The sequence below is a fragment of the Entelurus aequoreus genome, linkage group LG24 (assembly GCF_033978785.1).
Source record: "Entelurus aequoreus isolate RoL-2023_Sb linkage group LG24, RoL_Eaeq_v1.1, whole genome shotgun sequence".
Classification (NCBI taxonomy): Eukaryota; Metazoa; Chordata; class Actinopteri; order Syngnathiformes; family Syngnathidae; genus Entelurus; species Entelurus aequoreus.
This window is the reverse complement of record NC_084754.1, coordinates 34892155-35012611: the sequence shown is the minus strand read 5'-3', so window position 1 is coordinate 35012611 and position 120457 is coordinate 34892155. Positions and strand designations below refer to the sequence as shown.

General features: G+C 41.3%; 1 protein-coding gene across 1 annotated transcript; it reads left to right on the top strand.

Moving 5' to 3' along the window:
- Window positions 1-1939: 1939 nt before the first annotated feature.
- Window positions 1940-113736, top strand: LOC133641808 (laminin subunit beta-1-like). Its single transcript, XM_062035841.1, is given in 34 exon segments — window positions 1940-2068; window positions 10299-10513; window positions 37738-37876; window positions 39196-39269; window positions 41010-41198; window positions 41267-41330; window positions 41400-41602; window positions 42259-42379; window positions 43744-43932; window positions 50143-50319; window positions 53191-53303; window positions 54912-54991; window positions 55213-55348; window positions 56402-56560; window positions 68145-68272; window positions 72707-72827; window positions 72995-73196; window positions 73270-73413; window positions 75748-75979; window positions 77534-77697; window positions 79169-79393; window positions 82818-83035; window positions 83116-83212; window positions 90763-91132; window positions 91228-91412; window positions 100432-100635; window positions 100638-100672; window positions 104782-104979; window positions 105051-105195; window positions 105409-105616; window positions 107102-107243; window positions 107312-107488; window positions 107575-107734; window positions 113384-113736. Coding segments are annotated over 34 exon segments (5385 nt in total). The 5' UTR covers window positions 1940-2037; the 3' UTR covers window positions 113524-113736.
- The last annotated feature ends 6721 nt before the right edge of the window (window positions 113737-120457 follow it).

Below are 120457 nucleotides of genomic sequence, written 5' to 3'. Positions count from 1 at the left end.
AGAGCGACTTCAATAGGCCCTGTTCTAAGCGAATTTTTGATTGCATTTTTTTTTGACTATTTAGAATGCATTAAAAAGAAGATACAAATAAGTGTGCTTGTCTTACATAAGGATTGTGAATGATAGGCAACATACCCAAAAGTGGCATTCCCCTTTAAGGCTAAACGCTAGTTAGCAATATGTCCATATGTTTTATTCTAATGAATCCAAGAAATATAGTAGCATTAGTGGGACTGTGATCATAGGCGCCGATTTACATTTCTGCTAATGAGTGCTCGGATGGGCGCTAAATCTGACGTTACTTTTCTTGCGGTTTTTGCTTTGTGGTGAGAACCAATTTGCCATCAATCCCACGTGGGTGCTTGGCATTGTCCGTGGGTGCTCGGGCCCCGAAGTACCCACCCACCCATGACTGTGATATATAACATTGGAATTGTTAACAAATCACATTCAATTGCAAAAAATAAGCTTTTGGAAATGAGTTAACTAATTTATGGGAAGTGATTTTCTGTGACAGATCACAACCTCTCACGTGTGTTTCTTACAACACTTAGGTACATGAAGTTATGCACAAAGTTATTTCATGACAATTAAAATGTATATTTCATTCGCAAACACTGAAGGCTGTGCTAATTATAGCGCCTTTGATCAGTGTAATGATCATTCATCTATAAAGTATCTATCTAAAACAGGGATGTCAAACTGCTTTTCATTGAGGGCCACATCGCAGTTCTGGCTGCCATCGGAGGGCCACTTGTAACAGCGAATAATGTTTGAATTTGCCTCTGAATTTCGTTATTAATTATATCAATTATTTTATATAATTGTTTTGTCTATTTTACAGTAAAAACTTTACATTTACAACATGTTACTGTAAAATATAGCATTTAAAAAACATTTTATGGTAAATGAAAAAACAGTACCACGGTTTTGGGGGGGGGTTACGGAAAAAGCTGGCAGCTTAGTTGCCAGAATTTTACTATTAAATTGGCATTGGTTTTTACAACATTATATTGTTCATGGAAAAACCGTACAAGTTATTTTTTTAATCTGGCAATTTTTTTTTTTTCTACTGTAAAAAATAAATGTAACGTCTTTCCATTTACAGTAATACACCGATAAAAACAGCTAACCTACATTTTACAGTCAAAAACTGGCAGTTCAATCAACATAATTTTTTCGCAAAAAAACAGTAGTAGTTTTATTCAATTTACAGTAATATGCTGTAAAAAAAACCAACATAAAATGTATTGTCATTTTTATTAATTTGATGGGTAGTTTGCTGTATAGTTAAGGATTTTTATTTAGACAGAAACATGTTTGGAAAGTATGATACTATACTGTAATATTTGTTGCAATATTGGATATTATTAAAGGTATGCAATTTCAAGCAGTACATATATCTATTACATTTAGTGAGAAATAAGTGTTTTATTGACACATATTTCCAAGTGTTTGTGGGCCAGATAAAATGATGTCGAGGGCCACTTCTGGCCCCTGGGCCTTGAGTTTGACAATTGTGATTTAAAATACGAGTGAATTACCCTAAAAAGGAAGTTGTGTTGCTTCTCAGCTACCAAAATAAAAGTTTAGAATGCGTCACAAAATAGTTTGCAGATAAGATCAAGTTAAAACAACTAATCAGCATCAGTATGAAGATGTTTGTAAACAGATCAAATAGGCAGGTTTTAATCCCTTTTTTGAGAAAACCTGTTAAAAACATTTTTTTCTATAAATGATGTTTTGTGCAGCTGGGTATAGTTTTAAAGTTAAATGAAAACGAATAATAAATACAACTAATAAAAAAAACAATCTTTATGACGACAAACAATATTTTTGTCCAAGCTGCATAGCAACATACTGGAGTTTTTAGTCACACGTTCGCGACACCAAATATTTATTTTGAAAGATTTTCCGGATGCTGCTAGCACACACCGATATTTAAGTGCACTTTAGTGGAGGCGGCCGCTGCGTGGGAGTCTTTAGATCAGCGGATGGACTTTAAAAGTTGACATATTTGAGGGATTTGACTCGAAGATGCTGTCCGTCCAACTCGTGCTGCTTCTCGGTAAGAAACCTTTGTTTCTTTTCTCACTTACTACAACGATAGCAGACACAAATATGATCATAAACATGGCGCACGTTTCAAGAGGCTGATTTTGGATAGAAACTGAAGCCATTCAATTGATTAATTTAAAGTGTTTTTTTACGTGACCACAACCGCTGATTTGTTTTTGTTAGGATAATTCTGCACTTTAAAATCATTTCACATTAAAAGTTGACATGGTTATAATGACAAAGTGCAAATATTAGTCAGTGGTGTTGAAAATGTGGCCCGGGGGCCATTTGCTTTTCTAAAAACACAACTAAACAAACACGAGGGATGAACAATATATTGTAATAAACAACATATTGTAATATACATCACAGTATACTTTATGGCAAATACATTGAAATAGAACCATTTCAGAAACAAAAAGCTGATGAAACCTAAACAGTAACTTGATAAAAAATATATTATTTTGAAAAGAACAGCCTATTTCAGTGTAATAAAATGCTTACTCAAAAATTATTTCTCACTCTCAATTTTTTTTTTTTGCATTTTAAAACTCTACTTAAAACTTTCATAAGAGCCAACAGTACAAAATGGAAATAAATAAAATTTTGAATTACATTTTTGATTAGTATTGTATATGGTTAATTAGTGCTGTCAAATTAATATTTTTTCTAAATCAGAGTTTCATCTAAAGTAGCTTTGGGGTTTATTATCTAAGTGAAATGTGTCAGCGAGCGTGTCCTCACTCATCTTTACACTGATGTATGCATCAAGCTGAATATTGACCATATAACAACACACCTTGCAGGTCACCATCCGCGGTTAAGGTAAAGGAGCATGTAAATCAATTGTTTTGATTAATCTGCGTGAATAAATGGTTAGTGTGATACTCTTTTTTTGATTAATCACAAGTTAACTTGTTAATTTTGACAGCTCTATTTTTAATACTCTGTATCTCTATTAGGGTTGTAGGGTATACCGGTACTAGTTAAGTATCGCGGTACTAATGAATCAAAAACGGTACTATACTCTGTTTGAAAAGTACCGGTTCCCGGGCATGACGGCGCATCGTCATGTCGTGACATTGCTGGTTTTACGAGCAGAGGAGCATGTTCGGCAGCGCACGATTACTGAGTACTTACAAGCAGACACAGTGTGTAGACAGAAAAGGGAGAATGGACGCATTTTGGCTTCAAAACTGACGATAAAGATAAAGTTATAACACTGAAACGCCCTCAGGAAGAGGTGCTTTAAGACATGGCTAGCTAGCTAACAGCAAACATCCATCTGCAGTCGGCAGTAGCTACTTCTAAATAACTAATCCTTGCCTCCATGGCGACAAAAAAAGTCAGCTTCTTACAAGTATCATCTCTGCAGGACGAGGAATAGCTAAACATGCTTCACTACACACCGTAGGAGGATACCCGCATCACAATGTAAACAAACGCCATGGGTGGATCTACACCTGACATACACTGTAATGATACTAAGTACAAGACCGTATCTGGTTGATACTACAATGATTACACCGATATTTTTTATCGTCAGAAAATCTTTATTCCTTTTTAAAAAATTCATATTAGGTTTATAAACTCAGGATTTACATCCCGGACACATGAGATGTCCAGGGACACACGAGAACTTTGAATATAAAGTTAAAAGTTAAAGTACCACTGATAGTCACACACACACTAGGTGTGGTGAATTTACTCTCTGCATTTGACCCATCCCTTGTTCCACCCCCTGGGAGGTGAGGGGAGTAGTGAGCAGCAGCGGTGGCCGTGCTCGGGAATCATTTTGGTAATTTAACCCCCAATTCCAACCTTTGATGCTGAGTGCCAAGCAGGGAAGTAATGGGTCCCATTTTTATAGTCTTTGCCGGGGATTGAACTCACAATCTACCAATCTCAGGGCGGACACTCTAACCACAAGGTCACTGGGCAGGTTGAAGTTCAATGTATGATCCCGTAACTACTTGGTATCAGATCGATACCTACATTTGTGGTATCATCCAAAACTAATGTAAAGTACCCAAACAGAAGAATAAGTGATTATTACATTTTAACAGAAGTGTAGATAGAACATGTTCAAATGAAAAATAACCAGATATTAACAGTAAATGAACAATTTGATTAATAATTCATTTTTACAGCTCGTCCTTAATATTTTTTACAAAATAATAGAATGAGAAATGACACAATATGTTACTGCATATGTCAGCAGACTAACTAGGAGCCTTTGTTTGTTTTTTTACTACTAAAAGACAAGTTGTCTTATATGTTCACTATTTTATTTAAGGACAAAATTGTTCTTTGATTGCAATAAGAAACATGTTTAATGTACCGTAAGATTTTCTGTTAAAATAATAATAATATTAATAATGCCATTTGTTTTCCCTTTTATTTAGAAAAGTATCGAAAGGTATTGAAAATTATCGAAATACATTTTGGTACCGGTACCAAAATATTGGTATCGGGACAAACCTAATCTCTTTATAATGATATATATCTGGTTTAACCCTGTGCAATATGCCATACTTGCCAACCTTGAGACCTCCGAATTCGGGAGATTGGGGGTGGGGGGGTTGAGGTGGGCGGGGTCGTTCAGTTATTTTCATATATATATATATATACATATATAAATAAAAGAAATACTTGAATTTCAGTGAATTCTACCTATAAATATACTCCTCTCCCCTTAACCCCGCCCACCTCAACCCCCCCACCTCACTGAAATTCAAGTAATTATTTTATTTATATATATATATATATATATATATATATATATATATATATATATATATATATATATATATATAGAAATACTTGAATTTCAGTGAATTCTACCTATAGATATACTCCTCTCCCTTTAACCCCGCCCACAACAACCCCGCCCACCTCAACCCCCCCACCCCCAATCTCCCGAATTCGGAGGTCTCAAGGTTGGCAAGTATGGCATTTCTTTTATTTATACATATATATATATATATATATATATATATAAATAAAAGAAATACTTGAATTTCAGTGAATTCTAGCTATATATATATTTATTTTATTATGTATATATATATATATATATATATATATATATATATATATATATATATATATATATATATATATATATATATATATATATAAAATAAATACTTGAATTTCAGTGTTCATTTATTTACACATATACACACACATAACACTCCTCTACTCATTATTGTATTTGAAAGTGCAATGCTTTGCACAGCCTTTGAAGGAGCATAGGTATGGGTAGCATCTGTGAAATTAAATGTGCAGGAAAGGAGTGAGTTTAGGGTTGAATTGTCCATCCTCGTTCTATTCTCTGTCACTATCTTTGTGACCATGCTGAACACCCTCTCTGATGATGCATTGCTGTGAGGCACGCACAAAAGTGCCTTCATCAAATGCACCAGGCGTACTTCTTCTTCTTACTCGTCGTCGCCATGATTGTCTCTTCTTCGTTCGTCTCCTTCAGTTGTGCGCTCTCCAAAAGCCGTAGATGTTATGACGTGACTGGGCCGGCACGCTATTTATATGGATAAAAAGCGGACGTGACGACAGGCTGTCCTCACTCAGGTCCACATGGACCTGGAGGGGGCGTGCCTCGTGCCCCCAAAATTGTTGTCCGGCTGGAAATCGGGAGAAATTCGGGAGAATGGTTGTCCCGGTAGATTTTCGGGAGAGGCACTGAAATTCGGGAGTCTCCCGGAAAATTGGGGAGGGTTGGCAAGTATGCAATATGCATGTTCGTCTTCGTGAACGCACATTCAGCCTGTTAAACATGGAGGTTCTGTTGGCTACTTCGCGACCAGCAAACAAAGGCATCCTCAACTCAATGTAGCATTCTTGCTAGTGGCCGTGTCTAAGTCATTGATCGTCGCCTCATTGGTGGCAAATACATTTTCTTACGAATATCATTATAACTAGACATGCTACACTTCACACCGGAAGATGATACAATAAGCCAGTGCTAATCGCTAAACTCTTGAATGTGTAAACAGGTGTGGGCCGGCACGATATAAATACCGACAGTAACCATATCAGTATATTGTCAATACTACAGTGATTATATTGATAATTTTTTTTGTTACAAATAAATAATTCACTGGACACAGCAAAAACCAGAGGATTGAAATCAATATAAATTTGTGTTTGTATGCAGTATTGACTTTATTTCGCTGAAAGTTTTGTATCTTAAAAAAAAGGGAATAAGGAAATAATTTAAATATTTAATTGATATTGTTTTACCACGATACTGTTTTTTCTGATTTATAATTCTGATCAAAAATTGTATCATTTAATGAGCTTTAAAATGTTCAGTATCAGTATTTTATGACCAATATTGTCCCTGTAAATTAACCAGATATTAACAGTGAATTAACAAGTAGAGTGATAATATTTTTTACAAAATAATACAACCGGAAATGACGAAATATGCTACCACATACGTCAACAGCTAAATTACTTTTGAAATTGTTCTATTACCTTTATTATTATTTGCCAACTAATATATTGTGATATATATCGTTATTGTAGAAGGCTGCAATATGTATTGCATTATATAGATTTAATGCCATATCGCCCATCTCTAACCCATAGTATTATTTTGTTTAAAAGCCTACTGAAATTAAATGTTTGTATTCAAACAGGGATAGCAGATCCATTCTATGTGTCATACTTGATCATTTCGCGATATTGCCATATTTTTGCTGAAAGGATTTAGTATAGAACAACAACGACAAAGTTCGCAACTTTTGGTCGCTGATAAAAAAAAAGCCTTGCCTATACCGGAAGTAGCGTGACATCACAGGAGGAAGGATTCCTCACAATTCCCCGTTGTTTACTATGGAGCGAGAGAGATTCGGACCGAGAAAGCGACGATTACCCCATTAATTTGAGCGAGGATGAAAGATTCGTGGATGAGGAACGTTAGAGTGAAAGACTAGAGGCAGTGCAGGGTGTATCTTTTTTCGCTCTGACCGTAACTTAGGTACAAGGTCTCATTGGATTCCACACTCTCTCCTTTTTCTATTGTGGATCACGGATTTGTATTTTAAACCACCTCGGATACTATATCCTCTTGAAAATGAGAGTTGAGAACGCGAAATGGACATTCACAGTGACTTTTATCTCCACGACAATACATCGTTGATGCACTTTAGCTACGGAGCTAACGTGATAGCATCGGGCTCAAATACAGATAGAAACAAAATTAAAAAAAACCCTGACTGGAAGGATAGACAGAAGATCAACAATACTATTAAACCATGAACATGTAAATACACGGTTAATAATTTCCAGCTTGGCGAAGCTTAACAATTGAAGCTAACTAACTTAGCTACGTAGCTAAAGTGATAGTATCAGGCTCAAATGCAGATAGAAACAACATTTAAAAAAAACCCTGACTGGAAGGATAGACAGAAGATCAACAATACTATTAAACCATGAACATGTAAATACACGGTTAATAATTTCCAGCTTAGCAAAGCTTAACAATTGAAGGTAACTAACTTAGCTACGTAGCTAACGTGATAGTATCAGGCTCAAATGCAGATAGAAACAACATTTTAAAAAACCCTGACTGGAAGGATAGACAGAAGATCAACAATACTATTAAACCATGAACATGTAAATACACGGTTAATAATTTCCAGCTTGGCGAAGCTTAACATTGAAGCTAACTACGGAGCGGCGGCGGGCGTTGTAGCTTTCGACGACACCCCGGCCGCCATCAGAGTCGGCAAGAAACATATATTTCCCCAAAGTTACGTACGTGACATGCACATATCGACACGCACGTACGGGCAAGCGATCAAATGTTTGAAAGCCAAAGCTGTACTCACGGTAGTGCGTCTGCTATCCAGCTCAAGCACAACACAACCTCCTGATTGTGTTGCTGTAGTCTGCTGCTAATACACCGATCGCACCTACAACTTTCTTATTTGCAGTCTCCATTGTTCATTAAACAAATTGCAAAAGATTCACCAACACAGATGTCCAGAATACTGTGGAATTGTTCGATGAAAACAGAGCAGTTTGTATGGTGACACATTGGGTACGAATACTTCCGTTGCCGTCGTGACGTCACGCGCATACGTCATATCCAAAGGAGTTTTTCAACCGGAAGTTTAGCGGGAAATTTAAGATTGCACTTTATAAGTTAACCCGGCCGTATTGGCATGTGTTGCAATGTTAAGATTTCATCATTGATATATAAACTATCAGACTGCGTGGTCGCTAGTAGTGGCTTTCAGTAGGCCTTTAAAATGACACAAATGATGCAAATAACAGAAAACATGTTTTCTCAATTAAAAAATAAAGTATTTGGTTTTGAGGCGGTCTACCAAAGTGGTTGTATTCAGCCTCTGCCAGAATTGTTGCCCCACACACCGAGTATTTTCTGATGATGGTCGGATGGCTTGATTCCATCCATCCATCCACCCATTTTGTACTGCTTGTCCCACTCGGGGTCGCGGCGTGGCTGTAGCCTATCCCAGCTGCTTTTGGGCAGAAGGCAGGGTACATCCTGCACAAGTCGCCACCTCATCGCATGGCCAACAACATTCACACTCACATTCACAACTGAATAAAAATGGAGGTGTTGTTGAAAGCTCTTTGGGTAAACCTCTATCATATATGGAGGTATCCACTGACGTAACTAAGGCAGAATACATCACTAAAGTGTCAAATTATAAACGGCTTGTTTGGAGAAAGTTTGGAAGGGAAAATTGTTTCATGAATCCGCCATGCCTTCATGGTTTGGATTCACATTTTCGGGACTTATGGGGATACCAAATACACCAAAAAAATTAATGATAACAGTATCGCAGCTCATCACTCTCAGGCCCTGTTTACACTAAGATTATCCAGGGTAAATCACACCTAACCATATCCATGTCCACATACAACAATGTCACCGTTTAAGACCCCCGCCCCCCTCTGTCCGCCGGCGCAACGCGACCTAGTAAGCATGCGCGGAAAATGCACACATCTCCAGTGTTGCTTTGTGTGCAAGTTCTTAAATGTAACTTATCTAAACAATATCCAGTGTTGTGGTATTTCAATGAACTGGAATCCAGTGTGCTGTGGGGCCCTATTGTAATGAATCACACCTGAGCCATCATAAATTAATCAAATCTTTATTAGACACGTAAACAATGTGATAAAGAACATTTTACATCAATCAAACTAGGGATCTAGATATCTGGTCAGGACACTCCTCACTGTTTTGCCTTCACCTTCATTGTCCATTCCTTTTTGGTGACTTTATATACTCTGGACCTAGACGTCGAGTCCGCGACATACATGGTGGACAGTAACTGATACAGTCTGCTTTACCAGTCCAAATGCATTCGCCGTTTTCCTCAACGGCCAGGTAGTACAAAGCACACGCTACTTTTTTTATCACATTCACGGGAGCTCGCATTCTCATTGTCTCTCCTTCGACAAATGGACAAAGTTTTTCGCTAAGTAGAAACACAGCTGACCCAGCCAGATATTCGAAAGTTCTCTTGCCGTCTGAGAAGTGTTGTATCCGAAAAAACAGCAATCGCTTTCTCTTAAGAAGGAGAAACACGGGCATGTCTGGATGACTCTCCTTCATATTTCCAGTGGCTACCTCCGAGTTACGAAACCACTTTATTATGAAGCTGTCTGTGGTGCGTTCTTTCTGATGTCACTTCCTGTGTGGGCGTGGTTTTTCTGACGTCACTTCCTCTCCAAACTGACTTTGTAAACGATCAATGAGTCCATACAAAGAAAGCTAAGTGCCGGAGATTCAAGAATTACACGGGTAAAAATTTGTCAGAGGAGGGGGACCTTAAATGCTGGTTTAGTGTGGCTGAAACGGGGCTTAGGCTAAACAATTATTCGTTTAAGGGATTAAACGACTTAGTGTAGACATTGGCTCAATTACCAAGTCTCGATCAAATTGAGTCATCAATCTCTATCGTAGGCCAAATGTTTATTGTTTCTATTGAATATCCTTTGTCACCCATTACAAACGAACACACAAATCCATTTCTAAACATATGTTGGTTTTAACTCTTAACAAAAATTTTAATATTAAAATGTCCCACGAATCCTTAGATTTTTTTGTGAAAAAAGTTTGGAAAGAAATGTAAAAACATTCAAATTCAAATGAAAGACAATCACTTTGATTCCGTCCCAGCTCATACTCTCAGTTTTCATGGCCTTTGTTGAACTGACCGGTGTTCTGCTCCCAGGTCTACTCGAGTCCACCTTGGCCCAGTACGTCAGGCCTGTGGTAAACCAATACCAGGACCAGATTAGCCTTGCAGAGTTCAGTGATGGCTGCACTGAGGGCAGCTGTTACCCGGCAACAGGAGATCTTCTTATTGGCAGAGACCACCAGTTGTATTCAACATCCACCTGTGGACTGAACCGTCCAGAACCCTTCTGCATTGTCAGCCACCTGCAGGTAATCAAAGTATATGTCAAAAAGTTTGTGATTAACAGTCAGTAGTTGATGTCTGTCTTTAATTCAATGAATATAAACCACTTCTTCTCAGCAATGTTCACTGGGGCATTCGCTAAGCCAAATAGCGGTAGAAAGATATCTGAAGCTGGCTCCTCACCCAATTTTTTACTTGCATCTTAAAGTATAACTTAGCCGAGAGAGGGCTCATATCTCAATTAGGGATGTAACAATTTGAACACTTCATATCAAGGTTATTGTCACCAACATTGCATAAAGTTATATTTACAAAAATAAATACAATAAATATGCACATTTAAGTCCCCTATAAAGACCAAACAGTCAAAATCAGTGCACGGGACGGCATTGCTCGGTTGGTAGATTGGCCGTGCCAGCAACTTGAGGGTTCCTGGTTCGATCCCCAGTTTCCGTCATCCTTGTCACGTCTTTTGTGTCCTTGAGTAAGACACTTCACCCTTGCTCCTGATGGGTCGTGATTAGGGCCTTGCATGGCAGCTGCGGCCATCAGTGTGTATGTCGGAATGGGTGAATGTGGAAATAGTGTCAAAGCGCTTTAAGTACCTTGAAGGTAGAAAAGCGGTGTACAAGTACAACCCATTTACCATTTACACAACTGAAAGCAATTACGTAAAAATCATCAATAAATGAATTTAAATTTTGTGGTGGTTTGTAAATAGTTCCATGATCAACTTTGTAGTTGTGTCATCAGATTTGCGGTCTCATGTTTTGGAGAAGAGGAGGGTGGAGCTTTCTACCCATCACCACTTGGTGGTGAGTTGGCTCCGATGGTGGGGAAAGATCCCGGACCGACCTGGCAGGCCCAAACGCATTGTGAGGGTCTGCTGGGAACGTCTAGCAGAGTCTCCTGTCTAGGGATGATGTTCGAAAACCGGTTCTCCCGATTGTTCTATAAGAAAAGAACCGATTCCATTGATTCGAATCCCTTTTTTAAAAAACGGTTCCCGTTATCAAAGCCACTATAGTTAAGAAAAAGATTTGGTTTTTTTGTTCAAATCCCTGGGAACGAATCCCGTGTCACAGGAAATGTCCTGTGGCACGTCAGAGGAAATGACCTAGCTCAGTCATTCGGCGGCAGATACAGAAGCAGCAACAACAATGGACCGGAAAAAACGCTCCAAGGCATGGCTTCACTTTACTAAGAAATACGACGAGGAAACGGCTATCTGAAATTTTTGCCAGGCTTCGCTTTCCTTTAATAGGAGCAGTACAACAAACATGTTGAAACATGTTCAGGCCGTACAAAACCTAAAGGTTAGAGAAATGTGTCGTGTCTTCGACACGTGGAGAAGCAGCGACAGAGATGGCGAAGCACGCCCCTCTTCCTCTGCTTCAACCTGCAGTCCCAGTGATAGTGCCGGTGACTAACTAACGTTAACTGTTGCCGGTTAATTTCCATATCTGCTCACTTGTAGCCTTTAGGCTAAAATAACGTTACCTCTTATGTCAACCAAGACTGCAGTAATGTTAGCTAGACTAACGTTACCTAAGCATAGTCAGTGGCTAACGGTAACGTTAACGTTATCGTTTTTGTATGTGTCTGATAACGTTAACGGTATCTTGTAGCCTACATCACTCCAGGGTTTGTAGGTCTGTCTAATAAACTAGTGCTTGCAAGATGTGAATTAAGATAATGTTAACATCCTATTTCAGATGATGACATTCATGACAGCCAGAGTGACCAGGGCAGTGTTTGCTCTGTAGCACAGAGCGTTAACCCATTTACCATAGCGAGGTATAACAGAGCGCAGCAAGATGAGTGAGGGGGAGAGTAACATTACTCACAAGCTAACGAGAATGATGGTGAAAAATCTCCTCCCCTTCAACTTGGTGAACACAGACGAATACAAGTAGGTTAAAGGCCTACTGAAATGAATTTTTTTTATTTAAACGGGGATAGCAGATCTATTCTATGTGTCATACTTGATCATTTCGCGATATTGCCATATTTTTGCTGAAAGGATTTAGTATAGAACAACGACGATAAAGATTGCAACTTTTGGTATCTGATAAAAAAAAGGCTTGCACCTACCGGAAGTAGCGTGACGTAGTCAGTTGAACATATACGCAAAGTTCCCTATTGTTTACAATGATGGCCGCATGAAGTGAGAGAGATTCGGACCGAGAAAGCGACAATTTCCCCATTAATTTGAGCGAGGATGAAAGATTTGTGGATGAGTAAAGTGCAAGTGAAGGACTAGTGGGGAGTTGAAGCTATTCAGATAGGGAAGATGCTGTGAGAGCCGGGGGTGACCTGATATTCAGCTGGGAATGACTACAACAGTAAATAAACACAAGACATATATATACTCTATTAGCCACAACACAACCAGGCTTATATTTAATATGCCACAAATTAATCCTGCATAAAAACACCTGCGTGTTTGTTATGCTAGCTCCTAGCTCCTCTGCTAGCTCCTAGCTCCATAGAACACGCCAATACAATTCAAACACCTGATCAACACACACAATCACTCAGCCCAAAAGACCGTTTACCTAACCCAAGGTTCATAAAGCTTATATATTTTTAAAAAGTTACGTACGTGACGCGCACATACGGTCAAGTTATCGAATGTTTAGCAGCCAAGGCTGCATACTCACGGTACCTGATATTCAGCTGGGAATGACTACAACAGTAAATAAACACAAGACATATATATACTCTATTAGCCACAACACAACCAGGCTTATATTTAATATGCCACAAATTAATCCTGCATAATAACACCTGCGTGTTTGTTATGCTAGCTCCTAGCTCCTCTGCTAGCTCCTAGCTCAATAGAACACGCCAATACAATTCAAACACCCGATCAACACACACAATCACTCAGCCCAAAAGACCGTTCACCTAACCCAAGGTTCATAAAGCTTATATATTTTTAAAAAGTTACGTACGTGACGCGCACTTACGGTACGGTACGTGTTATGCTAGCTCCTAGCTCCTCTGCTAGCTCCTAGCTCCATAGAACACGCCAATACAATTCAAACACATGATCAACACACACAATCACTCAGCCCAAAAGACCGTTCACCTAACCCAAGGTTCATAAAGCTTATATATTTTTAAAAAGTTACGTACATACGCAAAAAAAAGCCAAAGCTGCATACTCACAGTAGCACGTCTGCGTCTTTGTCATCCAAATCAAAGTAATCCTGGTAAGAGTCTGTGTTGTCCCAGTTCTCTACAGGCGTCTGTGTATCCAAATCAAAAGTCCTCCTGGTTAGAGTCTCTGTTATCCGAGTTCTTCCACCTTGACTGCATCTTTCGGGAATGTAAACAAAGAAGCGCCGGCTGTGTACTGTTGTGGCTGACTACGTTCGAAAAATACGTCCATTTCGCACCGACAACTTTCTTCTTTGCTTGCTTGGCTTCCTTCTCCATAATGCAATGAACATGATTGAAACAGATTCACGAACACAGATGTCCAGAATACTGTGGAATTATGAAATGAAAACAGAGCTTTTTCGTACCGGCTTCAATGTGGAAGGCATACCCGTGTTCGTCGGGCTACGTCACGCGCATACGTCATCCTCAGAGGCGTTTCGAACCGGAAGTTTAGCGGCAAATTTAAAATGTCACTTTATAAGTTAACCCGGCCGTATTGGCATGTGTTATAATGTTAAGATTTCATCATTGATATATAAACTATCAGACTGCGTGGTCGGTAGTAGTGGGTTTCAGTAGGCCTTTAATAATTGTATTTTGCTGACATGTAATGGAGCAAAAAGTAAACAACACCATTACTCTGAGATTTGTTTCAAATGTAAAGTGCTGTACAATACAAATGAATCCAGGATTTTCCCTGCATGTATTTTTCTTAGGTGGCCCACTTAAAGGGGCACTTACAGTCAATATTTATTTATTTTATTTAAAAAAATGTTTGGGTCAACAGTCAATATTTAGTTATTTATTTTATTTTATTTTTTTCTTAAAAAATAAAAGTGAGCTTTTGTTAAATCAAGTATTGTGGGTTTTTTTCCATATACAACAACCTATCTGCATTTGATAAGAGAATCGACAAGGAATCGGTTCAAAAAGAGGATTCGATAATGGCATCGAAATAGATAATTTTTTAACAAACATCATTCTTACTCCTGTCAGAGAGAGTTTCAATTCCCACATGTCACGAGGGAGGCGCTGAATTTTGAGTCCGAGTGGACCATGTTCTGTACCTCTATTGTTGAGGCGGCCGATCGGAGCTGTGGCCACAAGGTTCCTGTTGTGGCTGTAATCCCAGAACCTGCTGGTGGACATCAGCAGTGAGAGATGCCGTCAAGCTGAAGAAAGAGTCCTATCAGGTCATTTTGGCTCATGGGAGTCTGGAGGCAGCAGAGAGGTACCGACAGGCCAAGCGGTGTGCGGCTTCGGTGGTCGCGGGGGGAAAAAACTTGGACATGGGAGGAATTCGGGGAATACATAGAAAACGACTTCCGGACGGCTTCGAAGCGATTCTGGACCACCATCCGCCGCCCCAGGAGAGGGAGGCAATGCACTGTCAACACCGTTTATGGTGAGAATGGTGTGCTGCTGACCTCGACTGCGGATGTTGTAGATCGGGGAGGGAATACTTCGAAGACCTCCTCAATCCCACCTACATGTCTTCCTATGAGCATGCAGTTCCTGGGGAATCTGCGGTGGGCTCTCCTGTTTCTGGGGCCGAGGGTTGCCGAGGTAGTTAAAAAGCTCCTCAGTGGCAAGGACCTGGGGGTGAATGAGATCCGCCCAGAGTTCTTTAAGGCTCTGGATGCTGTGGTTGCAAGGCGGTTGGTGCTTGTCATGGCAGCAACCCCCAAACCCGATGGTGGACACCAGAGGTAAAGGGGGCAGTCAAGCTGAAGAAAGAATCCTACCGAGCATGGCTCGCTTGTGGGACCCCCGGAGCAGCTGACAGGTACCGACAAGCCAAGCGAGCCGCGGCCTGATCGGTGGCGGAAGCACAAACTTGGGCATGGGAGGAGTTCGGTGAGACCATGGAGCAAGATTTTTGGTCGACCTCAAAGAGATTCTGGCAAACCATCCGACGCCTCAGGAGGGGGAAGCAGTGCCCTGCCCACATTGTGTATAGTGGGGGCAGAAACCTGCTGACCACTACTAGGGTTTTAGTTGGGCGGTGGAAGGAATACTTTGAGGATCTCCTTAATTCTACAGACATACCCTCCGTAGAGGAGGCAAAGTCTGAGGTCACAAACGTGTACATTTCCATCGACGGAGCCAAAGTTGCTGAGTTAATCAAAAAATTGCCCAGTGGCAAGGCCCCAGGAGAGGACGAGATTCGCCCCGAATACCTCAAGGCTCTGGATGTTGTGGGACTGTCTTGGCTGACACGTCTCTTCAACATAGCGTGGAAGTCTGGGGCGGTACCTCTTAATTGGCAGACCGGGGTGGTGTCCCCCTTGTCAAGAAGGGGGACCGTAGGGTGTGTTCCAATTATAGAGGGATCACACTTTGGCCTCCTGGGGAAAGTCTATTTCAGGGTGCTGGAAAGGAGAGTCCGGCCGTTAGTCGAGCCTCGGATTCAGTAGGAACAATGTGATTTTCCTCCTGGTCGTGGAACACAGGACCAGATTTATACCCTCTCTAGGGTACTAGAGTGGGCATGGGAGTTTGCTCAACCAGTCTACATGTGTTTTGTGAATCAGGAAAAGGCTTTCAATCATCCTTCGCGGTGTCCTGTGGGGGGTGCTCCAGGAGTACGGGGTCCAGGGTCCGTTGCTACGGGTCATACGGTCCTTGTACAAGCGGAGCAGGAGTCTCGTTCACATTGCCGGTAATAACGCATCTCTTGACTCTTGAACGCATCATAATTAAATTATCCCCTCAACTCCCCCCAAAATGGATTAACTCGCTGGAATAAAAAAGACAATATAACATACATCCATAAACGTGGACGCATGTGAAAAAATACAATATATTTATCTGTACAGTAATCTATGTATTTATTTATATATATTTATTTATTTTATTTATTTATTTATATATTATTTATATATATATATTTATTTATATATGCATCTTATTGCTTTTTTATCCTGCACTACCATGAGCTTATGTAACGACATTTCGTTCTTATCAGCTGTAAAGTTCAAATTTGAATGACAATAAAAAGGAAGTCTAAGTCTAATAAGTCAGACATGTTCCCAGTGGACGTTGGACTCCACCATGGCTGCCCTTTGTCACCGGTCCTGTTCATTGTTTTTATGAACATACTTTCTAGGCGCAGTCAGGGTGTGGACGGATTCCAGTTTGGTGGCCAGAGGATCGCATCTCTGCTTTTTGTAGATGATGTGGTCCTGTTGACTTCATCAGGCTGGGACCTTCAGCGTTCACTGGGGCGATTTGCAGCTGAGTATAAAACTGCTGGGATGAGGATCAGCACCTCCAAATCTGAGGTCATGGTTCTCAGTCGGAAAAGCTGGACTGCACCCTTCGGGTCGGGAGGGAAGTTCTGCCTCAAGTGGAGGAGTTCAAGTATCTTGGGGTCTTGTTCACGAGTGAGGGAAGAATAGAACGCAAGATTGACAGACGGATTGGTGCGGCGTCTGCAGTGATGCAGTCACTTCACCGGTCTGTTGTGGTGATTTATAGGTCAGTCTACGTTCCTACTCTCACCTATGATCACAAGCTTTGGTTAATGACCGAAAGGACAAGGTCGCAAATACAAGCGGCAGAAATTAGTTTCCTCCGCCGGATGTCTGAGATCACCCTCAGAGATAGTGTGAGGAGTTCTGTCATCCGGGAGAGACTCAGAGTAGAGCCGCTGCTCTTTCACGTCGAGAGGAGCCAGCTGAGATGGCTCGGGCATCTACTACGGATGCCTCCCTGGTGAAGTGTTTCGGGCATGTCCAGCCGGGAGGAGTCTTCGGGGCAGACCTTGGACACGTTGGAGGGACTATGTCTCACAGCTGGTCTGGGAACGCCTCGGTATCTCTGCTTAGACTGCTGCCCCTCAACCCGGACTCGGATAAGCGGCTAGAAATGGATGGATGGATGGAAATTAAAATTTATATTCATTGTCCAGCCCTAAGTTGAGAGTGGAATCATTTTGCATTAACCAAAATGTAGGTAAAAGGTTAAAATAATCGCGATTTGGATTTTTGCCATAAATACCTAGCTCTACGTCATCATCATGGCGCCGATGAAGGCTGCCTCGGTGCTTTCGTGCGCTCTGTTTTGTTTGTTTTTGTACATAAATTGTGTTTCCGGGTGCTCTTACACCCGTGAAGAGCTACTGAACATCAGATCCACCATCCCTATGGACTTGTTACCGGTCATCTTAGCGTCAGCTGCGGATTTGGTCCATTCTGCGATCAAAAGAGGGAAAACGCATCGACGAGGAAAGAGAGCGGGCGCACTTGTCCGTCTTCGCGGACGGGGATTGCGCACGCCTCTACCAGGCATCTTCCTCTCCAACGTCCGCTCACTTGCCAACAAGATGGACGAGCTAGCGTTGCTGATGAGAAGGAACAAGGACTTCTCCTCATCATGTGTGTTGTGTTTCACAGAGACTTGGCTGAGCGCAAGTGTCCCGGACAGCGCGCTTCAACTGGAGGGCTTTCATCTCCTCCGCGCGGACCGAGACGCGGCGCTCTCTGGCAAAAAAAGAGGCGGGGGACTATGCTTCTTTATCAACAATAGCTGGTGCACAGACGTGACTGTGATTTTTAGACACTGTTCTTCCTCTCTGGAATATTTTTTCATCCACTGTAAGCCCTTTTACTCACCGCGTGAGATTGTTTCACTCATTCTCGTGGCTGTTTACATCCCGCCCGGCGCGGACGTGCGTGACGCTCAGCGCGCGCTCGCAGGACAGATCTTACATGTGGAACGGTTTTTTCCTGACTCTCTTGTTATCGTGCTTGGTGACTTTAACAAGGGAAATTTGAGCCAGGAATTACCAAAGTATAGACAGTTTATTAAATGCCCGACCAGAGAGGAGAACACGCTGGATCACTGCTACACTACACTGAGCAAGGCTTTTCATGCAGTCCCGCGCGCTGCTCTTGGACTATCAGATCATGTGATGGTGCACTTAATCCCTTCATACAGACAGAGACTGAAACTGGCTAAACCTGTTATGAGGAACATTAAGTGTTTCACCGCCGAGTCTGTGGACGAGTTGCGTGCTTGCTGGGAAACGACAGACTGGGAGGCAATTGGAGCGGCCACGAACAATCTGGACGAGTATACGGACACTGTGACCTCATACATACAGTTCAATGAGGCGCGCATCATTCCAACGCGCACCAGGGTTTGTTATAACAACGACAAGCCCTGGTTCACACCCAAGCTCCGACAGCTGCGCAAGAAAAAGGAGGCTGCGTGGAGAAGCGGGGACCGAAGTACATACAGAGAAGCGAAGTACCACTTCACCAGGGAAGTGGAGAAAGCTAAATCTGTGTAGTCTAACCGTCTACAGGAACAGTTCCGCTCCAATGATTCTGCGGCAGTTTGGAGAGGTCTAAGGGCCCTTACGAACTATAAGCCCAAAACCCCCCAGGCCCTGAATGACCGGACTCTCGCTCAGGGCCTCAACACACATTACTGTCGTCATGAACGGCCTTCAGCTCATCAAAGCCATGCTCCCCCCACCATCACCCTCCCCACCAATGCCAGCACATCATTAAAGGAGTTAAAGGACTCCAATGACATCACAGGACTCCAAAAACATCATAAGACTGTAAAGACCCTCTCCATCAAAGAAGAGGATGTACGCCGGCAGTTCTTGAAGCTGAATACGAGGAAGGCCCCCGGGCCGGATGGTGTCTCCCCCTCCACTCTCAGACACTGTGCGGACCAGCTGGCTCCTGTCTTCACTGACATTTTTAACACCTCTCTGGAGCTATGCCGCGTGCCGTCCTGCTTTAAGACCTCTACCATTGTCCCTGTCCCCAAGAAAGCACGGATCACAGGACTAAATGACTACAGGCCGGTCGCGCTGACGTCTGTGGTCATGAAGTCCTTTGAGCGCTTGGTCCTGCCCCACCTCAAGGACATCACCGCCCCCCTCCTGGACCCACTGCAGTTCGCCTACAGAGCCAACAGGTCTGTGGATGATGCAGTGAACCTGGCCCTCCACTTCATCCTGGAGCATCTGGACTCCCCAGGAACCTACGCTAGGATCCTGTTTGTGGACTTCAGCTCTGCCTTCAACACCATCCTCCCTGGACTGCTACGAGACAAGCTCTACCAGCTCAGCGTGCCCGACTCCCTCTGCAGTTGGATTAATGACTTCCTGACAGACCGAAGACAGCACGTACGGCTGGGGAAGATTGTCTCGGACAGTCGAACCACAAACACTGGTATTCCTCAGAGCTGTGTACTCTCCCCCTGGCTCTTCTCCCTGTATACAAACTGCTGCACCTCCAGTCACCAATCCGTAAAACTGCTCAAGTTTGCGGATGACACCACCCTCATCGGGCTCATCTCGAATGGCGATGAGTCCGCCTACAGGAGAGAGGTGGACCGGCTGACGTCCTGGTGCAGCCTCAACAACCTGGAGCTGAACGCCCAGAAAACAGTGGAGATTATCATGGACTTCAGGAAAGTCACAGCCCCACCATCCCCCCTCACCCTGATTGACTCTCCCACCCCCGTCCCCATTGTGGACTCCTTCCATTTCTTGGGCACCACCATCACCCAGGACCTCAAGTGGGAGCGGACCATCAGCTCCCTCATCAAGAAGGCCCAGCAGAGGATGTACTTCCTGCGGCAGCTGAGGAAACTTAAGGTGCCGACAGAGATGCTGGTGCAGTTTTACTCAGCCATCATAGAGTCCATCCTGACCTCCTCCATCCACAGTCCAGGATAAGAATAGACTGCAGGGCATCGTACGTGCTGCTGAGAAGGTGATTGGCTGCAAGCTCCCATCCCTCCAGGACTTGTTCTCCTCCAGGACCAGGAGGCGTGTGGGTCGGATCACAGCTGACTCTTCTCCCCCTGGACACACACTATTCTCCCCTCTCTCCTCAGGCAGGAGACTACGCTCCATCCAGACCCACACCTCCCGCCACCTGAACAGTTTTTTCCCCTCGGCCATCAGGCAAATGAACAATAACTCCTAACAGCAGCTCCTTGAATTCCTTGAATCTATCTGATAGCTCAGTCACAGCTCTTTTTATACCAAATATGTGTTATATGTGTTTTATGTCGCACGTTTGCACCAAGAAAAATTCCTAGTTTGTGAACCCGTTCTCAAACAATGGCAATAAAACGATTCTGATTCTGATTCTGATTCTCTAACCTGGAGGTGGATAGATTCTCTGAGCGAAGGAGAAGTGCTCACTAACACAGATTTAGACAGATTTGTCAAAATTTGCCTTTTTGTGTACATAGAAAAAGGTTTAGATCTTAAAAGCAGCTCATGAAAGATGGAAGCAAAAACAAAAGTGATTGTAAGCTTTTTTTAAAATGTATATTCCAGGGTTTACCCTGCCTTCCGCCCGAGTGCCGCTGGGATAGGCTACAACCCCGAAAGGGACAGGCGGTAGAAGATTAATGGATGGATGGATATTCTAAGGGTATTCCGATCAGATATTGATATAAGACCAATGTCAGCCAAAATATGCGATTATATCGTCTTACATCTAAAATCTCTAATATAAGCTCCGATACAAGCAGTCCTGCCGCTAGGTTTACTTGTAAAAAGTTGGACAGCCGGTTAACATCTAAATGTCCCTTAATTAGCACACAATGTTGGTGTTTTTTGTATTTTAGTCAAGTCGTTTACAAAATATAAATATGCTGTATTGGAGTACACACATGCACAGTGTGTGAGTGTGTTGTTTATGAAAGTTAAATGATGTATACAATATTACTTATGCATTGAGTATGTGGCAGTGGAGTATGCACATACTGTATATCTCTGAATGTTTTTGGTTCTCACATTTGATGAGCATAGGTAACATCAAGATGCCTTGTTAGACTTGATATGTTTGGCTGGTCCCTTTCTACTGATGGAATGGAATGTTTAACAAAATAAACACAGTTGTGTGACTTTGTCTGTGGCTTAAAGGGGGGAGTGGAGGTGGGGGTAACAGTCTGGAACACTTCCTGTGCTGACTACCCATCCCAATCCATTCATACCCCCCCCAACAAACACACTTACTTCACCACCCCCATAAGGAGGTGCTGATATAACAGGAGGCAGATGTTTGTGCAGCTGCTAAAGGATACTCTGAAGTTGAGTTCTCTCACTCAAAGTAATCCAATGCTCTCAAAAGATGGTCGAACAAGAAACAGAAACATGTGTCTGTATTAGCGTGTGTCGTCACATTAACTTCAAAAAGTATCAGTCATGGTATAAAAATGAATGTCTGAAACACAAAGACACAACAAGCTATTTTTTTGGAGACTGCTTTGTTGGCTGTAGTTAGAATTGTGTTATTCACTGTGGCATAATCCTACTAAATATATTGAATATTAATTAAGGATTGTGGAGGTGGGAGGAAATGATGTCATTGTCTAATTTTCAGAATTGTACATGACACGTGAAAAGCAAAAAACAATAGTTTAGTTCCTAGACTGAGATGTAAGTAGCTTGTAAGTCTGAATTTTTTGTACTTAAATTATACCTAGATTGAATTTGATTCTTATTTATCACGATTCTGAATCGATTCAAAATTTTCAAGAATCGACGTTTACAAATATGTTCTTTAGGCCATCGGTGTGCTTACTCCCTGCCTTATTATACATTATAAATCAGTAGCCAAAAAGAGATTTTGTAACCTGTAACCTGTTTTGAAAAGGTTTTATTGTAATTAATATACGAAATGATATATTGCGAAAATAATTTTGAATCAAGTATCATGTTGTATTATAAATTGATTCTGAATAGAATTGCAAACCCAAGAATTGGAATCAAATTGAATTGTGAGTTGGAAGATTCACATCCCAAATAGGTTATTTACATTATTCTGAAAAAACACCTTGGTCACTTACTCTGTACACAAAAGACATCAAGTACAATGCAGTAACATGCTTATTGGGAAAAGGAAGTCTCAATTATGAGACCAGTGGACTGCTTAGTTATCACTGTCCATTTATTAGTAGGAGAGCCTTTCACATGTTGGAAGATCTAATTATAGACCTTCTCCTTCAGTGTAGCCAGCTGTGCAGCACCATACTTGCCAACCCTCCCGTATTTTCCGGGAGACTCCCGAAATTCAGCGTCTCTCCCGAAAACCTCCCGGGACAAATTTTCTCCCGAAAATCTCCCAAAATTCAGGCGGAGCTGGAGGGGGCGTGGCCTCCAGCGGACCTGAGTGAGGACAGCCTGTTTTCACGTCCGCTTTCCCAAAATATAAACAGCGTGCCTGCCCAATGACGTTATAACTGTAGAATGATCGAGGGCAAGTTCTTGGTTTCTTATGCGGGTTTATTTTTAGGCAGTTTCATTAACGTCCTCCCAGCGCGGTAACAACACACAACAACAGCAGTCACGTTTTCGTCTACCATAAAGCAGTTTGTCTGCCGTAAACAGCAATGTTGTGACACTCTTAAACAGGACAATACTGCCATCTACTGTACATGCATATGTGACAATAACATGTACGGCTTTTAGAGAGTGCAGTGTACAACTGTGCACACAACAAGGAGACGAAGCAGAAGAACGAGGAAGATACAGCCGTGGCGACGCCGACGACGAGTAAGATGAAGAAATACGCTTGTAAGTTCCAAGCCGCAGCTGCGATTGGACCTGGATAGTCTCCGGGAAAGAGTAGTGGAGTACCAAGTGCTTGGCAGTGAAGATCTTCCTCAGGAAGCAAAGATTGACCGGTTTTGGGCCATGCTAGGGAGAGATGGAAGATTCCAGACTCTAGTGCATTTGATGAAAGCACTTTTGTGCGTGCCACACAGCAATGCATCATCAGAGAGGGTGTTCAGCATGCTTAGAAAAATAGTGACAGAGAATAGAACAAGGATGGACAATTCAACCCTTAACTCAACAATGAGTAGATGAGTGTTATGTGTGTATATGTGTAAATAAATGAACACTGAAATTCAAGTATTTATTTTATTTATATATATAAATTCAAGTATTTATTTTATATATATATATATATGTATATATATATATATATATATATATATATATATATATATATATATATATATATATATATATATATATATATATATATATATATATATATATATATATATATAATTTAAAAAAATATATAGCTACAACTCACTGAAAGGCAAGTATTTCTTATATATATATATATATATATATATAAAATACTTGACTTGGTGAATTCTAGCTGTAAATATGCTCCTCCCCTATTAACCACACCCCCAACCACGACCCCGCCCCAACCACCGACCACGCCCCCCACCTCCCAAAATCGGAGGTCTCAAGGTTGGCAAGTATGGCAAGCACACACGTACAATAAAGTGACTGATGTGCCACATCGATTTGATTCAGTTCCAACAACAATCTGGATGTCCCTCCAGTTACCAATGTGGACCACTACTACAAGTGATGCTGATAATAGCTAGTCAACTAGAGTTGTGACTTCTAACTCTCAGGAAAACACCGCCCCCTAGCGTTATTGCAAGACGATCAAGATGTCATCAGAAGGGCTGGGGTAGTGGCTACGCTGTAGCATAATGGAGCCTTTAGGTGTGTAACAGTACAACATAATTACAATTTGATATGTGCAGTGTTTTTTAGATCATTGCTTGGTAAATTTTTGGTACAGTGAGACTTTCTATGAGTCGGCCAATTGTGCCATACCCTGGGCCCAGTAGGATTGGAAGTGACAGGCCCAAATTTTAGATTTAATATTTGTAATTTATACCAATATATATAAATACGTGTGTGTGTGTGTGTGTGTGTGTGTGTGTGTGTGTGTGTGTGTGTGTGTGTGTGTGTGTGTGTGTGTGTGTGTGTGTGTGTGTGTGTGTGTGTGTGTGTGTGTGTGTGTGTGTGTGTGTGTGTGTGTGTGTGTGTATATATATATACATATATATATATATATATATATATATATATATATATGTATGTGTATATATATATATATGTATATATATATATATATATACACGTTAGGTCAGAAAAAACACAGAGGCTATATCATTCCTACAAGCCTGTTTCGCAGGTTTCCCTGCTCGTCAGGGGATTTTAATAAATAATTAAATCCTAACGTATATTCCGCTCTACCCCGATATTGAGCACTGTATAACCACAGAAACCTCGACTATATGTATATATATATGTATATATATATATATATATATATATATATATATATATAAATACATTAATAAATAAGTTCTTTTATCTGAATGCCGCTGTGTTTGGTATGTTATTATGTTGAGTGTGTCAAAACGCACACACAAAGTGCAACAAGCAATAACATCGTGGAGAGGAAGAATGGCAAAAAACGCCAATTCTACTGGTTAATAAAGAGGGTGCGTGAAGTGCAATATGGAGGTATTTGGGCTTCAAAATTAACGATAAAGGTGACGCTTTAAGCATGGAGGCGCCGTGCTGAAAATGTGGCTATTAGTTTCACTACCTTTGCTTCAAACTTAGGCAAACATTTAAATAATAAGCATTCAGATCTGCACAAGGAGTTATAAAGAATGACAGGTAACAATGTTGTTACACCTGTCCTGCTGTTCGGCTCCCATGCAGACTGTAGTCGAGGAGCACAGGTCAGACATTCCCTCCAGGGTCAATGTTTTTGTCGAGGGTAGCACCTTTCACTTTACCCGGAAATGGGTCTGCTAAGCTCTGCTTTCGGGTCAGAATGAAGAGGCCACCGATTCGTGACAATCTGGTTGCTTTATTATTAGTTTTGCAGGACACAACGGGACCCGTTCATCACTCTACTGCGCAGTGCACATGCTCCTTCTCTCTCTCTTTACTCACCCACTCACTCACTGACGTCACTCAGCCAACACAATGACATTCTTGCAAACACATAAGTTAAACAGCTATCCTGCTGTGCACATGTAGATACGTAAATGCGCACAGAGCTGCTTGGCTTGATGCCAAATATTTACGGAGTTAAGATCTAGCGTCACCGAATACAAGTGAAATTAATTAATTTTGGTAACAAATTGCTACCATTTGTGTTTTATCTTGAACAAAAGTGTGTTTTAACTGCTACATGGCTTGTCTGTGTCACTTATCCATAGTTTTGTTTTTAGTACTTACTAATAATTGTATTTTTCTTAAAGCACAGACCAGGAGTGGCAACCATAAATCATGACACATTTAATATAATGTCAATAAAGCTTTTTATTCTACTCTAACTTAATCCTTGATTATGGCAGAATATATGTAATATGGAAAATTGTTAATTGTTTTTGAGTACAACACGAAAAAGCCGAATGGGTTTAATGCCTTTTAATTTATATTTTAACCTTGTAAAATGTTTATTTGAGTGCAGTAGAAAACATATGTGTACTGTATTGTGGGATTTTCTTTTAAAATAAAGCCAATATTGACAGTTTTCTTAGTTCCCTTTATTTGGAAAAGCATCGATAAGCATTTGGTACCTGTACCAAATTATTGGTACCTAATAATATATATATATATATATCATCATCATCATCGGCAGCTCAGTCTCGAGAGACCATACTGATGCGCGTCTGGAGTCTTGTCATGTTGTTTGGCATCGTCTGCTATGGCTGCGCAGTCCGATCTGTGAGTGACAGTCTTTATTGCAGTTTGTGCAAATGAATAAGGTGGCCTGGGTTTGAGGGGTTGCTGCAGTGCACTTCCTGCGTCTCCTCTTCTCTGCTGCAAGCCGATCTCTTGCCACCTCAGCTTCTGCACTGCCCTTGTGGACAGTCTGACGCCAAGCATTTCTGTCCATGGCCTGTACCTCCCAGCTGTCAGGAGAGATGTTGCATGCTTTCATGTCTCTTTTGCAGACGTCCTTGAAGCGTAGTAGGGGGCGACCAGCTCGTCTGGTGCCAATGGTCAGTTGTCCATACATGATGTCCTTAGGTAGTCTTCCATCCTCCATCCGTCGGACATGGCCGAGCCAGCGGAGACGGCGTTGACTCAGCAGGGAGTACATGCTGGGGATCTTGGCGCGCTGCAGGATGTTGGTGTATGGGATGTGGTCCTGCCAGCTGATGTTGAGGATGCGCCTGAGGCACCGCATGTGGAAGGTGTTGAGCCGACGTTCTTGCTTCATATAGGTGGTCCAGGATTCACTTCCATAGAGAAGGGTGCTGAGAACGCAGGCCTGATATACACGGATCTTGGTGTGTTCTGACAGCGCTCCGTTCTCCCACACTCTCTTGGTCAGTCTAGCCATGATGGTATTTGCCTTTCCGAGACGCCTGTCCAGTTCGATGTCCAGTGAGAGGTTGTTGCTGATTGTTGATCCCAAGTAGGTGAACTCGTCCACAGTGTCCAGTCTGATGTTATCAACTGTGATGGAGGGGGCAGTACTGATGTCTTGTGCACTGATGTTGGTCTTCTTCAGGCTTATTGTGAGCCCAAACTGCTTACAAGCATCGGCAAAGCGGTCAGCCAAACTCTGAAGGGCATCCTCTGTGTGAGTCATGAGGGCTGCATCATCAGCAAACAACATCTCCCTGATGAGAACTGTCCTGACCTTGGTCTTAGAACGCAGTCGCGCCAGGTTAAACAATCTCCCATCAGACCGGGTGTGCAGGTATACACCATCAGTGGAGGAGTCGAAGGCGTAAGACAGGAGCAGGGAAAAGAAAATCCCGAAAAGGGTTGGTGCAAGTACACAGCCCTGCTTGACACCACTGTTGATACAGAATGGTTCTGAGGATGATCCGTCATACAGGACTGTGCCCTTCATGTTGACATGGAAGGAGGTCACCATGCTGCCGAGCTTTGGGGGGCAGCCAATCTTCTCAAGGAGCTGGAATAGGCCTTCCCTGCTGACCAGATCGAAGGCCTTGGTGAGGTCTATGAACATCATGTAGAGTGGCTGGCCTTGCTCTCTACTCTTTTCCTGGAGCTGTCGAAGGGAAAAGATCATGTCAGTTGTCGACCTGCCTGCTCTGAAGCCACATTGGGATTCTGGATAGACACGATCCGCGAGTCTCTGCAGCCTGTTGAGGAGGATATACACATGACCCATGGACTTATCAGCCCTTTTGCTATAAAGAGAGTGAATAATTCTTCATCTGGGCTCACTTTTGCAGAACCTTGCACTTGCAGAGGTGCCTGCTCGGGAAGGTGGGAAACCAGCCGGTAGTTTACCATGAGGTCAGGACCGAGGTTAGGTCTTTTGAGCAGAGGACGAATAACCACTTTTTGGAATGCTAGGGTAACAGTGCCAGAGAAAAGTGATAAGCTAAACATATTTAGCACTGATGGTTCTAATATTACAAACAACTCCTTGATAAGTTTCCCAGGAAGTGGGTCAAGTAAATATGTTATAAAATGATAAATGGGTTATACTTGTATAGCGCTTTTCTACCTTCAAGGTACTCAAAGCGCTTTGACACTATTTCCACATTCACCCATTCACACACACATTCACACACTGATGGAGGGAGCTGCCATGCAAGGCGCTACCAGCACCCATCAGGAGCAAGGGTGAAGTGTCTTGCCCAAGGACACAATGGCCGTGACTAGGATGGTAGAAGGTGGGGATTGAACCCCAGTAACCAGCAACCCTCCGATTGCTGGCACGGCCACTCTACCAACTTCGCCACGCCGTTGTTTGTTTTGTCCCATTAATACGTCGCAGGAGTTCCTCTAATGTTATTTCATCTAAAAGAGAGAGATTATTTTGCAGGACAATAACCGTTGTACCTACATTCGTATCTGCGTTAATAGAACCCAGTTGTAGCTGTGTCGCATTGTCATTAATCTCCTTTCTAATGAGTTCAATTTTCTTTTTAAAGAAATTCATAAAGTCATCAGCCGAGTGGGTGGAGCTACTGGGAGGAGTTCATTGTTGGGTTAGCGATGCTACTGTACTGAACAAATATTTAGGATCGTTTTTATTGAGGCAAATGAGATTGGAGTAGTAATTAGTTTTACCTAAGGTCAGCGTGATAATAAGTTATTAAAGTATCACTCCATGCTTGATGGAAAACCTCAAGTTTAGTCGCATGCCATTTCCACTTCAGCTTTCTACATGATAGTTTAAGAGCTCTGTTTTCTTCTGTATACCATGGGGTACGCCTTTTAGGGGCCTTTTTTTAGCTTTAGCGGTGCTATACTATCAATGTCCTTGCGCAGGGCATTGTTTAAGTTTTTAGTGAGGTTATCAATAGAGCCCACATAATTTGGGATTGGTGCCATTAACAAAGGCATTAGGTCAGCAAGAGTCGTAGTTGTGACAGCATTAATGTTGCGGCTGCTAAAGCATCGGTTATTAGTAGCTTGTTGACAATAAGTCAGAACTTCAAATGTTATAAGGTAATGATCGGACATTACTTTATTGTACGGGACAACCAAAACTTTGGAGGTGGTGACACCCTGGACAAGGACGAAGTCCATTGTATTACTGATGCGATGCGTGGGTTCATTTATTATTTGTGTAAGATCACAGCTATCATAGTCTGGAGCGACACACACGTAGGGTCTGAAGGGGTATTTATATGGATATTAAAATCCCCAATTATAATTATATTACCTGCGTGCGTCACTAGATCATCGGCAAACTTTAAAAATTCACTGACAAAGTCCAAATAGGGCTCAGGGGGGCGGTAGATAACAGCCAGATAGAGAGGTAGCATTGTGACATTCCTCATAGTAAGCACCTCAAATGATTTATATTTATTACTTAGGTCAGGGGTAAGGTTAAGGTTTTCATTGGATATTAGTGTGACCTCTCCACCCCTTTTAAGGGTAGGGGCAATATGTGCATTTGTATAGTTAGGAGGAGATGCCTTGTTAAGCGGGAAAAATGTATCTGGTTTTAGCCAAGTTTTGCTGAGACAAATGACGTTAAGATTGTTGTCTCTAATGACCTCATTAACTAATAACGTTTTGGGAGACAATGATCTGATGTTTAAAAAGCCCACATTATAGGTAGTGGGCTGTATTGAGGAATTTTTGTTAATGGTATCCGTAGTACTGATATTAATAACGTTACGTTTATTTTGTGTAATGCGTCTTAAATCATTTTGAACACGGCTAGGAATTGATATGATGGGGATCTTGAGATGATTTGCTTGGTGCTGTGATAGATCGAACGCATCATAATTTGCCACCTCAGTAGAATGCATGTTCACCTCTGGTACAGTCACTACAGAAAAAAAAACATTATGTGAGTTGTGTATTATTCTATGAGAAATGGTATGTGTGCAGGAATTTTAGTTCTAGCTTAACTGACTCCTCACTCGGACTAACAGACACTGTCATTTTCTGTGTCCGAGCTTGCTCGAGTATAGTTAATCAAGTATGATTCAACCAGTAATCTATGTTTCTAGGTAGATTGATGGCGCCTTCCCGTTAGGGTGAAAACCGTACCTCCTCGGCAAGCCCGGTTTGCCCCAGAAAGAGGGCCAATTATAAATTACACTTAATTATGGCTGGTTTGCTAAGAAAAATTACAGTATTGTATGGTATGATCATCACCACCTTCGCCGCGCCGGGCTTGGCGTCGTTAGCTTAGCAGCTATCTAGCTGACAGAGGGGCGGTGAGACAGAGAGCGGGTGGTTTGCAAGTTTGATAAGACTTCTAAATATGTTGGAAAAGGAATAAAGAAAGCTGTAAAACAATTAGAAGCACACAGATAGAAAGATAGTACTTAGCTTTTTTGCCGGAGCAGCTGCGAGCAATCACTCACGGCAAACAGGAAACCGGAAAGTGGATGGTACTTAATGCAGTAGAACTAAGGTTACATTCAGGGATAAGACATCAGAGAAGATTGAAGAACCACAAAACTGACCATTAAGACATCAGAGCACATTAAAGCATTGCATACTTTCAATCAGTTGTCTCTAGAAAATTACGTTGCTGTTGATTGACAATCTTGTGGAGATCGTTGTGGATAGTAACACATCAAGCAAAACTATTTTGATTCACCCCATAATTGATTGATTGATTTAAACTTGCGTGGCGAGGTTGGTAGAGTGGCCGTGCCAGCAATCGGAAGGTTGCTGGTTACTGGGGTTCAATCCCCACCTTCTACCATCCTAGTCACGTCCGTTGTGTCCTTGGGCAAGACACTTCACCCTTGCTCCTGATTGGTGCTGGTTAGCGCCTTGCATGGCAGCTCCCGCCATCAGTGTGTGAATGTGTGTGTGAATGTGGAAATACTGTCAAAGCGCTTTGAGTACCTTGAAGGTAGAAAAGCGCTATACAAGTATAAACCATTTATTATTTATTTACATTAGTAGATTGCACAGTACAGTACATATTCCGTACAATTGACCACTAAATAGTAACACCCGAATAAGTTTTTCAACTTGTTTAAGTCGGGGTCCACGTTAATCAATTCACGGTACAAATATATACTATCATCATAATACAGTCATCACACAAGTTAATCATCAGAGTATATACATTGAATTATTTACATTATTTACAATCCGGGGGGTGGGATGAGGAGGGTTTGGTTGATATCAGCACTTCAGTCATCAACAATTGCATCATCAGAGAAATGGACATTGAAACAGTGGAGGTGTGACTTGGTAGGATATGTACAGCGAGCAGAGAACATTCTGAGTTCAGATAGCATAAGAACAAGTATATACATTAGAAATACATTTGGTTATTTACAATCCGGGGAGGTGGGATGTGGAGGGGGAGGGTGTTAGTCCGGGGTTGAAGTTGCCTAGAGGTGTTGTTTTAGTGCGGTTTTGAAGGAGGATAGAGATGCACTTTCTTTTACACCTGTTGGGAGTGCATTCCATATTGATGTGGCATAGAAGGAGAATGAGTTAAGACTAGGGATGTCCGATAATGGCTTTTTGCCGATATCCGATATGCCGATATTGTCCAACTCTTTAATTACTGATACCTATATCAACCGATACCGATATCAACCGATATATACAGTCGTGGAATTAACACATTATTATGCCTAATTTGGACAACCAGGTATGGTGAAGATAAGGTACTTTTTAAAAAAATGAATAAAATAAAATAAGATAAATAAATTAAAAACATTTTCTTGAATAAAAAAGAAAGTAAAACAATATAAAAACAGTTACATAGAAACTAGTAATTAATGACAATTTGTAAAATTAACTGTTAAAGGTTAGTATTATTAGTGGACCAGCAGCACGCACAATCATGTGTGCTTACGGACTGTATCCCTTGCAGACTGTATTGATATATATTGATATATAATGTAGGAACCAGAATATTAATAACAGAAAGAAACAACCCTTTTGTGTGAATGAGTGTAAATGGGGGAGGGAGGTTTTTTGGGTTGGTGCACTAATTGTAAGTGTATCTTGTGTTTTTTATGTGGATTTAATTTTTTTTTAAAAAACCGATACTGATAATTAAAAAAACGATACCGATAATTTCCGATATTACATTTTAACGCATTTATCGGCCGATAATATCGGCAGACCGATATTATCGGACATCTCTAGTTAAGACCTTTGTTAGATCGGAATCTGGGTTTAACGTGGTTTGTGGAGCTCCCCCTGGTGTTGTGGTTATGGCGGTCATTTACGTTATGAAAGTAGTTTGACATGTACTTCGGTATCAGGGAGGTGTAGCGGATTTTATAGACTAGGCTCAGTGCAAGTTGTTTTACTCTGTCCTCCACCCTGAGCGAGCCCACTTTGGAGAAGTGGTTTGGAGTGAGGTGTGATCTGGGGTGGAGGTCTAAAAGTAACCTGACTAGCTTGTTCTGGGATGTTTGGAGTCTAGATTTTAGGGTTTTGGAGGTGCTAGGGTACCAGGAGGTGCAAGCGTAATCGAAAAAGGGTTGAACGATTACCGCTAGAATCTTAAAGGCCTACTGAAATGATTTTTTTAAATTTAAACGGGGATAGCAGATTTATTCTATGTGTCATACTTGATCATTTCGCGATATTGCCATATTTTTGCTGAAAGGATTTAGTAGAGAACAACGACGATAAAGTTCACAACTTTTGGTCGCTGATTAAAAAAAGCCTTGCCCCTACCGGAAGTAGCGTGACGTCACAAGCTGGAGTGCTGCTCACATGTCCCTATTGTTTACACCAGCAGCGAGAGAGATTCGGACCGAGAAAGCGACGATTAATTTGAGCGATGATGAAAGAATTGTGGATGAGGAAAGTGAGAGTGAAGGACTATAGTGCAGTGCAGGACATATCTTTTTTCGCTCTGACCGTAAATTAGGTACAAGGGTTCATTGGATTCTACACTTTCTCCTTTTTCTATTGTGGATCACGGATTTGTATTTTAAACCACCTGGGATACTATATCCTCTTAAAAATGAGAGTCGAGAACGCGAAATGGACATTCACAGTGACTTTTATCTCCACGACAATACATCGGCGAAACACTTTAGCTACGGAGCTAACATGATAGAATCAGGCTCAAATGCAGATATATACAAAAGAAATAAACCCCTGACTAGAAGGATAGACAGAAAATCAACAATACTATTAAACCCTGGACATGTAAATACACGGTTAATGCTTTCCAGCTTGGCGAAGATTAACAATGCTGTTGCTAACGACGCCATTGAAGCTAACTTAGCAACGGGACCTCACAGAGCTATGATAAAAACATTAGCGCTCCACCTACGCCAGCCAGCCCTCATCTGCTCATCAACACCCGTGCTCACCTGCGTTCCAGCGATCGACGGAAGGACGAAGGACTTCACCCGATCATCCGTGCGGTCGGCGGCTAGCGTCGGCTAGCGCGTCTGCTATCCAAGTAAGTCCTCCTGGTTGTGTTGCTACAGCCAGCTGCTAATACACCGATCCCACCTACAACTTTCTTCTTTGCAGTCTTCATTGTTCATTAAACAAATTGCAAAAGATTCACCAACACAGATGTCCAGAATACTGTGGAATTTTGAGATGAAAACACAGCTTTTTTGTATTGGATTCAAAGGTGTACCAATACTTCCGTTTAACTAGTGACGTCACTCGCATACGTCATCATACAAAGACGTTTTCAACCGGAAGTTTAGCGGGAAATTTCAAATGTCACTTTATAAGTTAACCCGGCCGTATTGGCATGTGTTGCAATGTTAAGATTTCATCATTGATATATAAACTATCAGACTGCGTGGTCGGTAGTAGTGGGTTTCAGTAGGCCTTTAAAGGTGCTTTTGTTGACCAGAGAGGAGATTCTGTAGAGAAATCTCGTTCGTTGGTTGACCTTTCTGATTACCTTGGTTGCCATTTTATCACAGGAAAGATTAGCTTCTAGAATGGAACCTAGGTAGGTGACCTCATCTTTCCTGGTGATAAAAATGCCACCCACTTTTATAGTGAAGTCACTGACTTTCTTGAGATTGATTTGGGACCCAAATAGGATGGATTCCGTTTTACCTAAGTGTATGGATAGTTTGTTGTCAGCGAGCCAGGTGCAAATACTAAGGAGTTCAGCACTGAGGATTTTTTCCACATGTGACTTGTCCTTGCCGGATACCAGCAAGGCAGAGTCATCCGCAAACGGGAACAATTCACAGTCGCATGCTGATGACATGTCATTTACGTATATTAGGAACAGTAAAGGCCCTAATATACTGCCTTGGGAGACTCCACAGCTTACTGAGAGAGGGGGGGGACACGGTGCCGTTCACCTCTACCACCTGCTTCCTCCCCTCCAAGTAAGATTGCATCCAGCTCAATGAGATTTTATCAAAACCGATTGCTCTGAGCTTATCCAACAGTATAGCGTGGTTAACGGTGTCAAAGGCCTTCTGAAGGTCCAGCATGACCATGCCCCAGTATTTGCCCGCGTCCACCTCATGTTTGATGTGGTCGGTCAGATAGAGAAGGTATGTGTCAGTGGAGTGGTTAGTTCTGAAGCCGGATTGGAATTTGTACATGAGTTTATTAGTGGCAAGGGACCTGTTCATAAACTATTTTTTCCATAACTTTCGAAATGGAACTGAGAATAGAAACAGGTCGGTAGTTACCAGGTTCTAATTTGCTTCTTTTTTTAAAACGGGGAGTTACTCTTGCTATTTTGAAATCTTTTGGTACTTGGCCTTGTTTTATTGAGAGATGTATTATGTGTGTGATGATTGGGGCAATGGTGGTGGCAGAATCCCTGAGGAATCTGGAGGGGATATTGTCAAGGCCGGTGGCCTTGTTTATGTGGAGCGCGCTCAATTTTTTAAGCACCTCGTCAGCTAAGACCATTTCTAATTTGAAAACGTTGTTGAATACTCCTAGCTTTCTGTAGTAGGCTTTAATGAGTTCAACACCAAAACGACCAGAGTGGTGGGACAGCTTGTTCACTAGAGTTGTGGCTGTGCTGGTGAAAAAGGTGTTAAGTCTGCTTGCTACCTCCATTTTGTCTGTAATGAGGGAGTCGCCCTCCTTGATGTTGATGTTAGTGAGCCTGGTTTTAAGTTTCTGACTACATCCAGGGAGCTGGTTGTTGAGAATTTTCCAGAGCTCATGTGGCTTGTTTGTGTTTTCCTCTATTTTGTCGTTAATGTATTTTTTTTAAAGGATTTACTCAGGTTGGTCGCCTTATTTCTTAATTTATTGCAATGCTTTTTGAGTGTTGTAAGGCGTGATTTGAGGTTATTATTGGGTTGATTATCTACTTCGGTTTTACACTTTTGGTATTCGGAGTATTTTCTGTCTCTGTCTTTTATGGCAGCTAATAGGTCCGGATTCATCAATGGTTCAGAGCGGGCTTTGATCCTGACTGTTGTCACGGGAGCCATATCATTTAGTATCACTAGGAACGCTGTTTTGAAGCGATCCCAAGCCTCATCGACCAGGTTGCTCGTGAGCACAGGGGACCAGTCCCACTCGCCTAATTTAAGGTTGAAATTATCACTGGAGTATGTTTTAAGGGATCTGGGTTGAGCTGTTATGTGGCCATCGGCTTTGGGTTTAGTTATTTTGCGGGTGCAGAAGGTTAGATAGTGGTCGCTAAGACCACAGATCATGACCCCACTATTTTTTATGTTAGGCCGATCTGATGTGAGAATGAGATCTATGTTTGATTGGGTGGAATAACACACCCTTGTGGGTAGGGTTATTAGCTGGGAGAGACCGTGCAGATTACAAAGCTTGCTGTAAGATTTGAAAACAGGCGCATCTCTGCGTTGAATATCTGTGTTCAGATCTCCAGTTATAATTTTCTCCATGTTGTCTACCACAGCTAAGCACTCCTGGAGAGCACCATAGAAATCACTCTGATTGGGGGGTCTGTATACAGTCCCTATCAGTAGCGTTTTTAAATTTGATTTCTGCCCACACAGATTCAAGGGCATTGTGGTTAAGATCGGTGCGATTTATGTATTTTATATCCTGGTGAATATACATACAAACATCTCCATCATGTTTATTCCTGTCCTTTCTGATAACCGAGAAGTTTTCTATCTCTATCTCTGAGTCAGAAACACTTAGATCTAATTTAGTTTCAGAGAAACACAAGATTTTTACCTTATTGTTGTGGAACATTTCTCTGATTTGGTCGAGTTTAGTTCCAGAGAGGCTGTTCACATTAAGGTGGATGATGTGTAGCCCACTGGAACCAAAAAGAACAACAGAGTCCGCTGGGGAGAGGTATTGTCCAGAAGATGGAGAGATGTTGGTTGTTTTTTAAGCTGTATTGCAGCCCAATTCACTGTTTGTGTGGAGCGACTTGGGGGAGGGGGAGAGAGGCCCATTGTTCGTCGGCCAGGTGATGGGGAAGGGGCGGAGTTGACGAGGGGAGGCCCAGGTAGGGGTGGTGGGGGTGGATGGGATTTTCGCGGGTTTCGGTGAGGTGGAAAACAATGACCAGGGATGTACAAAGAATCCCCTGAATCCTGTGTAGGCCGCGGGGGGTCCAGGTGATGCGGTGAAGACCCTCAGGGTTTGGGGAGAGGTTGGAAGGACCTCCGCACTGCCGACTTTAATGGCGACCGGGGTGTCGTCAAAAGCCATTTCGCCTTCCGCCGCCGCGCCGCTGTCCTCACCGGTGTCTGGGTTGACTTCCTCCGTCTCCGGGCCGCCGATCGCACCGATGATCGGGGTGAAGTCCTCCGTCCTGCCGCCGACCGCTGGAAGGCAGATGAGCTCGGGTGGTGATAAACAGGTGAGGGCTGGCGTAGGTGGAGAGCTAATGTTTTTAGCATAGCTCCGACAAGGTCCCGCAGCTAAGCTAGCTACATTGGCGTCGTTAGCAACAACATTGCTAGGCTTCGCCAGGCCAGACAACATTAACCGGGTGGTTACTGGTCCGGGGTTAAGTTCTGTGTCTCCTGAGAGTAGAAGTAATAGTAAAATGGTTGATCTTCGGTCTATCCTTCCAGTCAGGGGCTTATTTCTTCTGTTCCGGTCTGCTGTGAGGCACGAGTGGATCACATTACCTCCGAAACCCAGGTGCTTAGCAGATGAATTACCAAGGAGGTAGAAATCACAGTAGTCGTCCTTTTCGCGTTCACGACTCTCATTTTTCAAAGGGTATTGTATTCTTGGTGGTTTAAAGTACAAATCCGTGATCCACAGTAGAAAAAGGAGGAAGTGTGGTATCATCCGAGCAGTTGTTTGGATTCCCGAGCGGGAGCGAAAGAAAATGCGACTCCTTATCTCGGCGTCCAGAACTAACCGATGATTTTCATTAAGACAGTTATTGATTGTTAGAGTCAGGTCGATTAATTACAATGACCAATGGTGAAAAAGTGTGCTGACAGTGGCTGTAAAAAGGCAGAACTCATTCTCCCCAGAATCTATTCACATACTATCTGCCGAGAAGTCAGCTTGCTTTGTTTGGCAAATAACATGACCCGACATGTTGACATGATCAAGTGAAGGAAGCCCAGATCACAAGACGCCATTCCAGACCTGTACAGTTTGTACTAGATACTGTACGATCAATATTTTATGTTGGTTGAGTAGTTAAATACTTTTTCCAAAAGAAAAAGAAAATGTCTTAGATTGTAAAAGTAGAGCGTTATGAATCCACAGCTGTGGCACTGTTTGTTTATTAACATGTTTGATGCCTACAAAGTTTTGAAAGGATCAATTCTATTTCCTCTGAAGTCTTGTGGCCCGACAGCAGGAAGACAGGAATTTGGGGAATTCTCCTTTTCATTAACTCCCTTTTTGCCTTCTGCTTTTCTGCCCAACTCTTTCCCTCTTTTATGTCAGGAGGAAAAAAAGTGTTTTGTGTGTGACTCGACGGCACCCTACAGTGAATCAACCAATCAGACGACCAACCATCGTATCGAGAATGTTGTAACCACATTTGCTCCAAACAGACTGAAAACCTGGTGGCAGTCTGAGAACGGTGAGAAACAAACATCAAATGTCAACATCACTGACACATGTTATATGTTAACGCTCTAGATGCTAGTATTTTAACTGACTAAAACCCTCATATTCTTATTGAGAAAACCACTCTAGAATTCCAATTGGAAATTAAGGTATAGTTTTAAATTTTTCAATCAATTAAAACCATTCCTATGTCAAAAACTGCCACCTTTTTTAGGACAACTGTACAAACAATTTATCACCAAAAATTCACATTGCCAAACACAAATTCCCTTTGATCACTCAAATTCTTTTTACTGCCTACATTTCTCAACCGTTCCAACAGCAAAATATTCAACTCATTGTCAGGGTCTTTCTGTGTGGAGTTTTCATGTTCTCCCCGTGACTGTGTGGATCATTCTGTGTGGTACTCTCTGTTCATTCCCAGAGCTTTGTATGGCACTCAAAAGTGCAGATTCTTATTATTGAATAATTTCTATAGTTTGAAAATATCCATTGGGCCGCTTTGAAATGTTAATTACTTTGTATTATGCCAAAGTAGCCCAACTGCTTTTTTAATGCTGTTTTGCAAAACCCGTGCCACGTTACTTCAAACTTTACACATCATTTATTAGAAGTTAGCCTTGCTTTTTGAAGCAGCAAATTTTTCGACACTGAATATTTTTTTTACTGAAACTTTATACACTGAATTTTTTTACAAATAATTTTTGTGCACTGAATTTTTATATACTGATTTGACTGAATTTATTGTAATTGAAATTGACAGCATAAATTGTTGTAAAATTAAAAAATAAAATGCAAAAATTAAATGACATGAATTCAGTGTAAAAAAAAAAGCGTTTGTAATAAAGAAACAAATTAACCTCCATAGAAGCCATGCTTACCACTAACTTCAATGTAAAATAGTGGTGATCGAGCTAAATATCAATAAAACCTAGTGTCAGTATACAAACAATACTAAAATGATTAGATTGATCATTTTCTTTGTCTTTCTCTTCCATCCATCCATTTTCTACCACTTGTCCCTTTCGGAGTGGCGGGGGGTCGCTGGAGCCTATGTTGTTATTACAAAATAATTTTTTGGGTTGATTTCTATTGTAAGAATACTCTGGAAATAGGTCTCAGGATACAGGAGGGCTTTGAGGGCAAAACCCAAAATATATCAATGTTTTAATGACCTTTTTCACTCAAAATGTTGTGTGTAGCATTCAGTACGCTAAATTGATGTTTTGATCTACAAATTAAAAATGTAATGAAATAAGCTTTATAAAAATGTGTTATTGTGTTTACTTTAGTTTCTTGCAAAACCATTTTTGATTTATTTTCTGTCTGCAGGTCTGGAAAATGTCACAATCCAGTTGAACCTGGAGGCGGAGTTTCACTTTACTCACCTGATCATGACCTTCAAAGTAAGTTACAGATAATGGAATTGGGATGTGGCACTAAGGGATCTGACAGGTGTCTATGTTAAAATAAATACTTTTAAAACCATTGGAAGTCAATGAGATTTGATGTGAACTTAAATTAGTGTCAATTTCTCTTGTTGATGAATTACACGCTGATGAGTAACATTTAATGCACAGGATTTCTAATAGGAAAGGATGATGATGCAGTCACACGCATGCTCGCTTTCATCAACGAAATATCAGACGGATTACTGGTCAGATAATATTAATGTCAAATAGGGTTGCGCAATATAGATGACATATGATGAAAATGTTATACATTTTGCAGATGATAGAGCTTTTAATACTATCGTTATAACGTGATAATGTCCTGCAAATACACTGAACAAAAATATAAACACAACACTTTTGTTTTGATGTTGCTCTGTTGTTGTTGTTGTTGTTGTTGTTGTGTTTGCTGTTGTTGTTTTTGTCTCTCTGTCTAATCCCCCTCTTGTCCCCACAATTCCCCCCTCTGTCTTCCTTTTTCTCTCTTTCTATCCCCTCCTGCTCCGGCCCGGCTGCACCAAATGATAATATAAATACATTTAATAAAGTCAAAATACAAATAAGGCAACAAGAGAAGTATCCTACACTTCTCTTTTGTAAAGTAAATCTGAACAGCCGATATGGGCATCTACATCTACTATATGATCATCTACATCTACTATATGATCATCTACATCTGCTATATGATCATCTACATCTACTATATGATCATCTACATCTGCTATATGATCATCTACATCTACTATATGATCATCTACATCTACTATATGATCATCTACATCTACTATATGATCATCTACATCTACTATATGATCATCTACATCAACTATATGATCATCTACATCTACTATATGATCATCTACATCTACTCTATGATCATCTACATCAACTATATGATCATCTACATCTACTATATGATCATCTACATCAACTATATGATCATCTACATCTACTATATGATCATCTACATCTGCTATATGATCATCTACATCTACTATATGATCATCTACATCTACTATATGATCATCTACATCTACTATATGATCATCTACATCTACTATATGATCATCTACATCTACTATATGATCATCTACATCTACTATATGATCATCTACATCTGCTATATGATCATCTACATCTACTATATGATCATCTACATCTACTATATGATCATCTACATCTACTATATGATCATCTACATCTACTATATGATCATCTACATCTACTATATGATCATCTACATCTGCTATATGATCATCTACATCTACTATATGATCATCTACATCTACTATATGATCATCTACATCTACTATATGATCATCTACATCTACTATATGATCATCTACATCTGCTATATGATTTGCCCGAGAAGCTGGGCAGGACATTATAAAAAAATAAAAACAAATAAAAAGATCAATAATATTTGCTATGATTTTGTTGTGTTATGTTTGTTTCACATTTGAATGCACTTTTAGTGCACAACGAACAGATACGGATCCACATGCAAACTAAAAGTATCTACAGGAAAACGTAATTAAAGGGTAATTAAACACTCCTACCATGTGGGGACCTAACGGACAGAAGCACGTCATGCCTTGATATTTCTTCATGTTATATTCAGCTTAGTGTTTTGTGTGTCATCCATGGCGCTTCCTATCCTGTATGATTATTTCACGCCGGCTGTCATCCCCAAAGACGTTCCGACCTGCTGCAATGGTGATTGAGCGCTCAGCTGATTTTGGGAAAACTTGGAAAGTGTATCGATACTTTGCCTACGACTGCGAAACGTCCTACCCTGACGTTTCACCGGGTCCCATGAAGAAGGTTGATGATGTCATCTGTGACTCACGCTATTCGGACATTGAACCATCTACCGAGGGAGAGGTACTGCCTTTCATAACTCTCCATTGCAGTTTTCAGAATTAATCATTTGGTGTGTTTTTTTCATTCAGGTCATTTTTAGAGTTTTGGACCCGGCTTTCCGAATCAATGACCCTTACAGCCCCCGAATCCAGAGTAGGTACAGACTTTTTAATGTTGTTTATTGTGTTCATTTCGCTTAATCATTGATTATTATTCTGACAGATATGTTAAAGATCACAAATCTGAAGGTACAGTTCACCAAACTTCACACACTCGGGGACAACTTGCTTGACTCCCGTATGGAGATTAAAGAAAAGTATTACTATGCCGTCTTTGACATGGTGGTTCGAGGAAACTGCTTCTGCTATGGACACGCATCAGAGTGTGCTCCTGTCCAGGAAACTGGTTCGACCAGAGAGGGTATGGTAAGTAGTCAAGATTAATTAATAAAATTTAGCTGTTAGAGCAGGCCTGGGCAATTATTTTGACTCGGGGGGCCAAATTTAGAGAAAAAAATGTGTCTGGGGGCCAGTATATCTATCTATCTATCTATCTATCTGTATGTATATATATATACACGTATTTTTATATATATATATATATATATATATATATATATATATATATATATATATATATATATATATATATATATATATATATATACACACGTATTTTTATATATATATATATATACACACATATTTTTATATATATATACTGTGTATATATATATATATATATGTATATATATATATATATATTTATATATATACGTATTTATATATATGTTATATGTATATATATATATATATGACCTAACACATATATATATGTGTTAGGTCAGGAAAAAACACAAGAGGCTATATCATCCCTACAAGCCTGTTTCGCCTATTTGGGAATGTCCAGCGGGCCAGATTGAAAAGCTTAACGGGCCGCATGCGGCCCCCGGGCCTTAATTTGCCCAGGTCTGTGTTAAAGGGTGAAAATGTTGCACTGTTGTTGTACCTGAAGAAGAACCATGTGCCACAAGATAAATGATTATGTTGAGCTTTATGATTGTTCTGATTCCTTGTTCCAGGTTCATGGTCACTGCATGTGTAATCATAACACTAAAGGTCTGAACTGTGAAAAGTGTCAAGATTTCTATCATGATCTCCCTTGGAGACCCGCTGAGGGACGCTACACCAATGCCTGCAAGAGTGAGTTTGCACTGAGTTACTTGACGACCTGCACATTGTCAAAAAGCTGTTTCCAATGTTTTGCCATCATGAATCTCCGCCCCTAAAGAAGCCAGTTGTATTTTCACAACAAAGGTGCTTTAAGGATAGGCCTAGACCTTGTTCTTTTATTAAACAAACTAAGTAGCCTTATCTTACTGATCTTGTTTGTTTGTTCTGTCTCTACATGGTCGCATTTGCAAGTTCTCCTTTCTTCTCTGTATTGTGTGCGGAGGAGTGCTCGCATTAACTGAACGATGCATCTTAATTCTGACTTTGTGGAGTCATTTTGTGTCTTTCTATTTGAAAGTTTTTTGTAAATGTAACTGTAGAGTTGACTGCAAAACATTACTGAGTACTAATGTGGCAAAATGATTTGCAAATGCATATTTCAATCAGATTTATCTGTGTAAAAATAAATCTGTGTGGTCCTGTTTAAACATTTTCTAACATGAACAAGTTAGCAAGGTAGCAGCGATTACCGAAATCCATAATCTTTAAACATTAGCCTAAGTGCTTTCATAAAATGTTAGCATACTAAGATTATTATGCAAACATTGGAACAATTAGGATACATGCACAATGGCACTAAGTAACAAAATCCATCATTTTTAGCTTTATATCAGGGGTTTCCACAGTGTGGCCCTTTGCAGCCCACAGCTCATTTTTTATTGGCCTCTCAGGACATTCAACACAGACAAAATGAACATGTGCCGGATTAAAACAATACACAAAACACTAAGAAAATATGGAACCAGCTCAAATCCCCCTAAAAATGTGACCTGTAAACTCTAAATGTCTGTGCTTCCTGTCATGATGAACGTGCAAAGATAACTTGCAAGATATGGCAAGTTTTCAAGTGTCCTCAAATCCTTAAAAATGTTGTAGTTGGCGTAATAAAAATACAATAATTAGTTTTTAAAAAATAAGACAATAAATAAACATATCTTAAATGAAATATCTCAAGTGGGTTAAAGTAGTTTTAAAAACTCATTTGCATTGTTATTTATAACACAAAGCTATGCTATGGATTTTTTTAGTGCACAAGTGTCAATCTTTTGGGGAGGTATTTTATGCAGCCCAGAAGATCATTTGAATTGGTGAATTTAAACAAAGGTGCCCCCAAACTAACCTTGATATTACCCTCCTTCTTATGCGTACACTATTTATACACATTGTGAAATTAAAATGACATAGTAGTATTAAAAGTACACATTGAACTCTAGCGTACCACAAGGCTATCAAATCACCGTTTCAAACTTTTGATTAAAAAAGAAGACACAATTGTAAAAATATCAATCTGTAGTTACATGTGCTTTAATTCTGGGTTTCTGTGGCATTTCTAGAGTGTAACTGCAACCAGCATTCTGGCTCATGTCACTTTGACCTGGCCGTGTATGTGGCTTCTGGAAATGTAAGCGGAGGTGTCTGTGATGACTGCCAACACAACACAGCTGGACACAACTGTGAGCAGTGCAAACCATTCTACTTCCAACACCCGGAGAAAGATGGGAGAGATCCAAATATCTGCCAGTGTAAGTAATGAGCATTTATTTACAACGTATGGCTTCTCACGATTATGAAAATATAATACCGTATTTTCCGGACCATAGGGCGCACCGGATTATAAGGCGCACTGCTGATGAGCGGTCTAGTCAGGTTTATCTTCATACAAAAGGCGCACCGGATTCTAGGGCGCAATAAAGTGGTCATATTATTATTCTATGTGGTCCTCATAATATGTAATGGTGGTTCTTTGGTCAAAATGTTGCATAGATGATGTTTTACAGATCATTTTCAAGCCTCTTTCTGACAGTTGCTTCAGGATGCGCCGTTTTGTGGGCGCTCTTATTTACGTGGCTCACCTTCGGCAGCGTCTTCTCCCCGTCATCTTTGTTGTAGCGGTGTAGCGTGCAAGGACGGGAGTGGGAGAAGTGTCAAAAGATGGAGCTAACTGTTTTAATGACATTCAGACTTGACTTCAATCAATAACGGAGCAGCATCTCCTCATCCGTGGCTCACTAGTGCAATAACAACGCCGGAAATGTGTCCCGTGAAAAAACATCTGACCGGAACTCTCTAATAACTAAAGTTGGGTGAATAATGTTAACTCACTACACCGGTATGTTTTAACGCTTTCATGGCGAATTTACTGACAGATATAAGTAAGAACTTTACACTACTTTATATTAGAAATGGCAATAGCGGAGGATGAATGTCCCATAACAAGAAGATAGAGAAAAAGAAGAAGCTTATCGACTATGGGGTCGGCACGGAATACAAAGGCGGACGTGCTCAAATTTGTAGGACTTATGCAGATCCCAAATACACATCAACAGGTACCAAAAGGTAAGAAAAGTTGTTTTTGCATAATATTGCGAAACAAAACGCAAGATAACATGTCTTACCTTATACACACACACTATAATAATACTGGTATGTTAAAGCACAGTACAATCCATCAAGCGGTGCAGCTTCATAGCTTACCAAAGTTGTACTAAAACATTTTGATAGATTTTTTAACATTAAACATTTTGGTGTTGTTTACTTGAGTCATATTGCAGTCTACATGTATCTGTTATGTGTGACTGCCATCATATCACAGTCTACACGTATCTCTTTTGTGTGACTGCCATCTACTGGTCACACTTATCATTTCACCATGTACCAAATAAAATATCTTTGAGGTCGGTAAGCACAACCAAAATTATTCCATACATTAGGCGCACCGGGTTTTAAGGCGCACTGTCAAGTTTTGAGAAAATGAAAGGATTTGAAATGCGCCTTATAGTCCGAAAAATACGGTAATTGTAAAAAAACAAAAACAATGAATGGGCCACGCAACGTGCATGCAAATTCCTGAGCTTGTGACGGTAAAACAGATGAGGAGCGAATTAGTGAAAAAAGAGCATGTCTACTAGGAGTTTGGGATGTCATCATGGTTGCTACTTTTTACTTGACACAACGCTAGTATGCCTAATCAATAATCACACAACTCAGCACAAAAGTAAGGCATATGATGTCCGCGGGTTTGCATGTTCTCCCCGTGACTGCGTGGGTTCTACTCCGGCTTCCTCCCACCTCCAAAGACATGCACCTGGGGATAGGCCCCTCCCACCTCCAAAGACATGCACCTGGGGATAGGCCCCTCCCACCTCCAAAGACATGCAGCTGGGGATAGGCCCCTCCCACCTCCAAAGACATGCACCTGGGGATTGGTTGATTGGCAACACTAAATGGGCCCTAGTGTGTGAATGTTGTCTGTCTATCTGTGTTGGCCCTGTGATGAGGTGGCGACTTGTCCAGGGTGTACCCCGCCTTCTTTCCGAATGCAGCTGAGATAGGCTCCAGCGACCTCCTGCGACCCCGTAAGGGACAAGCGGTAGAAAATGGATGGATGGATTATGTCCGCATTCACGTAACCGTGGACAGTCACATAATTGGCCAATAAAACGGAATCAGCTCATAAACACAAAATATTATCAGGGAAATGAACATAAATGTAAGTGAAATGTTGTCATTGTGAGGAGAAGAAACATTTGTTTGGGAAAATGATTTATGTCTGGTAGTGCTCATTTATCCACAACACATTTAACTGCGCCGTCCTCAACTTCAACAATGTTGAGACAGTCACTTGAAATGACAACTAAACTATGAAGTTAATAGTGGTGGGAATCATCGGGCGCCTCACAATTTCATTACGATTACGATTCAGGACATCTGATTCCATTAAAAATCTATTATTGATGCATCTTTAATTTATACGAAGGTCCTGAGTAGTCGTGAGTTCATCCCCGGCCTCGGGATCTTTCTGTGTGGAGTTTGCATGTTCTCCCCGTGACTGTGTGGGTTCTACTCCGGCTTCCTCCCACCTCCAAAGACATGCACCTGGGGATAGGCCCCTCCCACCTCCAAAGACATGCACCTGGGGATAGGCCCCTCCCACCTCCAAAGACATGCACCTGGGGATAGGCCCCTCCCACCTCCAAAGACATGCACCTGGGGATAGGCCCCTCCCACCTCCAAAGACATGCACCTGGGGATAGGCCCCTCCCACCTCCACAGACATGCACCTGGGGATAGGCCCCTCCCACCTCCAAAGACATGCACCTGGGGATAGGCCCCTCCCACCTCCACAGACATGCACCTGGGGATAGGCCCCTCCCACCTCCAAAGACATGCACCTGGGGATAGGCCCCTCCCACCTCCAAAGACATGCACCTGGGGATAGGCCCCTCCCACCTCCACAGACATGCACCTGGGGATAGGCCCCTCCCACCTCCAAAGACATGCACCTGGGGATAGGCCCCTCCCACCTCCACAGACATGCACCTGGGGATAGGCCCCTCCCACCTCCAAAGACATGCACCTGGGGATAGGCCCCTCCCACCTCCAAAGACATGCACCTGGGGATAGGCCCCTCCCACCTCCAAAGACATGCACCTGGGGATAGGCCCCTCCCACCTCCAAAGACATGCACCTGGGGATAGGCCCCTCCCACCTCCACAGACATGCACCTGGGGATAGGCCCCTCCCACCTCCACAGACATGCACCTGGGGATAGGCCCCTCCCACCTCCACAGACATGCACCTGGGGATAGGTTGATTGGCAACACTAAGTTGGCCCTAGTGTGTGAATGTGAGTGTGAATGTTGTCTGTCTATCTGTGTTGGCCCTGCGATGAGGTGGCGACTTGTCCAGGGTGTACCCCGCCTCCCGCCCGATTGTAGCTGAGATAGGCTCCAGCGCCCCCCGCGACCCCGAAGGGAATAAGCGGTAGAAAATGGATGGATGGATGATGCAGTTTCTTTCCATTTCACTAAATAAGCATTTATCCCCTGCAACTTAAAAAAAACCCAGTGCATTTGTAGTAAGAAACAGTTAAATTAATTCCTACATTTATTAAATTAATGGAAATGTGTGCAAAACTAAAACAAAAAAAACCTTATATTAAAGGAGCTGGTGGGATCTCTCTGTGAGGTGACTCGCTGCAGTCAGCCACATTTTACAACTATCTGCAACACTTCATTTTTACAAAAATAAATCGATTATCGATTATTGAAGTTTACTAATTGATTTTACCGAATAATACCCCCACAACACATCTCATCTGTTCGTGTTGTTGTGAACAACATCATCGATGTAACAATAATAATGTACAGTGGTCGTAACTTGAGAGGCGCTCTCCTATTTTCTAACAGTCCCCTCTTTACTCGTCAATCTGAGAACAACAACACAGCACACTTCCCCCCTTCACAATAATAGCGCAGTGCGCCACATCTGGTCTGACTGTGCTAATAATATAAATGTTCCAAAAAAGTACCTTCACAAGCAAAATGCACTTAAAGCACTTATTACATTTACAAAATGATTATGCTTCGACATAAAATACTGGTCAAAATCATACTTGCCAACCTTGAGACCTCCAATATCGGGAGGTGGGGGGTAGGGGGTGGGGGGAGGCTTGGTCGGGGGTGGGGGGGTGGGGGGGGGTTGGGGGCGGGGGGCGTGGTTATTTACAGCTAGAATTCACCAACTCGAGTATTTCATATATATTTCATTTATATATATATATATATATATATATATATATATATATATATATATATATATATATATATATATATATATATATATATATATATATATGTATATATGTATGAAATATATACATATGTATGAAATATTTGACTTTCAGTGAATTCTAGCTATATATATATATATATATGTATATATATATATATATTTATTTAATTTACTTTTAAATAAAAGAAATACTTGAATTTCAGTGTTCCGGTGGCTATCCATTAGATGGCAATATTGTCCTGTTTAACTTCTCCGTTCATGATGAGTATATCATTTCGGCCACCGTGTTCAATGGAGAAGTCTGTTCTACATATTTACAGGCAACATACACCTTCCCCTTCGAACTGTCCTGGATGAACTGAAATTCTTGTTTCCATTCGTTTTGGAACTTGCAAGCGTATTTCACCACATCTAGTGTGTGTGTGACAATCATTGGTACTTTAATCTTAATCTTAATTTCTTCATCTTGCTCTTCGACGGCGTCGCCATGTCTGTAATTTCCTCGTTCTTCTGCTTCATCTCCTTGTTGTGTGCGCAGTTGTGCACTCTACTCTCTAAAAGCCCTAAATTTTATGACGTCATTGGGCAGGCAAGCTGTTTATATTGTGGGAAAGCGGACGTGAGAACAGGCTGTCCCCACTCAGTCTCAGGTCCGCATTGAGCTGGAGGGGGCGTGGCCTCCAGCTCCGGCTGAATACCGGGAGTTTGTCGGGAGAAAATCTCTGCCGGGAGAGGCGCTGAATACCGGGATTCTCCCGCTAAAAACGGGAGGGTTGGCAAGTATGGTCCAAATTGTCCAAAGATGTATTGCAACAAAAAATGTGACGATTTTTGCATTTAATTAACAAACATTTTATTAAGTTTTATTTGACACAAAAACCAAACACTCTAGGTTGGTCAAATAAGTGTAAAAAGGTTTAAAAAAAAATGAATTATGAACTATGAAAATTCTCACCAACAAGAAAGAAACCATGAACATTTTAAAATATCCTAAAATGGGAACAATACAGTTTGGTGACCTCATTATGGAGCCTATTCTCCCAGGTGCAAGTGAGAAAAGGTGTGCAACTGCGCAGCTTTATCCCCCTTGACTTAGGTCTTTCACTCCACGCCTTTATCCAAGATGCGCACTTTGCTTGGAACAACCCTTCAATTTGGCCCTGTCAAATCTGGCCTTAGCTAGATGCATCATCCCTTAAAGGGGGTCATATTAGGATTTTGTTCCACATTTAAGACACTTCCATGTGGTCCACATAAAGTGTAATAGTAGTGCTTTGGTCAACATTTTGCATTGATTTTATTTTACAGTCCATCTTCAAGTGGCTTTCTGACTGTCTCTTCAGGATGCGCCGTTTGGTGGTCAGTCTTATTTATGTGCCCAAGCCCTCCTCCAGGCCAAGCCCCCATCTCCACCCTGTCAGCCATGTTGTAGTTTTTAGTGCTTCAATATGGCGTGTACTGACAGATATGTTAGAACTCTACGCTACTTTGCATTAGCAATGGCAACAGCAAAATATTTTAGCAAGGATTTGCATGCACAGACAGTCTGCCCTACAACAAGAGGATAGAGAAAAATTAAAAAAAACTTTGGATTACAACTGAAATAAAATTGCAGAGCCACGCAAAGCTTTTTGGGTAAACCCTACCATTAATGGAGATATTTACTGATGGAACTAAGGCAAAATATGTCACTAAAGGCTCAAATTCCAAACGGCTGATTTGCAGAAAGTCCTAAAGTCTTTATCCAATGTGTATTTTTCTGGAAGGAAAACACACAGTCACCATCAGTAAATGTTGAATTTGACTCATGGCAAGTTTCATTGTGTAGCAAAACTCCTTCTTAGTCAACCCATGAACTTTTGACCCCAATAGCAAAAAAGGTAGAAAAAAATGACAGAATACAATACATTTCATTGTTTGAAGAAGCGTCCTCGCTAGAGACAGCACTGTCTGCAAAGCAACAGGAAACACATGAAGACACAAAACACAACAATACAAGCACTATTCAGTGTCATTCAGATTTTGCATTTCATTCATAATCTATCAAAATCGTAATAAAACGCTGATTAAACTGTAGAATCCATGATCAAGTATTTATGTGGTCTTTATAGGTTGAAGGAAATCTGCACTGATAAACTAAATGTTGTGTGTCTCTTCAGCTTGCAGTTGTGACACCCTTGGTTCCCTGAATGGAGGAATGTGTGACGGGAGGACAGACATTAGAGTTGGACTCATTGCTGGTCAATGCCGCTGCAAAGCCAATGTGGAGGGTGAACGCTGCCATCGCTGCAAAGCGGCCTATCACGGACTCAGTGATGACTCTGAAGGCTGCAGGGGTATGACATCATCCGCAACATGGATGGATCATAGGCATCCACACACAAACACCCTATTTTTCATCTTTATATCAGATCTGTACGCATTTTTACACTGCAACAAGTCAGTGTTCAAAAACAAGAAGAAAAAAAAAATACAAAAAGTATGGGTTTTTTACTTGAACTAAGGAAAATGATCTGCCAATACAACAAAAACATTTGGCTTGTCAAGACTTTCCAAAACAAGTCAAATTAGCTAACCTCAATGAACCCCAAAATACCTTCAAATAAGTATATTCTCACTAATAACAAGTGCACTTTTCTTGCTGGAAAAAAAAGAGACCTTTTTTCTCAATATGTTGAAAAATATTCTTAAATGAAGTAAATGCTAGTGCCATTATCTTGACATAATGATATGCGCTCGGCATTACATTTTTTTAAAACCAGCAAACTTATGCTAAAAACTAGTTAATTTTTCTTAATGGAAAGGCAACAAGGCAAGCGCTTGTTACTCTCGGGGTCTCCTAGCCGCTCAGGCTCATGACATCATCACGCCAAGTGCATGCTTTTTCAGTCAATTAGTGCGCAAGGAATATATATATATATGTGTATACACTACCGTTCAAAAGTTTGGGGTCACATGTAAATGTCCTTATTTTTGAAGGAAAAGCACTGTACTTTTCAATGAAGATAACTTTAAACTAGTCTTAACTTTAAAGAAATACACTCTATACATTGCTAATGTGCTAAATGACTATTCTAGCTGCAAATGTCTGCTTTTTGGTGCAATATCTACATAGGTGTATAGAGGCCCATTTCCAGCAACTATCACTCCAGTGTTCTAATGGTACAATGTGTTTGCTCATTGGCTCAGAAGGCTAATTGATGATTAGAAAACCCTTGTGCAATCATGTTCACACATCTGAAAACACTTTAGCTCGTTACAGAAGCTACAAAACTGACCTTCCTTTGAGCAGATTGAGTTTCTGGAGCATCACATTTGTGGGCTCAATTAAACGCTCAAAATGGCCAGAAAAAGAGAACTTTCATCTGAAACTCGACAGTCTATTCTTGTTCTTAGAAATGAAGGCTATTCCACTAAATTGTTTGGGTGACCCCAAACTTTTGAACGGTAGTGTATATATATATATATATATATATATATATATATATATATATATATATATATATATATATATATATATATATATATATATATATATATGTCACATGTTAAATGCTTAAACATTAACTGTCCGTTTACTGTACTGTGCCAACTGTACTACTATATGAGGACGTATTTTCTATTGTTTCATTGAAAATAAAACAGCAAAGTCCATTTGGCTGCCATCTGTTTTAATTATGAGACACAATTGTGTCAAAGTCATGATTTTTTTGTTCATGCTTGAAATAAGAAATGATTACTTTGAAAAAGTAGTTTTATACTTGTGAGAGTTGATGACACAACACTTGATATTCTAGTTCCAAGCATGTTTTACTCAATATAGCTCATCAAATCTCAGCAACAAGCTGTAATATCTTACTGAGATCATTTAGGACCAAAACACTTAAAACAAGTAAAACACTAACATACAATCTGCTTAGTGAAAATAATGATCTTATCAGACAGAAAATATGCAAATATCACCCTTATTTGAGATATTTAATCTTACTTAGATTTCAGTTTTTGCAGTGTAGAAGTTGGCACGCATTTTGACCCTTGAACCCTGCTCTTCAGAGGCCTAATGTACAGAGAGTTGCGGAGCTTTCCTATTAAAAATGGACGTACGATCAAATCCAGACAATGAGTAATTCAGATGTATGAAAGTGTTTGCATGCACAAATCCAAGCATATTTCTTTGTTACATCGCAATCTACTTGGAATCGACCGCAGACGTGTCCGTGGCTTGGCACACCCCGGCCACGCCCGCTTATAAATACGCAAATCATACTGAAAGTAGCCATCCCACTGAGGACTCAGTAGGAGGAGCTTCTTTCTCTGCAACTGACCCCTTCCTTTTGTGCTCCTCCACTGTCATTCATTCATTCATTTTTAATCATCTATTTTATGCTGAGTAATAAAAACTTGAATGAACGTAGATAGATCCCATGGTTTAGTGCTGACATTGTGCAAGCTCCTGATGTTATATTAGTGTAAATGAATGTACTATATCTATAGTTTATTCAAGAGAAGTAAGAAGCGCTCTCTAACGTTAAATGGTCACTGAATGAAGTACCTGTTGCTGTTTGTTCACACTCAACTGACACAACGCCAAACTACTGATTGTAAGTGACACCTTGCCACTAACATAATTGAACTCAGTTATTATGTCTTACCTTTACTTGGGTGTGTAAAGATGCACCATATTGGACACATTTGACCCTTTATTCGCAATTTTCTTTTGGCAGGTTTTGCGAATGGGTGAGCCATCGTCTTCAATGACTCCCTGGTCATTTTTTAAGTGTCTGAAATTTTCAAGTACGCTATTTTGTTCTGCTGCCATTTTATGCTAATGTAAAGAGATCAAATAAATACAATAAACCTGCCTAATATAGCATACTAGCGTATGCCTTGATAGGTGCGCATAAGTGAGTGCACCGCTAATATAAATTTGTTTTCATTCTGTGCAGGTTGAGCCAAAAATAACGTACCAGCATAATGTACAATTATAGAGAAACAGCCTTTGCAAATACTGTAAATAACTGTGGCGTTTTTAGTCATGGTTAATAGTCAAACTGGTCAGTGTATCCCTACTTGATTGAGACCAGTCTAGGGTTGAAGCCAGCTTGGATAGCCATTAGCTTTACCTTGACCCGTGATTGAAATAAATGAAATTTGTGAATGACTTAAACTTCAAGAAATTGTACCAACACATTGTCATGGTGTTTCAGCCTGCACTTGCAGCCTTCTTGGAACCGTTCCTGGAGGAAACCCTTGCGACAGTGAGACAGGAAACTGTTTCTGTAAACGACTGGTGACTGGACAAGACTGTGAACAGTGTGTGGTGAGTTAGATGTGTACAAATAGCACTAAAACTACAGCTGTCCAATCCCATATTAATATCGGATATCTGTCTGATATCAGCAGAAAAAACAAGTATCTTATATAAGATAATATACCTGCTTGTAAAATAATCCGATATTAGCGGTTTGATGCAAGCAGTCCCACAATGTGTTTACTTGTGCAACGTTGGACAGCCAAAACAGGTGAAGTTGGCAGGTTGTGTAAATCGTCAATAAAACAGAATACAATGATTTGCGAATAATTTTCAACCTATATTCAATTGAATACACTGCAAAGACAAGATACTTGACGTTTGAACTGGTAAACTTGGTTATTTTTTGCAAATAGTAGCTCATTTGGAATTGGATGCTTGCAATATGTTTCAAAAAAGCTGGCATGAGTGGCAAAAAAGACTGAGAAAGTTGAGGAATGCTCATCAAATACTTATTTGGAACATCCCACAGGTGAACAGGCTAATTGGGAACAGGTGGGTGCAGTGATTGGGTATAAAAGCAGCGTCCATTAAATGCTCACTCATTCACAGGAAAGGTTATGTAACACATTGGTAAAACTTTTTTGCAATGTGTTGCTGCAATTAAATTCTAAGTTAATGATTATTTGCAAAAAAAAGAAGTTTCTTAGTTCAAACATTAAATATATTGTCTTTGCAGTGTATTAATTGAATATAAGTTCAAAATAATTTGCAAATCATTGCTGAGATATGCTCCAGCACCCCCCGCGACCCCAAAAGGGACACGCGGTAGAAACTGGATGGATGGATTAATTTTTTATTTACGATTTACACAACATGCCAACTTCAATGGTTTTGGGTTTTGTAACATCTACAGTAAATGTCCTCCAATAAGCACATTAGTTGTTTTTTTTCTTGTATTTAAGTCAGGTAATTTACAAAAGATAAACATGATAGGTTATAGGCTACTGAGAGATAGCAGATACACAACAGCTAAGCTCACAATAGCATGCAAGCTAGACATATGCAATAAGTGTCCTTAATTCAACAATATTGCAGTCTGAAACAGCACAGTGGTCAATACAGACAAATCAAATAATTATCATTGCATATTACTTACACATACAAAGTCTCCAAAGCCAAAGCGTCTTGGAAAATATCCAGTAACAAACATGTCCGCATCATTCAACTTACTGCATCATGAACTTAACTTAATTATTTATTGCAACCACTAGTTTTTCGCCACAAAAGACAGCACAAGTCCATTCCAGATGGTTAATAGATTAGTGTTTTTCATACATACCATTGTTCTCTTAGTCATTTCACTTAATCAAACATTTTCTAACATTCCACCGTGCAGAATAATAACATTATATATGATTAATACTGATACCTTATCAGAACAATATCGGTATCATATCGGAAGTAAAAAAGTTGTACCGGGAGTTCTGAATGCTCCTAACTGAAACTACCCAAAATGCGACAGGACAGTCTAACGCATTGGTAATGATGGGAGTGCATTAAGTGTTGAGTTTGATAGCGTGTGACGAGCCTCGATGATTTCATGTTTTTTTCATGACGAAACATGTAAGGATGCCCTAATAAAATGTGTTGCTTGTGTGTGTGTGGTATGTTCAGTCTGAACACTGGGGTCTTAGTAATGACGTGGATGGTTGCAGACCATGTGACTGTGACCTGGGAGGAGCAATTAATAACCAGTGAGTTCATACACAACATCTAACAACCGAATGCTTAATTGCTAACAACTAATCATCACTAACCTCTGGATGCAAGTCGAGCAACTACTGTACTTATAGTTGGACTTCACAGCGACATCTGATGATGTCAGTCAGTGGTCAAACACATATGTGATGATTCACAACTGCTTTGAATAAAACCTATTTCACACATTTGACTTTTTGTTCTGTGTGTTGTGCAGGTGCAATGATCAGAGTGGTCAGTGCGTCTGCAGAGATCACATGTTTGGCCGTCGTTGTGATCAAGTGGAGTCAGGATTCTACTTTATTGCTCTAGACCACTACACCTACGAGGCAGAGGATGCCAAGCTCGGACCCGTAAGTCACATTTCTGCTTTTAAACTCTTATTTTTCTACTGAACAAGTTTTAAAATGTGTACTTTTTAAACCAAAACTGAACAAAACATCAACCTTTAAGCCTTGTGCAATTGCCGCACAAAGAAAATTGAATTTAAATTTAAAGTACCACTGATAGTCACACACACACTGGGTGTGGTGAAATTACCCTCTGCATTTTGACCCGTCCCTTTGTTCCACCCCCTGAGAGGTGAGGGGAGCAGTGAGCAGAAGCGGTGGCCGTGCTTGGGAATCATTTTGGTGATTTTAACCCCCAATTCCTTGATACGGAGTGCCAAGCAGGGAGGTAATGGGTCCCATTTTTATAGTCTTTGGTATGACTCGGCCGGGATTTAAACTCACAACCTACCCATCTCAGGGCGGACACTCTAAAAAAAAGGCCACTGAGCATCAGGATTTAGTGTGACATCTAAAAAAATTAATGCATCCAGTAAATTTTATGTATTTTTAGAATGTGCTAATCATCCCCGTAAATTCTAATTTTATTTTTAATGAATGAAACTTCCTTCTAATCCCGTTCCCCAACTCTCCTGGACAATAGACACTGCTTTCATTTGATCCATTTGCCTTTTTCTGTTAATGTTTGGAAGTCCACATGTTCCCAAACAGCAGACTTTATGGACATAAAAGGGGTTTTGAAGCTCTGGCTTCTGCTTGACGCTCTCTTTAGCCATTCCTCCCACTACCCAAAAGGCTGTGCTGCACTGTATTTGTGTGGCATGAAGCACAATTCCTCAGCCACTTTCAAATCCAATGTTGTGGCAGGAGGAGAAAGACATGGTTGCTGCTTGAAATAACACATTTTTATTTCAAGACGTTTGTCCTTACTTTAAAAAGTGATGAATTTTTATTATTTTTTCTGTCTCATGCATTTCTGCACTCACTTGCTATTTTACAGTTTTGTGGTTCTGCCGCTTTTCATCTTCGATCTCCAATCATCAATCTTTTCTTCTAAATTGTAGACTGCAGGAGATTTTTTCACTTACTGGTGGTTTTGCTGCTTGATCTCTTCAGGGGGTGATGGTGGTTTCAAGGCCCCACCCTCGGGACCACAGTCCCACCTGGACAGGTATTGGCCTGGTCAACGTCCCAGAGGGAGCCTTCCTGGAATTCACTATTGACAACATTCCTCACTCCATGGAGTATGATGTTCTCATCCGATATGAGCCCCAGGTAGGATACAGTAGCCCATGGGTTAATGTATGACCAGTTTGTTGTGTCTTTTATATTACCATAAATACAGTGTTCCTTCCTTCATCGCAGTTTTAACTACTGCAGCCCCGTAAATGCAGATGTTCTTAAATCAATCAATATCGTGGGAAAAATCACTTTTTCGCTTCATTGATCTTCTCCTAGACTTGTTAAACCCTCAAAAATGCGGAAATTGTCTGCTTTGCTGTGCAGCACTGTACACATCACCATTGTCACCTTCCTCATCCACTCCACGCTTCACTGGTACTGCACAGTCAATTTGTCATCATCACATGTCATGTAACATATTGTAACCACTTGCTTTTCTTGTAATGCCTCAATCTTTAAAGGGGACCTATGATGATTTCAATCTATATTTGACACATTTCCTTGTGATTTATATCAGTGGTCTTCGAACTTTTTTGCACCAGTGACCGGTTAAATTTAGGCAACATTTTCACAGACTGGCCTTCCACGAGTGGCAGATAAATACAGCAAACATAAATGCATGAAAAATACAACTCATCATAATGCTGAATTTAGTGTGAGCCCCGGGCTTGTTTCTTTGAGATGAACAGTCCCCCCTCCCGACGGGTTGATGGTATATAGTATATACCATCATCTTAAAGGCCTACTGAAAGCCACTACTAGCGACCACGCAGTCTGATAGTTTATACATCAATGATGAAATCTTAACATTGCAACACATGCCAATACGGCCGGGTTAACTTATAAAGTGACATTTCAAATTTCCCGCTAAACTTCTGGTTGAAAACGCCTTTAGATGATGACGTATGCGCGTGACGTAGCCAGTGAAACAGAAGTATCGGTACCCCATTGAATCCAATACAAAATAGCTCTGTTTTCATCTCATAATTCCACAGTATTCTGGACATCTGTTTTGGTGAATCTTTTGCAATTTGTTTAATGCACAATGGAGACTGCAAAGAAGAAAGTTGTAAGTGGGATCGGTGTATTAGCGGCGGACTACAGCAACACAACCAGGAAGACAGAGATGGATAGCAGACGCGTTAGCCGGCGAACTCACCTTAACATCCACCGTCTAGCCGACCGCATCTGTGATCGGGTGAAGTCCTTCGTCGCACCGTCGATCGCTGGATGGCAGGTGAGCACGGGTGTTGATGAGCAGATGAGGGCTGGCTGGCGTAGGTGGATAGCTAATGTTTTTAGCATAGCTCTGTGAGGTACGGTTGCTAAGTTAGCTTCAATGGCGTCGTTAGCAACAGCATTGTTAACCTTCGCCAGGCTGGAAAGCATTAACCGTGTATTTACTAGGGTTGTGAATAGGGTTGGGTATCGAGTATCGAGTATCGATTGGAACCGGGACTAACTTTCCGATTCTCCAGGAATCGTTCAAAAGTTAAAATTTCGGTTCCTATTTTCGATACTTCGTCAGCCGACCGGAAAAAAATATGTCCGCCGAACCGGAAGAAGAAGCCGCTGAATACCAACAAAGAAGCGCCCACCGCCGGAAGTGTTAGCATAGCCGAGCGAGTCAGTCAAGCTCAAGCATGGATAGCGGGCGTCGGCGGTCGAAAGTGTGGCTTTACTTTACAAAAAAAAATAATAATAACCGCGGAATAACAGAGCTCCATGTCCATCAAGAAAGGAGTGGAGAGAGAGCTGCAGATGTACCAGGACGTTCCACCGATACTTATGTCTGACGACCCTGCTGCATGGTGGTGGTCCAGTGGAACCAACAAAAGACTTATCCTTTGCTGTCAGATCTCGCTTTCTCCTATTTATGCGTTCAAGCTTCTTCCACACCCAGCGAACGTGTATTTTCCACAGCAGGAGACACTATCTGTCCAGAATGCTCACGCATCCTGCCTGAGAAGGCGGATATGCTCATTTTCCTAAACAACAACTGTCTCTGATTTTATACTGTACCTGCTGTTAATCTGGACTGGCTTTTGCAAGTTGTTTCTTATTGTTTATTTGCTTTTCTGCACCAGGTTAGCCCATCAGTGGGAGCACGCTAACATTTTGAAGTACCTGCAGCATCATACACTTGTGTGTGGAAATGTGTTTTCATGAGGTTTCCTGCAGCATCATACACTTGTGTGTGGAAATGTGTTTTCATGAGGTTTTCTGCAGCATCATACACTTATGTGTAAATGTGTTTTCATGAGGTTTTCTGCAGCATCATACACTTATGTGTAAATGTGTTTTCATGAGGTTTTCTGCAGCATCATACACTTAAGTGTGTAAATGTGTTTTCATGAGGTTTTCTGCAGCATCATACACTTGTGTGTAAATGTGTTTTCATGAGGTTTCCTGCAGCATCATACACTTGTGTGTGTAAATGTGTTTTCATGAGGTTTCCTGCAGCATCATACACTTGTGTGTGTAAATGTGTTTTCATGAGGTTTTCTGCAGCATCATACACTTGTGTGTGTAAATGTGTTTTCATGAGGTTTTCAAAAATAAAGCTCTCTTGAGGAAAGTGTACCCCTGGGAAAAAGTATTCATAATTTATAATATTTATATTCAAGTTCATAGATTTGATATTTATATTCTAGTTGAAAACAGCCCTGTGAGGAATTTATAGTAAAGTTCATAAAAAGTTAATAGAATTAAAATTGATGGAGAATGTCAGACTATTTCATTCAGAAAGACTGTAGGTTAGCTAGCTCATTTAAAATATCCTAAACTTTTTTTTGACCCTGCCTCTTAAAAGAATCAGAATCGAGAATCGGCAGGAATCGGAATCGAAACAAAGAATCGGAATCGGAACCGTTCGAATTCAAACTATACCCAACCCTAGTTGTGAACGATAAACCGATGCAACCGAGTACTCGATTCAACAAGTGAGCGATTAGATTGCATCGGTAGCAGACTCCTCAATCAATGCGAATAATCCATGAATTCCTAGCTGAATCGGTTATAGAGTCATGGATCGGTTATCGCAAGACTTTGCATGGGTTGGCTAGATTACAATATGCGTCAGCGTCTCTAAAACAACGCGAGAGCTGAAGCTACTCGCCAAACGCGGTAGCCGCCTAGCTGGTATTAGCACGAGTGATAAACAAGAGACAACACGGAAAATGAATGTGGAGGAGAACGAAAGCGTCAGTGTGACCGAAGGTGATAATGGACTGAGAAAGATTTTCAACGCATCGGGGAGACAGAAATCCAAAGTGTGGAAAGTTTTTGGGTTTTATAAGACGGAAGGGAAGCTCGACAGAAGCCATGCTATTTGTAAATTGTGTCGCGCATCGTTGACGTACACTGGCAGCACTACAAATCTCCACCAGCATGCAAAGAGGAAACACGACCAAGAGTACGGTGAGTTAAAGGCCTACTGAAATGAATTTTTTTTATTTAAGTGGGGATAGCAGATCTATTCTATGTGTCATACTTGATCATTTCGCGATATTGCCATATTTTTGCTGAAAGGATTTAGTATAGAACAACGACGATAAAGATTGCAACTTTTGGTATCTGATAAAAAAAGGCTTGCCCCTACCGGAAGTAGCGTGACGTAGTCAGTTGAACATATACGCAAAGTTCCCTATTGTTTACAATGATGGCCGCATGAAGTGAGAGAGATTCGGACCGAGAAAGCGACAATTTCCCCATTAATTTGAGCGAGGATGAAAGATTTGTGGATGAGTAAAGTGCAAGTGAAGGACTAGTGGGGAGTTGAAGCTATTCAGATAGGGAAGATGCTGTGAGAGCCGGGGGTGACCTGATATTCAGCTGGGAATGACTACAACAGTAAATAAACACAAGACATATATATACTCTATTAGCCACAACACAACCAGGCTTATATTTAACATGCCACAAATTAATCCTGCATAAAAACACCTGCGTGTTTGTTATGCTAGCTCCTAGCTCCTCTGCTAGCTCCTAGCTCCATAGAACACGCCAATACAATTCAAACACCTGATCAACACACACAATCACTCAGCCCAAAAGACCGTTCACCTAACGCAAGGTTCATAAAGCTTATATATTTTTAAAAAGTTACGTACATACGCAAAAAAAAGTTGCGCACATACGGTCAAGCGATCAAATGTTTAGAAGCCAAAGCTGCATACTCACAGTAGCACGTCTGCGTCTTTGTCATCCAAATCAAAGTAATCCTGGTAAGAGTCTGTGTTGTCCCAGTTCTCTACAGGCGTCTGTGTATCGATGTCAAAAGTCCTCCTGGTTAGAGTCTCTGTTATCCGAGTTCTTCCATCTTGACTGCATCTTTCGGGAATGTAAACAAAGAAGCGCCGGCTGTGTACTGTTGTGGCTGACTACGTTCGAAAAATACGTCCATTTCGCACCGACAACTTTCTTCTTTGCTTGCTCAGCTTCCTTCTTCATAATGCAATGAACATGATTGAAACAGATTCACGAACACAGATGTCCAGAATACTGTGGAATTATGAAATTAAAACAGAGCTTTTTCGTATTGGCTTCAATGTGGAAGGCATACCCGTGTTCGCCGGGCCACGTCACGCGCATACGTCATCCTCAGAGGCGTTTCGAACCGGAAGTTTAGCGGCAAATTTAAAATGTCACTTTATAAGTTAACCCGGCCGTATTGGCATGTGTTATAATGTTAAGATTTCATCATTGATATATAAACTATCAGACTGCGTGGTCGGTAGTAGTGGCTTTCAGTAGGCCTTTAAAACCCCGTGCCAACGAGCAGGAGTGTGCAGCAAGCAGTGGCACACAGCCAGGGAGCACCATTCCTAACTTATTCGGGCAACTTGGTCACAATTCAGCACGCGCTAAGGAAATCACAGCGTCAATTACGCGTTTTATTGCCAAGGGATTATGTCCTTACAACATTGTTGAGTGGGAAGGATTTCAGGATTTGATTCATACGTTAGAGCCCAGGTATAAGATACCGTCCCCAAATCATATGACCAACACGTGCATGCCAGCGTTACCTAGCTCTAGTGTTCAAAACACTATATGCTCAGGTTGAAATATTGAATCTTTGTTACCTACCTCTAGTGTTCAAAACTATGCTCAGGCTGAAATATTGCACTTTGTTGTTACTATTCTGTGCTACTTTTACCTCTGGAGTTCCCATCCTACAATTCAGCCAGACTTTTTTTGGTCCGTGTCTAAAAATAAATACATTGACATGTGATTTTGTTGTTCTGTTTTTTTTGCCAGTGCCACAAAGCCACAATGCTTGGGGATTTGGAGTCTTGAATATTAACCGTCAAATCGAATCGTATCGTTCGGAATCGAATCCAATGGAATCGGTCTGTAATAAAAGGATATCGTTTTTTAATCGAATCATAACCTGTGTATCTAGATGCATATCGAATCGTTTATCAGAGAGAGATGTGCAACCCTAGTATTTACATGTCCCTGGTTTAATAGTATTGTTGATCTTCTGTCTATCCTTCCGATCAGGGATTTATTTATTTTGTTTCTATATGCAGTTAAGCACGATGCTATCACGTTAGCTCCGTAGCTAAAGTGTTTCGTCGATGTATTGTCGTGGAGATAAAAGTCACTGTGAATGTCCATTTTGCGTTCTGGACTCTCATTTTCAAGAGGATATAGTATCCCAGGTGGTTTAAAATACAAATCCGTGATCCACAATAGAAAAAGGAGAGAGTGTGGAATCCAATGAGCCAGCTTGTACCTAAGTTACGGTCAGAGCGAAAAAAGATATGTCTTGCACTGCATTCTAGTCATTCACTCTAACGTTCCTCATCCACGAATCTTTCATCCTCGCTCAAATTAATGGGGTAATCGTCGCTTTCTCGGTCCGAATCGCTCTAGCTGCATTGTAAACAATAGGAAAATGTGAGGAGCTGTTCAATTGACTACGTCACGCTACTTCCGGTAGGGCCAAGGCTTTTTTTTATCAGATACCAAAAGTTGTGATCTTTATCGTCGATGTTCTCTACTAAATCCTTTCAGCAAAAATATGGCAATATCGCGAAATGATCAAGTATGACACATAGAATGGATCTGCTATCCCCGTTTAAATAAAAAAAAATCATTTCAGTAGGCCTTTAAACACACGTAATAAAACTGAAATTCCTTGATGTTTTTGGTGATAAATTAACCACAACATTAGCGCCGCGTAAAACATTATGGTGCAACTGGTCTGACATTTCTTAAAAAATTAAGTAAAAAAAAAATTAAAGCCTTGTCCACCTGTTTACTGACATATACTATTCACGTTTAGGTAAATGTTATTACAAATGAACAGGTTATCGGCCTCCTTGACTACTAGTAATAGGTATTGGCCCTGTGTTTGTGGTCATTGTCCTGTTGGAACACCCAACTGCGCCCTAGACCCAACCTCCGGGCTGATGATTTTAGGTTGTCCTGAAGAATTTGGATGTAATCCTCCTTTTTCATTGTCCCATTTACTCTCTGTAAAGCACCAGTTCCATTGGCAGCCAAACAGGCCCAGAGCATTATACTACCACCACCATGCTTGACGGTAGGAATGGTGTTCCTGGGATTAAAGGCCTCACCTTTTCTCCTCCAAACATATTGCTGGGTATTGTGGCCAAACAGCTCCATTTTTGTTTCATCTGACCACAGAACTTCCTCCAGAAGGTGTTATCTTTGTCCATGTGATCAGCAGCAAACTTTAGACGAGCCTTAAGGTATTATTATTATTATAGAGGTTTATTTGAAATAGGGACAGATACAAAAACATAGACATCTGAAACAGTTATCCGATGCATGCATCACAGTGTTTGTAGCCTAAGCTCATTTACAACACTTGTCCCCAACAACAACAACACAGATCCAACATCATTAAAATAGGAAAATAAAAAATAGAATGAGTTGATAATAATGATAATAGTAATAATACAGACAAAGTGCAAACTAGATAAAAGCCAATAATAATAATAACACAGACAAAGTGCAGACTAGATAAAAACCAATTAGTAAAAATGAGTAAAAACTAAACATGGGAACACAATTGTTGCTCAACTAGCCATCATTTTTTGTTTTTTTTGTTTGTTTTTTGAAAGTGACAAGTGCAGGTCTACTTTTCAAAGTGTCCGGTAAAGAGTTCCATAGTTGTGGTCCTTTTATTGAAAAGGCAGTCTGGGCAAAAGATGTTCTACGGAATGGAACACAACAGTTGCCTTTTGACACTGCTCGGGTGGTAGATGTGCTACCACTTTGCAGTCTTGTAATTGCCTTGCAGAGCAATTGGGGAGCAGAGTTATCCAAGCATTTAAAAAAAAGTTTGACTGTGTGTAACAAAATAAAATTGGTAAAACTTAAAATATTGTATTTGGTTAAAATTTGGCAATGATGATATCGTATACTCTTCTTGTCTAGAACTTTCAAGGTGCGGTTATAAAGACACTCAATGGTCTTGATTGATGACTGGTGTGCCTGGGATCATGTGGTTAAGCCATAAGATATGTGTGACAGAATCATTGCATTCATAAAAGTAAAAGCACAGCTAAGAGTTAAGCAGTGTCTTATCATCTTAAAACAGCCTAGGTTTGCCTTCAGGGTTTTACACATTTTCTTAATGTGACTTTTAAAATTCAGCTGATAGTCTATGATTATGCCCAAATATTTGACTTCAGGTACTTGTTCAATGAGCTCCTCATTAATTTTTATATTCAGGTTTGTTTGAGGTAGCTTTTTTATGGAGAAGCAGACAGAGTTAGTCTTTTTAGTGTTTAGGGTTAAACAGGATGACTCCAGCCAAGATGCTATTTTGTCTAATTGAGCATTTAACTTCTCAGCAACTAGAGTTCAGGTCTTACCTGATGTATATACCACTGTGTCAGCCGCATACATCTGTAAATCTATATCTGTGCATACATCTGGTAGGTCATTGATGTATAGACTGAATAGTATAGGTCCAAAGACACTACCCTGAGGTATCCCTGTTTCTATTTTGCGGAAGGAAGATCTCACATTATTAATGGTGACACATTGTTCACGGCCCTTTAGATATGACTCAAACCAGGACAATGACTGTTTGGATAAATTGAATTTAGTTAGTTTTGAAATTAAAATGTCATGATTGACTGTATCAAATGCTTTTTTTAAGTCTAGAAATACTGCACCAACCACCTGTCATTTGTCAAGAGAATTGTTTGATCCTTTCAGTTAAAAAACAAGTGGCAGATTCTGTAGAATGGTTACGTCTGAATCCGAATTGCAGGGGAGTCAAATAGTGATTTGTCTCAAGGTGGTGCATTAGTTGTTCCAAAACAATCTTCTCCAGGACTTTAGATAAAACTGGAAGAAGGCTGATAGTTCTATAGTTAGATGTCATTCACGGAACATCACCTGATTTTAAAAGTGGTATTACCTGTGCAGTTTTCCATCCATCTGGGAATTGCCCAGTTTTAATGGAAATATTAATAAGACGGGTAAGAGGCTGTATAAGGATGCCGCTATATTTTTGAAGAAAAGCTGTGTCTAGGTTATAAATATCCTTTGAGTATGTGGTGTTTAGGTCATGTATGCCATTTAGGACAGTTGTCTGACTAACCTCCTTGAGCTGAAATGAGCTGTCTTGTTCATCAGGTATGTCTGTTGTTTGGTCATCATTAATCATACAAGAGAAACCCGAGGAAAGGTTTTTGACAGATTCTATAAAGAATTTATTGAACTCATTTGAGACTTGTGTACAATCAGTAATGATTTTGTCTCCTACTTTAAGTTTGTATTGGGTTTGGGTGGTGTTACCCTCTGGGTTTAATAGGCTATGTAGTAGTTTCCAGATCATTTTGCCATTTCCTTTGGCCTCTAATAGCATGTGGATGTAGTAGTTTGATTGGGACATTCTGAGCTGTTGAACTACTTGATTACGCAAGCCTTTAAATATTTTCAAATCAGTGTCACTACGAGTTTTGATAAAAGTTTTAAGGCATAATCTCTCTTTTTCATTAATTTCCGGATATCATCATTAATCCATGGTAATTGAAATTTTCTGTGGGATTTTTTTCGCTTTCTAATAAATGTATCAATAATGCGTCCGATAGTAGACATTAGCTGATTACAACAGGCGTGTACTTGGTCATGTTGTTGGAGCTCGTTCCAATTAATACCCTTTAATTCGTTTTCTAAAGCAGTTGTTGATTGGCGAGGGATCTTAAGTTTAAAAGTTTTCTGATCTTGATTTTTAAACCTTGTCAGACGTGTCTTTGTGAGTTTTCTTGCAGCTAATGTCAGATTATGGTCTGACAAGCCGGTGACTAGTTTGTACCTTTTTACGATTCTGTCAGGCTTGTTTGTGAAGATTAAATCAATTAGTGTTTTTAGTGATACGTGTGGGGCTTTCTATCTTCTGACTAAAGTCATGTTTAGATGTGAGGTCTTTTAGTTTTTTTCTGCAGTGTTTGTCTAGCCAGTTGAAGTTAAAGTCTCCGAAGACAAGTACTTCATTGTTATTCTTCAACAGTATATCTCAGTCTTCGCATAGCGTTCCAACGCATGCAGATGGAGGGCTGTATACCACCAATACATTGAACTGCATATTTTGTGATAGTGTGACATTAATACATAAACATTCAGTAGATATATCAGCAGTCAGGGGAATTTCCTTTGCATTAAGTGAGTCCTTGACATATATCAGTACACCTCCTCCCCTTCCCACAGTTCGGTCCCTTCTAAAACATTTATATCCCGGAACACTGACTATGCTGGTTAAAATGCTATCATGCAGCCACGTTTCACTAATGCATAGAAAATCAAGATTAGACTCGGACAGTAATAATCTGATTTCATCACACTTGGGAACTAGGCTTGGGATGTTTAAGTGACCTCCCAAAATACCTTTGGGTTTCACTGCAGGATCCCAAATCACTTTAGCATGATTAACAGTTTGAAAAAGCAAAGTCTGTTTCTGCTTCGTCTGTGCTTGTGTTTGGAGTGTTCCTTTTTTACCTTGCGGCCCGCGCTTCTCCAGCTGGGCGCCGTACGTGCAGCCCCCCCCTGAAGAAGCACCCGCCGCGCAGGGGCGCCCGGTCCACGGCGCGCTCCCGGCATTGTCCGGCCTCCGCCCTGGGCACCACCTGGTCCATCCTCTCCTCGATGAGGTTACACTCCTCTGGCGTGAAGATGCTCCTCCGCAGGATGCCACTCTTCACCTGCGGGGCCTCCAGCTCCTGGAGGTCGACGCCGTCTTCGCCGCTCTCGCACTCGCCGTCGTCGTACTCGCGGTGCCGGCGTTTCCGCCCGCTCCCGTTACCCGTCTCGTGCTCGTCCCTGTGCGGCGGCACCGACCTCGGCTTCTCCCTCAGGTCGGCGCGACAGCTGGCGGCCATGTCTGCTGTCGCTCCCGGCGTCCAGTGCAGTTTGTGTGTGACGTCCACTCCAGGCAGGCTGCTGTGCATGACCCCGGACGACACAAACATGCCGAGGACGCTGCCGAGGGTCCAAAGGCAAATGGCGAGATGCAGCAGGAATACACTCCTGCTGTGCACGTGAGGCTGCATGCTCCTAAGTGCTTAAAATCTGATCTTTTTGCATCAGATTTGGGCCACCCAATTTGCTCTGTTCTGCAAAACTTTGTTCTGTCTGACACTCGCCGCTTCGTAAAAAGCCCCGCCCACTGTCCCCCACTCTGCTCGTGCCTCGTCTGCATGATGCAGAGCTTCGTATGTCACTCACAGTATCGCTTCTGGAGCAAGGGCTTCCTTCTTGCATGGTATGCAAAACACGCTTGACTGTGGACACTGACACTTCTGATCCAGCAGCTTCCAATTCTTTGCAGACCTGCTTTTTGGTGGTTCTTGTTTGACTTTTGATCATCCAGACCAATTTTCTCTCAGCAGCAGGTGATAGCTTGCATTTTCTTCCTGATTGTGGCAGTGACAAAACTGTGCCATGCACTTTATACTTAAGAATAATTGTCTTTACAGTTGCTCTTGGGACCTTAAGCTGATTTGAAATGGCTCCAAGTGACTTTCTTGACTTGTTCAAGGCAATGATTCGTTTTTTCAGATCTGTGCTGAGTTCCTTTAACGTTCCCATTGTGGCGTTTGTAACCGAGTCTAATGACTGCATCACATGAGCCCTATTTAAATGGGCTCAGAGAAGTCAACAGGTGTCGTCAATCATAATCACTCACATGAAGTTAAGAGGCCATGCCATGAAGCTCATTTGATTTGATTGTAACTTTTCTACATCACCAAAATTGATAATGTATGTTGCTGTATGTAAACTTTTGATGCAGCAGATTTGGTCACATTTTCAGTAGAGCCATAATAAATTCATAAAAGAACCAAACTTCATGAATGTTTTTTGTGACAAACAAGTATGTGCTCCAAACACTGTATCACAAAAAAATAAGAGTTGTAGAAATGATTGGAAACTCAAGACAGCCATGACATGATGTTCTTTACATATGTATGTCAACTTTTGACCACAACTGTATATACGTATACACACATATACATACCATAATTGTCCTTCTAGCACAAATGGCTTTAATTATTTGAGTTTTGTTGGTGTATTGCAAACAACTGCATGTTGATAAACGTATGAAATAAATATAATTTAAAATGTGTTTTCAATTATTTAAATTGCTACTGAGTATATATTTAAACAATAATTGTTTGATGTGTTCTTTCAGCTGCCTGAACAATGGGAGGAGGTTTTGATGGCAGTGATGAGACCAGGACCAATTAAAGCCGACAGTCGTTGTATAAATACTGTGCCGGATGACGACCACCAGGCGACTTCACTTCACCCTGGGTCACGGTAATCTTCATTAGCTTTGAAGTCTTGTTTCCCTCGAGTAACTGCCTCTCGGCTATGAAGTTGAGAGATGCACGTGTACTGTATAGTTGAACCCTTCCAAGCACATACATTAATAGTGATGGTCTGGCTAAGTGTTGGAACCTTAACACCGACACAAGACTTGTGAATGTTGTACAAAAAAAAGTTATTATGAATGGACAAAAATGTTCAAGGCTGTGACAAAAGTCCCATTGTCAAGAACAAGTACAAACCAAGAAAAAGTTTAAAAGGGGTCCCATTAAGCAAAACCAACCTTTTTTTAAACTATTGGTAGCTGTTTTTGTGTGTATGGAATACCCAAAAGTCCTGAAAATGTGAACTCAAACTATGGAGGCATGGCAATGATCATTATAAAACAATCTTGCCTTCTTTTGAACTTGCTCCAAACGAGCCAATCGGAATTTTAAAGTTAAAGTACCAATGATTGTCACACACACACTAGGTGTGGCAAAATGATTCTCTGTATTTGACCCATCACCCTTGATCACCCCCTGGGAGGTGAGGGGAGCAGTGGGCAGCAGCGGTGACTTTATTGACACATTTGTCTCCATATATGGTAGAGGTTTACACAAAGAGCGCAAGTCAGCCATTTTTATTCAGTTGTAGTCCAAAGTTGTAGTCAAAGAGTTCCTTATTTTTCTCTATTGTGTTGTTTTGGGGCAGACTGGCTCGTACATGCACATGTGTGCTAAAATTCTCAGCTTTTGCCATTTCTAATAAAAAGTAACGTATAGGTCTAACACAGGGGTCGGCAACCCGCGGCTCTAGAGCCGCATGTGGCTCTTTAGCGCCGCCCTAGTGGCTCTCTGAAGCTTTTTCAAAAATGTATGAAAAATGGAAAAAGATGAGGGGAAAAAAAACAATTTTTTTTGGTTTTAATATGGTTTCTGTATAAGGACAAACATGACACAAACCTCCCTAATTGTTATAAAGCACACTGTTTGTATTAAACATGCTTCACTGATTCGAGTATTTGGCGAGCGCCGTTTTGTCCTACTAATTTTGGCGGTCCTTGAACTCACCTTTAGTTTGTTTCCATGTATAACTTTCTCCGACTTTCTAGGACGTGTTTTATGCCACTTCTTTTTCTGTCTCATTTTGTCCACCCAACTGTTAACGTTGTGCGTGAATACACAAAGGTGAGTTTTGTTGATGTTATTGACTTGTGTGGAGTGCTAATCAAACATATTTGGTCACTGCATGACTGCAAGCTAATCGATGCTAACATGCTATTTAGGCTAGCTATATGTACATATTGCATCATTATGCCTCATCTGTAGCTATATTTGAGCTAATTTAGTTTCCTTTAAGTCATCTCAATTCAATGTATATCTCATGACACACTATCTGTATGTAATATGGCTTCTAATTTGTTGCGGCTCCAGACAGATTTGTTTTTGTATTTTTGCTCCAATATGGCTCTTTCAACATTTTAGGTTGCCGACCCCTGGTCTAACATAAACTCCAACATGGCTAACGGGTTGGAGATGCACGTAAATAAGACAGCCCACAAAACATTCTGTAGAGACAGTCAGAAAGCGGCTTGAAGATGGCCTGTAAAAAATCTATGCAACATTTTGACCAAAGCACCACCATTACATGTTATGTAGACCACAAGGAAGTGTTTTACATATAGAAAAAATAATAATAGTTGCCCTTTAAGCTATAAGAAAACGAGAAAAGCACTCAAAAAGCGCCGACCTCCACCAGGGCCTGAATCTTGAATCCAGATGGTGATCTGGATCAGTCCCAAAATGTAATAACTTGTTCCCATTTCTGACATTTCCTGATATTTAAATCAAAATCTGCCCACAACTTTTTGAGCTATTGATAGCAGAATTTAAAAAACGGAGTTACACTCTTGTCAGTCATCCAGTGTCTTTGTCTCTGCAGGCCTGCTGGAATACACACATAAGATCAATTATTATTATTAAATAATTCCCGGGCGCGGCACCGCTGCTGCCCACTGCTCCCCTCACCTCCCAGGGGGTGAACAAGGGGATGGGTCAAATGCAGAGGACACATTTCACCACACCTAGTGTGTGTGTGACAATCATTGGTACTTTAATTTGAACTTTAACTTTAGTATAAATTATCCGGATCAGGCCCAAAATCTAACCAGATGTTTTGGGTCCCATTTCCTCAACGTTTAATTAAAAAAAGCGCTCATATCTTTTGCAGTTAGGTTGACAAACCAACTGCAACTATATAACCTCCTGGAAGAAGTATTATTTGAAAGTGTGAGCCAAATAGATAAGGATATGTTACAGTAGGAACCTCATATTGCCTTCAATTCCATCAGACAGACTAGCCCGGGGGTCGGCAACCCGCGGCTCTACAGCCACATGCGGCTCTTTAGCGCCGCCCTAGTGGCTCTCTGGAGATTTTTCAAAAATGTATGAAGAATGGAAAAAGATGAGGGGAAAAAAATCTATTTTTTTGTTTTAGTATGGTTTCTGTTGGAGGACAAACATGACACAAACCTCCCTAATTGTTATAAATCACACTGTTTATATTAAACGTGCTTCACTGATTCGAGTATTGGGCGAGCGCCGTTTTGTCCTACTTATTTTGGCGGTCCTTGAACTCACCGTATAGTTTGTTTACATGTATAACTTTCTCCGACTTTCTAGGACGTGTTTTATGCCACTTCTTTTTCTGTCTCATTTTGTCCACCACACTTTTAACGTCGTGCATGAGTGCACAAAGGTGAGTTTTGTTGATGTTATTGACTTGTGTGGAGTGCTAATCAGACATATTTGGTCACTGCATAACTGCAAGCTAATCAATGCTAACATGCTATTTAGGCTAGCTATATGTACATATTGCATCATTATGCCTCATTTGTAGCTATATTTGAGCTCATTTAGTTTCCTTTAAGTCCTCTTAATTAAATGTACATCTCATGACACATTTAATATGGCTTTTAATTGTTTGCGGCTCCAGACAGATTTGTTTTTGTATTTTTGGTCCAATATGGCTCTTTCAACATTTTGGGTTGCCGACCCCTGGACTAGCCCATATGAATATCAAATGCAATGAAAATACTTCACATACCCTTGTTGTTTAAATAATATGTATTTGTCTATGATTATATTGACTTTTTGTCACGCCTCAAAATCCACACAATCCTGAATGTATTTGTATTTGCACGTTGCTGTGCTGTAAATGAATATATAATGACGTCTTTCATGCGCTCCTACTTGACATGAATTGAAGGATCTGGGCTCGGTGTCATAATGGCGCCTTTTGATCAGCGCTTCAGTATTCAAATGTATGAAAGCATTTTGGAACTAGATTCTGGAAAAATAAACATATTAGTCCGTCCATTCACCTTTAAATGATCGGTTTTCTGCATTGACTTTTCTTACTTTGGAGAAAGTATTATATGACTGTCAAACATGTGTATAGCGACCACTCATGGAAGCAGCAAAACTATAGACAGGTGTCCACTACAGACTTTGCGGTGGTTGGAGCTATGATGAACTCACACGTTGACGCTGGATACAACGGGAAGCATTAGATTAGTTAACACAAGTGTAATGGCGATGATTTGTTGAGTAGAGAGCTGCTCCTTGCTAAATCGTTGATCATTTCACAACAAATGAAGTAAAGTTGTTGTAGGTGCGGGATAATATGACATGTATGTGGACGTAAGTTCGATACGTACGGCACCACACGGACTTTACGTTAAACGTGTGTAGTAAAGTGAGTGTCATTTACTTTTTAAATTATTGAAATTAAATATTATGGAAGAAAGCAATTCATTACAAGAAAAAAAATCATATAGTAGCAAGTTTAGTCTAAAAAATAACTAGACTCAATCTATTAACATCATGCATCATTACAGCAAATCTGGATATTAGTGACCGCCATACAGAGTAAAAAAAAAAGTATTCCAGGATGCATTATAGGTGGTCGCCATAAACAAGGTTTATAATACCACTTTTCTCTGTGGGGGACATTTTTGTGGCCGCTAACACAAGTTTGACTGTATAATATTATTATATTTTATCATTGACTTTAATTGGGTAGTCACATGGTCTGGATGCAGCCCGAGGTGGGCCATTTAATGATAGTTCATTTACAGTGTATTATTAGGGTTAGGCCAGTTGTTTTCCCAAATAAATGCTATGTAATATTAACTATATCTCTTTATAAAAGTCATTATTTTGACAGGGTGCAGCTGGTTAGAAAAAATGCAACGATTAAGTGTTCATTCATATTTGTGTGTCTTTCATGCTACCTGATTCATTTTTCACAGCTTATTTTTTGTAGCATTTTTTTTTTGCGCCAAATTTTTCTTGTCACATGCAGTTTGAATAAAGAAGGAAGAATGTTTTTCTTGTAGCTATGTGTTGACATATTTTGTTGGTATGTTTTCCATTTCCTCAGACACGTGGCTCTTCCCAGACCAGTGTGTTTTGAATCTGCTCTGAATTATACCATCCGCCTTAGTCTGCCGCTGTACTCGGCCCTCAGTGATGTTCAGTCTCCATACACGCTCATTGACTCGGTGAGGAAACCTTCAACCTTGATATTAGAAGACCCTTAGAAAACACAGCTCATAGCTGGAATAGATACTTTTGTGTTTTCAGATGAGTCCTTAAGGACAAATGAAACAGGTTTTTAACTCCGATGACACCACAGAGGTTGAAACGTTTTAAATGTTCTTTTTGTCAGATTGTGCTGATGCCTCACTGTAAGAACTTGGACCTATTTAGCGCCTTAGAAGGAGGAGAATCGGGTGAAAACCGTGGATGGGAAACTTTTCAGCGTTATCGTTGTCTGGAGAATAGTCAGAGCGTAATCAAAACACAGATGACCGACATTTGCCAAAACTTGATCTTCAGCATTTCTGCAATGCTACACCAGGGAGCCAAAGGTATGAGTAACAAAAGAAAGTGATGATGTTGATGAAACAAAGATCAGAATGTAAGCTTGTTGGTATTCCTCAGAATGCCAGTGTGATCTACAAGGATCTTTAAGCACAGTGTGCAACCCCAGTGGAGGTCAGTGTCAGTGTCGACCTCACGTCATCGCTAGAGACTGCAACAAATGTGCTCCAGCCACATTCCAGTTTGGACCAAGTGGATGCAAAGGTATTTATAGCTACTTTATGTTGTAAACACAAATACTTGATGTTTGTGATTCCCTAAATAATGATCTTAGATGCTTTCCCACTGATTGTTCAGTGGTTACTCGCCTGACTTCAATTGGAGGCAGCGTGGCTTCAGTCCTTACTCAGTGATGGTGTAGTTCCTAAGGAAGCCTTAGCTTGACCCTCCTCTACTTTCTCCTGCTCCCGCTTGCTGTGGCAACAATAAAAGAGTACTCAGTGGTTAGAGTGTCCGCCCTGAGATGGGTAGGTTGTGAGTTCAAACCCCGGCCGAGTCATACCAAAGACTATAAAAATGGGAGCCATTACCTTCCTGCTTGGCACTCAGCATCAAGGCTTGGAATTGGGGATTAAATCACACAAAAATGATTCCCGGGCGCGGCACCGCTGCTGCCCACTGCTCCCCTCACCTCCCAGGGGGTGAGCAAGGGGATGGGTCAAATGCAGGGGACAAATTTCACCACAGCTAGTGTGTGCGTGACAATCATTGGTACTTTAACTTGAACTTTAAAACTCCAGATGCTGCGCTTCGTTTTGTGTATTGTTTACTTGTGAACTTAATCATTCCAAAACGTCAAACAATAACAATGTGGGAAAAAATGTATAGCAAAATAAAGTGAGTGTGTAGTGTGTTACAGTGAGTAAGAGTAAGTAAGAGTAAGGTCAAAAAACTGTGTGGCTCCATTCCACCATACCTGACTGCCATTACCCATAATACACAGTGTCCAAACCTTATTACCACACAGATCCTTCCACCATAAATGCAATTAAACAGTTACATATTCTTCACTGTGTCATCAAATTATTCACACAAATGTAATAATTACAAATAAAATGTGCTTTATTATGACACTAAGCACGCAATGTATACATTTTCGTGTCATGCAAATAAAGTAAATAGTCCCATTTTGGCTGAATAAACATAAAGCACCTTTCATAAAATGTAAATTAACTTAAATATCATTTAGGCTCCTACAGATGGTATGAATCTCTTCTTTATTTATGCCCTGTGACCGACGAATGACAAGTCTAGTGAGGAATTTGCCTTTCGCACAAAAGTCATCTGGGATAGGCTCCAGATTCCCGCATTCCTGGACATGACAAGTGGTGGAAAATGATTGACAGGATGAATGTTTGACACAGAGATATAAGGACACGTCAATCCTATTTGGTTGGGAAAAATAAAATATACACTACCGTTCAAAAGTTTGGGGTCACCCAAACAATTTAGTGGAATAGCCTTCATTTCTAAGAACAAGAATAGACTGTCGAGTTTCAGATGAAAGTTCTCTTTTTCTGGCCATGTTGAGCGTTTAATTGACCCCACAAATGTGATGCTCCAGAAACTCAATCTGCTCAAAGGAAGGTCAGTTTTGTAGCTTCTGTAACGAGCTAAAGTGTTTTCAGATGTGTGAACATGATTGCACAAGTGTTTTCTAATCATCAATTAGCCTTCTGAGCCAATGAGCAAACACATTGTACCATTAGAACACTGGAGTGATAGTTGCTGGAAATGGGCCTCTAGTAAATATTGCACCAAAAAGCAGACATTTGCAGCTAGAATAGTCATTTAGCACATTAGCAATGTATAGAGTGTATTTCTGTAAAGTTAAGACTAGTTTAAAGTTATCTTCATTGAAAAGTACAGTGCTTTTCCTTCAAAAATAAGGACATTTCCATGTGACCCCAAACTTTGGAACGGTAGTGTATATAGAAATTAACTCGGGCTGTCGAAAGTAACGCAGTAATAACAATTTAATACTGATTTCCTTAACGTCATTATTTTTTTAATGACGCGCAATTAACGTGTATACATCTCGTGTGACAATTAGCCCACACTTTTAATATGCGGAAGCGCGGCATCAAGCATCCATCCATTTATCCAACTATTGTCTAGTTTATGTCAGGGAGATTGTATTACCTTTTTTTCAAAAAAGACCACTTCTGCAAGTTATTTTAATAGACACATTAAATAGCCTTGTCTTATTTACACGGCAGCTTTCCATTTGGAGACACAATCACATGAGTTCAATTATATTTCGGACTAATTTGGGATCTTTCTATTGTTTCCTTTTATTTACGTTTGTTAAATGTAACTGAAGGAGTGACCGCTATACAGTTTATATATTGCTTTGTTTGTGTTTGTCTATTGGTTATTGTTTGTGTCTCTGCTTTTCTGCCAATACTACACATACAGTATTTGTCCAATGAAAATCAGAAGTGTGAACACATTTTCCTTTTCTGTTTAGTGAGAAGATATATAAAATTGTGGATTAGTGCTGTATGTTTTGGCAAAAAACTGTCTTTGTGTTTGCAGTTTGTGAGTGCGACCCTCAAGGTTCACAGACCCCCGTTTGTGATGAGGTTACTGGTCAGTGCGCTTGTGTTTGGGGTGCATATGGACGTCAGTGTAATGGCTGTCTCCCAGGCCACTGGGGCTTCCCGACTTGCCGCCCATGCTCCTGTAATGGGCACACTGAAGAATGTGATGCTCACACCGGAGAGTGCCTTCAATGCAGGCACTACAGCACAGGACACCATTGTGACAGGTGACTTACATCACAGGTTGTTACTTCAGACATAAAGGGTCAAGGAAAGGTACTAGTGACAAAAAGGTAGGAGCTAGCGTGAAATGGGATTAGCACATGGATACTTGGAGTAGTCACAGAGCTGAAGTAACTAGTCAACAGAAAACAAACAATTGATTTTGATGCAGAAAGTAACTAAAACTCTCCAATCACTATGTTCCTATTGGCATTGGCCTCTTTAACCTAAATGAAGCCTTACTTTAAATGTCCTAAAATGTGCTCTATACAGATTTGTACGTGACTTTAACTCATTTAGGCTGTAACACCAAAACGGCTATTCTCAGGTATGTCTGATGGCTATTCTCAGTTATGTCAACAACAGTTTATGTCAATGTGAGTCCGCTTATACGAGGGATGTCGACTTCAACACATTTCACTTTAAACTGGGTCTGCAACTGACTATTTAATAGTCGTCTACTTACCTATTTAATGGTTCTAATTTAGTATTTAGCTTAAGATATTTTAGGAATGTGCTTACTAACAATAAAGACGACTACTTTAAAAAAATATATTTATTTACACTGTTACTGTGCTGCTCATTAGATTGTTACAAAGATAATACCTCAAAATAATAGACTTTTGTCCATTTAAAAGCAAGGACAGGCAAAGAGGTCAATTAAAATAGAAGCAAAAACAACAAACAATACCAAAACTATTTAGATTCCTCCAAAAAATCCAGCATGTGATGATGATGATGAGTATAGGTGTGTAAAGAAAGCTTACCTAGTAGAATCAGCAAGCGCATCACAGACGTACTGCTATGAAAAGCAAGGTCCACTTTGGAAGTTATTTGTGTCTTTGTTTCCTTTGAACTGGCTGTGATTTTGCAGTGGCAGCAGCCATTTTTCATTTCTGCTGGTCACCGGTTGCGTATCTTTGTTGCATTCGAAAAACCCCAGCCATGACGTCACCGACTATTATGGACAAATGAAATTGTCGGTGACATATTTTATTATCCATTTTTGTCAACAAAATAGGCAACTGGTGCCCTTACCAGACTTTTATTTGGAGGTCCCCGCCCTCCATTGACAAAAATAGTTGTAAAGTTTTTATTTATGTTACATGATTTTTACAGGGCTTGAAAGGGCACATGATTTTGCAGTTATCGCCAATTCTGCTGGCTAAAGCTATTATTGACATGGCTGTACTGCATCCTGTGAGAGGAGGAGTAACAAACTGAATGAAAATGGATCGTACAAAAGAAGAAATCAAGGGACTGTGCGGAGACAAACTGGACCCTGTTCCAAAGGCTCGTTAGCTCGGAAAAATAAGTAACATTGGTGGAATTGATCCGGCATATTCAATGGACAGCCCTGCTTCTACATTATAACACTAACCCCATCCCAACCCTTTGTACATATTCTGCTATAGTACTAGACACTAACTGCCATCAACACATTCCTTGTGTGTTTAACATCCTTGGCCAATTCATTGATTGTGATACAGATCATGATTTACGAATACACCACAGACTCTTGAATAGAGATCATCTCATTCTCATTCTTCCATGTTAAGGTGTTTGGATGGTTACTATGGCGATCCGAAGCTGGGCTCAGTTGACCATTGTCGCCCCTGTATGTGTCCTGATGGACCTGGCAGCCTGCGGCAATTTGCAGAAAATTGTTACCGTGTGGATGATTCCCAACAAGCCATCTGTGTCTGTGAAAGTGGATACCAGGGTAAGTACAATATGCATGATATGATATACATATATTGCTTTTACCCAAGTGTGCACAATACATGTGTAACTGTGTATATATTGAAAAGCATATTATGTTATTCTACACCCAAAAAATATGATTCTGCTGTATTATTTTAAGCTTAGCTACAACCACATTTTTCAACCGATTCGAAGCATTTCAACATCAAAAGGTTTCCACATTTTTCATGGCAAAATTGTAATTGTAAATATATATTTTTTCTTAGTTCCACATTGCTCACATTTTAGACTGTTTTACACCATTCCAACATGAAATAAGTTTCACGTTTGGAGTAACAATTGAGTAGTACCTCAAAGCACGACTTTCATTGGCTTTGTGAAGCAACTCATGCCTCAAAAACCTTGTCAAAACAGCGTCACCCGTTGAAATGAAGTGACATTTATTTGGTGCTTAACCCCCAAAATCAGCAAAGTTTAACATGCCTTTTCAACAGAAAAACAAACATTTATATAAAAAAAATAGTGTATAAAACAATACAATAGAATGTAGTACAAACAATTATAGTTTTGTGAAGTAATGTAGTAATAATGTGCATCATACTGTACATTATTATCTTGGAGAGTATGGTATTTCCTTTGAGATGCTTTTCTGTCAATCACACCATCAGCAGCTTCTCTATCTTTTCATGGATAAATATCTGCCGTTTAGATATTATTTTAACGTGCCTCAGCTGGCGTTATTGACTATACTCCGACTGCTTGGCTAAGCTTGCCTACACGCTCGGTCATGTTTTTTGATGATTTGTTTGTCTAATTCAATATATATCATACATGTCTTTCACACTCACTTTCTCCCTTCCAATGGTTGGAAACACAAAGTCACGTCAAGCTAATGCTATGCAAGACCGGATATTTTGGTCACATATTAAAGGGTTCACTGTGGCATCCGCTACGCCAACTCGTGGCTCCTAATTGAGATATTTCCCTCTGACCTACAGCCTAACAATTAGCCAAGTGACAGCTTGTATCCAGAAAAAGGTGTACGATGGGGCACTTGTATCCTGAGGTACCATTGTATCCCACATCCCAAAAGTCCCCATCATATCCACAACAAAATTCCGTAAAAAAATGTATAACTGTTTAACAAGTTCCGCATTTAGTACATTTTTGCCATTCACAAAATATCAGATTTTCCAGAAACTAAAATGTTTATATGGAAATAAACGACATTTCTCAATGCATGCAAACAACATTGAAACATTCTAACTAATCTTCACATCCACGAAATTCCTACTTTGCCCATTTGTTTGACATTATCCAGAGAACATTTCAGATTAGCTTCTTCTCTTCAGCATTCACAAACAAATTCATGAAAAATGTTGTAGTTAGTTACAAATGTATTTTCTGATGAAATGTAACTTTTGTCATTTGATTTGTAGTAAAAAATACTCTGTAAAGGCAGAACAAAAGTATGGTTCCGTTGTTTTCAGGTGCTCGCTGTGATGGGTGCTCCCCTGGTTACTACGGAAACCCTGATGTGGTAGGGGGGTCCTGCCAGCCCTGTCAGTGCAACAACAACATTGACATGCTGGACCCACAATCCTGCAACGCCCAAACTGGCGAGTGCTTGCGCTGCCTGTATCACAGCGAGGGAGATTCCTGTGAATATTGCATGCTGGGTTACTATGGAAACGCTCTACTGCACGACTGCCAGAGTAAGTTCACTGAGGTGAACTTTTTCTGTATATAAGTGTTTTTTTATATTATTCAAATGCATTGTGTTTTCTAAAAGTACAATGGACATACAGTACAGGCCAAAAGTTTGGACACACCTTCTCATTCTCAACACAACTGATGGTCCCAACCTCATTGATAAAACAAGAAATTCCACTAATCAACCCTGATAAGACACACCTGTGAAGTGAAAACCATTCCAGGTGACTACCTCTTGAAGCTCATGGAGAGAATGCCAAGAGTGTGCAAAGCAGTAATCAGAGCAAAGGGTGGCTATTTTGAAGAAACTAGAATATAAAACATGTTTTCAGTTATTTCACCTTTTTTTGTTAAGTACATAACTCCACATGTGTTCATTCATAGTTTTGATGCCTTCAGTGACTATCTACAATGTAAATAGTCATGAAAACGCATTGAATGAGGAGAATGTGTGTCCAAACTTTTGGCCTGTACTGTATTTCTTGAATTTTAAGGAGGTTATGATCCTTTTTCTTTTAAATGTGAAGTGAAGTGAAGTGAATTACATTTATATAGCGCTTTTTCTCAAGTGACTCAAAGCGCTTTACATTGTGAAACCCAATATCTAAGTTACATTTAAACCAGTGTGGGTGGCACTGGGAGCAGGTGGGTAAAGTGTCTTGCCCAAGGACACAACGGCAGTGACTAGGATGGCGGAAGCGGGGATCGAACCTGCAACCCTCAAGTTGCTGGCACGGCCGCTCTACCAACCGAGCTATACCGTTTAAATGTTTGCCATTTTGTTGGATTGAAGGTTGCCACTGCTTTTTTTCCAATAAAAATATTTATATTTTTTTGTTTAAACAAATAAACTCACACTATACATATAAGCTTTTCAATGGCTATTAGAACCTTTATTTAACCAGATAAGAAAACCCATTGAGATCAAGATCTCTTTCACAAGGGTGACCTGGCCAAGAGGTCAACAGCACATGTCACAGAGCAGTTTCAAAATAAATACATTTTAAAAGACATAAGAGAAGTGTAAAACAACAGAGATTGACATCTTTAAAAACAGGCACTGTGCAAACGTCTCTCGCTGTTTGTCCCTCAGGACAGAACGGAAGGCTCCAAATGGAAGTAGTTCTGTAAGTTTCAGTTTGGTCTGCAATTCATTCCATGCCATAGGGGCAGCAATTTCCACCAAACGTAGGTGGTAAGTGTTGTATTTAGAAGACCAGGATTTCTGCTATATGCAAACTTTCAACAGCAATGAGAAGGTGTGAAATGATATTTATCCTTGAGAATTGAACAAGTTATTTTCACAACATGAGCCTGATTTTCTAAAGGTTTGCATGTATTTAAAACTTGTGCAAATTTGATAGCCCACGCAAAGCGGATCTACTAAACTTGTGCGCAGAGGATTGCATCTTTTAATCCATTTACCATGTTTGTCTTCACGAAAATGCAGAATTTATGCGGCTCATCAGAACGTCCACAATACTGGGAGAAGAAAATACACATTTAATTATTTAGCACATTTGAAATATGCTCGCAAACTGACAGTTGCACAGAAATAGTTTTGAAATAGGAGGCGTTCACACTGCAGCTCTCTCCTACATATGCTTGTCAACATATTTGGACCGTCAAAAATACAAATATTAGACATATCGTCTACTTGGCAATATAATTGTATATTTTTATAACTGCTGGATGACTTAAAGGGGACCTATTATGCAAAACCAACTTTTCAAATACATTGTGGTACCTGTTTTTGTGTATTTTAGATCTGCATACATCCTTCAAATTTGGAATCAAACCATGAAGTCCTGGTGAACATAAAGTATTTATAAAATAATTTGGACTTCCTTCATACTTCCTCTAAACAAGCTGTTAAGAATTTGTTCAATTAGTGACGTTTTTCCAAAGTGTGCGAATATCTACATATAAAGTAGAAATTTACCCGAAGAGCTTTGTGCGAGTCCGCCATTGTAGTCCGACGTTGTAAAATAAATAAGTTTCTTCTTTTTCTCCATCCTCTTGTTGTGGGGCCGGCTGACTCTTACATACACGTGCTGTTGCCATTTCTAATACAAAGTAGCGTATAGTTGGAAGTTGGATCTGTCAGCAGACTCGATATGGAAGGGCTACAATTGACAACACGGCTGGCGGAGAGAAAACGCAGTCAAAGTGGAGGCACGTAAATAAGACCGCCCACAAAACGGTGCACGGTTAGAAAGCAGCTTGAAAACAGTCCGTAAAACATAATCAATGCAAAATTTTGGCCAAAGAACCACCAGTACATGTTATGTAGACCACAAGGAACTGTTTTGAATGTAGAACAAAAATAGAATAAAAATGAAATATGACCCCTTTAATTGTGTGGCGTTGAGACGATGGATGAATGTCAGGTTAAAACACATTCATATGATACGTATTAGTGTCTTTTTGAATGAAATGTCTTTTTTCATATATATGAATTCTTTGCAGTCAGTGTCAACGTCTCCCATGAGTGCACCTTCAGCGTGCTAAAAAAGTGGGTTCCATTGTTGACGCACAGCAGGACTGCTTACAAAATGCCCAGAAAAAGTTACATGTATTATATTTGTCTTCTGCATGTTTCAAAACATAGCAAAAGGCCACAGATGTTATGATGACCTGATAACTGTAAATGATTGTCCCCCTTACGTAAACCATGAGACACTTGTGATTTAGGGCTATATAAATAAACATTGATTGATTGATAGTGCACACCAAATCTACCGGGTAATTTAAATAGGGCAGTTTATGCCACTTTTGCACTTGTTATCAATTGTACACACAGTCTTAGTAGAACACACAAAACACGCCCACTAATAGTACATGCAAATGTAGAGTTTGCACACGCTGCGTGGTATTTGAATCCTAGTATATCAGGCCCTATGTGTAGTACTGTGATACATCACACTGAGAGTTGTTCATGCAGTGGGAAAAATAAGTATTTTGAAAAAAAACATTAGTTAGTAAAACCTGTTGATGAATTTTTAGAAATAAGTATTTGATCCAGTGGTAAGAATTGTCCTGTCCCTATTAGTTGAACGTGTTATGTGGATCAAAAACATTTGTCACATAAACAATCACTTCCTTTGAAACATTTTGACTGCCATGGGCAAGACCAAAGAGTTGTTAAGTCAAAATAAGGACGTTTATTTCATGTGATCCCCCCTCCGCACTCGATGGAGCGAGCAGATGAGAAGTAAACACGGTCATATAAAGTCAGAAATGTCATACTGTCCTGTAAATAAGACAAATTAAGATAGACTGTTTATTTCAATACAAGAAGAACTGTTTAGTAGACGAGTTCAGTATGAAAAGTATCTTCAAATTACCTTTTTTTTTGGAAAAATAAAATGAACTTGATCTTTTTGGCATTGCTATTACTGATGACATCTTGCTATTTATTCACAGAGTGCATTTGTCACAAGCTGGGCAGCGATGCTTCCAGCTGTCCGTCATCAGGCGACTGTCACTGTGACCGCACTAGTGGTCAGTGTCAGTGTCTCCCTAATGTTACTGGCCAGCACTGTGACCGTTGTGCGCCTGACACCTGGAACATAGCAAGCGCTAGCGGCTGTCAGGCCTGTGACTGTGACGCTGAACATTCGCACGGGACGTCGTGCAATGAGGTAAACAGTGTTGCTAACTCAAATCTGTTGTTGCGGCTAAAGATTTGACAACAATTTGTCCATTTGATTTCTTTCCACAGATCAGTGGTCAGTGTTCATGTGTGCCAGGTTTTGGAGGAAGAACATGCAGAGAGTGTCGAGAGCTGTTCTGGGGCAACCCAGAGGTCAAATGTCACGGTAGATGATTTTCTTTGTTTTCCTTTTAATCACACTATGAAGCTCTCTTGTCATGTGTACTACAAGCTGTGACATACAGTGGAAAAAAGAAGTATTTGATCTAGGGATGGACCATATTTTTTTTCCAAACCGATACCAGTAACGTTCTGCTTCTCAAGACCAATACCAATAACTTACATATATATATATATATATATATATATATATATATATATATATATATATATATATATATATATATATATATATATATATATATATATATATATATATATATATATATATATACACACACACAGTACAGGCCAAAAGTTTGGACACACCTTCTTGTTCAATGCGTTTTCTTTTTTTTCATGGCTATACATTGTAGATAGTCACTGAAGGCATCAAAACTATGAATGAACACATGTGGAGTTATGTACTTAACAAAAAAAGGTGAAATAACTGAAAACATGTTTTATATTCTAGTTTCTTCAAAATAGCCACCCTTTGCTCTGATTACTGCTTTGCACACTCTTGGCATTCTCTCGATGAGCTTCAAGAGGTAGTCACCTGGAATGGTTTTCACTTCATAGGTGTGCTTGAAGCTCATCAAGAGAATGCCAAGAGTGTGCAAAGCAGTAATCAGAGCAAAGGGTGGCTATTTTGAAGAAAGGAAAATATAAAACATATTTTCAGTTATTTCACCTTTTTTTGTTAAGTACATAACTCCACATGTTTTCATTCATAGTTTTGATGCCTATAGTGACAATCTACAATGTAAATAGCAGAGGTGGGACCAAGTCATTGCTTTGCAAGTCCCGAGTCAAGCCCAAAGTCAAGACTGGAAAGTCTCAAGTCAAGTCCCAAGTCCTGCATTTTGAGTTTCGAGTCCTTTCAAGTCATTTTAACCACAGACTAATATATTTACACAGATTGTGTATGCTTTTAAAACGCTGTATTTATTTATTAAAACAAGTGCATTTGAAATTGCAGGGAAAAAAATAGTGCTGACATTGCACTTCATAATAGCACTATTAACCAGTCATTTTAATAGTTTAAACAATTTTAAACATTTAACTCATTCCTTTACAGAATAAACACATTTGCAAAAACAAGTGCAACTGTACTTATTTGTACAAAAGTGTTAACATTGTATTTCCATGGCATATTGCATTGTAACTAGTTCCACAGCAGTTTCTATTCTGTTCTTACCTTATCTCATTGATCTCATCTCATACTGTATGTGTGTTGATGTGTGCGTACACATGAAAAACATAACAAATACATGAACATAACAATGAACAGAGTTGTACTTTTTAAATGTCAGGGCCCTATGCCATATGTACACATATTCTTAATATAGTATACATTTAAACTGACCCTTATTTGACTATGTTTGTCTTTTTGTAGGTGGCTAAAATACACAGTGCTGCTGACCGCCGTCTAACGTTACGTATTGTGTGTGATACATTGACTAACGTAACGTTATGTGTAGGTACCTCATGAAACCCTGCTTAAAAAAAAAATCGCTTGACAAAAAGTATGATTAAGGTAGCGAACTGCAGTGGACGCAACAGATTGCCGTGTTTGCAATGACGTTATAACCATAGACATCTTATTAGTAGACGCAGCATTGGTTGCTGTGTGCGAGCAATTTGGCCGCCATCTTGAAGTGGTGATGAGGAGCCGGCGAGCAGCCTAAACTGACAGTTGACAGGTAGAACACAAAGATGCCGGGCTGGTGTTCAGCGTTTTCCTGCTCAAATGAGTGGACTGTTGAAAATAGGAATCGGGGGATTACTTTTCACAAGTAAGATTTAACATTAACGTACTATTGGTTGTATTTTGTGAAAAGAATATTACCACAGAGTTGAGAAGGAGCAAAGATCTTCAATATTTGAATGTGAAAATCACAAAGAAATCTTCTGGGGGAGGATGACGCCCCTATAGGGGTTTGGTTTACAAACTTTCTGCCCCACCTAAAACAAAATTCACCAGCCGCCACTGATTATGATGCATTCTCATTTTAGGCAAAGTATAAGACAATACTTTCTTAACAGTATAATTGTAACCAGGAATAAGTCTTCTAGTAACAATATTCAAATACTAACATTGTTGAGTTAGACAGCATTTGGTTTTATTCTGAATCCAATGAAACAGATTGGTGGTTTTAGCTGATGTAAAGACTTTCAGGTGTTTATATATGTTTATGTTTAATTATTTGGCAGATGCTTTTATCCAAAGCGACATAGATAAAAAATACATATATAACAATCACTGTGAACATTATCATTTAAGGGAATAATGTAATACAAAATATCAATACAAAGTGTCACGACAGAATAAACTCTCTGCTGCTGCAGCAACAGAGATACAGTCTATAGGTCCCTAAGATATATACATATCTAATGTATTCATACATTGTTTATGTAGCATGTATATATAACCTAATCATATTGTTTCTTCAATTTAAAAATAGCTGACCGTTTTTTTCCCTCTTCTCTGGGATTATATTCCCAGTTTTGATCTCGGACGTCTGGTCACTTATAGCGTATAAGAATATTATATTACTGTTAAGCAAACTATGAATAATAAAACATGTGTCCTTTATCATAGCTACACGTATGACAAAAAAGCGCGTGAAAATGAGTGGTATTCAGTGAGGTAAAATGAATTAAATGGGCTGACAGTTCATTGCTCCTGCCAAATGAATTGCACTGAGTGGAGCGGATCACCACTCCAAGATGGCGGCCCCGCGTCTCGTCTGCGCCAGTAGGCAGTAGCGCTCCATGCTGTGTACCCTTATAAGATGTCTATGGTTATGACGTTAGCAGTGAGTTTACAGCCTCACTGATTTAACTACACAGCAAATAAAAGTCACGTTACTTAGCCAATAAACGTTATCTTACATTCAAAACTTACCCTTCTTTGTGCAACTTCAAATGTCGAACGAAGTTGGAAGTTGTTGCGTCTCCGTCTGTAATATTCGAACTGCGTGATTTGCATACGGCAATTCGTTTTTTGTTGACCAAGTCGTAGTTTTTATACCCGAATGAAACCAACATTGGCATAATTGTTTCTCACTGGCGCGTTGTTTGACAACTCTTGTTCGTTGGTTGTCCTGCAATTTGATTGGATGAATGCTGTGTGATGAAAACAATGTAGATCTCATTTGATTGGCTGTTGTACTGAGAGCACACACGCTGACACGCAGCACACACGCTGACAGATAGACACAGACGTACAAAATGAAAGATATGGAGCGCTCCCAAATAACTTTTTAAGCTTTGGGTTTTGGGGAAAGTAGCAAGTCATGTCAAGTCAAAAGGCTCAAGTCCAAGTGAAGTCACAAGTCATTGATGTTAAAGTGTCTAAGGTCTAAGTCGAGTTGCAAGTCTCTTTACATTTTGTCAAGTCGAGTCTAAAGTCATCAAATTCATGACTCGAGTCTGACTCGAGTCCAAGTCATGTGACTCGAGTCCACACCTCTGGTAAATAGTCATGAAAATAAAGAAAACGCATTGAATGAGAAGGTGTGTCCAAATTGTTGGCATGTATTGTATATACTGTATATTTTTTTAGATGGAACTCTAGCTTGTTTACAAATGGAGTTAGGGAAGAGTGAAACAAATGTGGGTTTGACAAAACTGTCCCTTTAGATTTGTTATGAAAAAGCGGGTAAAAGTAGGTCTGTTACAAAATGTTTTGCTATATTTCCTAGGGGTGCTGCAAAAAAATACATTCACATTCGAATCGCGCTTATTTTTTATTATGATTCCAAATCGATTCAGAATGTGTTTTTTAGGCCATCTCCACACTGCCTCCCTGCCTTTAAATGTCATATGTCGCAGCAAATAGGAGTAACCTGAAACCTGGTTTGAAAATCTTTTATTCAAATTTGCATAGCAAAACTTATATTGTGAGAATCGGTTTGAATCAAGGATCATGTTGAATCGAGAATTTAATCTGAATCAAATTGTCACCCCAGGAATCAGAATCGACTTCAATGGTTAGTTGTCGTAAGATTCACTTCCCTAAAATTTTCCATAAAAAGTTAAAAAAACATGATCAACTAGTATTCGAAGGATAAAAATATACACAAACAGCGATAAAGCCTACATTTTCGGGGAATCCTCCGTACTCACTCATACGAAAACTATAAAAGCTGCGCCGTTAAAGATAGTTACTCTGTTGTTGTTGTTGTTGTTGTTGTTGTTGTTGTTGTGTTTGCTGTTGTTGTTTTTGTCTCTCTGTCTAATCCCCCTCTTGTCCCCACAATTCCCCCCTCTGTCTTCCTTTTTCTCTCTTTCTATCCCCTCCTGCTCCGGCCCGGCTGCACCAAATGATTATATAAATACATTTAATAAAGTCAAAATACAAGTAAGGCAACAAGAGAAGTATCCTACACTTCTCTTTTGTAAAGTAAATGTGAACAGCCGATATGGGCATCTACATCTGCTATATGATCATCTACATCTACTATATGATCATCTACATCTGCTATATGATCATCTACATCTACTATATGATCATCTACATCTGCTATATGATCATCTACATCTACTATATGATCATCTACATCTGCTATATGATCATCTACATCTACTATATGATCATCTACATCTACTATATGATCATCTACATCTACTATATGATCATCTACATCTACTATATGATCATCTACATCTACTATATGATCATCTACATCTACTATATGATCATCTACATCTACTATATGATCATCTACATCTACTATATGATCATCTACATCTGCTATATGATCATCTACATCTACTATATGATCATCTACATCTACTATATGATAATCTACATCTACTATATGATCATCTACATCTACTATATGATCATCTACATCTTCTATATGATCATCTACATCTACTATATGATCATCTACATCTACTATATGATCATCTACATCTACTATATGATCATCTACATCTACTATATGATCATCTACATCTGCTATATGATCATCTACATCTACTATATGATCATCTACATCTACTATATGATCATCTACATCTACTATATGATCATCTACATCTACTATATGATCATCTACATCTGCTATATGATCATCTACATCTACTATATGATCATCTACATCTACTATATGATCATCTACATCTACTATATGATCATCTACATCTACTATATGATCATCTACATCTACTATATGATCATCTACATCTACTATATGATCATCTACATCTGCTATATGATCATCTACATCTGCTATATGATCATCTACATCTACTATATGATCATCTACATCTACTATATGATCATCTACATCTACTATATGATCATCTACATCTACTATATGATCATCTACATCTACTATATGATCATCTACATCTACTATATGATCATCTACATCTACTATATGATTTGCCCGAGAAGCTGGGCAGGACATTATAAAAAGAAAAAAAAAAAAAAAAAGATAGAAGAACTCCGTCAAAAGTTTGAATACTTAAAAAATGTACTTACTATAGATCCAATTCCCAAATGGGCTGGCATCTGGGTCCAGACTCAAACCGTGAGCTGCCTTGCACTATAGGGTGACACTGGAGTGGATTTTTACAAACTGTCTCGTCCTACTCCCACAGAAAAAAGGATTGTCCTGGGCCAGAGCTTCAATAAAATCCTGCCGCATATTGCTCCTCCAAAAATAACTCCAACCCATATCCCATTTGTTTTCTTCTTAGTCATTTTGGTAATGCATTAAATTTTATATTCTTTTTTGATAATTTTGTGTTAAGCATTTTTTCCTACAAAATATATGTCAACAAGAATAGTTAATATTCAGTAATATATAATAACATATGATATATACAGTACTGTGACATGTGTGGTCACATTTAGTAGTGTTTATATTATTTGTCATCTGTAAATTTGTATTCAAGAGCCTTTATTTGTCTTTTCCTGAACAGTCATGTTGGGAGTTGTACCTCCATTTCGCCACCAGGGGGCAGGTATTCTGCTTTTGCCATCAATCAATCACACATGACAGAAAGTGCTCTCTTCCTTTCTGTTGCAGGACCACAGACACATAAACTCCTGATCAAAATGTTGAAAATGTTCAAGAATTGACATTTTGCACTGTTGGATAATGGATTTTAAAAAGGTTCTTCTAAGTAAAGCTTTAAAATGCAAAAAAAAGAAAGGGGAGTTAGTCCAAAAAATGGAGTAAGCATTAAGTTAAAATAGTGTGTTCACCAGCTTAGCGAAAATTTGAGACCCCCGCTCAAACAACCCTTGAAAACAATTATGGAATCACCAGAGTTGGCGGATGTTCATTCAGTTGTTTATTTTGTAGAAAAAGAACAGATAACACAAAACTATAGTCATTTCAAAATGTCAACTTTCTGGCTTTAAGACTCACTAAAAGAAATCAGGAATATAAATTGTGGTAGTCCGTAACAGTTTTTTCAGTAGCAGTATTAATAGTGAATAAAGCTAAATATGTTCTCCCCATATTCTCTATACTGCTCGCTTATGTTATCATATCTGAATTATTGTGTAGAAATATGGGGAAATGATTACAAAAGTACACTTCAATGACTAATTGCGTTACAGAAGAGGTCATTTAGAACAGGGGTCTGCAACCTTTACTATCAAAAAATAAATGCGGAAAAATGCATTTTCCGCTCAAGAAAAAAAGTATAGAGCCACAAAACGTAACACGGCTTATAAAGTTATAAATATTTTCATCTTTTTTATTTAATTTTACAGGAAAGGTAATCTGTCCATGTGAAACTAAAGTATTTTTCCTTTCCTTTTTCTTTTTTGGCAAGTATTCCTGGTAAGTCTCTTTTACTTGCCTTCCTTGCGCCTCAGACCTCAGCCTGTGCACATTCACAGCCTTACACTGTCAAAATGATAAAACTTTAAAAAAAATGCAAACTTTTACTCGCTCTGGGGTTAAAATATCTTTTTTTTTTTGTACGGCACTTTGTAATTGCCTCTCGTCTGTGTATGAAAAGTGCTATATAAATGAAGTTTGATTTGACATTTATTGTTTCATGTCAATTTACTGAACATCCTCCAAGACTGGTGATTCCATACATTTTGCCAGGGATTGTACTATTGCAGCAGCTACTAGGGATCTTAATAAACCAACTTTGTTTTATGTAGTAACTTTTTCAATTCAGCAGATGACCATGATGAAACACTAACACAGGATCGGTGTTGTCATTAGTGAGTGTGACATACACTCACTCAGGCGCCATTTACCCATCTCTATAGTATTGATAATACAAATTATACATAGGAGGCTGTGGGTTTTTTTTATGTTCATTGTATTTGATTTACATTATTCTTTTTTTTTTACTTACGTTTTGGCTTCCTGCAAAGTATCAATAAGCCAACTATTTATCTAACTATCCATGTTACCTGAGGTGTATCAATATTCCACAATGTATATATCACCCACAAACAGAAGTGTTTTGGCCCATCTCTTCTGCAAAAATGTTGAGTCTTTTGGACTTATTTTTCCTGCTTAAAGCAGTAAGAAAATCTAAATCTGTGTGTTGTTTTCCCGCCAGCATGTGACTGTGATCCTCGTGGTATTGCACAGCAGCAGTGCAACAGGATCATGGGTCACTGCGCGTGTGTACAAGGTGTGTCTGGACCACGCTGTGACACTTGTGCCCGTGGCTTCTCTGGTACCTTCCCTGACTGCCAGCGCTGCCACCTCTGCTTTTCTGAGTGGGACGTGGTCATTGGGCAGCTGACCAATCAGACACATCGCCTTGCAAACAAGGTAAATGCTATCAAAGCTAGTGGAGTAAGTGGGCCCTACAGAAAGTCCATTGACATCATGGAGAGGAGCGCCTCCGACATCCACGCCCTCCTTGACCAGAACCCGGCCTCACAACCATTAAGCGAGATCCAGCAGCTCCTAAAAGAGGCTAGGTGAGAATGGATTTTATTTGGGTAGTTCAAACTGCCATCATTAAACCGAGCTTAAAGCTTTCAAATCTAACCAACGGCCTCTGATTGTCCATCAGTGACTTGATGGAAGCTCTTAGCCACTCACTTAATGACACTGAAAAGACGCTGATGGACGTGCGGCAGGAGGACGACGCCATGGACAATCAACTGAAAATGCTGACGGCACACGCTCAGAAACTGGAGCAGACGGTTCAGGACATTTTAGAACAGGCTGAGTTCATCAAGAACTCGGACATCAGAGGTGAGAATAAAAAGGTATTTATTTCCCTTTTGTAAGTTTACCCCCTTACAAAGATATGAACAGTCAATAATGTTTGTTTATGATAGTAGAGAGCGACATGATATAGAAATACCATTAGTTTGTTTTTGACTGGGGGAAAAAGTATTTCATAAAAACATGCAAAACATGACTTAGGCTCAATTCCAATACCTCTCCTCCGCTCTTGTTTTTGCTCTCCATCTTTGGTTTTTGCACGTTCCCGTCAATCAAGAGGCATTCAAATTACCCTACAAGTTAAAGGGGAACAGCACTTTTTGGGGAATTTTGCACAATCATGAGAGACAACAGGACAAAAGTTTTGCATTCTAATATATCAAAATCAACTCAGTCTCGTTCAATGCAGCTAATAGGAGCAATCAATTCTACCTCTAAATCACTTTAAAAATGCATTCAAAAACCGCAAACAATACTTCATTTACGTTCTGTAACCTGTATAATAACCGAGCTGTAGCAACATTGTTATTGTAAGAGCGAACACATTGGCATGCCTTGGTGTTAGCCATAAAACCTAACAACGGCGAGAGATAAGCTAACTTATGTGTTAGGATCCGAATCGCCTTTGAGTATGTAATGCACAACACAATGTGATAGGACACCAATCAGTACTGACTGAAAAACATGAATAATCATATTACAGTATCTGTAAGGTATTAGCCCGGTACAGAGTTCGCTCGACCGTGTATGTACTGTAGTTGTAGTAACACAAATGACGTGCTGCATTTATCATATTAAAGTGACACACTTGTTGTTCGTTTTGTCCAGCTGGTCAGGGACGTTTTTGAAGTTGCCTGGTTAAGCACTCCATTTATGTTGAACTAGCTTGACTTCAAGTTACACATTTACAGCGTCAAAGTCACGGCGACCTCACTCTTTCTGCTTCTGTCTGCTCCAAAGTTTCACCCTCTTCTTAGTGCTCGCTTCTAGAAGCAGCAGTTCATCCTCCGTATATTCAACTTCAAAAAGATAAGGTTGTGAATCCTCATTTGTCAAAACATAGTCGTCTTCGTTGCTTATTATCAAGTCCGCCATGATTAAAAAACACAGGAAGTAGGAACACACATTTGTTGCCGGAAGTCTGAAGTGCGCCGCTATGGAAACGGAAATAAATGCGCCGAGGGAACTGCAGTTCCGGCAATGCAAAAAATGACCAAAATACGGTAAATATTGTACATATTATATATTGTTATTAACGTGTCTTACTACATTGTATACTGTCTACAGTACAGGCCAAAAGTTTGGTCACACCTTCTCATTCACAAAACAACTGATGGTCCCAACCCCATTGATAAAGCAAGAAATTCCACTAGTCAACCCTGGTACGTGGGCACATGATACATCTGTGGGGCTCAGAATGCTTGCTGCTTGGATCAAATACTTCTTCCACTCAATCAGATACAAATGTATCCATAGCCTTTATTTAATACATTTTATTTATTCATTTATTTATTTTTAGGTCAAATAAACTCTGCATCACAAGTTCATATCTTTGTAAGGGGGTGAAGAGGGGCTTGAGTTAGATGTTCTCAGTTGTTGGTACTGTACTGTCATGCATTTCACCTGGATAATAGAAGAACAAAGACCTACTCCGACAAGTTGGTACACTTTGACAGCCAATTTAGACGACATCGACAAAAAAGAAGCTTGGTTCCACCACACTTTACTTCGCGAGGATTATGAGTCATTCTTAATCTAAATGAGAATAAATGAACATTTTATCAGTCGTTATCCTAATGACAGCAGATATTGCGCAGTATGTGATGTTTTATTATGTTTGCTCCCATAAAGTCTGCAGTGAGTAGAAACCAGTGATGTTAAAAAAAAAAGCGAACGTCATGATGTGTCTTTTAAATTAATGTGTATGCTTAAAATGGGCAAAATATGTAAATATTAAATGTTATTATAAATGTGCCCGTTACTACATTATGCTACATATATACTTACAGCATGTATTTAAAACCTTAATGGAGGTTTTTTAGATGTTTTTAAAGGGCTTAATGGGCAGAATAGGCTCCATTAAGCAGACTTTTGATCGCATGTATTTAATATTTAGAATGGATTAAAAAATACACCCATCGTCATGTCGTTCATAATGATTGTGAACGATAGGCAAAATTCCAAAAAAGATCAGTTCTACTTTATTAAATTGCTATACATTAGCTGACCACACACAAAGCTACTGCACGTGTGTGTTCCATACCACTATAGTAATGTCATTACATGCTAAACCAGAACAAAGTGGCGTGTAATGCCTAAAACACTCTGGAAAGGTAGCACCCTGTTGACATCCGTGTAAAGGTTGCAAACAGCCCCTTTATATTCAGGCCAAGAAAATAAAAACTATGAAAATGCAAAATGTGAAGCGCTGAGTGGCAAAGGTGGGACCAAGTCATTGTTTTGCAAGGCACAAGTAAGTCTCAAGTCTTTGCCCTCAAGTCTCGAGTCAAGTCCCAAGTCAAGACAGGCAAGTGCCGAGTCAAGTCCAAAGTCAAGACTGGAAAGTCTCAAGTCAAGTCCCAAGTCCTGCATTTTGAGTTTCCAGTCCTTTCAAGTCCTTTTAACAACAGACTAATATATTTACACAGATTGTGTACGCTTTTAAAACGCTGTATTTATTTATTAAAACAAGTGCATTTGAAATTGCAGGAAAAAAAATAGTGCTGACATTGCACTTCATAATAGCACTATTAACCAGTCAGTTTAAACATTTAACTCATTCCTTTACAGAATAAACACATTTGAAAAAACAAGTGCAACTGTACTTATTTGTACAAAAGTGTTAACATTGTATTTCCATGGCATATTGCATTGTAACTAGTTCCACAGCAGTTTCTATCCTGTTCTTACCTTATCTCAATTGATCTCATCTCATACTGTATGTGTGTTGATGTGTGCGTACACATGAAAAACATAACAAATACATGAACATAACAATGAACAGAGTTGTACTTTTTAGATGTCAGGGCCCTATGCAATATGTACACATATTCTTAATATAGTATACATTTTAACTGACCTTTATTTGACTATGTTTGTCTTTTTGTAGGTGGCTAAAATATGCGGTGCTGCTGACCGCCGTCTAACGTTACGTTACTGTGTGTGATACATTGACTAACGTAGCGTTATGTGTAGGTACCTCATGCAACCCTGCTTAAAAAAATCGCTTGACAAAAAGTATGAATAAGGTAGCGAACTGCAGTGGACGCAACATATTGCCGTGTTTGCAATGACGTAATAACCATAGACTTCTTATAAGTAGACGCAGCATTGGCTGCTGTGGCGCGAGCAATTTGGCCGCCATTTTGAAGTGGTGATGAGGAGCCGGCGAGCAGCCTAAACTGACAGTTGACAGGTAGAAAACAAAGATGCCGGGCTGGTGTTCAGCGTTTTCCTGCTCAAATGAGCGGACTGTTGAAAATAGGAATCGGGGTAACACTTTTCACAAGCAAGATTTAACATTGATGTACTATTTTTTGTATTTTGTGAAAAGAATATTACCACAGAGTTGAGAAGGAGCAAAGATCTTCAATATTTGTATGTGAAAATCACAAAGAAATCTTCTGGGGGAGGATGACCCTCCTACAGGGGTTTGGTTTACAAACTTTCAGCCCCACCTAAAACAAAATTTACCAGCCGCCACTGATTATGATGCATTCTCATTTTAGGCAAAATATAAGACAATACTTTCTTAACAGTATAATTGTAACCAGGAATAAGTCTTCAAGTAACAATATTCAAATACTAACATTGTTGGGTAAGACAGAATTTGGTTTTATTCTGAATCCAGTGAAACACATTGGTGGTTTTAGCTGATATAAAGACTTTCAGATGTTTATATATGTTTAAGTATTTGGCAGACGCTTTTATCCAAAGCGACATACATCAAAAATACATATAAAACAATGACTGTAAACATGATCATTTAAGGGAAGAATCCATCCATCCATCTTCTTCTGCCGCGCCCACTTCGCCCCTCACCTCCCAGGGGGTGAACAAGGGGATGGGTCAAATGCAGAGAACAAATTTCACCACACCTAGTGTGTGTGTGACAATCATTGGTACTTTAACTTTAACTTTAACTTTAACTTATCCGAGGTCGGGTCGCGGGGGCAGCAGCCTAAGCAGCGAAGCCCAGACTTCCCTCTCCCCAGCCACTTCGTCCAGCTCCTCCCGGGGGATCCCGAGGCGTTCCCAGGCCAGCCGGGAGAGATAGTCTTCCCAACGTGTCCTGGGTCTTCCCCGTGGCCTCCTACCGGTCGGACGTGCCCGAAACACCTCCCTAGGGAGGCGTTCGGGTGGCATCCTGACCAGATGCCCGAACCACCTCATCTGGCTCCTCTCTATGTGGAGGAGCAGCGGCTTTACTTTGAGCTCCTCCCGGATGGCCGAGCTTCTCACCCTATCTCTAAGGGAGAGCCCCGCCACCCGGCGAAGGAAACTAATTTCGGCCGCTTGTACCCGGGATCTCGTCCTTTCGGTCATGACCCAAAGCTCATGACCATAGGTGAGGATGGGAACGTAGATCGACCGGTAAATCGAGAGCTTTGCCTTTCGGCTCAGCTCCTTCTTCACCACAACGGATCGATATAGCGTCCGCATTACTGAAGACGCCGCACCGATCCGCCTGTCGATCTCACGATCCACTCTTCCCTCACTCGTGAACAAGACTCCGAAGTACTTGAACTCCTCCACTTGGGGCAAGATCTCCTCCCCAACCCGGAGATGGCACTCCACCCTTTTCCGGGCGAGAACCATGGACTCGGACTTGGAGGTGCTGATTCCCATCCCAGTCGCTTCACACTCGGCTGCGAACCGATCCAGTGAGAGCTAAAGATCCTGGCCAGATGAAGCCATCAGGACCACATCATCTGCAAATAGCAGAGACCTAATCCTGCAGCCACCAAACCAGATACCCTCAACGCCCTGACTGCGCCTAGAAAGTCTGTCCATAAAGGTTATGAACAGAATCGGTGACAAAGGGCAGCCTTGGCCAAGTCCAACCCTCACTGGAAACAGGTCCGACTTACTGCCGGCAATGCGGACCACGCTCTGACACTGATTATACAGGGAGCGAACCGCCACAATAAGACAGTCTGTTACCCCATACTCTCTGAGCACTCCCCACAGGACTTCCCGGGGTACACGGTCGAATGCCTTCTCCAAGTCCACAAAGCACATGTAGACTGGTTGGGCAAACTCCCATGCACCCTCAAGGACCCTGTCGAGAGTATAGAGCTGGTCCACAGTTCCACGACCAGGACGAAAACCACACTGTTCCTCCTGAATCCGAGGTTCGACTATCAGGCGTAGCCTCCTCTCCAGTACACCTGAATAGACCTTACCGGGAAGGCTGAGGAGTGTGATCCCACGATAGCTGGAACACACCCTCCGGTTCCCCTTCTTAAAGAGAGGAACCACCACCCCGGTCTGCCAATCCAGAGGTACCGCCCCCGATGTCCACGCGATGTTGCAAAGTCTTGTCAACCAAGACAGCCCCACAACATCCAGAGCCTTAAGGAACTCCGGGCGGGTCTCATCCATCCCAGGGGCCTTGCCACCGAGAAGTTTTTTAACTACCTCGGCAACCTCAGCCCCAGAAATAGGAGAGCCCACCACAGATTCCCCAGGCCCTGCTTCCTCATAGGAAGACGTGCTGGTAGGATTGAGGAGGTCTTCGAAGTATTCCCTCCACCGATCCACAACATCCGCAGTCGAGGTCAGCAGAACACCATCCCCACCAGACACGGTGTTGACATTGCACTGCTTCCCCTTCCTGAGGCGGCGGATGGTGGTCCAGAATCGCTTCGAAGCCGTCCGGAAGTCGTTTTCCATGGCTTCCCCGAACTCCTCCCATGTCCGAGTTTTTGCCTTCGCGACCGCTGAAGCTGCACACCGCTTGGCCTGTCGGTACCTGTCTGCTGCCTCCAGAGTCCTATGAGCCAAAAGACCCCGATAGGACTCTTTCTTCAGCTTGACTGCATCCCTTACCGCTGGTGGACCGGGTTCTAGGATTACCGCCACGACAGGCACCAACCACCTTGCGGCCACAGCTCCAATCGGCCGCCTCGACAATAGAGGTACGGAACATCGTCCACTCGGACTCAATGTCCAGCGCCTCCCTCGTGACATGTTCAAAGTTCTTCCGGAGGTGGGAATTGTAACTTTCTCTGACAGGAGACTCTGCCAGGCGTTCCCAGCAAATCCTCACAATGCGTTTGGGCCTGCCAGGTCTGTCTGGCATCCTCCCCCACCACCGCAGCCAACTCACCACCAGGTGGTGATCGGTAGAAAGCTCCGCCCCTCTCTTCACCCGAGTGTCCAAAACATGAGACCGCAAATCCGATGACACAACTACAAAGTCGATCATGGAACTGCGGCCTAGGGTGTCCTGGTACCAAGTGCACATATGGACACCCTTATGTTTGAACATGGTGTTTGTTATTGACAATCTGTGACAAGCACAAAAGTCCAATAACAAAACACCACTCGGGTTCAGATCCGGGTGGCCAATCTTCCCAATCACGCCTCTCCAGGTTTCACTGTCGTTGCCAACATGAGCGTTGAAGTCCCCCAGTAGAACGAGGGAATCATCCGGGGGAGCACTCTCCAGCACTCCCTCGAGTGAATCCAAAAAAGGTGGGTACTCTGAGCTTCCGTTTGGCGTGTAAGCGCAAACAACAGTCAGGACCCGTCCCCCCACCCGAAGGCGGAGGGAAGCTACCCTCTCGTCTACTGGGTTGAACTCCAACGTGCAGGCTTTGAGCCGGGGGGCAACAAGAATTGCCACCCCAGTCCGTCGCCTCTCACTGCCGGCAACGCCAGAGTGGAAGAGAGTCCAGCCCCTCTCAAGAGAACTGGTTCCAGAGCCCTGGCTGTGCGTCGAAGTGAGTCCGACTATATCTAGCCGGAACTTCTCCACCTCACGCACTAGCTCAGGCTCCTTCCCACCAGCGAGGTGACGTTCCACGTCCCAAGAGCTAGTTTAGGTAGCCGAGGATCAGACCGCCAAGTGCCCTGCCTTCGGCTGCCGCCCAGCTCACACTGCACCCGACCTCTATGGCCCCTGCTATGGGTGGTGAGCCCATTGGAGGGGGGGACCCACGTTGCCTCTTCGGGCTGTGCCCGGCCGGGCCCCATAGGGACAGGCCCGGCCACCAGGCGCTCGCCATCGTGCCCCACCTCCGGGCCTGGCTTCAGAGGGGGCCCCGGTGACCTGCGTCCGGGCGAGGGAAAGCTGGGTCCTTTGTTCGTGTTCTTCATAGAGGTCTTCGAGCTGCTCTTTGTCTGATCCCTCACCTAGGACCAGTTTGCCTTGGGAGACCCTACCAGGGGGCATAGAAGCCCCCGAACATAGCTCCTAGGATCATTGGGACACGCAAAACCACTCTACCACGTTAAGATGGAAGCTCAGAGAGGAGTTAAGGGAAGAATGTAATACAAAATATCAATACAAAGTGTCAAGACAGAATAAACTCTGCTGCTGCAGCAACAGAGATACAGTCTGAAGGTCCTTAAGATATATAGATATCTAATGTATTCATACATTGTTTATGTAGAATATACGCATGTATATATAACCTAATCATATTGTCTCTTGAATTTAAAAATAGCTGACCGTTTTTTCCCCCTTCTCTGGGATTATATTCCCAGTTTTGATCTCGGACGTCTGGTCACTTATAGCATATAAGAATATTCTATTACTGTTAAGCAAACTATGAATAATAAAACACGCCAAAACATGTGTCCTTTATCAAAAAAATGCTTGAAAATCAGTGGTATTCAGTGAGGTAAGATTAATTGAATGCGCTGACAGTTCATTGCTCCTGCCAAATGAATTGCACTGAGTGGAGCGGATCACCACTCCAAGATGGCGGCCCCGCGTCTCGTCAGCGGCAGTAGGCAGTAGCGCTCGATGCTGCGTCTACTTATAAGATGTCTATGGTTATAACGTTAGCAGTGAGTTTACAGCCTCACTGATTTAACTACACAGCAGATAAAAGTTACATTACTTAGCCAATAAACGTTAGCTTACATTCAAAACTTGCCGTTCTGTGTGCAACTTCAAATGTCGAACAAAGTTGGAAGTTGTTGCAATTCGTTATTTGTTGACCAAGTCGTAGTTTTAATACCCGAACGAAACTATCTTTGGCGTCATTTTTCCTCACTGGCTCGTTGTTTGAGAGCTATTCTTCGTTGGTTGTTCTGCAATTTGATTGGATGAATGCTGTGGGACGAAATCTAATTTGATTGGCTGTTGTACTGACAGGCAGAGCACACACGTACACAATGGAAGATACGGAGCGCTCCTGAATAACTTTTTAATCTTTGGGTTTTGGGGAAAGTAGCAAGTCATGTCAAGTCAAAAGGCTCAAGTCCAAGTGAAGTCACAAGTCATTGATGTTAAAGTCCAAGTCGAGTTGCTAGTCTCTTTACATTTTGTCGAGTCGAGTCTAAAGTCATCAAATTCATGACTCGAGTCCAAGTCATGTGACTCGAGTCCACACCTCTGCTGAGTGGTGAGGAATTTCTGTGTAGTTACCTGATAACTTTTTAATGATCTAATAGCCATTGAGCTGATAATGATGTAGCACATTAAAATGTTCTGAACCGGTCTTTACTCGTCTCCCACCGTGGTTATAGTGAAGCCAAGTGCTTCAACATATTCTGCTATGGCAAAAAAAGCATGTTCCCCGAGGTCGCACGCACTCCCCCAGGGGGCCCTGCCCCACTATTTGAGAAGGACTGATCAAGAGGTGGTGGGCGGGATAAGTGGTCGGTTACTTCGTACAATGACAAAGATGACAAACAACCAGCGCCAAATGTGCTTTTAGTCTTAGGAAGTGAGTGGCCATTGGAGACATGGTTCAGAAAGACAGCTAAATCCAATTAGGTAAAGGATACTGCTCAGTTTTACTGATGAAGACACAGTGATTTAGGGAAGTGCTTCACTTTGTTATTAATATTTGTATTTCTTTGTTGCCAGGGGCTGCAAACAGTGTTAATAAGTACTACCTGCAGTCTCAGGTGGCTGAAGGTCGAACAAATGCCTCTACCATCGACCCAGACAGCCCAGTGGAGAACTCTGCTCACCTTCGGGAACTCACTGGGGGTAAGATGAACCAAACCAGAGATGAGTTCCTCAGGAGACACGCAGAGCATGCTCAGAGACTGGATGAACTGGCTGACAAATCCAGACTCTGGACCTGACAGAGCTCAGCCACAAGGTACACGCTAGAGTTTTCCTTAACTGTTAATAATACAAGTGGAAGATATAATGATAGTTTAGTAGTTCAAGTTATAATGGGAATGTTCGAATTATGTTATTTTTTTATTTTAAATTAAAAAAAAATTAGTGAACAATCCATTTTTTTAATGAATTGGTTTTAGTACAAAACATGCATACAATGAAATTCAAGTTTGACTGAAAAAAGTATAAACATCTTCTCAAATAAAAAAGTGTGAACATTTTTTGTAATGGGGGCCTCAAAATAAAATGCTGTTTATTTACCAAATGTAGCCAATGGCGTTCTCCAACAATAGTTCCCCTCTATTTATGTTGTTACATTCCAAGACCCCCCAGCAAATGACGAATAATGGACACTTCATAAAAAGCACAAAAATTACTATATTTGATTTTTGAAACCCTTCACTATCTTTCTCCCAGTTATAAAAACACATTTTGAAGCCAGTTGGACATGTTCAGAAAGAAGTACAGGTTTACAGGATAACGTTTTTGACTTACAAAACTTGCGCTGGAATTGTGCTTTCTGCTGGATTGATAGCTGCAGAACTCTTCTTTTTGCCACCACACCACTTTCTCATTAAGTTATGTTTATAAAAATGACTATTTACAATTTAAAGCAAAGGAAAGGAACTCAAAAATATGCGGGGAAGCGAATGCTGAACCAGGAATAGGCAGGGATCGACTGTGTATCGCTTTGATTTGTTGTATTATTATTTGTAGGGCTGTCTTCAATCAAGTATTTTCTTAATCCAATCTGATTCCTTAGATTTAGCCCATTGTCAACAAATCTAAGACTACGTTAAAAACTGCAGGCCAAAGTGGCCCAAGTCGGATTTTTTTTAAATCTCATTTTTTCCAGCTGATTGTTTACACTGCAATTACAATGTGATTTTGATCAGACTCCAGTGTAAACGCGCACAGGCCCCAATGTGGCCTCGATGTCACTTGCATGTGCACTTCCATAAAGTCAATATAAAGGAAGTCGCTACTACTACAAAATAAAACAAAAGTCGCAACACCTTAAAAGTGAGTGTTTTTTCTACGTGAAAGTAAATTAAAGTAATATAATGTATGAATGGATGTAGTTAGGGATGTCCGATAATGGCTTTTTGCCGATATTCCGATATTGTCCATCTCTTAATTACCGATACCGATATCAACCGATATATGCAGTCGTGGAATTAACACATTATTATGCCTAATTTGGACAACCATGTATGGTGAAGATAAGGTACTTTTTAAAAAAAATAATAAAATAAGATAACTAAATTAAAAACATTTTCTTGAATAAAAAAGAAAGTAAAACAATATAAAAACAGTTACATAGAAACTAGTAATGAATGAAAATGAGTAAAATTAACTGTTAAAGGTTAGTACTATTAGTGGAGCAGCAGCACGCACAATCATGTGTGCTTACGGACTGTATCCCTTGCAGACTGTATTGATATATATTGATATATCATGTAGGAAGCAGAATATTGATAACAGAAAGAAATGGGGGAGGGAGGTTTTTTGGGTTGGTGCACTAATTGTAAGTGTATCTTGTGTTTTTTATGTTGATTTAATAAAAATAAAAAATAAAAACCAAAAAATAAAAACGATACAGATAATTAAAAAACAATACCGATAATTTCCGATATTACATTAAACGCATTTATCGGCCGATAATATCGGCAGGGCCGATATTATCGGACATCCCTAGATGTAGTGTAATATATTTGGGAGGGTTCTAATCTAATCGATCACCACCTGGTGGTGAGTTGGCTGCGATGGTGGGGGAGGATGCCGGACAGACCCGGCAGCCCAAACGCATTGTGAGGGTCTGCTGGGAACGTCTGGCAGAGTCTCCTGTCAGAGAGAGTTTCAATTCCCACCTCCGGAAGAACTTTGAACATGTCACGAGGGAGGTGCTGGACATTGAGTCAGAGTGGACCATGTTCCGCACCTCTATTGTCGAGGCGGCTGATTGGAGCTGTGGCCGCAAGGTAGTTGGTGCCTGTCGTGGCGGTAATCCTAGAACCCGTTGGTGGACACTGGCGGTGAGGGATGCCGTCAAGCTGAAGAAGGAGTCCTATCGGGTTCTTTTGGCTCATGAGACTCCGGAGGCAGCAGGACAGGTACCTGACAGGCCAAGCGGTGTGCGCTACAGCGGTCGCGGAGGCAAAAACTCGGACATGGGAGGAGTTCGGCGAGGCCATGGAAAACGACTTCCGGACGGCTTCGAAGCGATTCTGGACAACCATCCGCCGCCTCAGGAAGGGGAAGTAGTGCACTATCAACACCGTGTCTGGTGCGGATGGTGTTCTGCTGACCTCGACTGCGGATGTTGTGGATCGGTGGAGGGAATACTTCGAAGACCTCCTCAATCCCACCGACACGTCTTCCTATGAGGAAGCAGTGCCTGGGGAATCTGTGGTGGGCTCTCCTATTTCTGGGGCTGAGGTTGCTGAGGTAGTTAAAAAGCTCCTCGGTGGCAAGGCCCCGGGGGTGGATGAGACCCGCCCGGAGTTCCTTAAGGCTCTGGATGTTGTGGGGCTGTCTTGGTTGACAAGACTCTGCAGCATCGCGTGGACATCGGGGGCGGTACCTCTGGATTGGCAGACCGGGGTGGTGGTTCCTCTCTTTAAGAAGGGGAACCGGAGGGTGTGTTCCAACTATCGTGGGATCACACTCCTCAGCCTTCCCGGTAAGGTCTATTCGGGTGTACTGGAGAGGAGGCTACGCCGGATAGTTGAACCTCGGATTCAGGAGGAACAGTGTGGTTTTCGTCCTGGTCGTGGAACTGTGGACCAGCTCTATACTCTCGGCAGGGTCCTTGAGGGTGCATGGGAGTTTGCCCAACCAGTCTACATGTGCTTTGTGGACTTGGAGAAGGCATTCGACCGTGTCCTTCAGGAGGTCTGTGGGGAGTGCTCAGAGAGTATGGGGTATCGGACTGTCTGATTGTGGCTGTCCGCTCCCTGTATGATCAGTGCCAGAGCTTGGTCCGCATCGCCGGCAGTAAGTCGGACACGTTTCCAGTGAGGGTTGGACTCCGCCAAGGCTGCCCTTTGTCACCGATTCTGTTCATAACTTTTATGGACAGAATTTCTAGGCGCAGTCAAGGCGTTGAGAGGATCTGGTTGGTGGCTGCAGGATTAGGTCTCTGCTTTTTGCAGATGATGTGGTCCTGATGGCTTCATCTGGCCAGGATCTTCAGCTCTCACTGGATCGGTTCGCAGGAGAGTGTGAAGCGACTGGGATGAGAATCAGCACCTCCAAGTCCGAGTCCATGGTTCTTGCCCGGAAAAGGGTGGAGTGCCATCTCCGGGTTGGGGAGGAGACCCTGCCCCAAGTGGAGGAGTTCAAGTACCTAGGAGTCTTGTTCATGAGTGAGGGAAAAGTGGACCGTGAGATCGACAGGCGGATCGGTGCGGCGTCTTCAGTAATGCGGACGCTGTATCGGTCCGTTGTGGTGAAGAAGGAGCTGAGCCGGAAGGCAAAGCTCTCAATTTACCGGTCGATCTACGTTCCCATCCTCACCTATAGTCATGAGCTTTGGGTCATGATCGAAAGGACAAGATCACGAGTACAGGCGGCTGAAATGAGTTTCCTCCGCCGGGTGGCGGGGCTCTCCCTTAGAGATAGGGTGAGAAGCTCTGCCATCCGGGGGGAGCTCAAAGTAAAGCCGCTGCTCCTCCACATGGAGAGGAGCCAGATGAGGTGGTTCGGGCATCTGGTCAGGATTCCCCCCGAACGCCTCCCTCGGGAGGTGTTTAGGGCACGTCCAACCGGTAGGAGACCACGGGGAAGACCCAGGACATTATGTGCAATAATCATACTGTCTAATCAGCATATTGATATGCCACACCTCCCAGCAAAGGAGAAGACTAGTACAGATTTAGATGGATTTGTCAACAATATTTGAGTAGGTCATTTGTGTATATAGAAAGAGTCTTGGAAAATGGGACCAAAAACAAAAGTAGTTTTTTGAGTGGTAGAGCAAAATGTATTGAATAAGCAAACATTTAAACATCTGCCAGTATGGCTGCAGTAGCTCTGGGCTGATTTGTCGTTATGGTCTCAATTTCATCTCCTATGGCTCAACAGACATGTGGGAATCCAGCAGATCAGGGGTCGTGTTGGTCGTCTCCGTGCAGAGGTGCTGGCTGTGTGAACGTAGAAGGGTGTGGAGGAGAGGAATGTAATGGTCTGTTGACAAAAGTTCACTCCAGTTGGCAGAAAGCTAGTGAGTCTGAAGAGGAAATATCAAATGCCATGGGCAAAGTGGACAAACTTGCTAAGATGGTGAGACACGAATCTATGATGATATGAAGATTGTGTTCTGGATGGAGTCTCATTTGTATGATTTTTTTCAGGTTTCAGAGCTCAAACAGCAGGCGGATAATGCAAAAATGAGTGCTAATGACGTCCTTATGAAGACCAACAGGACCAAACACAAAGTTGACCAGAGCAACAAGGAGCTGAGGACCCTCATCGGACACATTCGAGACTTCCTCACACGTACACCTTGATAGCTGTTTTTATTATGTGTCATATTTTCAAATCAACATATTTCAAATAAGATCAGCAAATCAAGATATTTTTTATCGGAATTAATTGTTATTCTCATCTAAAGAATGCGGAACTTTTCTAGAAATAAAGTTGTTTTCAGCTGAGCGGCTGATGACGATTCCTAGACAAGGTTTATTTATGCAAATACTTGATTTCTTTCAGAGGATGGAGCCGATCTTGAGAGTATTGAAAAAGTGGCCAATGAGGTGTTAGCCATGCAGATGCCCACCACACCAGAGCAGCTTCAGAACCTGACGGATGAAATTCGACAGAAGGTGGGGGAACTGGGCAATGTGGAGAGCATCCTGCAGCAGAGTGCTGACGACATTCAGAAAGCTGAAAGCCTGCTTGAACTCGCACGTGAAGCTAGGTGAGTTGACTGTTGACTTGTTCTGCTCATATGGTGTGATGTAGGAGCACCTTTAATAATAGATCATTGGCTGCCATGTCAACATTTCATTTAGGTCGTGCTCTTCTAGCATAAATATTGAAGTACACAAGCACAATATAAAAAAGTATTTGGCATGTGGTCACTGCAGCTAGATACAAAGTTGTTTACAAATGATTCGCTTGCAGGCTTTTTTGGTGATTGTCGCGGCCTAAAATGCCTGAATTTGCGAAAGATTTGTCACAAAATTGTTGTGGCAAAATGTGGCTTCCATCCAACATCACCGACCACGTTTGCTCGCTTTTGTCCACCAAACGTTTTATGCTGTGTGGGAATGTACAAAGGTGAGCTTTGTTGATCTTATTGATTTGCTGGAGTGCTTATCAAGCATATTTGGTCAATCCATGACCGCAAACTAATCGATACTAACATGTTATTTAGGCTAGCTGTATGTACATATTGCATCATTATGCCTCGTTTGTAGGTATATTTGAGCTCATTTAATTTCCTTTACTTATGTCCTATTTAATTTATATTTACATGTCTCATGACACATTATCTGTATGTAAAATTGGCTGTATTTCTGTGCTATGTTGTTCCAGACCACAGCAAACGTTACACAGCTTGCAAAGATTGTAATAAATTCATTCGAAGAAGGACAGCCTGCCGTTTGCTTTAACTTGGACACACACACAGCTATACCTTTGGCCATTCTGAACCAGTCATTTCCAGAACTTATCTCATCCTGTGAGAAGCCTCCATTTTACTATTTATTTCCAATGTTGCAAAAATGTTTAGAATAAAAATTAGAATACAAAATTTCTGTCAACAAATATTTGTGTCAGCCTTTGATAGTAGGCTAATATAGACACTCGCATCATGTGTTGCCTTCATTATAACACTTACAGTATATAAGGCTTTTAATTTTTTGCGGCTCCAGACAGATTTTTTTTTGTTATTTTTGGTCCAATATGGCTCTTTCAACATTTTGGGTTGCTGACCCCTAACCTAGAGTGTTTCAAGGCTCTGGATTCTAGAGGGTATACAACCCCAGTTTATATATGCTTTGTGGACTTGAAGAAAGCACTAGTTGTAATGCTTACTATTTTGTTTGTGTACTACTGGTGGATTCCATATTTGTTTCCCGTGATGGGTGGACGAAGCTGCTCATTGTCACAGATAGCCGGTGAATTTCTAGTGGGATTGGTAGTTCCAGTTTGGTGGCCACATTCTGGTCTCTGCTTTTTGCAGATGATGTAGTTCTGTAATTCATTAGGCCATGATCTTCATCTATCACAGGAATAGCCCCCCAGTGTGAAGTTGCTGAGATGGCAACATGGAAGAAGATGAGCGGATGCAAGGATTGTAGTAACAGTTTTTGGTAGTTAAAACCAAGTGGTTAGGGTCATCTGATGTTTCTGTTGAAATCATTTCAGAGTTGTAATAATACAACGTTGTACTCAACAGTCAGGAGGCAGCCAACGTAAAGAACTCTGCTGAGGTGGTGAAGCTAGCTCTGGAAGAAGCTCAGAGAGCTCAGACAGCGGCCGTCAGTGCAATCCAGCAGGCCACCAACGATATCCAGAACAGCAACAAGCTCCTACTCTCAGTCAGTTTTCTGTGTGTCCTAGTCCAACTGTAATATGTTGTAGTAACACACGTGACTTTTGGGTCTAGGTGAAGTCAGAGACAACAGATGCAGAGTTCAAACTGAACAATGCCACACAAAGACTACATCGCCTTGATGAGAACATGACACTGCTGAGGGACAAAACTTTGAATGCCACCATAAGCAGTGAACACACCATTCAGGACGCAACAAGCATCAAACAAATTGCCAATGAGTTAAAAAAGGTAAGTTAAAAGGTCGATTTAAGCCTGAGGATGGCTCAGCAAAACTAAAGCTTTGTCATTTTTTTTGTATTTTCTTTGATTTATAGGACATGGACTCTGAACTAAAGGATAAGTTCTCCACTGTAGAGCAGTTGATTGATCAAAAAGGAGGCGGTTTGGCTAATGCAAAGAAAAAGGCGGCATTATTGCAGCAGGAAGCCAAGGAACTGCTGTTGCAAGCCAGTGACAAGCTGAAGCTTCTGAAAGGTAGCATCACAATATTTGTTCACTTTTCACAGATTGTGTGTTCCAGTCTAACTAGTTAGGTATTACAACAGCACTCTAGCACATCTTGTAGTCCCTGCGCAGCAAAAGGATGACTATGGGGACTTACTGATGTTGCGTCATGAATTGGGGACACGGGCGGACTGGGGAAAAAATTTGGCCCTGGACTTTTTGTTCCAGACTGGCCCACTAAAATGTCCCCGATTTGTATACTATTAAACTCAAACCTGAATTTATTTAAATGCACGTCATAAAATACATGGAAAACAAATGGTTCAATTTATTTTAGTGCACAAAGATAAAATTAACAGAGAAAATAATTAATAATAAATTAGTTAAAAATAAGGCACATTTTTTAAATAATTTGGCTTTCTGCTCCAAAAAGCATGAACTGAAACTACTACACCACCAAACGCTTATGAATTCTAGGGTGAAATAGCCTTCATATTCTGTTTGTGTTGACAGACTACGAAATGGCTATGAATATGTCAAATGTTCCTGTAAACGTATTCCCAGCCATTTCCTAGTCTAAATTTTATTATTAGACATTTTACAAGCCATTTTCGGTTTTCAAGCATGTCTCAGTGTCTTCAACAACATGTTAAGGCTGAAATACGTAGCTTGCGTCCCCTCTGAAGGCGTCTTGATATGTTTATAACTCTTCTGCAGGGGCTGGTGCGTGACTTGCAATGCTCCTCCAAAATGCAGTGTGTCCTGAAGGAGCAACTGCAGCTGTCGTTGACTAGATATTTATCTTATTGTGAAGAGTGAGAGCAACGTCAGCTGCAACATCGACATCTTTGTTGTCCCTGAAACTAATCATTCAGACACAACAATTTATTTTGAATGGACATTTTACTCGTAGACCAGAGGAAAATAAGTTTGTGAAGATAGACTGTGCAACCCCTAAACAAGTCACTGCTGAGGACGGGTGAATTTGCACTGCTAATCGGCTATTCTACTGTATGTAATTGAAATTTAAAAAACCCAAAATGTTGAAATAACTATTGTAACAACCTGCTGAAAGGTGATTGACGTAGAATGAGGACGTGTGGTGTGTAAGAGAAAAAGACATGGCTGCACGAGAAAGAATATGTGTCAGAATTGAACCTGTTAGCACAGCATTGGCAATAAAAGTTAAAAAGTGTGACTTTATCTGTACGCAACAACACAATAAGCTGAAAAACAACACATTCAGTAATTACTTTTAGAGCGCACCAAGATGTTAGGTACACAATATCAGTTTGCATGTAAATGTTCAATCATTGTTGCTTTATCTCATACAATAATTTGTCCATTTCAAGCACAATGTCTGCCCTCTTGTGTTCAGGGAGCCTCCTCTCCAAAAACTGACCAATCGCTGCCCTGTGGACTGTGTTTCCGCTGTTGTGAAGCTAGAATGTTCACATCAGGGTCTGTGGGAGGGTACGCAGGGGGAGGAGCAAGAAAGTGTCGCTTATGCAAGCTATGTGACGCAAGAGTATATTTCAGGCTTTATCGTCTACTAAGGCAAGGCACAGAAACAAATAGATAAACAGCCATCCATCGATTGACCCATTATTGATCGGCCCACCGGGAAAACTGCCGGTAGTCCCGATGGCCAGTCCGCCACTGGTGGGGAAAGGGAGCAGTGCTAACCTAATTGACTAAATTCTGTCAAGTGATGTCGGTGACGAACCCCAAGATGCAGAGATGGCAGGCTTGATGTTATGATCCGCTGCCCGGATCATATTTCTGTTTGGGTTTTCGAGTCACGTGTGTCTTGGACTCCTTTTGTTCCTGTCTGTGCACCTTTGAGTTGGTTACCATAGTTACATATTACTTCCACCTGCCGCTTGTGTTTCTGACGTGCACCTGTTTGTAATCACTGACATTATTTAAGCCTGCCTTTTCCAGTCAGTCAGTCTGGCTTCTTTATTTGCGTCACGCGACTGCTACGTAAGTTTTTGCTTGTCTCCTAGCCCCTGCTAAGTGTCATAGTCTTTGCTAAGTTGTAGCCTTAGCTTCCGGTGCGCTCGGCACCTTTTCCAGTCGGTTTGTTTTCTGTTTTGTGTTGTTTTATTATTAAATCAAGTTGTTACCTGCAAGTCCTGTCCGGATTCGTCCTTTGCATCTTGGGAGAACAATACCCCGCATCATCATGCGCCCCGATCGTGACACTTGATACAGGAAGAAATTATTTTTAATGTCCAAAAAATGCAGGAAAAACACAAACCAGGGACCAGGAGACAGGGAACAGGATACCAGGAAAACAGGTGAACTGGAAACAGCAAACAGGAAACAAGAAAACTGGAGACAGCAACCAGCAGAGAATCCACAGCATACAGGTAGTAATACTCCAGCACTGACTGGAGGGCAAGGCAGGTATAGATAGCAGCCGACTGATTGACACCAGGTGTGGCCAGGTGCCAATCAGCCGCAGCTGAGGGGAAACAGTCTTGGACATCCTCACCGTAGCAGGAAAGCTTGCTGGAAGCAAAGTCGCTGATGAGGTCCTCGAAGAAGGGAGGCCTGGTAGAAGACCTCACTGGAGCAAGAAGCACCTTTGCCCCTCCAGCTGCACAGCTACTCATAGCCCCCCCTCAAGGCACAAAGCCAACACAGGATAGGAATGGGTGGGAGGAATCACAAAAAGAGGCAAAACATTTATTCGATTCGGCCATCAATGTCAAAATATTGTTAAGTCTCTTTGCCATTGAAATCTCTGCGGGGTTCGTAGTTGGCTGGAGTATTCTGTCAAGTGATGTCGGTGACGAACCCCAAGATGCAAGGATGGCAGGCTTGATACGGGAAGACATGATTTTTAATGTCCAAACAATGCAGGAAAAACACAAACCAGGAAACAGGATACCAGGAAAACAAGTGAACTGGAAACAGCGAACAGGAACCAGCAAACAGGAAACAAGAAAACTGGAGACAGCAACCAGCAAAAAATCCACAGCATACAGGTAGTAATACTCCAGCACTGACTGGAGAGCAAGGCAGGTATAAATAGCAGCCTACTGATTGACACCAGGTGTGGCCAGGTGCCAATCAGCTGCAGCTAAAGGGGAAACAGCGCTCAGGGAGACAAGCAGGAAACTGAACAAAAATAAGAGCGCTGACAGGAAATAAAACACAGGAAAAAACAAAACATAACCAAACTGTCAGTGACAAGCCTGACAAATTCATGTTGAGATCCATGGTAAATTTAGAATACATTGCGTTGATACAACTTGAAACAAAACCACAGGACAATCTATATACAGACTGACTAATCTTGCAGGGACTCCGAAGACGCTTGGAAGAGTTTGTATTCTTCTGTATGTTTGATCCCGTCCAAGGTCACAGTCATACTTGCCAACCTTGAGAACTCCAAATTCGGGAGATGGGGCGGGAGGGCGTAGTTGCGGGGGTTGGGGGGGGGGGGCGGGGTTGGGGTGCAGGCAGCATACCCCTTCCCCTTCGAGCTTTTCTGGATGAAATGAAATTATTGTTTCCAATCATTTTGGAACTTGCAAGCGTATTTATTTTTCTTACTCGTCGTCACCATGTATCTTATTTGTTCTTCTGCTTTGTCTCCTTCTTGTTGTGTGTGCAGTTGTGCACTGAGCTCCAAAAGCTGTAGATGTTATTGTAGCGTCCTTGAAGAGTTAGTGCTGCAAGGGATTCTGGCTATTTGTTCTGTTGTGTTTATGTTGTGTTACGGTGCGAATGTTCTCCCGAAATGTGTTTGTCATTCTTGTTTGGTGTGGGTTCACAGTGTGGCACATATTTGTAACAGTGTTAAAGTTGTTTATACGGTCACCGTCCGTGTGACCTGTATGGCTGTTGAACAGGTATGCCTTACGTATCTCTAAACCAGTTAAAAGTTCATACAACGTGTCAGCATTTAGTGACATCTTCGAGTAAAGACCGTTGTTAAAAACGTCCAACGCTACAATATCATGTGACTTTGCCGGTACGCAGTTTATATGGAGGAAAGGCGGATGCCTGGACAGCATGCGGCTGTTAAGGGGTGAAGGTTTCAGGTAAGAGAGGACGCTACAGGCAGTGTCTTTAAAGGCCTACTGAAATGACATTTTTTTATTCAAACGGGGATAGCAGATCCATTCTATGTGTCACATGATCATTTCGCGATATTGCCATATTTTTGCTGAAAGGATTTAGTAGAGAACATTGACGATAAAGTTCGCAACTTTTGGTCGCTGATAAAAAAAAGCCTTGCCTGTACCGGAAGTAGCGTGACGTCGCAGGTTGAAGGGCTCCTCACATTTCCACATTGTTTACACCAGCAGCGAGAGCGATTTGGACCAAGAAAGCGACGATTACCCCATTAATTTAAGCGAGGATGAAAGATTCGTGGATGAGGAACATGAGAGTGAAGGACTAGAGTGCAGTGAAAAAAAATTCCTGGTCTGTGCCGTCATCAGGGCGAAGCTGGGCTGCCTGCTGCTTGCTTCCGCCCGGAGGTGGAGGAGCTTGCGGGAGTGAGGTGTCCTCTCTGCTTGCGGAAGTCCTCCGTCTTGGGCGACGCTTCCGCGGCTGGGGCGACGCGCCAACGTCGTCCTCGGACCAAATGGAGCACAATGGCACCAGTCTTCCATCTGGCCCCCACATCAGGTCTCTGTGCTCCATGGAGGAGTAGCGCAGCGTTTCCTCCTCCATCGCGCGCATGACCGCCCAAGAAGCCTCGTCAAAAACGTCCAATTTTTGTGCGGGAGAACTTTTATGCTGGCGACATAATGTCAGGACTTGGTCCTTGGCGTGGTTTGTTTTCCCAGAAGGCAACGGAAAATTGGCGCGTGCGAGACGTGAATTTAAATACATGTTTATTTTAATTAATCAAAAAGGTGCAAACAAAAGGCGCTCACAGCGGAGGTAACAAACTTGGCTATACAAAACAAAAGACTTGCACAAGGGCACAAAAACTATTAAACAAAAACTTACTTGGCATGAGAAGAGGGGCATAAAAAAGAGCAGCATGGATCATAAGGATGTGTCGAGAGTGTGGAGCATGAATGTGATGTCGCCAGAAAGACCAACAGAAAATGAAAAGCTTAAATAACACAGACATGATTAACAACAGGTGTGTGAGTCAAAACGTGAAACAGGTGCGTGACAGGACAGGTGAAAACTAATGGGTTGCTATGGAAACAAACAAACAAGGAAGTGCAACCAGGAGCTAAAAAGAGTCCAAAAAACAAACAGCACATGGCCAAAACAAAAACATGATCAACAGACATGACAAAAGTGTTACCATGTTTTTTTTTACTAGTGCACTTGATGAAGCGTGCATGAACATCACCTTGTTCAAACAACAAAACCAACACAGTGCATAAACTCACAACAAATGACACACCTGCAAATCAGTCAAATGTTGCCGTATCCGTAATACGCCGATAGGGAGAAGTTTGTATTTACACGATGAGTCGGGTGTGTTTTGACCTCCGCCGAACCCCTGAGGCCGACTCACCGAACCCCTAGGGTTCCATCCAACCCAGGTTAAGAACCATGAGTCTAACCACTAGGCCGTTTTTGTCCAAATACAAGTGAGCACACCTCACACTAAATTTCCAAAGTGTCAGCATTGAGTGTGAGAACTATGGAATTCACCAAAAGCACACTTCTTACTCTTGCTTACCTTTTCAGAGCTTGAGAAGTCCTACGCAGACAATCAGCGTGCTCTAGAGACAAAGGCGGAGCAGCTGGAGGAGCTGGAGGCTTCGGTGAAGGAGCTGCTGCAGCAGATCAGCCACAAGGTCACAGTTTACAGCACCTGCCTGTTCTGAGGCCAGTTGACACCGCTAACAAGATGAGCATCGCTTTTCTTAGTTCATCTCAAAGACAGAAATGGAAATTCCAATTTGTTGACGAAAACCAAAGAATGTATTTTCCCGTATGTTAATGTGTTCCTTTCACGCTCCTCTGTGTCTTCACTACAGCAAAGCTGAATGAGAATGTAATCAGTGACTGTTTGTTTTAATAAAAGTTTCAATGTTAAACGTGCACAATTCTGTTTTTTTATTTTCTAAAATGCCAAGAAAAAAAAGTAATATTTAAAGTACACACAAAGGATGAAGTGGATGAAGTGCTGGCTGTCCAGAGTCGGGACCCGGGGTGCCTTCTCCGGCCCCGTCCCCGTCTCGGCCGGACACGCCTCCCAGCTGGTCCCAGCTGTTTTCTGGGATGCAAAAAAAGACCACACATAAGGTGTCTTTTGTCCCAAAAACCCCACAAAATGTGTCGGTGCCAGAATGTATTTATTTAGTACAGGATATCATTTGTACCTGTCGTTCCTGTCTCACCCAGCACTTATAGGCCCACCTGACACATTCACACCACACGTAAAATGGTGGATTGGAGTCTGTCGGCCACCAAAAGGGTCTTGGTGATCGGCGACTCTAATATTAGCCACATCCCACCCTTCCAGGTTGCCGACCTCCAAATGGACAGTTACCCGGGGGCCAACTTCGGCCACGCAGAGGCCATCCTATTAAAAACCAGGGTCACTGCCCAAGTGGACGTGTTGGTCCTAGCCTTTGGTCTCAACAATCGCGAGCAGAAGATGAAGGGGACCACAATTAAGCAGCTCCAGGGGGCGCTCAGGGCGGCCACGGCCACCTTCCCACATGCCCAGGTCCTCATCCCCTTGGTTAACTATTCTGACTCTCTGCCCGAGGAACAGAAAACCAACTTCGGGCTTCTGAATATTTATATCAGGGGCCACCACTCTTACATCCCGGCCCTTGACAGCCGGGATTTTGAGACCCAAAGGGATCACGTCCACTTGACGAAGGGTACTGCCAAGCTAATGCTCACGACTTGGTTCGACCATTTAAACTTGGGATCCCCATAATCCCGACCACTCGGGGGGGGCAATAAAAACTGGGTAAATTTGGCCCAAAATTTCACGCCAACCCCCTCACAGCTGTCCCTCCTCAACAAGGGCCTCAACTTTGTCCCTTCACCAACCTCAGTAGTGATTGGCACCATCAACTAAAATTTGACCTCCAACACTATCATAGACGTGTCAAGCTCGCGGTCTATTATGAGAAGCAAAAGGCTCTCAGACCGCGACTCTTTACACCCCGATCTGACTGGGAGCCCTCGTCTGGACTTCTGCCTCCGGAGTTCCAGGCGATGGTCCGGGCGGATGGGCTCCCCTCGCTCGGTTCGGGTTGCGCACCTGCAGTCGCTCCCAACCTGACACGGGACAAAGTCAAGGCCCTCCACAGTCTAAAGAGGAACAAGCACATTGTGATCAAACCAGCTGACAAGGGTAGTGCTGTTGTGATTTTTGACAGGTCACAATATGGGAGGGCACCAGACAGTTGGGGGATACCACCTACTACCAGCCACTGACAGAACCCATCTATCCCCAAACCATCCCCATGGTAGAAAAGATTGTCCACAATCTTTTACTTAAAATTTTTATCAATGTCAGACAAAAAAAGTACCTTTTGGGTGAGCTGGATCCTCGCCCCCGCAGATTCTATATGCTCCCAAAAATCCATAAAGAGCTACACAAGTGGAGCAAGCCCCACGAGATCCCTCCGGGCCGGCCCATTGTGTCTGACTGCGGCAGCGAGACGTATAGAACAGCAGAGTTCCTTGATTACTATTTAACACCACTCTCCGTTCCACACGACAGCTACCTCAGGGATACTTACGATTTCATCGATAAAATCAAGAATTTGCACATTCCCCCGGATGTCATCTTGTTCACTATTGACATTGACAGCCTGTATACAAATATTGACATCGATGAGGGTATTCAGGCTGTCATAAATGTCTTTTACAGGTACCGGGACGTCAGCAGGCCCAAAAAGGAGCTCTTGCAGCTCCTCGAAATTTATTTGAGGAGAAATGACTTTGAATTTGATGGTCATTTCTACCTCCAAATTAAGGGCACTGCGTGTGTTCTTGAACGCGCTGAACCCCCACAGCAAAAACATTATCATTAAGTTGACCACTAGCATCACATTGGTCCACTTTTTGGACACTACTACGTTTAAGGGTCCAGACTTTGCCAACACGCATCATATGGACATCAGGGTGTTCTTTAAGGAGACCGACACCAATGCGCTCCTTTACAAAAGCAGCTTCCACCCCAAGCACACTTTTGCAGGGTTGGTGCAATCACAACTTTTAAGGTTTCATAGGATCTGCACCAGGTGGGAAGACTTCTTGGTGGCCTTGAGGGCCTTCTTTTCTGCTCTGAAGAGGAGGGGCTATTCCAGGTCCTTCCTCAGTCGACAGGCGAGGGTCTTCTTGGACCAGAAGAGGCCTCCCCCTGGGACAACCATGATTCCTCTGATCACCACCTACTCTCCCTCGGCCGTACAGGTCCCCAGGAAGGTACAAATCAACTTCCAGACCTTTGTGGTGAGTAGTGGGAGGCTGCGGGAGCACTATGTGGTGTCGGCCTTCCGAAAGAACCCCAACTTGAGTGATCTGCTGATCAGGGCCCGGGTCCGCTCATTTAGAGACCCACCCTCCACTCGGAAGAACTCCCTTTTCTGCCACTCACCATGGTTTGTGAACCCCCAAAACGGCAAAGTCTTTCAGCCGTTGTGCCGATGTGACCGACACACTAAAAACTGTGTTTACGTGGTTCGTTGTCAGCGATGTGGTAGTATGTATGTGGGCGAGACTGGCAACACCCTGGCCATGAGATTCGCCCAGCAAAAGTACAACATCGTTCGACAGAAAAATACGAACACTCACCTGGTTCAGCAATTTGTCCGACACGGGTGGTCTTCCGTCCGGGCGACATTTGTTGAAACGGATCCCAAATGGAGCGTCGCCCAACGCCATAGGGCAGAGCTCCTTTGAATCACCAGGTTGGGCACGAGGCATCCGGGAGGCATCCGGGAGGCATCCGGGAGGCCTCAATGAGGCGTGAGTGTGAACCCTTCTGAATATCGATGGAGCGTTCACATCCCCCTTTTACTTATTTTCTTTATTTTCCTTCTATCCGCCCACACCCCCTCTTTTCTAACCCTAACCATTTTTCTTATCTTATTCTTTGGCTTCTCTAGCCCTACTCCTAACCCCAACCCTAACCCTAACCCTAACCACCTCTGAAAATGGTTTAAAAAGTTAGCGTGCTAAGAATGAGCATACGTCACTTACAAAGTAAAAGGACTGAGGTGTATGGTGGCAAAATTGTCTATAAAAGTTAGCTAAAAGGTAACATATGTGACGTACCAGGTGTAATGACGGTAATGTGTATGCCTGTGAAAATGGTTAGCATGCTAATGTCAGCATATTAACAGCATGTGTCACGTACCATACTGTAAGTAGTACGACTTTGAATTTAACTAAAAAAAAGTGTAAAATTAGCTGGAAAATGTAGCATGTCAATGTTAGCATGTCAGCTAACAGTTGACTTACAAGCGCAAGAAGCATTTTGACTTTAATCCGTTGGCAAATGTGGGATATGTAGAAGTTTGCATATTGTCCATTTATTTTCAGTGTGGAAATATTCCTGGTAAGTATGGATAATGAAAGGATTTTAGGAACCGGGAAAATTCTGGTTTCAATGTCCAGGATGAGTGGAGTGTGTGGATGGTGGAATGGTTAAAATTGGGTGAGAAATGTTGGAGTTGTAATGCGTTGAAAATCCCCATTCATTTCAATGGGAATATCCTAGGAATTTGAGAATTTTGTGAAAACTGGGAATTTCATGGAAATTAGGACTTAGCATAATAGTCTTGAATCAAGTGAATGGGTTGGCGTTGGTATTTTTTCAGAGAAAAATGAAAGTTGTTACACTTTTGTAATAGAGAATATGTTACGTTTGCAGGAGGGAGTTGTGACGGCACAGAACCGCAAGGGGGAATATTGCTGTATGTATTTATTATATACATAAACAATATAATATAATAAATAATGAACAATATATTGAATTAAACAACAAAGGAATGGAGTGTGACAAAATCCAAAAGGGGTGTATGGTGTAAGACTATGTGTAGGAATTAATTGCTGAGTGTTTACCAGAAGTGATGAGTGAGAGGCGGAAGATCAGAAGGACAAGGCAGAGCTCGGAGGTCGTGAGGCGAGCAGGAAGTCAGGGGCTAAGCAGGGCATCACAGGTCCATGTCCAAAGCGAGGGTTCGAAATCCAAGAGGCAGGGGGGGGGGCAAGGAATGACGAGACACACAGCAATGTCAACGCGGGAACGGAGGGTGTACGCCAACAGAAGGTTATGTTCTGGCGACGGATAGCAGGTTGAGCAGGCTCTTGAAGGCAGGACCTCTCATTAGCGCCAGGTGCCTAGATTGCTGGCGATTGATTGCAGCTGCTCGCTGACGCCGGTCTGATGCACGCTCTCGGAGCTGCGCTCAGCGCAGCACACACATGAATGCACACTGACGCGCGCCCGAGCCGTGACACAATAGGTGTTATGAGAAAACAAGGGAATTTTCAAGGATATAAAATAGATAGCTTGAATGTCCTGACCAAAAGAAACACTCTGATGGTTGAAATGGGAGGTAAAATGTTGGAAAAAGGGTGGCCATACGGCACGTTAGATGCCGCCTTGACCTGCCGTAGAAATCAATCAATCAATCAATCAATGTTTACTTATATAGCCCTAAATCACGAGTGTCTCAAAGGGCTGCACAAGCCACAACAACATCCTCGGCTCAGACCCCACATCAGGGCAAGGAAATACTCAACCCAATGGGATAACAATGAGAAACCTTGGAGGGGACCACAGATGTGGGGACCACCCTCCTGGGCGACCGGTGCAATGGACGTCGAGTGGATCTAGCATAATATTGTGAGAGTCCAGTCCATAGTGGATCTAGCATAATATTGTGAGAGTCCAGTCCATAGTGGATTTAACATAATATTGTGAGAGTCCAGTCCATTGTGGATCTAACATAATAGTGAGAGTCCAGTCCATAGTGGGACAAGCAGGAGATCATCTTGAGCGGAGACAGGTCAGCAGCACAGAGACGTCATCCACTGATGCACAGATGAGTGGTCCACCCTGGGTCCCGACTTTGGACAGCTAGCGCTTCATCTGTGGTCACCGAATCTGTGACCCCCCCTCCCCCCCCCCCCCCTCCACGAAGGAGAGGGGTTAGAGCAGAAAAGAGACGGCAGATCAACTGGTCTAAAAGGGAGGGGGGGTCTATTTAAGGGCTATAGTATACAAATTATTTTTAAGATGGGACTTAAATGTTTCTACTGAGGTAGCATCTCTAACTGTTACTGGGAGGGCATTCCAGAGTACTGGAGCCCGAATAGAAAAAACTCTATAGCCCGCAGACTTTTTTTGGGCTCTGGGAATCACTAATAAGCCGGAGTTCTTTGAACGCAGATTTCTTGCCGGGACATATGGTACAATACAATCAGCAAGATAGGATGGAGCTAGACCGTGTAGTATTTTATACCTAAGTAGTAAAACCTTAAAGTCACATCTTAAAGATCAGTGCAAAAAGCATCACCAAAGACAGTACACACCCTGTGTACTGTATTGTTCTGTATATTGTACAGCATTTTGTATTTGTATAGTGTTTTATATATTGTACAGGATTGCTTATTATTTTTATTGGATAGTAGTCTATTTATTTAAATTCTTAGTTTTTTTCTATATTACCTCCTGTGTAATTTATTTTTACCCCATATTTGTTCCCACTACTGCACCTTAAGTTGGAGTCCTTAATCTTGTTATATGCAAATATAATGACAATAAAGTCCATTCTATTCTATTCTATTCTATTCTTAAGTGCACAGGAAGCCAGTGCAGGTGAGCCAGTATAGGCGTAATTTGATCAAACTTTCTTGTTTTTGTCAAAAGTCTAACAGCCGCATTTTGTACCAACTGCAATGTTTTAATGCTAGAGGGAGTCCTGAAAATAATACGTTACAGTAAACGAGACGTAACGAACGCATGAATAATGATCTCAGCATCGCTAGTGGACAAAATGGAACAAATTTTAGCGATATTACAGAGATGAAAGAAGGCCGGTTTAATAACACTTTTAATGTGTGACTCAAACGAGAGAGTTGGGTCGAAGATAATACCCAGATTCTTTACCGAGTCGCAGAGGTGTGGACTCGAGTCACATGACTTGGACTCGAGTCAGACTCGAGTCATAAATTTGATGACTTTAGACTCGACTTGACAAAATGTAAAGAGACTTGCAACTCCACTTAGACTTTAACATCAATGACTTGTGACTTCACTTGAACTTGAGCCTTTTGACTTGACAAGACTTGCTACTTTCCCCAAAACCCAAAGATTAAAAAGTTATTCAGGAGCACTCCGTAGCTTTAATTTTGTACGTGTCTGTCAGCGTGTGTGTCTGTCAGCGTGTGTGCTGCCTGTCAAGCATGTGTGCTCTCAGTACAACAGCCAATCAAATTAGTTCTACGTTGTTTTTGTCCCACAGCATTCATCCAATCAAATTGCAGGGAAACCAACGAAGAAGAATTGTCAAACAACGCGGCAGTGAGAAAAAAATATGCCAAAGTTGGTTTCGTACGGGTATAAAAACTACGACTTGGTCAACAAAAAACGAATTGCCGTATGCAAAACACGCAGTTGGAATATTACAGACGGAGACGCAACAACTTCCAACTTCGTTCGACATTTGAAGTTGCACACAGAACGGTAAGTTTTGAATGTAAGATAACGTTTATTGGCTAAGTAACATGACTTTTATTTGCTGTGTAGTTAAATCAGTGAGGCTGTAAACTCACTGCTAA